The sequence below is a fragment of the Scatophagus argus genome, chromosome 13 (genome assembly GCF_020382885.2).
Source record: "Scatophagus argus isolate fScaArg1 chromosome 13, fScaArg1.pri, whole genome shotgun sequence".
Taxonomy (NCBI): Eukaryota; Metazoa; Chordata; class Actinopteri; family Scatophagidae; genus Scatophagus; species Scatophagus argus.
In genome coordinates this window covers 22153008-22296089 of record NC_058505.1, presented here as the reverse complement: position 1 = coordinate 22296089, position 143082 = coordinate 22153008, and the positions used below count along the sequence as shown (strand labels likewise).

The following is a 143082-nucleotide window of genomic DNA, read 5'->3' as shown; positions in this document are numbered from 1 at the left end:
AAAGAGCAGACAAGAGAAGACAAAGAACAGAGGGGAGGAGGATAAAAATACAGCAGCATGGAAATAACAGTATTTCTAAGCAGCAGCTGGCGAGGAAGCAGCACCAACTGACATTTTGAGGCTGAAGTATTTCCCCCTGTGCATGTCTCTCCACCTAGAAGAACAAATGCTTGTGAGGGTGTGAAATATGAATCACAAAGCATGTGGGTGGCCAGGAAGCGACGGTTATTAATTTAAACAGGTTAATTCCCTTCTGGTGGGATTTACAGGACATGCTACACTAAGCTCCATCACTAACTGATGAGAGCAGAGACATGATAAGATGGTTTCACTCTAATTTGATATACTTCATCCAGTTTATATAACATCAATGCATCATTCTGTCAAAGTGTAAAGAGGCTTTTCTGTGTGGTGCTCCAGATTGTGCAGGCTTTCACCTGCCTTTGCCCTTGAGCAATATAGTCCTCAGAACTTTTCTTGGTCCCTAGATGTTGTCCTGTGGCTGCACATTGATCCTTAATAGTGGCTCAAATGTATATGTGTATATCAAATGTATAAATATATATATATGTATATGTTTATATATGGGCGGCACAGTGGTGCAGTGGTTAGCTCTGTCGCCTCATAGCAAGAGGGTTCCAGGTTCGAATCCCGGACTGGGCCCTTCTATGTGGAGTTTGCATGTTCTCCCTGTGCCTGCGTGGGTTTTCTCCAGGTACTCCGGCTTCCTCCCACAATACCAAAAACATGCACATTAGGTTAATTGGCTACTCTAAATTGCCCCTAGGTGTGAGTGTGAGAGTGTGTGGTTGTTTGTCTTTGTGTGTTGGCCCTGCGATTGACTGGCGACCAGTCCAGGGTGAACCCCGCCTCTCGCCCGTAGTCAGCTGGGATAGGCTCCAGCTCCCCCGCGACCCTGATGGATAAGCGGTATAGAAAATGGATGGAGGTTTATATATTATTATATATACAGGAATGTAGACTACATGCAAAAAGAGATGGGTGTAGTGGAGTGTCTAGCTTTTTATGCATTAAATTAACATCAGATTACATACACCAGTTGTATTATTGAACTCTGTTGTGCAGTGGTACTCAAGAAACCTTACTGAAATATTTAGTTTGTTTTTGCAGTAGTAATATTTATAGTTTGTCTATATTGTCCTGTTGTTCAGAATATTTTATTTTAGGTTGTTTTTCTTACAGAAGAAGGGGTGTTGTTGTCAGGCTTATATGTCTCATAATACTCTTTGAACCTTTTTTTTTATTTTTGCCCCCTTATTCAGATGTATAGCTTGTATCTAGAAGCAAAGAAATGAGGCACATGAAATAAGTGTCAGTGGTGAAGTATATTTCAGTGATCCCGGGTCTGATGAAACCTGGTAGTGTCATGGTTAAGGTTAGTTTCCTGTTTTATTTTGTAGTTTTTCTGCCCTTGTGTCTGTTTTAGCTTTTTATTTCTTGTCTTTGTCTGTTTTTCCCTCCATTTTTGATCGCTTGCCCCACCCAGATTGCATTCACCTATCCAGCCTTCTCTGGTCTATAAATGAACATACTCTTCTTTTGTGTCTTGTCAGTTCATCTGTGTTCCCTGTGTTCAATATCCTGTGCTCTGTGTTCCCTGTCGTTGCATGTTTGGATCTTTTTCTTTGTTTTGAACTATTTCTACCTGGACTCCCAGTTGCCTAGTTGCCATTTTGGGATAATTTTTCTTTTCCTTGATAATCATTACCTAGATTGCCTTCTGATTAACCTTTTCATTAAAGTTTTTTGTTCACCTTATCCTTGTGTCTGTCTGCGCTTTGGGGCCTCCTTTTGCCACATCAAAACACACCCATCCATGTATAGATACCTGCAAAATGTACATTCATGATGTCACTTATAATAACTATAACATTAAGATACAGTTATGTAAGAGATATTGAGTAAACATCACCTTAAAAACTCTTAATCGTGGACATGAATTGATGTCAGAGTGACATTGAAAACAAGTTGAAAAGCAGATGAGTTCAGACGAGTTGACCTTTCATTTAAATACCAGCCTGACCCACTTCAGCCTCAGTCTGGCCCGTCAGTCTGGCCAGTGTGCTGCCTCCACTGTTTGGATTGTTGGTTTAAACCGTGAACTCTGAGTTGATTTAACCTGAGATGGAAAACTCTGAGTCTCCAGTTACAGAACAGCTGAGCAGAGGTAGTTCAATCAACTCTGAGTAGGTTGATGCTGAGTTAAGCGCTTGCATCACAACTATAAAAAGTCATCATCAGTCGAGCCCCGATACTGTGATTCACCATGGCAACGGACTGTGTGAAAAAGGGGGCCTCCTATTTTTCATCCGTGGAACTCAAAGTGGTCATGCAGTGACATGCAGAAAAATCAACACAACGGCAGCAGTGACGGACAGCAGTACGTTTAGTATTTAATCACTCTTGAAATATCACAGGGGAAAACTTGTGAAATATTACTGAATTAATTTTCACATAGGTGCAATCCCGAGGGGGGGGGGGGGGGGGGGGGGGGGGAGAATGTGAAAGCTAAAAGTGAAATATAAATACATAATTCAATCATGTAAGGCTTAAGCATAACTGGCTTATTGTTGTGCCTTACTGTAATGACATCTGACTTGTTAAACAAAGTACATGACATTCAGTAGTGATTTTAATGTGCATCATCTTTATAATAATATAATGTAGTTCACACACATAAATGTCCTCATCCATCATATTTCATTAACCCTATAACGCCAAACGTATCATATTTGATACATGAGTTTTCCAGCCCTCCACATGAGTAGTGTAATACTTTTTACCCTGAAAAACCTGATGTATACAATCAGATACATGTAGTGCAATGAAAAGTTTTTTGTTTGTTTGTTCAGAGGGACCAACAAAGGCTCCAGGTTCAAAGAATTGGAATAATTCTGTCAATTATTTAATGGTTTGGCCTTTAATTGCGGCTTGGGAAAGTAACATTTGACAGCCGACAGAAAAAGGGCGGAGGACCGGCACCACCACCTCTGACACACACAGGAAACGGCCCTGAGCCAAGACAAAGAAGTAAAACGTTACCGCTCAGCTAAGAAGACATTGGGACGAGACAAACAATCAGTTGGTCCCAAAATCCTGTCTTGACGTAAAAACTAAAGCAGCCTCCTCATCTTTAGGATCCTCAATAAAGGGACGTGATTTTAATAGCATAGCAATAGCATTACTCAGTTGGTCTCCGCTAAAATGTACATGACTGAACGAATGAATGAGGATATGAAGCAGCAGCTCGACTCTGTAAAGGGGAGGAGACAGACAGAAACTCAGGGTTTACTGAAGAAAACCTGCACCCGACCAGGTAAGTTACCATGGTAACTTAATCCAAGTATAAGTTACCTCTCTTTCTGAAATGAGCAACATCCCAAATACTATCAGAAGCTCACTGCTGAGGTATTACTGAGAGAGAGAGGCATCCCAGATGTGAATATGTAGTCGAGTATGAAGAGCTGAATGAATGAATACATCAAACAGATATCAGCCTTCAGCAGCTTGCTCTGACAAGCTGCTGAAGGCTGACAGCATCAGACTGACAGTGTCATGCTTGGCTACGGCCCTGTGCACACCGAGAAACCTAAATACACACAAAATCACGCCTGACAACACACAGAGCATGTACACACAAGCGCACACACACTTTGGCAAGACATCAGGCACACACAACAAACAGACAGGCACACAAACACGCTAACTGCAGCTCTCCTTAATTCTTGGCAGCAAGTGTATTCCCTAAACAGGGTGCGATTAGCTAACCGATCTCTCCAACACACACACACACACACACACACACACAAGCCTCACACACATATGCAGAGTACATAGACAGGGTGCAGGATGCTGTTTCGAAGAGAGTATACTTCATGTTTGCTGCAGCTCTTATTTTGATCATTTGAATGACGCTCAGTCTCAAACAGAGAATGATGGTTTTAATCCAGTGCTGCATTAACAATACACATGTCAGGGTTGTCCTCCTGCCACTGTGGCTGGTGGAATTCAAAGTCCACCTGGCACTCGTTTGTTTTACCAGCCAGTTTTTTGACCAGCAGAATATAAAAGAAGTGGAGAAAATAAAAAAATCTACAATATCCAAGCAATGGGCTGTTTTATTTCAAGAGATAAGAGAAAAAAAGTCTTTCAAGTGAGGAAAAATACCAACATTCTCTCACTCTCTCTCACGTATTCATTCAATTACTCACTCACGCACACACACAAACGCACTCATCGCTTTTCTTTTTCTCCTTTGCATGTAATTAAATCCATTTGCCTGTGCTATAAAATGATTTCTAACATAGTATTTTGGTCAACGTAACTAGATGATAACCAATGTTTGTGGTGGTTTGTTTGTGGTAAAGTTTTTGTTTTCTCTTTTCCTTTTTAATTTGGAATCTGAATCTCCACAGTATATAATCTGCAGGTTTCTTTGTCCATCTATAAGAAGCCTTGATCTTACATCTAAACCCCCCTGACTGAAGCACCACATCAGCTGCATGTTCATGCTGTTATCTTCATGTTAAGTGTTTGACAGATTGGACAGCTCAAAATACAAATACGCACATTAACACGAAAAAAACAAGACTGAGATCTACAGCCTAGCATGGTAACACCCTCATACTGACAATAGCAACATGCTGTAATTCAGCAGATACTGTTTACCACTGTCACCTGAAGCGCTTAGTTTACCATGACAGCATGCTAACCTATCTACGCAAGCACACAAGTGTAAATGCTGTGCAGAATGTAAGAAACAACTGTTACGACTGTATTTTGTCATAAGGCAATTTCTTGGACTAATTTAGGTTTTGACACGATAATTGAAAGTCAGGAGGTTATCCTGTGGTAAATCTGAATGTTGTGAACCTATTTTCACGTAAATTGCTGCATATTATACCTGTACAAGAGACAACAACAACTTCAGGCATCATGGTGTTATTAATGCATTAGTTAGATAAGCTGTTGGAGATAATTGTTTGTTTGTTTGTTTGTACTTCACTGACTTAGATGACATTAGTTGAGCAATTTTACCAGCAATAACCAACACCCAGCCACTGACTCTGTGTGAAATTCCTTACCAACATATACACTAAAACATTATGGGATGTCTCAAGATAAGATATGAAACCAATAGTATGTGAACTGCATGCTATTCAAGGGGAAATCTTACAGCATGTACATACTGTGACAGTAACAACAATAAGACAGACAATGTCAGGTTAGAAACTGCACTGGCATATTGTTGCCCTCCGCTGTTTGTGGTTAATTTCCTTTTGACAGTTATTTTAATTCAATTCAATGCAATTTATTTATTTATGTAGCACCTTATACAATCAAAATTGTCTCTAGATGCTTTACAGAGACCCAGAGCCTGAACCCCCGAGCAAGCAGACAGTGGCAAGGAAAAACTCCCTTTTAACAGGAAGAAACCTTGAGCAGGACCCGACTCACAAGGGAGAACCATCCTGCTGATAGTCGGCTGGGTGAAGGAGGAGAAGAAGAGGTAGACAGGACAGAGAGGATGAAAGAGAGAGAGAGAGAAACATACATGCAGTAAACATCATAAGTTACAAAGGACAAACATGACAGGTTGTTATGTTATTGTTATTTATATATTGTGTTGATATTTCATCAGTGGACTTTATTTTTGTCCAGTTATTCAGAATAAAAATGATTCCTCCAGTTACTCCAAGGTCTTTGAACAGCTATGGACTGTCAGTATTTTCCGTTTCCTCTCTCCTAATGTTTTGGCTTGTTCTCTTCGATGTCCTGTCTATGTTGTGCTTGTCTGGAGCTGAGCGTGGTGACCTAATTACCTTCCTGTTTTCCTACCTGCCCACCTGTAACTCATCAGTCTCATTAGCTCCACTTCAGCTCTGCTGTATAAAAAGTTGGCTCATTCTTTTCTATCTCTGTTACACTGTTTGGTCATGTTTGTGGTACGAATACATCAGGCACCAGTTTAATCATTGTGATTATTCCTTGATCTTGATCTTTTTTGTAACTCTCTTAACTTTCTTATCTCAGGTCCACTCTCTGCTCCTTCTCCGTTTCACCACACCCAGCTCTTCTGATGTAGGTCTCCAGGATTCAAGTACTGCTGCCTGGATTTCCTTTGGTCATTTGCCTCCACCATCTTCTCTCTGGATTCACCTTGCTTCTCTGACCACATGACCTCATCCATTTCTACAACACTTCTGACACTACTGATAAATCTCAGATTTTGTCTGAACTGAGAACCTTGAATTTCCCTCGCGGTCAATAAAGTATCTATCTATCTATCTATCTGATATTTTTTGACTATTGTCTTTGTAAAGTTAAATTAGTTTCCTTATTAAATTCTTCAACTTTATTCCTTGCATCTGAGTGTGTATGTTCTGCATTGTGGGTCTTATTTTCTGCCTGAATTGTAACAATAGCTTCCTCCTTTGAAGCAATGCCGATATTACAAAATATTTGCAGAGTTATTTTTCACACCCGAAATTAAATTTTTGTAAAGAGAGTAATATACCAACAAGTATCAGGTACTGGTATGGGTATTGGTTCAAAAGTGAATGGGACCCAATTAAACATGGTCAATACTATCGGAAATTATCATTTTTATTCCCTCATTCAGCTCTTTGTGTCTTTTAATGTCATATCCTATGTTCTTATAAGGTGAAGGTATTCATTTCAAATATCTTGGGAATTGGGGATTTCTATTTTTTTCTATGTCAGCCAGGAGTGCTCCGGAGGATAACTGGTTAGGATGCCTTAGAATAGTAATTACAAATCATAAAGACTTGTATAGAAATAATGAGCACTGATTTGGATGCCTTGTACATCATCCTTAGTTCTTATCCCACATATCAAAGCACCAACAGCACAACACAAACTTTAGAGGACAAAGTGGGCACCACTTTTAAAGCTAGAAAGGTTTTAATCCAGTTGGTTCAGACCAAGGTGGCTTTTTTTAAATGACAAATTGCTTTTCATAATTACAGGGAAGAAACCATTTTTAGATAAAACACAAAACATACAGTATGGCCAACAACATTTGCTGGGTGCTGCACACATGAGCAGCTCAGGGCATATATTTGGTAAGAGGTAAATCTTCCCAAGGTAAATCCTACCTAGTCTAATCCAAAGGAGTAGAATAGAATAGAATAGAATAGAATAGAATCAACTTTTATTGACAGTATATATATTTTTACATACACACACTGAATTCGTCTTCTGCATTTGTTTTTGTGTTCTTAGTTGAACACACACGTTACATTACATGCAGTGAAACACACACAGGAGCAGTGGGCAGCATCAAGCGCCCGGGGAGCATATTGGGGGTTAAGTGCCTTGCTCAAGAGCCAACAACAGCCAGCTAATGGAGGGGGGGGGTGCAATTTTTTCACATTAATCACTCCACCACACCCAAATTTTTCCTGCCCGTCCGGTGGGGGAATCGAACCAGTGACCCTCCGATCACGCTTCTCCGCTTCTCCAACCTCTAAGCCACGGCTTCCCCCAGAGATAAAGCACATTGCATTGTACATTGTACATTTTCTGGTTTTGATATAATAGATACAGTACAGTATAAGGTCTCAACTGTTTGGCATGCATGGTTTGTTATTATTATATTATTGTTTATGCACTTTCCAAAAATCACCAATTTTGATGAAAAGGTGTAATGTCCTGTTTCTTTAGATAAATTACTGAAAAAAACATTGAATTATCTGAGAAATAAACCTTGACAAAGATGAAAATTGACACTTTTTCTCATGAAAGTTGACATTTGGGTGTCATATGACTTAATAATTCTCTGCCATATCCATCATCAACTACCATTTGACAGTTTGCAAAAACTGAATTTATTTTTCCTCATTGAACTTTTTCTAAAGCTAATTTTTTAGGTCGAGACATTCCGCTTTCACGCATGCATGTTAATGTTGCGCTTTTTTTGTCCAATCAAGAGATGTAGTTCATTTTTGGTTCTGGTTCGGTTTAGCCATTTATGAAGCACTTCCTTTTGGTTTTAACACCTAAACCGTATAAGCTGTGAGCTATATTCTTTGGTCCAACACAAATCTATTAACATTGCCACACTATTTTTTTTTTTAACTTCTTCCTAAGGACTGAGTGCAGAACCATAACCTATGATACATAAATGAGTGGACTATATCTTTACTGCACAACATTATTAAAAAGGGCAAGCAATAGTAAGGGAATCATGAAGTCATGAGGGAGCTCTTAGTAGCTATGCAGTATGATGTACCATTTCACTTCAGGGTGTACCTAAAATATAACCAATGAAGAAGTAATTAATAATGAATGATGGCTGATTTACAGATAATCAGCCGTGGCCTAGAGGTTGGAGAAGCGGCTTGTGATCGGAAGGTTGCTGGTTCGATTCCCCCACCGGACGGACAGGAAAAATTTGAGTGTAGTGGAGTGATAATGTCCCCACCCCCCATTAGCTGGCTGATGTGCCCTTGAGCAAGGCACTTAATCCCCAATATGCTCCCTGGGCTTTTGATGCAACCCACTGCTCCTGTGTGTTTCACTGCATGTTGCATGTGTGTGTGTTTCAATCAGTGATGGGTTAAATGCAGAGAAGTAATTTCCCAGCTTGGGATTAATAAAGTAATTAAATTCAAATTAATAAAGAAGGTACTTGTCATTGTGATTCACAGATGCTTCTAAACTGGTTTATAATGATGAGAAACAAAAGACCAGACTGTGAGATATGATGTTAATGAATCATGAGGTAATTAATTAATCACCCCAGTGCTCGCAGGTATTTTCCAAATACAATACATTCTCTGTCTCTGTGGATGATTTCCAAGATGGACATCAAAAATATATATGTTTTGTTTAGTAACAGCAGTGACAGTTTTCTATATGTGGAGGCTATGAATCATGCTTTTTTAAAACATCACCAAGACATTACTCGCAGTCAAAACATATTCTAAAATGTCACTCAGCTACGAAATCAAATGTAAGCATCGACAGCAAAATAAGTGCACACAAAAAACAATAACTTACACTCAGAAAACACAAACAGACACAAAAAACTCCAAGAGACTCCTAGAAAAACACAAACAGAGAGACGCATAAATGGGTGGCATCACAAATCCGTGCTGACACTCATAAAGTGAGTCAGAGTACTGCAGAGAAAGGAAGTGAGAGAGAGATGTGATGCATTCAGAGCTGGATGTAGGTCCTTTGATTCTTTGACAGCCTAATGGCCAAGGATAGCTCCTGACTGATGTTTGCCACAGGGCAACACACACACACACACACACACACACACACACACTCACATGCACACAAACATTATTAAACCAATGGAAAGTAGAGCACTGAAGCAAGAAAAAGACTGATGTGTTTGTCTGACGTGAAAACTGAGCTATGCAAATAAAGAAAGTAATAAATCATTAAAATGGATGGATGGAGGGATGTACAGATAAAAGGAAGTTAACACAAGATAGGCGTATAAAAAAAAAAAACTATTGTGGGTTTATCAATAGATGTAGTCAATAATTACTGAGTCAAACTGACTGAAGCCAGGATCTTTTTCCTTTTCTGTTTCTACAGAGACTGAGAAATCCATATGCTGCAGAGAAATACAAGCAAATGTGTCGGAGATGTCACATGAAATCTGCCATGTGATTGCATCTGAAATGTGGAAAAACCAACATAAAAAATAAAAAATGTTTCCAAAAAAATCACATGTGCGCACAGTTCACATGTACATCAAGCACATGCGGACATTTAGTTTGTCACGCGTGAATATCACAAGTGTTTGCTGTTCGCGTGTGGAAAAAGCAACATGAGAAATGTGTGTTCAGCTCACACACATATATGTATACTCTTGACATGTTGGCCATTCACGTGTAGTTTTCGCATAATGTTTTTCATAAGAGAAAAAAAAAATATTATTTTCATTTGATAACACTGTAGTTAGAGATGATGCCTGACGTGAGACCTGAAAGTGCTGCTGATTTTGGCCTTTTCTTCAATACAGTGAGAAATCTGGTGACAACTGTCTGTATATCCATGCTCACACTGCAAACAGGAGTTGCTAATATTTATTTTATAATGTTTCTTTTGATGCTAGTTTGGTTTCCCATTCCCCAAATAGCTCCCTCTCCATAACTCTACAAGAGCGTTACTCCAGGTGAAGTCATAGTTTTGAGGGCACTGAGTATTAAGGCAGAGGGTATAAATAAACATTAAACTGCAACATACACTTCACAATGACAATTTGCTTGCCCTCCAAATATGTCTTTGGTCACTAGACCCATTGAAGCATTTCCTTAAATGACAAACAGCAACATCCTTTTGCTGTTGACCTCCTTCCTGTCCAGACACACTACTTCCTACTCCTTCACTAGAGGGCTTTGTCATTTTAGTGTAAAAGATGTTATTTTGGGAGCATTTGGTAAAATGAATGGTGCTGGCATTTTTCTTGGGAGGACGGTCTTTAGATTAAAATGTAGATTGTAGAGTCTGTATCTTTGAAGATCACAATAAGTTCATAGGTCAAGATACTGATGAGAAACAAAACCTTCTGCTTCTTTGGCTGTACTAAGCCCAAATTACAGCACATGGCTTGATGGAAAGGTCAATTCTGCAGCAGTGCTGCAGCCATCTGACAACACTGCTCTCAGTTAGGCAGGGAGAGGATGGATTAGAGAGGGGGATGTGTGTGTGTGTGTGTTTGTAGTTATTAATGTAGAGCATGATTGGATTGGCTGCCGTAGTTCCCTAAATGGACTAAGCCTGACTGTTGTCTGTTGTACATATACTTCCAGTATTTCTCAAATGAATGGGTCTACATGAACTATTGAAATGTAATTGACTCTTTGTGTTATCATGAATAAACCATTTAACAGAACATTCTTTCCTCTTGACCGAGCAGTTACAGCTGGAACCTAGTTGTGAGCTGAGTTGTGACACCACAAAATCAAAGCAGGAATACATTTTCATACCAGTGTAGCATGTTTAATATTGGACAGATCTTTTCCTTTTCTCAGTTTTGATGTTTAGGCGTGTTGACCCCAAATCCAAATTACCAACTAACCATGTCAGGAGGGGAGGACCTTGTGCGGTAGCACATGGGCGTGCAGTGTTGACTGGGAGCTGTCATGATGCATGATAAATGAAGGCCAGCAAGAAGGCCAGTGTGAGGACAATTACATCCACTGCAAAGCCAAGCAGAGGAGGGAGGCCCTCTCGGTTTATTTGCTTCACCACTAATTATGGAAATGGTACAAGATGCTGTTTTCGTTGGGGTGATGGGATGACACCCTGAGGCAAAGTCAAAGGTATACACATTTATAACTGACAAATTCACTTAAAAACATCCAGCCTGTTTTTATAGAGAATTCAGTTGAATACATTTAGAGCCTAGCATTTTATCTGTCACATATTCACACTAATGTGAGACCACATTAGTTATTTCCTCTGGATGGGGGAGCTTTTTAAAAAGGCTTTGTTGTAAGGCTATCTTAGGCAGTGTTGAGGCCAACCTTAGTACTACCTAAAAATGCAGTACTATTACTTGAATGAGTACACTGCACTAAATAGTAGGGGTGCTAACAGACAGGACCTTTTTGTAGAAAATCTACAAGAAATCCAAGAATCTCACTAAACTTTGACCTGAGTGTGATGCATTGTCACAACACTGGGTTGGCCACATTATCACACATTCCTGGCAGATTATCTTATAATGTAAATGATGTAATTTTACCTCTCAGTTCTTGTAAAGGAGTAAAATCAGAAATTGTGAAGAGAGAAGAAGCAAGGACAAGGACAGGAGGGGAGCTGAGCAGATGATGAGAAGTCAGGTGAGAAAGCAGGAGGGATGAAAGCAGCAGAGGAAAAATGAAAGGCAAAGAGGAGTATGAAGGTGAAGTGAGGAAAAGAGAGGAGAGGGGAGAAGTGATGATGAAAGGAGAGGGATGGAGACGAAGTGAGGCAATTGGTGGAGGGAGATCAGTAAAAGTAGAGATGAAAATGAAAAAAAAAAAGACTTGCAGGAAAGTTGTGTGTGAAGATTCCTTTAGGGCAGTAAATGTAAGACAGTTTTCCTCTGAATACTGACAGGCTGCACTGTGCTTCACACCTCTCTGATGTACAGCCTCATCATGCTTTCACATCCTATCCAGTGGTCTTCCTGGCTCTTTCAGCTGTCTCACCCTCTCCCTCCACACTCAGGAGTGTCAGCATATCAGTAGCCGAGCAACGAAGCAAAACATATAAAGAGAAATTTGACCAGGTAGCTGTGAACCTATCTCATCTTGTTATTCCCTTTATATCCTCCATGTTCTGTCAATCAAATTTCACGCTTATCTTTATGCATGATTGAGCCTGGCTGCAACCCGAAGTGATTTATTGGAAAAGTCTTCAGAGAGACATAAGTTACTTGGATTTTTTTTGGCAACCAGGTAGCCCAGGCAATGAGCAATAGCACCTTGACATCCATGATTTTTTGAGTTGCCCTGATTCATTGCATTATTGCCCCTGAAGTGCCTGAGGTAAGGCTGCTGCTTTTTAAGTCTTTGCAGGGCAATAAGAGGCAATAAGACAGGAAGTATAGTTTCTGTGTGACTGTCTTACTAAAATCTCTCCCACAGACAGAGGATGCCAAAGGCAGGCAGCCACAGCAGCAGATTTAAAAAGGCTGATAAATGCTGACCTTTAGATTGAAATGCCCTAGGATGTTAGCTGTATTCATGCATAATAATACCAGGTCCTTTCTATCTCACTTGGATATAAAATTGTCCAAAAAGAGGCCTTGGTTTTGAGTGATATTACAATACAAACTTAGCTGTAAATCAACAGCATTAAGGTAAGTAACAAAACTAACACAAAGGTAGCCACAGGTCAGTGGGAGTGTTAGTCTTATCCTATTTAAACATGCCTTAAAATACATATTATATTGTATTAACAGTGAATGAAAGGACTACATGCAAGCTCACTATACTGCTCACATGGCATATTTTCTCTTTGGTTCAACCTCATCACTCTCATCAACCTTTTCTCACTTCCATCTGGTCAAACACAGGACTTTGGTCAGTGGCCATAAGCTTCTCTTCATATCCCTCAAGCTTCACTTTTTCAAGTGCAGGGCTCTACCGTCAAATTAAAAATAAATATAATACATCCCGTTAGACTTTCAAAATAAAGCTTGCTGACAAGCATTGCACATATTAAGACAAATTATGACTTTTGGACTATTATTCATATTGTCTAGCGATCACAGATTGTTTAGGTTTCCACATCAAAAACTACTTGGTTAGGTTCAGCAAAAGAATATCATGCCCTTGGATAAAATAAGGAATTTAACTTACATAAACAAAAGTACACAAGTGTCACGTATGCGCCTATGTAACTTACACAACTTAAAATAATGAAGTAAGATCTTGCTGAATCCAGAACTCAAACCCTGGTCTCCATGGGAAAGTCCTGTATCTGACCCATTCATTCACCCCACCAACAACCTTGACTTGGATTTTTCTCACTACTCAATGGCATTTCATAGCCATGTCACTGATAAAATCTTTGAGCCCGCTGTTAAGACTCCTGTTCTTATCACAGGCATCTACTATTGTGGGGCACACACTATCAAATCCAAACCAGTTTGGTTAAGGTTAGGGAAAGACTGTGATTTGGGTTAAATATTAGTAAAGTTTTAAGGCTTTTCTGCATAAAAATAATTTTCTTTACATGAACTTAACCAAGCCAAACAAAATACAGTGCTATGTCAGTAATTAAACTTCTTCGTCCAGCGTCAACATTTATGTGACTTACCACATATGTAAATTAACATTAACATAGAATACATAAAACGCAATTCAGTCAGAGTTATGTTTCTTTCAGAACATGTTTGCTGTTGCAAAGTTGTTGCGTTTAAATATAATTTCTATGAGACAGGACTGTAATAACAAGCAGTGTGTGTGTCCAAAGCCTGATGAATCTGTATTCATTTGTGCCTCTCAGCTCCATTGTTGTCAGAATTAGAATTACCACCTTGTGGTTGCATACCTCTGTCGACCAGTCAGGTTTCAGTTTACACTCATGTTTGTGCAGACTGCAAAGCCATGTGATGTGTCATGTGTGTCATGTGATGAAGCACTGATAAAGTGCTTCATCACATGACACAACAACAATCATTGGATGCTCCATAACCAATGACTGACCCAGTTACTTAACATAATCCACAGACAGTTTCACATTTCAAGTGGCTCATGCTCATGACAGAGTGGGGTGTAGACATTAATGCCGTCCTCCTCGGCTTGTCTGTGGGGCATCCGTAACCAGGTCATCATATCTCGAAAGAGAGACTGCTGTTTACTTTTTCAAATGTTATTGTTAATGGCTCTATCCCGCAGTGCACAAATGTCTTATGTAATAAGTTTATTTGAGGGCTATTTTATGCTTGTTCACTGGTCTGAAAACAGAAATGAAAAAATAGATAGATGACGACAACTAATTAGTTAGTCCAGCTTTATTAAAATCCAGGCTAGTAACCAGGCTGCTACAGCTTAGGTGTTTGCCAATCAAAAGAGCGTCTTTATGAAAACAATCTGAACATGCTTGCATGGCCACTCCTTGTGTTCATGCATTTTCATATCAAGCAGGCTTATTGTGGATGCATTGTGGATGTTCATCCGTTTCCCTTCCCCTGTCTCCCCATTCTTTTCCCTAACCTCATTTTACTTCCTGTTCTTGCCTCAGCTCTCTGCTCCTCACTCCCCTTCCCTATTCTTTACTCACTTCCCTACCTCACCTTTGCTTTCCTACCTCCCTCCTCTGAGCAGAATAGCCCTCTCCATCAGTCAACGTCGACGCAGGCTATATGAGTTTCTGTGCAGCTCTCTGTTGTGTGCGCATGTGTTTTCAAAGTGGGTGACAGGCCTGCACTTCAACCTCCTTGTTGTTAGGCTCAGAGCAATCAATAGAAAGTGAGGCTTCATCTGGGTGAGAAAAATCATAGCTCAGCTGTCACAGCACCCAACAAAACAATGAGTCAGTGTGCCTCAGGGACCTCTCTGTGCATGTGTGCACACCATGCTTTGTCTTCATGTGCACTTTTTTGCACCTTAAGCACATCTGGTTCCACCTCCATTAAGCCAGCCACATAACAACCCTCATGCACTCACAGACACATGCAAAGGCATGCAGTGAAAACCCTCAGGGTCTTAGTCCCAGCTCAAGTCCTCACCTTCATAAAGAGCGCAGTGTCAATGTCACGCAATGTCACTGTCAGACGAGATTAGCTCAGCTTCATTGCACTCATGCATCCCAGCTGGCCACTGAACAGGTCTACCATGGGCCACTCCCCATGTCACCATATATGCACACACCAACACACACAGAGTTAAGGGCATTAGCAGAAGCACAACGATAATATTCCTGCTCCTGACCTGATCGTCTGTCCAGACACAGTCTAAATGTAACTTCCTGTGAGGACTGTATCATTTTCTGCCTACCTCAATGTTCAGCACCTACATGCCCTCATGTCTGTAAAAGCCCCTGTTGAACTGCCATGTCCAGCACGCCCGTGGTAGTAACCTTTATAGGAGAGCCAATGGAGCATTAGTCACCTTTTCTACTCATAGTATCCACTGTGGTTGCAGTGCAATTTTCATAATCAGTCATTTTTAAAGCAAAACTTAAACTTAAACATTCCCCAGATACAAAGTGCCACCCGTATAATCATACAACTAAGACACCATTTATTATGACTGCACATGCCACATGAACATAATTGATAGATGATAATCACAGGATGCCTATGCCTTGTGAGTTATTGAAAAATATCAAGAAAAGTCTAAGAATATCCAAATAATTTGTGTTTAAGTATTGAAATGCCAAGTGAGCCAGTTATTTCAGTTAATGTCCATGCTCTCAGTGAGTGATGCAAGCACATCTGCATTGAGTTAAAAAAAAAAAAAATCACACCTCTGAATGCTAATGTTAGATTTAAACAGTCATTTGATGTTCGTCATGTGTATTTTGACCACGGGGAGACTGTTGGTAGGGAGAAAACCTGAATGATTCAGTGCATCACCGCATATAATTTCTGTAATACCACATGTGATACCAAGGTGTGAACAATACACAGAGGTGAAAATGCTTTTCACAAAATGATGAAGTGTCTTAGCTAGCAGGAGAAGTGCCTTCAAGAGTGAAACACAAAGTGCAGCTTATCCGTGGAGATTCTCAGTCATCCAGGTCATAGTCACTCAAAGAGGTAAAGCAAGGCGTCTGGACTTGTGAAGATTTGACTTGTTTTTTCAGATCTTCATCAGTTCTGAAAAAACTGCCTGGTGGGGAACAAATACATACATCAGTGGGTGTGACTAAGTGAAACTAACTAAAACAAGGGATCTGATAGTCCTGCAAATTTGTCTGTGTAGTTTGACTGCCAGTGATGGCCCTCTGTGTCTTGTCTTGTTCCCCACCAGACAGTTTTTTTCAGAACTGATGAAGATGCTTGGATGTGCAGTGAAACATCTTCAAGTCAAATCTTCACAAGTCCAGACGCCTTGCTTTAACTCTTTGAGTGACTAAGTGCAGCTGATTTCAGCCTCTAATAACACATGAAACACCTAAGTTATTCCAAAAGGCAGATTGAATAAACTTTGAACTTTGATAACTTTGAACCTTTGACTTCAAACTAACCATGAGATGGAAAATTATGACTTAGTCTCCAGAACAGCTGACCAGAGGGCCGACTATCAGCAGGATGGTTCTCCCTTGCGAGCCGGGTCCTGTTCAAGGTTTCTTCCTGTTAAAAGGGAGTTTTTCCTTGCCACTGTCTGCTTGCTCGGGGGTTCAGGCTCTGGGTCTCTGTAAAGCATCTAGAGACAATTTTGATTGTATAAGGTGCTATATAAATAAATTGAAATTGACATTGAATGTTTACCAAAGCCGTTGTCTATAAACTGAATGATCATTTCACTGCCATAACTACCATATCCTCTCTTTCCCAGATACTATGATACGCTGATATCGCTGATGAAGCTACAGATGTAAAAACATTCTACCTTAAAGTTGACAGACTCTTAATACATGTTGGTGCAAACAACACTCCAAACAGTCTGAACTGTTAAAATGAGCCTTCACTCAACCCTGTAACATTTCCATAGCTGAGTTTTCATCTCCAGCCAAACAACCACTCTTGTGCACAGAATGGAGCATTTCAGTACATCTGCATAGCACACAAGCATGCACTTTTTCAAACATTTGAATGCCTTTTGTGGCACTTTCTCCCAATCAAGCACATCTACCATTCCCATTCTCGCATGTGTCCATCAGAACATGCTCATCTGTTTATCAAGTGTTGATAGGCCGATCAGAGATCAATGTTCTCCTGCTCCAAGCCCCACCCACAATAGAAACCAAAACAGCAGTACATTTTCTCTTGGAATTAGACTATCTATTGACATTTTCAACATTGCTGTAAAGATTAGAAACAGGCACTCACAAGAATATATGGTTCAGAACACTCTTAATATTAAGTGAATGCTTACATCGATCTGTATCGTGCCCTTTTTCAAAATTTTAAGCTTAAATGTCTCTTTTTTATTGTAAGAACAAATTACAACAAATTGCTAAACACAATACACTTTTTTTTATTATTATTTTGAGCTGGTTGTTCCCTCCTAACTCAATTCTCTTCTTTTTTTTTCAAAATGACATAGTTATAAACAAGTATATTTCATGAGTTTGGTATTGATTTTCATACTAGTGATCATAATGATTGTACAGTTAACAAAAATGCATTAAAAATTTAAAGACTTCTTTAAAGGATTCTTTTCTGACCATTCAATTCAACTTGATGTAAATGTAAAGGTTTTTGTTGAAATGTTTTCATACTCCTGGGAAGAATATTGAAACAAAATGATTTTTATCATTTTCATCTGAATTCTCAAATTCTTTCTCATCAAGAAAATGAAAAGTGTAAGAAACAATGTTAAAAGAGATATTTGTTTAATATCCCATTATTTCTAATATTTCCAGAAACTCTGAACAACTTTCACTGTAAAATCAGTTGTTTTTTGTTACAAACAAAAACATATAATTTCCCAAACTGTTTAAGAATTTTGCTTACATTTGAAACCATATAATCCTTAAAGCATTTAAATAGAAATGCAGTGTGTGTAAATGCATTGCACGAAAACCACATGCACTGACAATCACCTTTCAATGCAATGTGAAAGTATTCATTTTCAGTGTACAGAAAGGTATCCATATTATAGTCAATCCCAGCTACTGAACAGCTGTGAATGGACAGTAAGAAAGCGACTTCAGATTGTTTGTACATCCTTAAAACTGAAATCCAAGATGAGCTGACACAATATTATCAAAAAGTGTTTGAATTAAAAGAAAGATGTACTATCTATCTGTGTTGAAGTTTGTGTTGTGAAGTTATCCCGCTGCAGAATATTCCTCTGAGTAAAAAGTTCTTTTTGAGTTTGAAAATGTAAGTGTACAGTATGAAGACAAATGTCATTGCTGAAAAGTGCTTAGTTCTATCATCAGAGATGGGTTTTACATTGTGTTTTCAAACTAACTGGATTACCAGCCCTTTTAAAGCCTTCTGCTACTCAAGACCACATAACAATAATATAACTGAACATAGAAACTGTGGGCAATCTAAAAGCCAGCATGTTGGCAGCTTCATGTGTACTTTTGTGTCTTGTTAAGGTACGCAATGGATGTGAAAAGAGTGACATTTGCAAGAATGAGCCATTCTATCTGAGCACCAAACCTGCTTTATATTTGTTCCATTCATATTCAAAGTACTCTGTGGAAAGCAGTACTGAATCCCTTCCTCAGATTCACATAGAAAGAGACTTCCTCAGGTTGGTTGGACTGAACAATAGGCTTAGGCATATTTTCTTGATTGTTCCTCTGAGATTGCTCTCTGTTTTCCTCCTAAAAGAAAAATTCTGCATTTTCCACCTAAACCTGCAGCTCTGCAGTTCCTTGAATTCTTAAAGGAAAAGCGTCTTTGGCCTTTATCAAGAACAGGCAGACATAAAAACATTTATACTGCTGAAGGTTAGAAGTTAGAACTTTGGTTAGAACTGTTTGGCACTTTGTCTTAGGACTACAGCTATATATAATAAATAATACATGTAGGATACACAGGCCTTATTACCAAACTGATAACAAAAACCCTTATTGTATAACCCTTATTTTTGCTGGTTAGAAAGTTAACTAAAACAAATGTATAAGCCTGATATTTTTTATAAGAAAACCAACAGAAGCAACCACATTCTTGCACAGAGATCCTGCCTCCTTGAAGAATAGAATATCAAATGACAATGTGAAAACAACGTGACAATGTGACATGTGAGTGAAGTCACTTGCAGTGATGCGCCAACAGAAATGGACTGAAATTTAACTGTAAGTTCACACTCACTGCCACATCAGCCATCGGCCAGAGCAGAGTGTGCTGCTGTTTGTCATCCCGCAGACTCTCCCTTCACTGTCACCCAGAAGCTGAGACATGAAAAATTCTGGAATATTGAGGAGCTTTGAGGAGTTTCTTCATTGACAATGATAGCACATTTGCTGCCACTAGACAGTTTCACTGCTATCTTTTCCCTCAGCTCCAGTCATCAACACTGTCTGCTGTTAGCGCAAACATTGGCACTCTCTCTCTACCAGTCTTGTAAATGCAATCATAATAAGCATCACTTTACTGTGCTATATCTACTTAAAGATGATGTATGAAATGTGTTCCATTGCAAGTTAAAAGAATATTCTTCTTCATCAGCCAGTTTAGCAGAACACATCACGTTTGCACCTCGAGTACATCTTATCTACAGCTAGTTGATGTACAGACACAGACAGAAAATTACAAGTCAACATGTTCTTTTGTTTTTGTAGAGCAAACAAAACCTGAGGGTAACCTAATTTTAGATAAAAGATAGACCTTTATTAGTCTCACAGTTGGGAAATTCTCTGTATATTATATACATGTTATATAACATTCTTGCTTCTAAAAGGAATTTTAAAAAGTACATCTATATATCTATATCGGGGGCAGCCGTGGCCTAGAGGTTGGAGAAGCGGCTTGTGATCGGAGGGTCACTGGTTCGATTCCCCCACCGGGCAGGAAAAATTTGGGTGTGGTGGAGTGATTAATGTGAAAAATGCACCCCCTCCATTCGCTGGCTGATGTGCCCTTGAGCAAGGCACTTAACCCCCCAATATGCTCCCCGGGCGCTTGATGCTGCCCACTGCTCCTGTGTGTGTTTCACTGCATGTAATTTGCCGGGTGTTGCATGTGTGTGTTCAACTAAGGATGGGTCAAATGCAGAAGACGAATTCAGTGTGTGTATGTAAAAATATATATACTGTCAATAAAGCTGATTCTAAGTCTAATCTTTAATGCTGCTGTGCATGATTTGTTTGTGTGCTGCTTGCATGACTATATGTGTTGAAATTGTGTTTGGTATTTTACTGATGTTCTTGTTTCTTGTTGATTTGCCTAGCTTATGCATGTTAATTAATGTGTGTTGTTCTCAGACTAACCTATGTATAGAATGAAAGGAGATTCTAAAGTTGGATTTGAGTCAACTTATCTTCAAGCCACCATACTTCATTGTGCTGTCCATGTGGAATGTATGGGATTAAGTGTCTTAACCAAGGCCACATGCAGACAGGAGGAGCTTTTGATGTAAAACATTTTGAAATGCTTTGCAGCAGTTGTTCCAGTTCTTCTAACCATTCCTTATTCATCTGACCAAGACCTGCCTGCACACCTGCCTCTATTTACCAAGCTTTACTCGTTTTCCTTTTGTTTTTTGTTTACCTGTGTGCTCCTTTTTTGCATTTTCTTGCCTCCTCGTCTGTATAGAGGTCAAATAAACTGCCTTTTTACCTTACCAATTCTGTCTCTGCCTTTTGTGTCTTCAACACAATTACCAGTTGTAATACATTCGTACAGCATCAGTGGCTAAAGAAAATATAGCAGCAACTTCACAGTGTGCAGATAATACTATATTTTGCCTACAAACCTGCAACTGTATTATGAATACGGCATAAAGCACATTGCAGCGACTTCAGCACACACTGGTGTAAAACACAGGCACAAGAAACAGAAGAGTCCACATTTTGTTCTCAAGTTAGTTATTACAATATACAGACAAAAGTATTGGGACACCTGACATTTTAAATACATAGACATTGATATGATGCCCCTCCCCTCTTTTGCAACTATAAGCTTCCAGTCTTCAGGAGTGCTTTCTGTGGGAATTTTTGTCCATGCAGTAGAGCAATAGTGAGGTCAGACGCTGATGTTGCAGGGAAAGGCCTGGGGGAAAGGTGTTTGATGAAGCTAAGATCAGGGCTGTATGTGGGCCAGTCAAGTTCTTGCACACCAAACTCATCCAACTTTATGCTTATGGACCTTGCTTTGTGTACTGTGGCTTGATAATGCTGGAATAGAAAAGGGCCTTCCCCAAACTGTTGCCACAAAGTTGGAAGCATATTATTGTCCAAAATGTCTTGGTAGGCTGAAGCATTAAGATTTCCCTTCACTGGAAGAAAAGGGCTTAGTCCAACTCCTGAAAAACAGCCTCATACCATACCCGAATTGAATAATAAATAGGTATGTCCTAATACTTTTGCCTGTACAGTGTATTTTAAAACTACTTGAAGGAGAAAGGTAAGAAAATAATTAATCAAATAATTACTTGAAAAAAAAGGCATTACACAAACACCAACATCTGCATATTTTCTGCTTAACACAGGTTCAGAAAAGAGAAGAAATGGGTAACATAAAACCAAGTGGATTTACAGTATGAACTCCACTGGAAGATAAACAGCCTTACCTTTCCAACATACTGAGGTTCAGGTCCGATGTGTTCCTCCAGAACAAAGAACTGGTTCCAGATCCAGCCTCTCTTGGGCCGATGGTGGGAATCCTTGTCTGTTTCAAGAAACTTGGTTTGGTTCCTTTGTGCTCTGATGGATGCTCTGAAGTCTGGGCTAGAGATGATGGAGTGGGATTTGGCATTTGTTTGTGAAGAAGATCTGAGCTTGGAGAAGGGTTTAGAATTTGACAGTGAAATCAGGGTGGCATTGTGGTAAGTGTTGGGATTCAGTGTACCAGATGAGTTAGACCTTTGATTAGGACTGGATACTGATGATAATTTGGTATTGGGGACAAACTTAGAATTGATCTTAGACTTGGTCACTGCCATAGAGTTGGGAAATATTTTAGGCCTTGGTTGTGACAGTGATCCAGCTCTTGGTTTTAGATTGGTTTTGTGGATGATCTTGGGGGAAAGGTTTAAATTGTTTGAGGTATTTCTTGCAACCTGATTAGAATTTGATTTGTATGCCAACCCTTGCCTGGAATTAAAATGCTGTTTGGGCATATGCTGTAGCTTGAGTCCAGTGTTTGAGCTTGATGTGGCAAAGGTTGATGGAAAGTTTGTGTTTGACCTATAGTTGTCTGTCATGCTGTCATGCTCAGGCTTTAACTGAGACTTGCTCCAGAGATTCTGGCTGGAGCTTGAGTGCTGGCTGGGCTTCACTGGTGACATGTGTTTTTCAGGACTGGAGCTTGGGAGTGGGGTTGGTTCAGGCAGTGACTTGAGCCAGGGATTAGGGTAAAGGCCAGGGTTGGGGTTAGAGTGAGGGCTCAGATCGACCCAGGTCCCATAACAACTCTGGCAGAAAACACATAGGAGGACCACCAGAGGACAAACACAGGAAACTGCAGCCACGCCGGCTCGTAATCTCATTGTAAAGAAGGAATGGTCCGTAAATGCCTTCTCTCACTTCCACTGTGTCATACCACTGTGGGCATACACTACCAAGAATACTCTCAAACTGTAGTGTTTACAGTGCTTTTCACAGTGCAGGATAGTCCAAAGCATTCACATGGTGCAGCGCAAGGAATGATTTCATATTGTTCCCTCAGAAAAAAATTTAAAAAATCCTCCATGATCTGGTTGACTATGTTTAATCTTGCATGAACATAAAATGTTTCTTAACATGTGGCAGTTTTCTTCCTTTCATCATTGTTCCCACAGGTGAGGACCATTTGGATTAGTTTGAGAAATTCAAAGCAGACATGTCAGCTTGTCTAAACTTAACATGCCAATGGGTACGGCCAGTACAGTTACTTGTAGTAAAGTTCATTGTAAACTTGTGCACCGTATATTATGTCAGCTGTGGCCAGAAGTCCTTTTTCTTCATCAAGAGCTAAATGTTAGGTCATCAATGCACTGTTCCATTGTTCCTGAAACAGAGAAGATGAAATCCATGATCAAAGGCTTATTTTGTCTTTTTATGAAACTTGTAAAGGTACCAACAAACTGATAACAACACATAACAACATAGCCACAAAACAAAATCACTGACTCTGTCTGCACACATTAATTTACAGTGACACAGTCTAATTTCAAGAAAACTCTACTCTCAATAAACAACCGCTTAAAAAAGTATTTCATAGCGAAGAACTGTTTTCTCAAAGTAGTCCAAGTGTTGACGCCAAGCTCAGAGCTCAGATTAAAGACAAATTTGTCAATTCATCTTAAGCCCATTAGTTTTTAGCTCATTGCTAATTGCCAGTTTGCACAGGATGAGAGGTCTCTGTAATCACTTTACAAAATCACACAAATGTGAGTGTGTTCTCCATGTATGTGATCTTTCTACAAAGTGCTTTTATTTGTCAAAACTCACATGTGCACAGACAATAGAAAGAACATGAGGGAGACACTGTAATTTCCACTTTAGTTTTAACAGATGGTCTAGCAGGCTTGGGTAACTTTTTTTTTCCAGAGGGCCATACTGACTAAAGTAAGCCAAGGGCCACAAATTGGACCATTTTTTTATAGCAAACTGGGATGTTTTCATACTGACTTTTGTGTGGTCACAGTATGCTAGCCTCTTCTACCACACAGTCTTTCAAAAATTCGCAATTTGCGAAGGGCTTGCTCTGTTTCACAAGCTTAGTTGCAGTATGTTGAGCCCGTTCAGCCACCGCGATATGCTTTCTCCTGAGAATTTTCCCACTGCTGGACTAAAAAGAGCCTATTTTTATCTTCAAACCTGGGAAGTTTATTGAAAAGAACCTATGCATTGCACAATCTCTCACATTTTCTCTGTCAACTAATATGATTTCTCACTAAAGAACCACAACAGGCTAAAAAGCAGAGATGAGTGGTAATATTCTGCTTCATATCGATATTCAACTTGTTTATGATTTAATTAATTTAGGTAAAAAAATTTCAAGTATCATGATATGCTGCTGGCTGGAGCCATACGAATCAACTGTATTTTATAGGAGTTTCCTATCCCATCCTAATCCTGACAACTCATTTTATTCATCCTACGACCCATTTACCAGCTGCTTAAGGTAGTCTAGAACATTGCCAGTTTTCAGTGCAAATTAACAGTATACTATTGGTATATACAATATACAGTGTACTACAAGTATACTAGTGGGCAGATTGCAGTGGGCAGAAATGTGTGGAGTCATTATAAATTTAGTTTGAACAACACTTGGAGTCTAAAGTCATTCCAGTATGCATGTGAGACTGTGCTTTCATTACAGTCAGGGGACAACCAAAGTTTTACAACTCATTATGAATGTGAAAGCCAAATTGATCCATTGAGTTGAGAAACTTTTATCTGAGCCAAAAAATGTCAACCTCATCGAGGCAGTGAAAGAAAAGTCAGGAATTATCCAAATCATTAGGATTGATTCTCTGAATACCTAGTATATCAGTACCAGATTTCAAGGAATTGCATACAACACCGATATATTTTGTAAAAAAAACACTCAAAACACTCTTGGCACTCAAGAAAAAATCATTATCAATACTTCATGTTGGAACCATAAATGTCCATACATAATTTTATGGCAATCTATACAATACTGTCTGAAGAGGTAGATTGACACAGTGATCATTCCTATTCCCACCCTTCAATAGGCCTGCAAGTTAATGTATTCAGTATTTAGTATTTAATATAGAGCCTTCGTCACCTTTTAAATTGTTGTGACCTAGTTTATTGATGGCTGTTAGATAGATAGATAGATAGATAGATAGATAGATAGATAGATAGATAGATAGATAGATAGATAGATAGATAGATGGCTTTATTCATCCATGAGGTGAAATTAGGTTGTCATAGCAGTCCGGTATATTTGAATACAATAAAACACACTATGACACGAAATACTGAGTATAAAAATAGAATAGAGAAAAAGAATAAAATACACCGTAAGGACACTTGTGTGAAAATAAATAATAGTAAAACAGTATCAGTATATAAAATTTTGTGCTAAAGGTGACAGGTATGTGTAATCGTGGCTCTGACAGAGGTAGATGAGTTGTAAAGTCTGATGGCAGTAGGTAGGAACGATTTCCTGTATCGTTCCCTAGAGCAGCAGGGTTGAATGAGTCTGTTGCTGAAGCTGCTCTTTAGCTTGTCCAGTGTTTTGAGGAGGGGCTGAGAGGGATTGTTCATGATTGCCAGCAGTTTAGCCAGCATCCTCTCCTCTACCACCTCCTCCAGGGTGACAAGTTTACAGATAACCTGCCCGCACCCCAGGACACCGCAGCAAAGAAGATGGTGCTCGCCACAACAGACTGATAGAACATCTGCAGCATCTTGTTGCAGACATGAAAGGTCTTGAGCTTCCTCAGGAAGTAAAGCCGGCTCAGGCCTTTCTTGTAGATGTTCAAGGGGTCTCAGAATTTTCGTGGTTTTAGTATTAACAATGTATGTTATGTCATGTATCATTGTATTATTTAATGAAAATATTAGCAAATTTCCTGAATGCTAAATTTGGCTTTCATATGCACAGCACAGCATTTGAAAGTGTAAAGTGCAGTTTGTTTGTTTTTTATATTGTTAGAATAAAAAAAATGCATACTTTAAGCAGAAAAGGCAACTTGAGCACAACAGCAACCAGCAACAGTTTCAAACTCTTCTGTCAAAACTGTGCTTCTCTGACAACTCAAGCCAGCAAGCGTGTTGTTTGGCTTGTATTGTATTTCCTGTTCTTATCGACTGGATGAACTATACAACAAGCTTGCAAGATTTCTTGCATTACTTTCAATCTAAATCACTCCATCTGCCAGCTGTACCAGCATCATCTGCAAGCCAGCAAAGCATAAACAATATGCAAGTGATAAATGTTTCATCAGTGATGGGGCCTGGCGGAGGAAGCCTCTGCTAAAATGATTCTCCTTTACTGCCTCCTCTCTCTCTGTTTTGTGAAAGCATATTGATCAATATAGAATTAAATAATTATAACAGTGTGATTACATCATTTATAACTTAAAAAGATATTTTGGATTTTTTGAAGTAGGGCTGTATGAACAACTTATCCATCTGTCTGCTCTTCAAATGCAGCAAATATTTTTGTCAAAAACAGCAATTTAACTCACAGAACACAAGAGTTGCCGGTTTACCAGTATCTCAGTCAATTTCTTTGTTTGTGTTAGTGTGTGACTTCTGTAATTTAAAGGAATAGTCCAGGTTCAGCAAACTATGAAACTATGAATTGGTAGCTGAGTAACCCCACTCAATAAAATCCAAACTATCTCTTGATAGTGCTGGAAGCAGCATGCCCTAATCATTAATAGTTGATCTGCCATACGCAGTCTTGATGATTATGATGATGATATGACCTCAAATTACTGTGGACATATATATAGGAAAGGAAAGGAAAGGAAAGGAAAGTGACATATCTTGTCATTGGAGGGAACTCACTCCAACGAAATTTGTTCTCTGCATTTAACCCACCCAAGTGACGTGCACACACACACAGCAAACCCGGGGCAGTGGGCGACCGCGTGCAGCGCCCGGGGAGCAGTGGGGGTTAGGTACCTTGCTCAAGGGTACCTCAGCCATGGACACCGGTACGGGGAATCGAACCAGTGATCCACCGGTTACGGGTCCGACACCCTAACCGCTGATCCACGACTGAGATTAAGAAATAATCCTTGACATTGTTACATTAACGTTGTTTAATTGTTCCTCTTCATGTTAATGCACAGAATTAGATTTGGAGTTTCATATTCAAATTAATGTTAGTTTGAGATTCTTGTGACTAATGCTGAACATTCCATTAATGATAACTCAGAGTCTTGGTAGAAATTACACATCCCCTTCAATTAAAATCCTGGAATCTCTTTTTTAACGATACCCAAACAGGTATTATACCACATAGGCTAAATGTGTTCATCCAGCAGTTTAAATCTAAACATATAAATAATTTAGAACTCCATCAAATGTTAAAACATGCTTTCTTATCTGTCTGGGTGAACACATCTCTAAAAGATAATATGATTTTCAAAGTATTATGCTGTTTTCACTTTGATGAATGCCATTCTGTCTGAGCTTATTATACACATTCACATTATGAATGCACAGAACTGCTGAATTAAATCAATTACATAAATGAATTTGACAGTTCAGGGGCCAAACTGCCTTATCTGTACAAGAAGTTCAATTTGAAGCTTCAAGGATATAATGGGCTCTTATAAGAGAATAAGCCATGAGTACTAAGCATGCATGGTTGATTAATTTAAGAGGAGAAAGGACAATGTGAAAATGTGTAAGATTAAAGGACAGTACAGGGAGAACCCACTTGGTATACTTTGTGGGATTTCAGTGTAGAAACAGGTTTAAGCAGCAGTGCTGGAAGCAGCATGCCCTAATCATTAATAGTTGATCTGCCATACACAGTCTTTCCTTAAGGTTCCTTGTAGAGTTTTCCTGTAAACTACCAAACACAAGTGATGAATGCATTTCCTTTACAAATATTATTTTTTAAATGATTTTTACATTTCAGTTATTTACATCCACATATACCTGCAAGCAGTTGATTTCATTGCTGCATTACTTTGCAGATTACTGTCAACCCCTGGACCAGTGTGAAACCACTGGCAGAAACCTTTATCACAGCAACTGTGTATGTGTGCATAAGAACAAAACAAAAAAACATTGCTCTAAAATGGCACTCATAGACAAAAAGTCATTTATGAATGTATGTACACATACAGCTACCTGTCTGTCTATCAGGCTATGTTAGACAGATACACAGATAGGTAGGTAGGTAGCTGTATATTTGTTTATATGCTGTATAAATTTCAGAAACCATGCACACTTTTAACAAATCCTGGTTTTCTTAAATGTGTAGCTGAAAATGATTTCAAATTAATTAACCCTTGTATTATGTTACGGGTCAATTTGACCCATTTCAGTTTTCATGTTGACCAAAGTACTGGTTATCCTTTCTTTTTCTTCCTGCAATTTTGTGACTTTTCCTCATCTTGGGTCATGAACTGGTGTGTAAAATCTGGACTCTTTGATGTGTAGTAAAATGTCTGTGCAGAGTTTGTATACGAAGATGATGTTGCGGGTCATTTTGACCCGGACACTTTAATGTGGGTAAATAGCTGTTTAGATCCAAATTAAACACTTTCATCTCTTTGATATACTTTGTTTAGATTGCCAAATTATTTGTATTTTGAAACAGAGGCCCAGGTGTGAATGGAGGAGGAACTTTCTCACCCTTGTGCTTGTCACTGTTCTCATGTCATCTCTTTGACAAACACACCAAAATGAGCTCCAGAAGTTTTACAGTTGAAGAAACTGTGGCACTGATGTTGAACTGGGATAGTGATGCAGAGGAAGAGATTTCAGAGACAGAGGATCTTTCAGAGACTGAGGACAATGTTATTGATGATCCAGATTGTCAATTTTCTTCCGATGAGGATTCAGAGGACGAGTCTGCCGTTGGATCTCCATCAGCTGAAAACCAAGGAATGCAGCAATCATCATCCACAGAGGGGACATGGACATCAAAAGATGGTAATATAAAATGGTCAACATCACCACACCAAAGCCGAGGTAGACTGTCATCTTCCAATGTCATCAAAATGACTCCCGGTCCTACACGATTTGCTGTCACAGGAGTTGATGATATTCAATCAGCATTTCAGCTCTTCATATCGCCAATAGAGAAGATTATACTGGACATGACCAATTTGGAGGGGAGGCGTGTATTTCAAGAGAAATGGAAGCCACTGGATCAGACTGACTTGCATGCTTACATCGGAATTCTGGTATTAGCTGGAGTGTACAGGTCAAGGGGAGAAGCAACTGCAAGTTTGTGGAACGAAGAGAATGGAAGGCCAATCTTTCGAGCAACAATGTCTCTGGAGACATTTCACATGATATCTCGTGTGATCCGATTTGACAACCGCGACACAAGAGCTGGTCGACGTGAAAGAGACAAGTTAGCTGCGATCAGAGATGTATGGGATAAATGGGTTGAAATTCTGCCTTTGTTGTACAATCCTGGTCCCCATGTTACTGTTGTTCCATTCAGGGGGCGCTGTCCTTTCCGACAGTACATGCCCAACAAGCCCGCCAAGTATGGCATCAAAATATGGGTAGCTTGTGATGCAAAACACAGCAACATACAGCTGCCAGCGCAAGACTGCCCGTTGGCCCTTGGTGATTTTCTATAACATTGTGGATGTGTCTGCTTACAATGACTATGTCCTGTGGACTGAAATCAACCAACAATGGAATGCCGGAAAATTGTTCCGACGTCGGCTTTTCCTGGAACACCTCGGCAAAGCACTTGTTACTCCTAATATGCAGAGTCGAGCCAGGCCACCTAAAACCCCAGCAGCTGCGGCTGTCATTGAAAAGGTCAAGCTCACGTCACCCAACCAATCTGTAATGGATCCATTAGATACAGGTGTGAAGAAACGGAAGAGATGCCAGGTCTGTCCCCCCCGAGATGACAGTAAAACAAGTACCTGTTGTGTGAAATGCAAGAATTACATCTGCAGAAAGCACACAATTACATTCTGTCCATCGTGTGGAGAACAATGAAAATGTTGAACATTGAAAATGGGGAAAGTCAAATGACAAACAAAAGTGTTCGTGAAGAGAGGAAAATTAAAATAAAGATGTTATTGGTTTTAAAATTAAATAGTTCTTAAATATAGTGTTGGGATTAAAAATATATTGTATGTCTCTTTTCTATATGTTCCTATAATCTAAAATAAAGATGTTATTGGTTTAACCTGTTTTTGTTTTACTGTTAGTTGATTTACACAGTACGGGTCAAAATGACCCGCAACATAATCAACGTCATTTTTTTTCAACATAATACAAGGGTTAAATCAAATAAAACTGTTTAATCACTGGTGACGTTTTAAAAACTTTATTTGGAGTTATGTGTTCCATTGATCAAACGGCTATATAGAAAACGGTATAAGGGACTGCCCTTCTGCTGTAATCCAAGGGCAGAGGTTGCACTACAGTATCTTTTAGATTCTAGACATCTATCAAAACCAATTAGCCATGGATTAGCATTCAGTGTTGCTAATTATGATGATAATTGAAGGGGAATACACAGCGGACCTCTGAAGAAAGGCTGAGGGTGTGACTTGAATGCTGACAAGGTTTCCATTTCTAATATTCTCTTTGTATGAGATGGTGCATCTATCTATCTATCTATGTTTGACTCATTAAAGAGTCCGTCATGGGAGGGATGGTGCAAATAGGTGTTAAACCATCTGAGGAGGGATCTCGAGGCTGCACTATAGGTCACTCACTTCACTTTAATGCATATACCATGTTGTTTGGTTTGCCTGTAGGTGTTTTGCCTTTAGGGTGGACCTCGTCTAAGGGTATTGCTGGGTTCGAAGTGTGTCGAGATGTTGTGCTGGAGATGTTGGAGTTTCTCAGACAACCTCGCCACATACAGAATAACAACATTTTTTTCATATATTCTGTTCATCACTGGATGCAATTTAAGGAAGCAGCACATAGACTGGCAGACATAAATATGATTGCCATGCAAAGCTTTGCCATGAGCAAAGATGAAATTGTAATTCTCAAAATGGAAATGTGTAAATTAATTAAATGAAATAAATTATGCAGTGAAGGTGTGGGGATATATAGCCACTTAAATAGGTCTAATATGTCAGTCACTACTTATTCCCAAACAAAAAAATGGCTGACATGTACACACTGTTAGACTGAATAGTGACCAAACCAAAAGGAATTTCTGTTTAATTATCAGGCTAGAAAACCAGTATCCTTGTGGTGAATTCCCTCTGAATTTTTGGAGCTGAAATCTCCTAATACAGTGATTGTTTCTCTACCACTACTGCTACGTCCTCAGCCATTGATTCCTGTTATTATTTAAGGACCTCTCATCTTTTAACAAATCCTGTTTTCTTGGGGGAGAGGGGGGCAGAACAGATTGCACTATGCACTGTTGTGCTGGTGGTCCAAGTGCTTGTCCTTGACATCAAAATTGCAGCATATTTCTGAATTGCAGATGTCATTACTACTCTCCAGGGTCAACAAGTCAAGAAATACATATTATTGCCTGTGGGAAAAGAAAACACTTTTATAGCTAATGGTAGCTTATCAGAGCTGACACATGAAAAGTCTTATAAATAGCTTTAAGTGCCACTTCTCAACAGTAAAATTGTCACTCTAGCTTGGTTATTAATCTAGGTCTGATCCAACAGTAAAACTTACAGTAATAAGCAGCCTTTGTCTCCACTTAATATGACACTTAGCCATTTCCTTAAGTTACAGTGTAGAGTTTGCTTCTTGGTTTTTTTTTGTGATTAAAAAAAAAATCACACACAACATGCTTAAAATTGCTGGAAAAGAGCTTGAGGACAGCAGTACCACTTCTTGCTACACTGAATTTATCAGGGGGCGCTTTATAGATTATGAATTCAACTTAAAATTTGGAAAAATACATGTATACATTTCTTCCTTTAAAATGAACATAGTCTTGCTTTAAATGTGAATATGTGGCACACTTCTGGCATGTGCACTTTGTTTCTTCTTCTGCCTTTGGATACATTTGACCACAGAGACAACCATCCAAAATGTGTTAACAATAGAGTGCTATTCTATACTGATGGAGAAATGCATGACTAGAATGGTGGATGGATGAACAATAAATAAAAACAATAAATACGGCAGCCTTTGCAGAGCTCCTTTGCTTTAAAGTATGACATTGTTGTTATCCCTTTGTTGTTACTTACTGGTACAAAATGAAGTCAGGAGGTAGCTGAGTGGGTCAAACACAGAGTTCAAGTTCTGTGACATGTAGGTACATTATTTAAATTAACTTCATTATTTTAACCAAAAGCATGATATTTCCTGAATTTGAACAAGTAGTTTTTGTGTGTAAACCTGAGCAAACAACAACATTTCACAACATTAATAATGGTCCAAAAGTCAGAATAGTCAGAATATGCCTCAGACCACTGGCCAAACTGCTGTATTTGACCGGTTGGGAGTGGGAGCATGCTGGGATGAATACTAAGATGGTACAGACCCTAACCACATTTCAGTAGTACTGTCTTTAAATGTAAATGTATATTGCCTGATTTTGTTTTAGTACATTGTGCATCCAGTTGCCAATAATTTCCCCCAGTCATTATTAATTAAGACTTCTTCTATATCAGTTTCACTTTCTTGATAGTTTGCAGTGAAAAAATAACTGTTGGGTTTGACAGAACATATAAGTCATGAGTCAGAATAAAAATTTTGAGGCTGTCTGCTGCAGCAAAGCAACCACTGGAATGCTGTAAACACCAAGTAGCATTAATTTATTCTATAAGATCAAATGTAGTTGGTTCCAAATATGTATATGAGAGAATTCATTACAGCAAAGGCACATAGTGAGCCTTAGCAAGACAGAGGCTTACACATGCTCAGAGTTAAATGCCTTGCTCAGGGGCACATCACCACAAGTTAATGAAGTTGCTTTCAAGGCAACAAGCTGCAGCAGTCAACACTTCAGAGACTGAAACCTACAGGGGCCACTAATGCACTACCTCTGCCGTTAAAAGAAGCATGCACTTCCACAGCAAGTGAACAATTTCATCCTCTCTGTTGACTGTTAAAACGATGCTGTGCATGAATTTGAGTATAAGTCATATGTAAACAATTCAACAAACAACCCCTACACGGAGCAGTGATGCACACACAGTCTGCACCAACATGAAATGTATGAGGCTGTACAACCAGCACTGCTCCTGGCTCCCACCTATGTGCCACCAAATGCAATAACATCCCCCCACCCTCCCCCCAACTAGGTGCTACAGTAATAACTTCTTACTGCTAATAATGTAAATAATTGTGCAGTACTGTAAATATCATGTGTGTTGTTGCATAGTCTATTTAAAAATGTGCATGAATATCCTCGCGTGTCTATCGTTGTGTGTCAGTGAGAATTCTCCCCACTGTGGGACTAATACAGGTTTTTTATCTTATCTTTATAAATAAACTACAGTAATCATGTGCTTCATCATGTGGTAAAAACAATCAGGAACAATCAGAACTGTGGATTCCCTCCCACAGTCCTGTAAATTTGACTATATTTTACCTGGCAAATGCTGGAGAATGGCTTCAGCTCTGTATCCTATTTATAAATGTCAGGGCTGTGGCCATGCTCAAATATAATTACCGCATGTCTCATGTCATCCATAATTATTCCCCTTTCAACAGCTTTCACATTCATGTCATCCAAGTTTGGTACCATACACTTAAAAAAGTTAAAAATAGCAGCCAGGGCCTTTATTTACTTCAAAAGCAGAGATAACCAGGCCCAACCCATTGACATCCCAGATATTGCTACTTTGTCCCATGTCCCTTGCATATGATCCAGTGGCACAAGATACGTTCTTAACAAGTCTCAAAGCCTTTTCTTTAGCGTCCGTATGTGTAGTGCAAAGTCTTTCTGACACGAAGCCTCTAACATGAAATGTCACTTTGTTTAAGTGCAGGCACATAAACTAAAAGATTGCTGACATTTGGTTTCACATGAGGCATTAACATTGGTCTCCTGGGTATCCACTGGTGTCCCCCGACTGCAGACCATGCTGTCAAATCACTGTCTGATGTGGCTTCAAGGTTAAAAACATCTTGAGGTGTTTTTTTGTTTGTTTTTTTTTAATCAGGACTTTATGGATGTGGCCACGCAAAACAACAAAAACTTGAATATTTACAAAAAGAAGCTCTGAAAAAAACCCCCAAAAACCTGGGTATAGAATCTGTATGTGGTTCTAACATCTTTCAAGCTGTTCTAATGACAAGTGTTATGTTTGTAGTAAAAGTGAGACAATGCTGATGAATTAGTACAGTCTATGGGTGTTTTCATTACGATAACTTATTCTGAACTGGAAATCATTCCCCTTCACCATCATGGAGAATCTTCCAGTCCTTTAAATTCAGTCCTGGAAATCATGGAGACATGGAGCAAGGAGAAAGGAGGCTTCTGGAGGAGCTTAAGGAAGCACAGTTGTATCCTCCACAGAAGTTTTGTAATGGAGCAACGCCAACACCCCTTTTGATCGCATGTTTGTATTGATTAGTCAGCTGATCGAACAGAAGAGTAAACTGTTAAGCCGTTGATGTATTACAGCAGATCAGGAAAACTTCCTGTGTATAAATGTTGGCACCAGCAGCAGCTGTTGATATTTATACATAAAATAAAAATCCCAATGATGAAAAAATATACTCTATACTTTTATACTTCTATTCTTCATAGGCCAAAAAACTGCAAGACAATATGAGATAAAATATAATCTGCCACCACCTTGTGTGTGATACACTATATAGACAAATATATTGGGACACACCTCTGTATTATTGAATAAATGTGTGGTATGGGGCTGTTTCTCAGGAGTTGGGCTCGGCCTCTTACTTCCAGTGAAGGGAAACCATAACGCTTCAGCACACCAAGACATGTTGGACAATGCTGTGCTTCCTACTTTGTGGCAACAGTTTGTTGAAGGTCCTTTTCTATTCCAGCATGACTGCAGTGCACAAAGCAAAGTCCATAAAGACATGGTTGGATGAGTTTGGTGTGGAAGAACTTGACTGGCCTTCACAGAGTCCTGACCTCAACCCCATCAAACACCTTTCGGATGAACTGAAATGGAGACTGAGAGCAAGGCCTTTCCCTCCAACATCAGCACCTGACCTCACTATTGCTCTACAGCCGAAAAAAAAATTCTCTAAGATACACCCCCAGATATTGTGGAAAGTCTTTCCAGAAATACATTACATTTACTGGCAACTGACTGCAGCCTTGCTACATTCAACTCAGGAGCTTTAATCGGTCTGGTTTATTGTTGCTTTAGTAATCAGTAAACAGATGCTCTGACAGTGCAGTCATTTCTCTAACTTTACAGCTCTTCTCTTGTGTTATTCTCCATTTTAGCATTTACTCTTACTGTATCTGTACTTGGGTGGCTGTTGGTTCTCAAAAGGTAAAACACTTCACCATTTGTCTAAATGCAAGTCCTTGCTGTTCATGATTAATTAATAAAACCCACCTTCATGTTTTAGGCCACTGACTCATGAGTCAAAATCATTTGATAATGATCATAATTAAGGAAGCAATATCAAGAGAAGTAGGGTAAACCGTTGGCTTTCACAATAAGTCTTTTAATTTGATTAAAAACAGAACGTTGTGTTGTCAGTCTGAATGTAATTTCCCCCCAGTTTGCTTCACTCGTTCACTAATCAGATGTCATGTTGCTGTCAAACCGCACTGCTCTCTAACGGCTTTTCATTTGAATAAAAACGCCATACGACTGATGAATTGCATGATGTGATCTTAATGCTGTGATCCCATCAAGCAGGATGGAAGATAGTGATGGCAAAAAAAAATCCCATGTTTTTGTCTTGTGAATTTTCACATTTTTGATCAAGTTAAGATAATTACATGATTGAAGGGTTGGTGTGAAGTTTAAGATGAAGAAATCCTTATGTGCACATGTGTCGTTACAGAGCCTATCAGCTGTGACTTAATGTGTCAGAGCTGACATATTCATTCAGTGCTGCTATGTCCACCGGGGATAGACTCTGAGCCGAATGGGAGGCAGATGACACTTTTTGTCATTGCACTCTTTCTACATTTGTAAGTCAGCTGATGTAAACAGACGTGCCCGCCTGCTACTTCTGCTCTTAGAAATTTTTAGTATCAACGTTCATGCCTTCTTACTGAAAATAGCAGCAGTGGTTTACTTCTCTTCTTTACACCTTCAGGGAATCTGAGCACAGAGAGCTATCAGTCATAATCTCATTTACAAGCTGGACATCTGTTTAAATATATAGTAAGTTTATATAAATAGAAATGAAAGAAGGAGTTTCTGATGAATAGATATAGTTTAATTTGAATTTAAATGATTTTAAATGAAGGTAGTCAAGTCTTGGTTTCATGGAAAATATTCTGAAAACTTGGAAGTGAAAGTATTTATATCTTGTCAGTGCAACTCAAAAGGTTTAAGGCAATTGACATCATCAAAACCATCATCAGTAGCATCAACAAGGTTTTATGCTGTCTCCATTAGCATAGCCTAATTAGCATACTAAAGGCACCTAAGAATTTACAAAGTGAGACAATAAAACTTAAACGGATAGCAAAAATACAACATATGAGTATAAAATAAGAATTTTAACTTTAACACAATGAATATGCTTTTTAGCATTTAATTACTATACTTGTAGGAGTTGTACTCAAAGACATTCTCATGCTTTATTTGAGATTCATTTTGGAGAAATATGTAAATTGTGGAGACTCAACAATAAACATTCTTCTCCCAACTCTCCCACCTTTAAGGCAATTAATTTCCTCAGACATTTTAAGTGGCATTAAATCATCAGTTTTTACACTGTACTTTCACTCCTTTCTACATAAAGGGCCTACCTTCCATGGGACATGTGCCACCTACATACACACACATACACTATATAGACAAAAGTATTGGGGCACCTGACCATTAAACCAACAGGGACTTTAATGACACTGCATTCTAAATACATAGACAGCTTTGTAGTTAAAACAACCTTCGCTCTTCTCAGAGAGCTTTTAAAGGAATTTTGTACTGTTTCTGTGGGAATTTTTGCCCAATCATGCAGTAGAGCAATAGTGAGGTCAGGCACTGATGTTGGAGGGAAAGGCCTGGCTCGCAATCTCCTCTCCAGTTCATCCCAAAAGGGTTTGATGGGTTGAAGTCAGGGCTCTAGTGAGCTCAGGGGTCAAATTCTTCCATAACAAACTCATCCAACCATGTCTTTATGGACTTTGCTTTGTGCACTGGGGCACAGTCATGCTGGAATAGAAAAGGTCCTTCACCAAACTGTTGCCACAAAGTAGGAAGCATAGCATTGTCCAAAATGTCTTGGTGTGCTGAAGCATTAAGATTTCCCTTCACTGGAAGTAAGAGGCCGAGCCCAACTCCTGAAAAACAGCCCCATAGAGAGGTGTGGCTGGATACGTTGGCCTATATAATGTATAACTTAAAAATGTAGGATGAAAAAGGCATGCACAGATCAGGTGGGCATCAGTACTACAGCTTAAAGAAGTGTTGATGATTTCATTGGTCAAACATCAGTGCTTCTTTCAAACATGTAAAATTTAAATGCACACAGTTGTACACACTGTATTGCTTTTGAGCAATATAGGCATGGTTTGCATTGTAAGATACACTATATAGAAGAATGGAAACTGTTAGAGCTGAAAAGCTTCCTTTGTATTCGCCCTGAATAAAGTGAGAGATTTTCTGATTTATTAAAATTGGTTTAGTGAAGTTTTATGGTAATCCCCCAAAAGTCTTTGAATATATAGTATATGTCAAATTGCAGAACACTGCGTCGTGAGTAGCCAATGACTTATTCTTCATATTTGGGGAAACTGTTCCTGCAATTCATTACAATTCATCCCGAGGGCTACATGAGGGCAATTCCAATTCATCACCTCAGGACTAAAGTCTGGATTAAATTTTATGCAAATATATTTACTAGACATTCCACTGGATAACTGAAAACTTTGACCTGCTCCTGGTGCTAAAAGGAAAACCAGGGAATCATAAGTCAGAGCATCATGAAGATTAATTAATGTGAAAGCACATTTCACAGCCATCCATCCATTGTCAGCATATTACAAGCCTCATAGACACTTTTTGCATTGAAAAACATCAACAATTAAGGTAAAATTTGTCAACTTTATGAAGTAAAAATTCAGCAGAAATTCTATTCATCTATCACTTTAGAAGAGTCTGTCACAGGGCACCCAAAGGAAACAGGCTGACCGATCACATGCAAACTCCACAAAGAGAGGTCCTCATTTGAGTCTGAACTTAGAACCATGATGCCCCTTCAGTAAGAAGTACTGACTTTAATTGTGAATTAACACTGATTGAATAACTAGAATTAATTGTTGAACTAAAGTGTTACAAAGTGACAGCAGAGAGGTAACTATAACAAGACTGTGCTTTTGCTTTAAAGGAATTAGTGCTGTGGAAACAAATGATACTGATTCCACCAAGACCACTGTTAAACATGCACAAGGGTTTAAACAATAACTGGGGACGCTGGTGAATTAAAAATAAAGTTTTTCACATAGATCTGTCCAAATGAAGGGTTGCTCTTATCAGTAAATACAGGTCATGGCCGGAAGTAAAATTGTGGTGTGCTGAAAGTGTGGGAAGAAATTGGATATGTAGTTACCATAAATAACAACATTGCTTAACAAACAGTAAGAACAGCGCCACCCAAACAGAATCCCCAACTTCCCCAACTGTTATATAATAAATCATAGAAAAAAAGCCCTAAGTACAGAAAGATCAGTGGTCTCTGGCAAAAGGACAAAAACACCACAGATATGAGCAAAAGATGGAGGCAAAATAACACAGCGAAGATGATGACATTAACCAGAGCATTCCTCCTCAGCTCTGCTAAACTTTACACTTGGGTTAACTTGGCTGCATTTACACATAAAAGGCCAAATCCTGATTTGCCAAGGGATTTGGACATTTTACTCCTTTGTGTCACTGAAAAAAGTCCCATCTCTGTCTGAAAAGCTTAAAATGATCACACTTCTATGGTGTTATAAAAAAAGTCCAAGGATAAAGGTGGATGTTTTTAAAAATCTGCTTTCATCCAGGTGCCTGGTCCACTTGTAAGACTGCAGAGAATTGATCACAGTCCACTGTGTAAATGATTTCCTTTAAGATCTGCTCTGCCTGGAGTCAAACACTACCAGTACACTGATTGATATGGCTATTGAAATGTGTGTGTGTGTGTGTGTGTGTGTGTGTGTGTTAATGGTGAGCAGGAACATAAACAATACTCTCTTTGTCCAAAACCATCATCTTAAATATGGAAGGTTAAGCTTTTGACTGACTTGTTTACCTACACACATACACATGCACACAAAATGGATATAGTACCTCTCTCACACACAAGTTGACAGCATATTACACCATCTGTAGACACTTTTTCTATCGCGCACACACACACACACAACAGATACAGCTGCAGTAGCCAAATTGCATCTTCTCAAAAGGAGAAAAAAAGAAAATGAGAGGAAAGCAAAAAGAGAAGAAGGGATGAACGGAGTGCTGGTCCTTACCTCATGCAGAAAGATGTGTTTGGACTGTCCTTTCTCACACTGCGCTGCTCCTCATCTGTCTGTTTCCTTCTCTTGATCCTGCTCGCTCACTCTGCATCTGCCTGCCACTGTGGACGACCAAATGTATCTCTCTCTCTCTCTCTCTCTCTCTCTCTCTCTCTCTCTCACATTCTCTGTGGCTGTAGCACTAAGGAGAATAAAAGACCGCCTCTGTTCAGTCTGTCACCACCTCTCTCTCTCTCTTTTCCCTTTCTCCCCTCCTCTTCTCTTCTGTTTCTTAATCTATCTCCCTTCCTCTCTCTCTCTCTTTCACCTCCATTTAGCTCTCTGGTTTAATCTCCTCTTTTGCTATCTTTCTCGTGTGTATGTATGAAAATATATATTGTGTCTTTTCTCACTCTGTCAGCTTGCAGCCTCTGGGTCTGCAAAGGGAGACCACGATTGGCTGCTGCATACACACACACACACACACACACACACTAAAATTGTAGACCAGTGGCTACACACACAAAAACACATAAGGTAAAATTATGACACTACACACACTTATTTTTGCTCACTCACCTCTCAACTCTCTCTCTTTGTCAGTGTGAGGCAGGATGGCTAAAGGATAGTCCTGTTTTAATACAATATGGATTTCATTTCTTCCTTCTATTAGGCATCTGAAAAGTGTATTCACCAAATCCATCCATCCATCCATTTTCTATACCGCTTATCCGTCAGGGTCGCGGGGGGGCTGGAGCCTATCCCAGCTGACTACGGGCGAGAGGCGGGGTACACCCTGGACTGGTCACCAGTCAATCACAGGGCCAACACACAAAGACAAACAACCACACACTCTCACACTCACACCTAGGGACGATGTAGAGCAGCCAATTAACCTAATGTGCATGTTTTTGGGATTGTGGGAGGAAAACCCATGCAGGCACAGGGAGAACCTGGAACCCTCTTGCTATGAGGCGACAGTGCTAACCACTGCACCACCGTGCCGCCCAGTGTATTCACCAATTATCTAAGCAATTGCTGAGATCTTGGAACACGCTGACAAGGAGCCAGGGACATCTCCTTGGCAATGTCAGATTGTTCTGGGGCTTCCCTGGACTCTCTCTCTCTCGCTTTCTCATTTCAACTCTCCACTGTCTATAATAAAGGCATAAAAATACTTAATAAAAAGGGCAGTCAGACTATCAGTCAGCAGTGTAGCCAAAACAGTAGCAAGCAAGAGAGTAAAGGAGAGAGTTTACTTGTGGTCAAGTGAGAAGAAAAGAAATAGTCATGTGTAAATCTGTGCTCTTGGTTTACAGATCTGTGCACACATATTTGTAGACCCATGATTTCCTAACCCATTACCACAGATTTGCAGTGGCCAAGGCCCAGTACCCAGGCTGTTTTTCCTTTTCCTGTCTCACTGATTTGATGAAGTCACTGACTTCTGCCCATGTTTCTACATTAATTAATACAGCGACCTAATTTTAATGAAGACCTATTTATGTTGCCCATGATAATCCATCCATCCATCCATTTTCTATACCGCTTATCCGTCAGGGTCGCGGGGGAACTGGAGCCTATCCCAGCTGACTACGGGCGAGAGGCGGGGTTCACCCTGGACTGGTCGCCAGTCAATCGCAGGGCCAACACACAAAGACAGACAACCACACACTCTCACACTCACACCTAGGGGCAATTTAGAGTAGCCAATTAACCTAATGTGCATGTTTTTGGTATTGTGGGAGGAAGCCGGAGAACCCGGAGAAAACCCACGCAGGCACAGGGAGAACCTGGAACCCTCTTGCTATGAGGCGACAGTGCTAACCACTGCACCACCGTGCCGCCCCCATGATAATCCATGTTATTATAACATTCATGTTGAGTGGTGCAGTGGTTAGCACTACGTTTCAAGTAGTTTGAACAACTTCATACCTTGTTTCTATTAAAATGATATACATGGATGGATATGCATATGTTAGCACAACAAAAACACAAATTCACATATAAAACAGATACAGTATGTAATAGAGAAGAGCAAACACATCATTGTGGATTTTCTATATTATTGCTAGGATAATTTGTATTATTATGGGTAAAATAAATAGCCTTTCATGGAAATTATGTCGAGCGGCACGGTGGTGCAGTGGTTAGCACTGTCGCCTCATAGCAAGAGGGTTCCAGGTTCTCCCTGTGCCTGCGTGGGTTTTCTCCGGGTTCTCCGGCTTCCTCCCACAATACCAAAAACATGCACATTAGGTTAATTGGCTACTCTAAATTGCCCCTAGGTGTGAGTGTGAGAGTGTGTGGTTGTCTGTCTTTGTGTGTTGGTCCTGTCACCAGCATCATCACTAAACGACTACAGACCCATAGCACTCACTCCCATCATGATGAAGTGCTTTGAAAGACTAGTAAAGGCCCACATTACATCCACCCTCCCCACTACTCTGGACCCATATCAATTTGCATACCGCCCCAAGCGCTCCACTGATGACGCCATAGCAACAGCACTCCACCTCTGCATGGCTCACCTGGAGAACAAAAACAGTCACGCACGGATGCTGTTCATCGACTTCAGCTCCGCGTTCAACACTGTCATCCCCCAACATCTGGTGAACAAGCTGAGTGCAATAGGCATCAACACTCCACTGTGCAACTGGCTGCTGGACTTCCTCACAAACAGACCGCAGACAGTCAGAGTCGGAAACAACTCCTCAGCGACCACCATCATAAACACCGGGGTGCCACAAGGATGTGTGCTTTCTCCTCTGCTGTTCACACTGATGACCCATGATTGCTGTGCCAGATCTGCAACAAATCATATCATCAAATTTGCTGACGACACAACAGTGGTGGGCCTCATCAGTGACGACGACGACTCAGCATACAGGGAGGAGGTACACCGACTCATCAGCTGGTGTGAGAGGAATAACCTGTCACTCAACGTCAACAAAACAAAGGAAATAACTGTGGACTTCAGGAAAAAACAACCACCACACATCCCACTCTTCATCAATGGCAGTGCTGTGGAGTCGGTGAAAAGCACAAAGTTCCTTGGAGTGCACATCACAGAAGACCTCACATGGACCACAAACACCACCTCCCTGGTCAAAAAAGCACAGGCACGACTCCATTTCCTGCGGGGGATGAGAAGAGCTGACCTCCCCACATCTGCACTCACCATCTTCTACAGGGGTGCCATCGAGAGCATCCTGACCAGCAGCCTCTCTGTCTGGCACGGCAGCTGTCTAGCTGCAGACAAGAAGGCACTACAGAGGGTGGTGAGGACTGCAGAAAAGATCATCAGATCACCCCTACCAGCCATTCAGGACCTCTACACCTCACACTGTTCCAGAAGAGCAATAACCATCATCAAAGACCCCACTCACCCAGCACATAAACTGTTCTCCCTACTACCATCAGGGAGGCGCTACTGCAACATGCGGTGCCGCACAAGCAGACTGAGAAACAGCTTCTTTCCACAAGCCATCAGACTCATCAACACACTGATGAACACTCCATGACATGTCACTCGCACTTTACTCTTTGCACCTTACATACTGCATCCTACTGCACATACATGTATGTCCATTGACTGTACTTCTGCTGCTATGACTGTGTGTGTGTGTGTATTTTTATTGTACATAGTTGTATCAGGATGTTGTCCTTACTGCACACTGTGTGTGCCTGTTTTGGATGTATGGGTATGGGTGTGTGTGCGTGTGTGTGTGTAATTATTGTCACTGTCTTACCTACATGTTTAGTTTTAGTTTTTAGTTTTTACTGCACATTGGAGACTGGTCAAACGAAATTCCAATTTTCTGTGCTAACCCCTGTTACATAGATCTTTGACAATAAAGTACACTTTGACTTTGACTTTGACTTTGAATTGACTGGTGACCAGTCCATGGTGTACCCCGCCTCTCGCCCGTAGTCAGCTGGGATAGGCTGGGATAGGCTCCTGCGACCCTGATGGATAAGCGGTAAAATGGATGGATGGAAATTAGGTCATTGTGTTGAAAATGCATACATCTTACAGCAGTTAGAGAGTAGGAGGGACAGCAGAGGAGAGAGATTACCGAGCTATGGACACGAATTTGTAAATCAAGCACAGTAAGTAGTTACGTGAAATGCATTACATTTTGAAAGTAACTTAACCAACAATGTGTGAATCTGTACTCACACACTTACTTTCATTGGGAAGTGATAAATTACTTTACTATATAACTATCTGTGCACAGCAATGTGTTACTGAGTACTCTACTCTATATGTTACTTTATATACAGTAAGTCTGACTATACATTACAAATGGAAAAGGGTAATGTTACATAGCAAGTACTCAAAGTACAGATTCTCAAGTTTATTGCAGTTCATAGCAGTAGGAAACATAGCATAAATCCATACATGATGGGACTGCCAGTGGGGAGCTCAGTTTTAACTCACATAAATGGATATATATAATCAGCCCCCTCCATTCTCATCATCTTCCATCTCTTTGTAACCATCCAAACACACTTCTCTAGTCTAAATGACATTCCGATGTCTTTGCTGTAGGCCCTGGTGGAGGTGGATCAGCAAGTCAAAGTCTTGCTTGCTCTTGGCGTTCCGATTGATGTCATCCATGTAGAGGAGGTGGCCGATGGCTCCATCACTTCGGAACTGGCATCTATAAACACTCTTTGTGATGATCTGGCTTAGGTTGTTCAGGCCTATGCAGAAGAGCAACGAGGATAGCGCATCACCTGGGTATATGCTGCACTTTATGGCAACTTGTGCAATTGGCTTTGAGTTGACCTCTAGAGTTGTCTTCCACAGTCCCATTGAGTTCTTTATGAAGACTCTTAGTGTCCTGTTGATGTTGTACATTTCCAGGCATTCCAGTATCCACGTATGTCGCACTGAGTCATAGGCTTTCTTGTAGTGAATCCAGGTGGTCCACAGATTGGTCTGCCTGGTCTTGCAGTCCTGAGTGATGCCTTTGTCAGGATATTGGCTGATAGTTGGATGGGATTGTACCCTTCTGAGGTTCCTTCATGATGAGGACTGAGACTGCTACACCCTCAGTGTAGGAAGGAGGAATTTCCCCACTGTGGGATCAATAAAGTTCATCGTATCTTATCTTATCTTATCTTATCTTATCTTAAGAAGCAGGTTTGATAAGGATTTGTGAACAAGAAGTGTGCAGAATATTTCTATAAATTTTCTCAGTTGAGAAATTGATGTGCAGATTGGCTAATGTGGCAACAAAAAAAACCTCATGTCAAAAGACCTTTCCATTGTGTTGCTCACAGTGGAACTGTGCTCTGTATTGTTTGTTAATAGTGACAGCTACTCATTATTAAATCAAACATTCAATTGTCAGGGCAAATGCATCTTTTTGTAATAAAAATCAACAATTTTGAAGAACCAACCTCACAAAATTACATTTTACTGCAGATATTTTGCAGTCACTTAAGTTTGATAGATCACAGAAATTTGCTTGCTCCTTCCTACTTTAACATTATAGCACTTTTCCTTTGTTTGAGGTAATATTCCCTGCATGAACTGTTTTCTTGGTCCTGTCGCGCCTTCTTTTCTGCTCTTTTTTTTTTTTTATCTAAAGCTTTTCTCGGTCCCTGTCATCCCTCTCTTTGCTTTAATGTGTGCACATGTCAGTTGCATTACAAATTGAGAGCTGGCTTCTTACACAACTTGACGTCCCTTATCCACATTTCAGGTTCATTCCGTTTTTTGTGTTACTTGAATTTTATGTTGGCATCAAGATTTTACTAAAACTCTAAAATGATTCAGACACCACTCCAAAAAATTATTTTATCAGAAAAGCTACTTATTAACCATGACAATGACTGCAAACGTAGGAGAGAGCAAGTAAGTATAAAAATAAGTATAAAGGAAGGGATGAATGAAGCACTGCATTTTTAGCAAATTATGTAACGTTTCAGACTGCATGCATAATTTACTGTAAGAATAAACATAAGTGGGTATGTTTAGAAGGAGAAGGCCCCAGGTGGACAGATTTGAAATAAATGCTTTCCACAAAGAATGTGACAATTCTTCTTTTGGGTGGCAAGAAATATGACAGCCTTTGCTCTGGTTTTACTTTCATCTCAATATTGTGGTGTCAGGCACATAAATGAATGGGTAGAATCTTCCACAGATCTGATAATGGCCCATTTCTCTTCTCTTCTTCTGTCCTCACATCTCTGCCATTCTCGCATTGTTGTAGTTGTTTAGTTGCTGACTAACAACAGCAGTAATGCAATACCATACTACTGTATATACTGACATTTTATTATGGGGTATGTGTGTGTAAAGTGGCAAATGTGTTGGTTTAAACTCACATTTAAAGAAACAGGTTCCATTAATTCAAAGGTTCTTCATTACTGAATCAATTTATATTGAGCACTGTTACTAATTAAGACATAAAACATCTTTAACACTCCACAAAATTACATCGTCCTATAAGATTTTATTTCCTCATATATAAATTTCCTAATATAAATAGTTGTACTTAGGTTTAGAGAGAGATCATGGCACCCGATTCGTTGCCCAGACCCAACCTAACTATGAGCATTTCACAGAAAACCTTCCTGACAGTAGTCTCATACAGACTACATCTTGTGCGTCTGTATGAGATGCTAAGGGTCAAGACAAAACATCATCAGTATTTGATGACCAAGAATGAGAATAGGTTGTAAAACAATAAAGCTGGTTTATTCTGTGTTTGTCATTATCAAACAATACTGTGTTCTGTAATCTGTTTCCTGGTACTTGTCTGACCCAAAGTAATCCCAAAAACAAGCATGCTGAGCAGTTCTTATGTCTGACTGCATAGATCGACATCTGGGTCAACATGTCAACATGAGAAATTGACACTGTTTCACAAACATGACCACTGAAAAAAAAAAATATAACAATTAATATTAACAATTCAAAAGAATCTATGTATTTATTGATGCATAGCATTTGTCACTCACAGGAAATGTAATGTTTCAAAATCAGATTTTCTGTTTTAGTATTCAAGCTTCATTTTCTGTACAAAACCTCACTGACTTTTAGAATAGCAATTCAGCCCAACTGTAGCGTAGCATCTGTTGTTGATATGTTTCATCTGACTGCTGTTGACAGCCATTGACCAGATATTTATAAAGTGGTGGAAAGAAACGCTAACTGTCAGCACACATCAACATCTGTCCTCCATGTTGTTCTTGACTGGGCTTGCATGGGACAAGCGCACCTGTGTATTTGCAAGTATATATATATCTATATACATAGATATATATATACATACACACACAAGATGTCAACAAACACGCTACAGAGTACAGGAATATCTGAAGAAAAGATGAATTGAGTAGTGAGTAACTGAATACGTAAAAGAATAAATATAGGGACGCACTACTTTTTCCAGCAGGTTCCAACCAACTCTTGTAACTGGAAGCTCCATAGTCAGAAATGTGAAGTTACCAACACCAGCAGCCACAGTCAAATGCATTCCTGGGGCCAGAGCAGGCAACACTGAATCATATCTAAAACTGCTGGCTAAAGATAAGCATAAATACAGTAAAAGCAGTAATGACACCCGACTGCGACAGTTGGAGGTGATTAAAATTAATGTTGAATCAGTGTGTAAATTTGGAAAGACAATGTCGGACTCCGTAGTTTTCTCTGGACCCCTACCCAATCTGACCAGTGATGACATGTTTAGCCACATGCCATCATTCAATCGCTGGCTGTCGAGGTGGTGTACAGCAAACAATGTAGGCTTTGTAGATAATTGGCAGACATTTTGGGGAAGACCTGCTCTCATTAGGAGAGACGGCATTCATCCCACTTTGGATGGAGCAGCTCACATATCTCTCATAGAAATCTGACAGAGTTTCTTATTAAACCAAAACCCTGACAACCCAGAGTTGAGACCAGGAGGCAGAGTTGCAGTCCTACACGCCTCTCTGCGCTTCCATTAGAACAGTTTCCCACCCAATATCCCATAGAGACTGTGTCTGTCCCCCGACCACTTAAATTAATTAAATCAGATACAAAAGAGAAGTTACACGTACAAATCTAATAAAAATTAACACCAACACCTCCACAGCTACAGCAAATAGTAACACTTTCCAATTAGAGCAGGTCTAGACCAAACTCTTTAATACAGAGAACCCAACATTCCCCCTTGAGCAAGCACTTGGCAACAGTGGCGAGGAAAAACTATCTTTTAAAAGGCAGAAACCTTGGAGCAGACCCCGGCTCAAGATGGGCGGCCATCTGCCTTGACCGGTTGGGTTGAGAAAGAGAGAGAGAGAGAGAGAGAGAGAGAGAGACAAAGAGAGCGAGGGAGAGGGGGGTGGCGCGTGAAGGAAGGAGCACACAAGCAGAGATTCATAGCAACAGCAATAATACAGAAATATTGGAACTGTAGATAAGGATAATGAAGTATACAGGGGGTACTATGGTGATTATGATAGCAATATTAGTAACAGTAATAATGGTAGTAGCTGTACAGAGTAGGAACAGAATTAAAATAGATTATGACTAGACAGAAGTAATCGCAGTAAGTTTCGAGCAGGACCGCAGCAGGAGGTCCAAGGGAACCTGCGGGACGAGAAAGCACAAGGACTCCAGGGAAGAAGTTGGGTTAGTGATGTGCATTAATGTGACATAAACATGTGCAGAACGAGAGGAAGAAAGAGCTCAGTGCGTCATGGGAGGACCCCCGGCAGTCTAAGCCCATAGCAGCATAACTGGGACCGACCTAGGTCAGCCCTAATTATAAGCTTTATTGAACAGGAAAGTTTTTAGTCTACTCTTAAATATAGAGGGTGGACCGAAACCGGAAAATGGTTCCATAGGGTGACAAAGTAGCAAACAGCATGGCAACAGCCAATGCCACATTGTCCAGATCCTGCAACACCTTGATGCCTCCAGGACAATTCCAATGTCCTCTGCCTTGGCACTTGGCACTACACCCTGGACTGGTCACCAGTCAATCGCAGGGCCAACACACAAAGACAGACAACCACACACTCTCACACTCACACCTAGGGGCAATTTAGAGTAGCCAATTAACCTTATGTGCATGTTTTTGGTGTTGTGGGAGGAAGTTGGAGTACCCGGAGAAAACCCACGCAGGCACAGGGAGAACATGCAAACGCCACATAGAAGGGCCCAGACCGGGATTCGAACCTGGAACCCTCTTGCTATGAGGCGACAGTGCTAACCATGCACCACCGTGCCTCCCATAAATCAATGAAAAACTCACAAATTCAAGGCTCAAATTAGCAGAACAAGACTGCTTACTTGTCACAAATTTCATACCAATAAGTTATTCTTAAACTAAAACATTTTTCACTTTGACCTGACCAAAAGTCAAAATAGCATTATCAAAATTAGTGAGCAGCACAAACATGTACCACTTACCTCAGCCACTTTTACAATTACTGCTTTGAGCCTTTGTCCTAGTTGACCTCCGCCTTTTTTAAACAGCTTTGAAAGGGTACATGTCCGGTCCATAAGCTAGTGGGACAGTGGTGATTCTTTTGATTTCAGCATTTATCTGTGAAAATATACACAAAGAAATTAGGTTAAACTGGTCAGGAAGAAAGCCACCATCAGAATCAGAATCAGACAAACTTTTATTGCCAGGTAGGTTCCACCTATGAGGAATATTTTTTGGCATCTGGTGCAGCAGACATACACAAGAAAAGAGAATAAAAACGATAAATAGTTTTTATGCCATAATAGGCATAAAAAACATTAGACAGAAACCTGACTTAAGTCTTACCTCAATGACATCAAACAGTGCAGGCCACCTTGCCATAAAATCTTCCACCATTGGTGCATCACGGACAACTTCATGTCTTCGGTGGGCAAAAGTCTTTTCCATCTTGAGTTTCTCTATCTCTAGGTTGTTCACTGTTAGAGTAGATACGGCTGAAACCTCAAGGTCAGGCTTACTCTGCATTGTCTGCATTGTCCATTGCCCAACAACTGGACCAAACAGCCTGATCATCTGGGGGTAGTGCTCCAAATAATGGTGTTTTGGTAGTAACTTCAAGTCACGGAAAAGTTCTTTAAGCCTCTGCCTGTGCTCAATGATTTTGCCAGTGAGTCATCACTGTGAACGGGTGCAACAACAAGCTTTGTGATGTCTCTGAGGTCCATAAGAACAGGCCACGCAGACTCGTGTTCAGGTACACGTGACCCAACCAAAAAGGGCAAGAAGCGGGGCAAGCTCCAATTTTCGTGCGCATTCCCTCCCACTGTATTTGTGCTGGAGAAGCTTTGTCACACAACATGAGCTTTGTTTGTCCTGTCAGTCCATTTGTCGGGAAACGTCAGAATAGCATTGTTCAGGACATTAATGTGAAAAACCTCTTGGAAATAAGCCCTCTAAAACATCATGGGCAAGATCAGGAGGATATCCAAAAATGACATGAAAGTGAGACAGTTTTTTGTGAAGACACATTTGTTTTTCACTCCATGACAACTTGTCCTTGTATCTTGCGCTTGTTTGACATGGGTCTGATGAAGTTCCTTGCTTCTAAGATTGAAAGCACCAGATGCAACAGAATGTACTTGAATATCACTGCTCTCCTCTTCCCTGTGCAAAATCTGCAGTAGTATTCCACTGAAAAGCTCTGCATAAATCCTGCACCACTGCACTCCCAGGTCATCAGCCGCTACACTGAATACTTTGCCTTTAACTGACTCACCTAAGAAGGGTACATAAACACCAAGCTCCTCCAGCGTTTTCAAATCTTGTAGAAGAGGTTCAAAAATTTTGTCATAACCACAGGTTTTAATATTATCAGTTTTGCACAAAACTGACAAATATATAGATGATATAGAAGAATGAGACCCTGGAGGCAAGTTAGCCAATATCCAATAAACAGCACAAAGCTTGTGTTTCTTTCGCGAGGTGCCTAGTGGGTTACAGATCTCAAATCATCCACATATAATTAATTAAAGAGTTTGGTCTAGACCTGCTCAAAAGTGTCATGAGATAACTTTTGTTGTGAATTGGCGCTATATAAATAAACTGAATTGAATTGAAATATAAATTTAGAACGATCCTTGGCTTTTTTCCAGCAAGGAAACTGTTTGCCTTAAATAGGGAACCATCTTTTGCGGACACTGCACTGATATGACACTCCAGTATATGTGCAATCCTGAGTTTGATGGCCTTCAACAACTTTATCAATGATTTCTTCTCTACTTAATAGCTGCTGTAATGATTTGAGTATTGGGACATACTGGACACTGCGTTTGTTTTTAGCATCAAGAATGTATTCAAGTGGATCAACAACTCTGAAGTTCTGCTAGTAGCACTGCTTCCACATAGGCAATGCTTAGAGGACCACCTTTTTGTATGGATCTTTGCACTGGATTGCTAGAGTAAATTGCATTAACAGTTTCTCTAATTATATTGTCATCTACAGGAAGGTTTCTCTGATGAAAGAGGTCACTTAGCACATCACAACATAATGGAACAGCTGCAGAATCAATCAAACTGTGGAGTTCACCTAGAAACTCATCAACAGCTTGGCACATGGACCAAATGTTCCAACTTAAGCAAAGCAGCAGCAAATCTATGCTCTAAATCCTCAGTATGAGGACTCGATGAACTAGTTGAAGGAATGCAATCATCCGATTGCTCCAGCAATTCCTGACATTCTGTCTCCAACTCATTCACAGAGGATATCCTACTTGAAACTACACCTGGTTTAAAATCAACCAATGTATGATGGCTGTGTTTACAGTTCTTGTGCGACTTAAAAGTACAGTAAATGTTTGTTTTAAAGTCACAGCCCCAAAACATACAAACTACAGTCTCATTTCTTTTGAGATAAGCATTTACATGAACAAAATAATCTCTTTCTGATACTAAATTACTACAAGCACAATGCTGGCAACTAAATATTGCTTCCTTTTGAGAGGCCCTTGTGTAGTGGATTTTACTTTGGTGAACCATAAGGGCATTCCATGTCTTAAATGTGCACGGACATTGTTGGTATGTGCATAGAAAGCGACAACTACATCCAAAATGTGGATGTTTTAACTTACAGTGCTGTAAAAGCTACGACCTACGTACAGTTTCTATGCACCCGTTACAACTCCACATGAATGCCGCCACCTAAACCTGTAACACACATTAAGATGACAATTAACTACATTTGCAGCCCTTAACATGAGATAGCATTAAAAACATCTGTAACTCAAACATAAAAGTCCCAATAATACACAATTAGGAATGTTGATTGCAACTCCTGAAGCAATAAAAGAAGGCACTTACCATTACAGGTCTCTGTGAAAAAGTACATAGCATGAGGGACCTATAGAAGAAAACATAAAAACCTCATTGATCTTAACATGGATGCCCTTAATTGAAACACATCAAAATAAACAGACAGACATAATGCATCCTGTTTAGCATAGTCTATGGATGTAAATCTACTGAATATAGTAACTCAGAAGCCGCTTCACAGCTTAAATTGCCAACTTATTTTTCCATACAAATACCATACCCATTGTTTAACCTCGTGCAAATCTCTGAGTAAACTTCACATAATAAAGATGCATTGTAAGTAGTATATTTCGGCACCGTTATCAGCGAAAGCGTCGTGTGTTGTGACAAAACCCATCACATATTCACTGTGGTTGAATCTAGACAAGCTAGCAACCGGTTTTGTTGCTGTTAACAAGCAAATTAGCAAACTAAAATGTCTGGATTCTATATCGACAGGAGCGCGTCGACAGGCTGTTGCATTACACGCCGGTCAAACCATTGCAGTGCAGAAGAAATGTCACATATTTCATTGTCAACATGAATAAACTTATCTTTTCTCTAATGAGGTCTTGGGATAGAGCCACCGGAGACCACTGAATGTTCCCGCTCAACAGGCACAACTTCTTCAACTGTTGCTGACGCAACCATGCTGGGACACAACCATGCTGGGACTTACTTCAGGAGGAGATGAGTCTGTCCACAGACACGAGGTCCTGAGGGTGCTCAGGAACACACTTAGACAGGAAGCAGCTGGTGACCTTCTACAGATCTTCTGTTGAGAAGATCTGCTGACATGCTGCATCACAGTGTAGTACACCAGTTGCACTCAAGCAGCCAGAAAGAGGATCCAGAAGGTCATCAACACTGCACAGCAGAAGATCTGAGGCTGCTCTCTCCCCTCCCCGAAGTACATCTATACCTCCCGCTGCCTCAGCAGAGCAAAGAACATTGTGAGGGACAGCTCTCACCTTGGATTCCACCTGTTTGACCCCCTGGAAGGCATTACTGGTGCATGAGAACAAGGACAAACAGGCTCAGGAACAGTTTTCTTCCAGAGAGTGATAACCACACTGAACTCCAACATGCACTGACAGCTCCTCCCCCCTTACATAACTGACTAGGATATATATATCCATTCTGACAGTGGAATATTTATTACTATTTAATTTATTGATGCTATGTTTTGTTTAATGATACATTTTTATTTACATTGGAATATATCTTACAGGTGCCTTCTTTATATACCACATACCTGCATACAGTTTTCTTTTACGAGTGTGAATGTTATGAAAAAGGATGCCTGTGTAATTGCAATCAAATCTTGTTATACTGTGAGTATAATGAAAATAAAAGTTTCTATAAAATAATAAAACAACATTAAATCACAAAACAGATCAACAAATCACAAAACACAACAGAAAAACAAAACAACAAACACCAAATTAAATTAACAAAAGAGAAAAAAGGAGTCATAATAGAAAAAAAAAAACAGAAATAACAACAAATTAGAAAACACAATTGCATCAACTTCCACAAGAAAAAGAAGGTAACTGCTGACTGGAAAAATAAAGTGTCCTATATTTTGAGTGGCAATTGTTTTATATGTTTCGTGAGTAAAATATGTATTCATATGCAAGTAAACACACAGACACACAAGCACACAGTCCACCTCAGCTCTGTGTAAGTGCTACAAATATCATCAAATGGATCTTTTCTAATCACAGAGGAGTGCTCATCACCATTTTACATCCAATCATGCCAAACACCATTTCTCTTGATGTTGCTGATGCAGCGAAACATTGTCTGCATATGATTCTGTCTGTGGAGGCACTGCTCTGTAGATTCAGATTTTATGCTGAGAGCAGTGTCACAGTAATTGGTCAACAGACTCCTGAGGCAGAAAAAGGACTTATAAATAAATAAATAAACAAACCGATAAATAAATAAATGCCAACCGCAGTGCTCAAACATGCTCAGAAGGCAGCGAGAACAGAAGCAGCTCTGTGTATAGAATTTCAAACAAGTACACTCCATGGCACAGGCTACATTTGTTCAATGTATATACAGTGCAGTTACACTGTAAGGGAGAATGGGGTAACATGAGCCACTTGTAACATTTATTTTGCAGTAAAATCATTTAAAGTGTATTTAGTTCATCCAACCATCCATCCATTTTCTTCCGCTATATCCGGGACCAGATCGCGGGGTCAGCAGTTTGAGCAGGGATCACCAGACTTCCCTCCCCCTGGACACTTCCTCCAGCTCTTCCAGGTGGACCCCAAGGTGTTCCCAGGCCAGCCGAGTGACATAGTCCCTCCAACCCTCCAATATAACTATCCATCTATATATATATATATACTGTATATGTTCCCTCTGGTGGGAACAATTTGCTCAGTCCAGTTTTCAGGAAGACAAAATGCCATTCTTTCTTGTTAACTCAAATGCAAGTTATCTTACCTGTCCACTCAAATGATGCAAGTTCTGGGCATTTCATTCAATAGGTGAACAGCTAATCACAAAACAGTTCTGATGAAGAAGTTCATAAAACAGATATTCTTTGTTAGCACAAAATACTACCTGTTACCAGTGTCAATACAAAAAAATCCCATTTGCATAGGCATCAGACTTTAAAAGGTGCCTGCTTCACTGATCTTGGTACTGCTGATGGCTGCTGTATGTTATCAACAGGAGTGGGTCCGAGCTCTAAAGTCTGATCTTAATTCAGATATGTTTCAACAATGAAAGGTCTCCAGTTTCACCTTTAAATCCTTTACACCTGAGTACTGCAGGTCGGAATAACCCAGACAGAGGATCAAATCTAAGGCAAGGCTTAAACAGAGACAGCTTCCCAAAGAATATGTATGTATAAATAATCTATTAACCTCAGCTGCAGAAGCTAGGAGACCTTAATTTGAAGCAGGCTTGTATTAGGGGTAGGCCAATATGTCTAATTACCTCTGTTTGATAAGTACTGTATGATAGGTCATATTTTTGTTCAAAACCTCGTTCTGATGTATGATTAATTGTATCTAACTGCCCTTTAAAAACACCCACATTAAGCTGTAAATACAAACCCAATATTGCCTGTACTCATTTTAAATTTAAAAATCTCTCTAATTTATATGCTTGATAAAGGAATGTGTTATGGAAAATTTTTTGACTTCCATGGTTCCCATATGGCACTTGAAATGTTTATCATATTGTGATGTTTGTACATAACTTTCAAATACAGTTTGACTGAGACATTAGTACAGAAATGAATAATCCAGGAGAAGGAGTTGAAAACAGAATGATCAAATTGAAGCAATATACATTATACTTTTAATTGTCACCTTAATGTAGAGAATTCAGTCCTCAGCCATCTCTGGTGTTCATGCACTCGGCACACAGAGTAATGCAAATTTGATGGATCTGTCAGTGAGCCAAATGGTAATGACTTCCACACAGTCAGGAAAGTATCCACCCACAGGGTAAAAATGTCAAAAATTCATAATGGCAGGCAGAATTGTCATCACCTTATGTAATTTGTTTACTTTGAGATGAATGCAGTACTTTTGTGAAAGGTGGATTGTTATGGATAGGAGGTTTTCTTAATGTAATTTCATGTTATCATGTTGGCACAGCAACAGGTTCTTAACGTTTTTTGAATGAGAGTTGGAAGAAATCTATTCCTGGATATTCTGTGATTTTCAGTGGTTCTGCTGTGACCAAAGATAACCAATCACAAAGTCAAACACACCAAGCTAAGTCACACACACAGCAAGCACCGCAGAGGGCCACAGAGGGAGGGAAAAACTGCCTTCAAGCAGGCAGAAACCTTGGAGCGGAACCTGGCTCTAGGTCAATTAAGACAAGCAAGGAAACAAAAAGCCAATGCCAAATCCACTAACCCTACCAACGCTAACCTAAATTAATCATATCTGTACAGTGCAATGTTTCACAGGGAAGCCTTGGATTGTGGCAGTCGTGGCTGTTTTGACACACACCACCTTAATCAAATCAAGTGTGCCATTCATGACAAAACCAAATCAGTGGCCTAATATACTGTTATTATTTTGTATGTCAGGTGGCTGTCCTCCTTCTAAAAAGAAGAAAAATACAATACAATGTATGAAGTAAGAACATCGACAAAAAGCTCCATGGAGAAGACCAGCAAGGAAATCCTGAGATACAGAGAGCGAAACCTTCGTCCACTGAATGGCAATCCACTGGAGTGGTGGAGAGGACAGGTGGACTTACCATTGCTGTGAGAAATTGCTAAAAGTTACCTCTGCATACCAGCCACAAGTGTAGCAGCAGAACCAGTTTTCAGTACTGCAGGAGATACTGTTTCCTTGCAAAGCAGTGTACTTCGACGTGAACATGCAGATCTCACTGTCACACTTCATCCCTTCTTTCCCCCTTCCAGATGACACCCTTAGTACCTTCCTACCTGTCTCCCTGATCACTTTCACTGTAGTTATCCAGTCATCTTTAAGCACCTCCTGACCACCCAGAGCCTGTCTCAACTCCCTGAAAACCGCACAGCACTCTTCCTTTCTCAACTTCCACCACTTTGTCCTCTGCTCTGTCCATGCTCTCTTCATCTACCTCACCACCAGAGTCATCATACACACCACCATCCTATGCGGTCCAGCTACCCTCTCTCCTACGACTACTTTGCAACCGTTAATCTTCTTCAGATGACACCTTCCATGCAACATATAGTCCACCTGTGTGCTCCTGCCTCCGTTACCCTATGTTCCAGCCTCTTCTGGAAGAAAATGTTCGCTACAGTCATCTCCATACTTTTCACAAAGTCTACCACCCTCTGTCCTTCTGAGTTCCTCACCTGAACACCAAACTAGTCGCTCACTTCCTCATCACCACTGTTCCCTTCACCAACATGTCCACTGAAATCACCAATCACCACTCTCCCACCTCTGACAAAACTCTGCAATGAATCCTCTAACTCAGTTCAGTACTTTCTCTCTCTCTTTCTCTTCCTCACCTACTTTAAAGCATAACCACACACAACGTTCAACATCACACCTTCAGTTTCCAGCTTCAGACTCATCACCCTATCTGACCTCTACTCAACTCCTCTTCCTATCCACACCATGGTAAAACACCTGGTCTCCTGGACACATAGACTATCAATTCCTCCTCTGCATCATATCTGCCATCTCTCTGCCTTTACCTGTCATCGTACCAACATTCAAACTCCCTACTTTCAGTCCTAAACTCTTGCCTTTCCTCTTCTCCCTCTGCCTATGGGCACGCCTTCCTCCTCTCCTGCTTCAACCAACAATAGCCCAATTTCAGCCAGTACCTTGTAAGTCAACAGCACCGACAGCATCTTGTGCCAGACTTGGAACCCCACTCTCCTTGGCTGAGCTGCCATATTGAACCCGGTGAGACTTGCCCCTCATGTGACCTCATCTTTGCTCTACATATGCGCACGTGCACACACACACACACAAACACACACACACCATGTGCATGCTTTTGCTTGCTCTGTAATATGGTTGCTTGTGTTTGTTGTTTGGTTGTAGTCCATAACAGATATTTATTGATTGAAAGTGGTGTTGTAAAATAATATTTCTTTTATTAATAAATTCTCTTACAGCTTAACTGGTCGTGGTTTGTGATTATTTGCATAAAGGTGTGACAGCTGCTGGATTCTGACAGCTAGATATTGACACTTCTCAGTGAACACCAGATTGAGACTGCGTTTCCGGTTTGGTTATTAGTCCCTTGTAACAGGTTGGTGCCCCGTAATTGATATTGACAGTAATTTTATCACTATTAAAAGTGGTGTGGCGCAGTGATTAGCACTGTTGTCTCACAGCAAGAGGTTACCAGGTTTGAATCCTGGTCTGGGCCCTTCTGCATGGAGTTTGCATGTTGCATGTTTTTCTCTGCATGGGTTTTCTCCGGGTACTCCGTCTTCCTCCCACAATCCCCACAGTGTGTGCGATTGTCTGTCTTTGTCTGTGAGCCCTGCGATTGACTGGCAACCAGGGTGTACCCCGCCTCTTGTCCGTAGTCAGTAGGGATAGCCTCCAGCCCTCTTATGTCCAAACTGGTCAAAATCTGCCGTCTTACCATGAGGGATGGATACCGAAACTTGATATCAAATGTGCCCCTGGGCTAAATCTTTAAAGACCAGAGTATTCATAAGCTCCAGTGTAAGCGGTTTTGGTTTCAATTTTTGAGAAAATAAACGTTTTATTTATTATTGCTACAATAAAGATATCTTGAACGTTACACCTCATCAACTGTGTTTCTGATTAAGACGTTTGTCTATGAAGAATTTGTGCTATTTCCAGCTAAGAATCTCTCTTGTGTGAGAGGAACAGAGGGGGAGGGGAAAAGCCTGGTGACAACTGAGTGCCTGTCTCTGATGTAGGTTGAGATCCTGCAACATCACAACATTTCTTTTCCTTCTCATGTTCTCTTTCTCTTTACTCTACTTTTTTTTATATTATAGAGAAGGCAGTTCCCATTTCCTTGCAACTCACACCATAACAATCTAGATCAATAAGGAAAACTACAGGTAAGAGGAAATATATTCATTTTTCATTTTCATGTGAACTGTCACTTTAAGCTTAGCTCAAGCTTGCTAAAACTATATAAGCATATTATAATTTTATCACATTCTGAAATAACAGCAAGTGAAAAAGGGGAAAATACATTTGTCCTTCTGTTTGCCTCCTCCTTCATAGCTCCCTTCTTTTCTCCCTCAGGCACCATCATCTTTGTGTTTGTGTCCTACATTTTTCATTCATCCATTGTTCACTGGCCCAAATTCTGTCATAGCCTACCTCTTCCACTCTTAAGCTCTCCTGTTCCTTTCTGTGAGATAATACTCCCCTCACTCACACTGAAATATTTCTTAACCTCACTTATCCCTTGTTTCTTCTCCAGCTGCAAATTCAATTTTTTTAAATCTTACCTTAAGATGTTAACTCCAGGAGTTCAAAATTAAACCACATACAAACAAACTGATAAAGACAGAAGGACAAGAAGAAAGAGAAGTTTAAAGCAGAGAGAATGAACGGAGATGCAATCTGGGAGCGACTGGATATGCAGTCCATTCAGGCCTCTCCAGTGAGGAGTGTATATCCAGAAACAGCAGCAGTGCTAGCTATGGCCTTCAGTCATTCAGCAGACTTGGGGAAGTGCGATGTCCTTATTTGAATAGACATTAACTGCTGCAAGGAAACAATGTCCAACTCAAAAAACCGGACAGGACCCAGGAGACCAGTGTTACTAAAGTAAAGGCTGTGCCATTCTAACTTACATTTGTAAAGCAAACCAAGCCTGCTGGCATTCACCTGAGTCTTTTTACTTTCTTTGGTTTGCTGCACCAGCCAACACTGGTTTACATCATATTTCCATGTCCCCACGCATATCTAGCATGACCCTATCAGCACCCTGACTCCCCTCTTATCCCCCACTGCTAAGGAGAAGTTGAATATGCAAACCCAGTGTCATACTTAGTCTCCTAAGGGTTAACCCCCTTCCTTCCCTTACCTTCACCTTCTGTTGTTAATTGTATCTTGTCTGGTCACTGTCTGCAATGTCCTCACCCTGTGATCACAATTGTATTGACATATGGTTTGGTCACTGTCCCCTCCAGCCTTCCATTCCTTTCCTGCCATTCCTGCTTTCATACCGTTTCCAGTGCTGCTCCCTTTGATCACTGTCATACCACAACTTCCTTTTCCTTTTCCTGATACACATTTACATACTGTATAATCACAACTGACTGTAACTGTATAAAAGCTGCTTCCTCCAGTGACCCAAGAATCCAAATTCACTAAAGAGGTAAGAGATCCTTTTGAAAACCCAAATTTTCATTGCTGTGTGTTGTATTGGAGATCTGAGACTGGAGTCCCAAAAAAATACCAAAAAAACCCCCCAAAAATAAACACCATCCTCAAGTTTATGTAAGTTGCTGTGTGGTTGTGAATGGAGGATTACTGTAACAGTTACTCTGTCTCTGTGTATGTCCAGAATTGTTCCTAGCCATTTGGATTATGTTAGGTTGTGTGTTTCTAGCCTTAGAATCTGACCTACTCTTCTAAAGGTTTAACATTTTAGGTAACAGAGGTGAAAAGAGACACCAGTGTGTAGAAATGCATATATGAATCCTGTGGTTCTAATTTGGGGAGTGAGGTGTGGGATGATTTACTTACAATATACTTAATTACACTAAATACCTTGGAATATATACTGTCAATAAAGCTGATTCTTCTCTTCTTCTTAATTATTTTGTCTTGTTCAATTTGAATCTGAAATATTTTATTTTTAAGTCATTTCAGTTTTGCCGTTTTTGTTATGGAGCTTAGTGAAAGTTAAGTCAGGAAGACTACTGCTTTCATGCATGCCTTCTATTTTCCCATGATCCTTAATCTCCCCTATCTTACTTTCTGCATCTTCCAATCACATTCTGTCACGTTACTCCGCCAATCATTTTCTAGATGTCAAATTCAAAAGTGTTCTCTGTCTCTGCTATCATTCAGCTGTTATTTCAGCTTCCCTGCTGGCTAATTCCTGCCCACCTAGCTTGCCTGCATCAGACCAGCTGGCATGATTCAAAATCCATTTCATTCTTCCCTTCCATCCTTCACCCAGACTCTGTATTTACTCTGTATTTTCCCATCTGCTTTCTGGTCTCTCTCAGGGTTTCCAGGTAGTGGCTGTTTTGTTCCTGGACTCCACATATGTAGCTAAAAATCACTAGTCCACCATTAATGAACCTCTATTATTTAAGTGATTTCAAAATCAAAATCAAAACTTCTGTACAGTCAAGTGTTCTTCAAGGTGAATTCATCTAGGTGAGGGGTGCCCAAACTACGGCCCGCGGGCCAACTGCGACCCGCGGTCCATTTTTAATTGGCCCGCAAGAATTCTTTTAAATAGAATAGAATATGGCCCACACTTCAACCTTTGCCTGAGTGTATTGCACTTCTCCGTTTTAACACTAGGGGGAGCTACTGTTGATCAAGGGCCTTCAAGGCAGTTGCTCCAGCAAAAAGGACAATAATCAAAGAAGAAATTTACCACAAATTACTCAACATGGCAGAACGAAAGAAGCGAAAGGTAGAGAGTGAGTGCAGAAAATTTCAGAAACGGTGGGAGTATTTCTGAGTATTTCTTCAAAGAATTTGATTCTCTGAAGAATCGACATCAGCAGCTTTCCCTCCCAGAGTTCTACCGGAGCTTGGAAAAGGAAAAGTTTCCTCTGATGAGACGCCACGCGAAAGGAATGATCAGTCTGTTTGGCTCAACATACATATGTGAGCAAACATTTTCGCTGTCATCACTGAACAAAAGCAGAATGAGAACAAAAGTGACCGACAGCCATGTCCATGATGTCCTTCGCATCTCAACCACTAAGTTTACTCCAGACCTGCCAGCCATCCTTCGATCCAAAGCGCAGCATCACTGCTCCCACTGAGTGCAATGCCGTTCCCAACAAATATGTGCAACAAATATCAATAATGCGCATCAATTCTGTCGCTACCCTGCTTTTGCGCACCACTTTATTATATGTGTTTTTCTTAACACACACACCGCTGCGCACACACTGCACACGCAAAGTCAGCTGATCTCATCATGATGAAGATTTGCTCCTTGATCAAGTGAATTTGCCCGGATTTTTGGGACGAGTGGCGTCGGATCAGCACCGCAGCTGGATGGCCCGATTTACATACCCAGCGCAGCTGATACTCACCAGAATAATTTACCAAAATTATATACACTCCTGTTATTAAACCCAGTTCAGTCTGTTAATGTTGTTTCTGTTTCAGACGAACGTTAATAGGTGTGTTGCTAACCCTAATAACTTAAATAACAAGCTTGAAATTTAGCCGTTCCATTTTCCACTTTATTGTTTTTTCTCTGTACTGTAAATCTTCTGTCTAAATCTGAGGCTGCTGTTCTGAGAATGAGCTACCAAAGCTTTTTCTGAATAAATCAGTTAAGATCCATGTATGGAAAGCTGTGATGAAGGCAGTTTTGTTTTTAATTATATTCAACAATATAACATATTTGTCCACTTTTAATTGTTTTTTCAAACTTTAATACACTAAAGTTAAGGCTATATACCTAATTTCTAGTACATGGCCCAGCCCCTTCTATATTTTTATGCATGTGGCCCTCAGTGAAAAAAGTTTGGACACCCCTGACCTAGGTGAATCTCTTCAGCTTCTCTCCAGCAGCTGGGTCACTGGTCTTCCTCTGCCTACTCCTCCTACACTAGAACGGACTCCGCCTCTGTTCTGGCTTCTCAAAGATCCCTTAAACCTTAATAATCCCGCAAGCAATTTTAAAATCATACATATAGCTTGATCAGATAGTTTTTTTTTAATAATAGTTTTTAATAATAATGGCTATTCCCCTGCACTCTTTCAGCCATTATCCCTGTGTCATATATTACTCCTGCATCATTTGGCTATTTTCCCTTGCATCACTAGTTAGAATTTCACCCCATATCAGCATTTTTATTTCTATGTTTTATGTTGGCAAATTTAAATTCCAAAGACAAGACATGACAAGCAGGAAGTGATAGCTAGCTATGTGATACCTAGGTTCAATCAAGGACAAGGTCTGAACATCACATATCTTCCTTGAGTATCAGGGAGCTCTGTCCATATCTGTAGCACCACACAGCAGGCAGGACCACTTGGATTCTCCGGGTCCAGAAAGCCACAACACAGTTTAGCAATCTTTCTGATAATAAAAGTTTGTATGAATTGTTGTATGTGCTTTCAGTGTTTGATATAATATTAGAGAGTGATTTATTTTATTTTCTTCCTCATTCATATTTGTATTATAATAATAGCTGACAATGTTAAGCATAAAAACCAAATTAGTGCTCTATTCCTCTTAGACATAAAGGCCTAAACCCCCTCTGTAGATGCATTCTGTAGTGATAGCACATTCAAACACTCAAGGCCAAGAAGATCAAGCATGCATGCTGGTTGTGTCTGAAGCTTGTAAACTTCCTGTAGAAAAATTACTTAAAAAAAATTACTTGCATGGGTGCTGGAGCCTATCCCAGCTGACAGCGGGTGACAGGTTGGTTACTCTGGACTGGTTGCAAGTCAATAAGGCTGACACACAAAAACAGACAATCACACACATTCACATCTCAGGAACAATGTAGAGTAGCCAATTAACCTACTGTGCATGTTTTTGGGATTGTGGGGGAAGCCGGAGTAGCTGGAGAAAAACCACATGGGCTTGGGGAGAACATGCAAACTCCACATAGAAGGGCCCAGACCTGGACTCAAACCCAGAAACCTCCTGCTGTGAGGCTACAGTGCCAATCATTGCACCACTGTGCCACCCCTGATGAAATCAATGAAACAAAATATAATTTGGAGATATTTTTATTAATCATTGTGAATTAAAATACATGTAAACATATAGTACCTCAGGCACTTTGAGGAGCTACCAAGTTTACCTCTTCACGCAACAGTAGCTAGATTTTCTGCTCTCTTGCTAAGCAGTCCAAAACTCCACTTCTCATGGACAGCTTTCTAAAAAGTCTTCATCATTCTAGCCAGTGCCTAGCACAGTAAAACAGATGGTAATAACAACAATAATAATAATGATAATAATAATTTCTAGAAAAAAAATTCCCACATGGCCATCCAAAGTCCAACTTCCTCTCAGCTCTCCTCAATCAAAGTAGGAGGCTGCCTGTCCAGGATACTAGCCAGTGTTTTAAATGGCTGTCCCCAGTCACCAAGGGAGCTGAAATCCCCTGAATCATCAATCACCCATGACTCCTCTATGGAGCTGAGTGAGCCGGCCACCGAACCATCACCCTCATAGGCGTAGGTTGCCAGTGAATCATAGGGTGGGGCGGCGTAACCCTGCTGACTCTCCTCCAGCCGCAGTTCAATGAACTCCCTGATCATTTCAGTGTCACCCTCAGTCACTTTGCCATGTGAAGAGAGTGGAGCTTTATTGCTCATAGCAGTAATAATGCTGGCAGTTTGACAGTGGATGTCAGGTGACCTGATGTCATCAGAGCGACTGTTGAGATGCAGCAGAACCCCGTCTCCATATCCGTTTTTCTCCTTCTTGGAGGTGCTGCTGCGAGAGCTGGTGCGCTGCGAGTGTGTGTTGCGTAGAGTGCCCATGTCAAAGGCATGAGTGTCTGCCTCACCGCCACCCTCATCGTCATAGTGAATGACGTTATCACGGATGTCCTCTTTTGATGTCATGAGAGTCTCTTTCTCTTTGCTGCGCCTCTGGCTCATGTATAATGCTGCCATAACTGCAAGACAAAAAAAGGAATAAAGTAATGGGTTAGTTGAGAAATATTTATACATACATGATAAATTTCTTTCTCTTCGTTTTCTCTCTGGGTCTGGCTTCTCATTGAGTCAGGTCCAACTGAAAGTTTATTAAGACCTGCATGTCTTCATTTTTTGTGATTCTTTCAAATTATTATTATTGACTGGATAATTTTCTTTCAGTCAATCAAAATACATAGTCAGCTTTTTTTAGTGCCCCTAAAATACTCCCTGCCTGTGCAAACATTTATCTCAAACTTGTCCTCCTATTTTGAATTTAACCACATTCTACAACACATTAGTCAGTCTGTCTTAAGAGAAAACTCCGAAAGAGTTGATCACTGTAATTATTGTTCCTGTCTATTTTGGCAGTGAAGTTCCTATCAAACATGCTCTTTTAGAGATAAGGGATCAAATCCACAACAAAAAAGGTAAAAGATGTAAAAGTAAGATGTAAACAATGACTGGAAGTGAGAAAATAGTGTTGCACGCTTTATCCCACAATGCAGGTAACAAATACAGGAAACCTTCAGCTTGTTTCAAACTGTGGTCAGTCCCACAATTATCGTGTAGTCAAGCTATTCAAAAATCTGTCAAGGAACTTTAAAGGAAACTTTTGAAATATTGTAAAAATGTTTATTCATTTTGGAATGAATAAACTATGCTAGCCAAAGTGTGCTTTCATCACATGATGAATCTAACCCAACTCCATGTCTCCCAACTTAGCTCCTCAAGGACATCTTTCCCTTGATTGGCGTTTCCTTTTTAGATCAGATCAACTTGTCTTTAACAACAGGTTATGTACCACATGTGTTTAAAACTGCTGTTATCAGACCTTTGTTTAAAAAACCTTCACTTGACCCAGACATCTTAGCAAACTATAGGCTGATATCCAACCTCCCGTTTTTATCTAAAATACTTGAAAGAGTGGTTGCAAATCAGTTAATTGATCACCTACACAGGAACAGTCTCTTTGAAATGTTTCAGTCTGGTTTCAGAGCCCATCACAGCACTGAAACAGCACTAGTTAAAGTCACAAATGACCTCCTAATGGCATCGGACCGCAGGCTTGTCTCCATACTTGTTTTACTGGATCTCAGTGCTGCTTTTGACACTGTAGATCACAGTATTACACAGATTAGAACATGAGACTAGGATCACAGGGACAGCACTAGGCTGGTTTAAATCATATTTGACAGATAGATTTCACTTTGTTCACGTTAATGATGTTACCTCTTCATATATAAGGGTTAACCTCGGTGTTCCACAGGGTTCAGTGCTTGGGCCGATCCTGTTCACCTTATACATGCTCACTCTAGGAAATATTATTCAGAAACATGGCATAAACTTTCATTGTTATGCTGATGACACTCAGCTGTACTTATCCTTAAAGCCTGAAGAAACAGAGCCGTTAGCCAGACTCCAGGCATGTCTTAAGGACATAAAGGACTGGATGACCTCCAATTTTTTATTATTAAACTCAGACAAAACTGAGATCATTGTTCTTGGCCCCAGACATCTTAGAACTAGAATAGCTGATAATATTCTCTCTCTGGACAGCATTACTTTGGCCCCCAGTGCGACTGCGAGGAACCTCGGCGTTATCTTCGATCAGGACGTGTCATTTATCCATCACATTAAACAGACCTCTAAGACCGCCTTCTTTCACCTCCGTAATATTGCTAAGATTAGGAGTGTCCTCTCTCAGAGTGATGCTGAAAAACTTGTCCATGCTTTTGTTACTTCTGGGCTGGACTACTGCAACTCACTATTGTCAGGATGTCCAAATTACTCTATTAATAGCCTGCAGCTGATCCAGAATGCAGCAGCTAGAGTTTTAACAGGAATCAGTAAAAGGGATCATATCTCCCCCATCTTAGCTTCTCTTCACTGGCTTCTGGTAAAATTCAGAATAGACTTTAAAATTCTCCTACTTACATATAAGGCCCTAAATGGACTAGCCCCATCATACCTGCAGGATCTAATAGTCCCATATATTCCCAATAGAACACTCAGATCACAGAGCGCAGGTTTACTTGCAGTTCCCAGAATTCATAAAAGTAGAATGGGAGGACGAGCCTTCAGCTATCAGGCACCCCTGCTGTGGAACCAGTTGCCAATCTGGGTTTAACAGGCAGACACCACCTCCACTTTTAAGACTAAACTTATAGTTAGAGTCAAACAAAGTGTGTAGGACTGGTAGGCATAGTTAGTCACTTCTTGATATATAGCCACCGGTAGAATAGGTCTGACTAACTGTACACTGCTATAGGCCTATGCTGCAGGGGGACACAAACATGATCCACCGAGCAGTTCCCCCACCTCCCCAATACCACCACCATCTCTACTCCCCCACCTCCTCTCCTCTTCTTCCTCTCCTCTCATCAGATCAACATATAATTCATTATTTTATATCACTAACTGTGTGTCCAGTTCTCCTCATAGTTTTGTGTCTCTCCCTCCCTTTCTCTCTCTCTCTCTTCTGCAGGTCTCTCTCCATCCAGATCTACATGTTGAACTGCATCAGGCCCTCTGTCAAACCCAGTGTCTACTGTCAACATCTGCCCATGACCTTCTTCTATGTAGTGCTATTACAACTAACAAAAACAAACATGTCAACTAAACAACATATCAGCTAAAAAACAAATACATACAGTATGTAGTCTTCAGAATTCCAGTTATAACAACCTGTCATGTTTGTCCTTTGTAATTTATGATGTTTATTGCAAGTATGTTTCTCTCTCTCTCTCTTTCATCCTCTCTGTCCTGTCTACCTCTTCTCCCCCCTTTTACCCAGCCGACTATCAGCAGGATGGTTCTCCCTTGCAAGCTGGGTCCTGCTCAAGGTTTCTTCCTGTTAAAAGGGAGTTTTTCCTTGCCACTGTCTGCTTGCTCGGGGGTTCAGGCTCTGTGTCTCTGTAAAGCATCTAGAGACGATTTTGATTGTAAAAGGTGCTATATAAATAAAATGAATTGAATTGGGGTGGCACGGTGGTGCAGTGGTTAGCACTGTTGCCTCATAGCAAGAGGGTCGAATCCCGGTCTGGGCCCTTCTATGTGGAGTTTGCATGTTCTCCCTGTGCCTGTGTGGGTTTTCTCCGGGTACTCCGGCTTCCTCCCACAATACCAAAAACATGCACATTAGGTTAATTGGCTACTCTACATTGCCCCTAGGTGTGAATGTGAGAGTGTGTGGTTGTCTGTCTTTGTGTGTTGGCCCTGCGATTGACTGGCGACCAGTCTTTAACTATTTCAGGCCTGACACTGACAAAGCAGTGAAGTATCAATCCATGCTGTCTCCCAAGAGATAACTTCTCCACCCAAACTCCTAAGCAGAGGCCATTCTGATTTTTGTTCTAGTATTTATGTCCAAATAAGACAATCAAATGTAGAGTACATACAAGATTTTTTTCTTTTTTTTTAACTCAAAGTCTACTTTCAAACACAACTCATTGTCTTCCTCAGCGGATGTCATGGAGATAGTTCAGTGACAAACTGAGACAATGATAACTAAACCAACGTTGCAAAACATGGCTGACACTGACAACAAGTGCTTGAGATGAAATTATTACAATTTAGACTCAAACCAAAGTTCCAACATCCCCAGATCAAAGTAATGAAGTGGTGATAATTATATTAAGATATCCACTGGCAATGCTGGCAGAATATGCAAACAATAAGACCCTTGCTGTAAATAAATAAATATAAAGAGAGCTGACTTTCACTCCCATACACAACTGAAGCATTAGAGCATTAGAGCCTTAAGTTTTGCCTTATGTGAGATCACACCCAGAACAGGGACACTGAAAAAGGTTGATTAAACTGATCCATTGACCTCAGAAAAACAGACATCAGACCATATGCCACAAGTTGAACTGTGTCCTGAATTGTAGGGTAAATTTGGTAGTATCCATAAGCTTCTCTGCATTGACTTCTTTTATCAGTGAACCAGACAGATCTACTTTTCTTCTTCTGTTATAAACAAACCTCAGTTTGCATTGTTTTTCATTTGGAAAGATGTCCTGTTCTTCACTAACTTTCATGAATCTCACTTCATTTGCTTTGGTGTCAGACTTGGCGCTGACTCTTAACCCTCCTCAAATGTGATTTTAAATGAAACTCAAGCAGACACAGAAAATTAGCATTCATCTGGAGTGTTTTTTCTGGTCACCTTATGAATTGAAGTCCAGTATTCACTTTCTTATTCATTTTCAGCGGCTGAATGCTCCACTCTGACCACTTGCTAAATTTCTGTTTCAGCTATTTGATGCTGGGCACAGTGTACGCGAGTTTATCACAGCTTTTTCATAGAAAAATGGCGTGAGAAAGTTGATATTCTTAACTTTCAGTTACATCTTGTTGGTGATAACTGTTGAAAAAATTTTTCCTGGCAGATTTTTTGACAGGTCATATGCACTGTGTGCCATATGAAGTTAAAGACAAATTAGTTAAAAGGCAATTTCACTCAATTCATTTTCTTGACCATATTACCAGTCACATTGTGTAACTGTTTCATTAAAAAGAAAGCAGTCTGACAGCATATTTAGCTAACACTGGTAGCATGCTAGCTATGTAACCTATAAAGTGTACGCATCTTTAACAAAATATTTCTTGTCATGCAATGCTGGTCTTGTTTTTGTCTTGATAATGCTCTATGTGTGTGTGTTCCATAAATATGGAGAGCACAAAAATAGACAAATGTTGCCTCTCTCACATGTTTGTGGCGAAGTTTTTATGATCTATGAAAAAATGCATTTCCTCATGTTGAACACTAGGGTGGACACTTAGACATAATAATGGACAAAAAAACCAAAACTTTGTGGCAACAAGGTGTGAGAGTGAAGCCAAACAGTGCACAGTTGTTCAAATTCTTTGTGGCTTCATGACTGTCCGTGACCCCTTTCACATTACACATCGACATTCAATTGATCCATTTCTTCTGTAAAAATAAATCATTACTTCAGCCTTAAATGGTTAAAGTTGCGTTTCATCACATGTGAAAAGAAAATCAATAGTGATCACAGTGAGGTCTACATCAAGTGAAGGACACATGGGAGGTACAAGGGTGAGCTTGAAGATCTGCGGTTTAATTTCCAATAGGAGCTCAATTGTGTGTTCAAACGATGATTTGTCGCATTTGTTAGTGAGGTTAGTGCTTCTTGATGATTGCCAATTGTGACTCCTGCTGAATGGAAAGGCCTGTACAGTAGGGATTGAATTGTATAATGTGAACATTTGTGCTTTGCTTTGCACAGCTTTCTGTTTCCCCTCACAGGACCACACAAAATCTTGGGCTGATTTTTGTTGCAGCCACCAAAGAAAAGTCGCAGAAATGGATTACTGAAAGCAGACGGCTGCTTTAGAAACCGCTTTCTTTGTCAGATGCTGATCCCAGAGCAACACGCCGTGCTGTGGATTGGTTTCAAAAACTCATTCAGCATCAGCCTTGTACATAAAACCTGTGCTGCATGAATTCACGTTATATAGAAAGGTGCTTCTGAACATCTGAAACAACATCTTTCTAAAATAATCTCAACAAAAACAATAACCTTTATAAATTAAGTGATTATTGCAAAACATTTAGAAAGAATTAGTTTCTAGTATGATTCTGGTATGTATTACATATTGTAGTCTATTTGTACCTCTAATGACCTGAAGTCTTTGAAATGACCAAAGCATCAACACTTACACAATCTACCCAAACAGGTATCTGCATGTAAAAGCAAAATCTATATGCAAGTCAAAATTTTGCTGTTGGAAGCATACAGGTTTCCATTTGTAGTCTGAGTGGCATTGACCATAAGCATGAGCATGGAGGTATTCAGTCTGCGTGGAGAGCAAAAGAGGTGGTAACACAAAGGCTGAAATGTAACCTCAGAACCCAGCTATTGTCAACCCAAGACTTGACTTTGAAAATATATACATTTTTCAGAAGAAAAGATCTCAACAAAGATCTCTGCAGATCCCTCACATCCTGGTCATAAACTGTTTAAACTCCTTCCCTCTGGTAGGCGATACAGGTCACTGTCTGCCAAAACCAGCCAGCACAAACACAGCTTCTTTCCCCAAGCAGTCACTCTGTTGAGCACTTGAAATAGCCCCTCATCCTTACACTGGACTATAACATACACAAATGTCATGCTCATCTACCTCATTTACTTAACAAAACAGTATCATTATTATCCGTCTATTGCACAGCATTTCCTTGCACTGTATTTATTTATTTAAATCTTAGTCTACCTACACTGTCATTGCACTACTCTACAGATTCACTGCTATTGTACTGTATACAGTATTTTTTGTATTTTTCTATTTTTCATCCTTATCTTATTGTATATAGTACCTTCTGTGTTCTTACTGCTAGGTGTCTGTTTTGTACCTGAGAGCAAAGTCTAACCGGAGTCAAATTCCTTGTTTGCACACACAAATGTGGCCAATAAAGCTGATTCTGATTCTTTTTCTGTTCTTTTTGCAGAGCCTGTGTGTGGCAGGGGGTGTGGCTCCGTTTGGCAGCAGAGGCACACCTGAGTTCTATCAGCCTATTCCCTCCACTTTATAAGCCCGGCATGCACTCCTGCTTGCTGCCAGATTATTCTACGCTCTACCTCTGCATGCTGTTCACCTGTACTACCTGAATAGAGATTCTCCTGTGTTTTGCTGCTGAAGATTTCTTCCTGCCAGCCAGCTCCCTGCTTCCTCAGCCTACTTTTGTTCTGGATTTTGTTTGTAGAGTGATTGAAAGAAACTTTTGTTCCCACTCACCAGTGTGCACGTCTCTGCTTTGGGGTCCTAGTCTTAAAAGAACTTAACAGTAAAACTTCTATAGCTTGAAATGGCAGCTCTCCTGGTTAAGTCAACACTACACAAATGAACGACGGCATTAGAAAATAACAGCATGTGAAAGCTGAAAATGATAGCAGTCAGTGCACTGAAAAATATCTGAATTTGAGATTCTTGATTTGATTTAAATTGTATTTATCAAAGTTATGCTTTGTGGTTACACAAATAATAAAAAACCAAATACTTAGAGAGAGATATACATTATCATCATGTGTTTATATACAGCAATGTAGGTATCACGAAAAGAAAGATTTGAACTTGGAATATAAAATGGGGCTCGCAGCTCGACTCTTTCATAGCAAGCATAAGGCTAAAAGCAACACCCTGACTGGACAATTTATTTACCAGATTTTTTCTTATTTCTCTAGTGCGCATGCGTCAACATGTATGCAGCCTGTTACAGACACTCCCGACTTTCTTTACAGTTTTCTATTGTTTTTATTATTTTACGCTACTTTATTTGCTCTATTACTTTTGGACAACACTTTTTTGTTGTCATGGTGACTGATTATGCCCCCTACACCCTGCAAACCCCAGCACAGCACATGACACTATTCACTCTGCAATAGCCTAGATGCAGACTCGGCACCCAAGTGCATTCATTGCTATCTCAGGTGACTTCGGATCCAACCACTTCAGGATCCCCTTCAGTTTGCCTATCGACCCCGCCTCAGAGTGGAAGACGCCATTATCTACCTGCTCAACAAAGTCTACACCCACTTGGATAAGCCAGCAAGCACTGTGAGAGTCATGTTCTTTGACTTTTCAAGTACATGTGACACCATCAGGCCGGCTCTGTGGGCTGAGAAGCTGACAGCGATGCAGGTGGATGCCCCACTGGTGTCCTGGATTGCAGACTGTCTGACTGGCAGACCACAGCATGTATAGCTTAAGTGCTGCATGTCAGACGAAGTTATTAACAACACTGGGGCTCCACAGGGGACTGTCCTCTCTCCCTTCCTCTTCACTATCTACACCACAGACTTCATGAACTGCAGAGACCTGCCATCTTCAGAAATTTCTTGATGGCTCCACAGTGGTTGGGTGTATTACTGGAGGTGATGAGAGTGAGTACAGGATTGTAGTGGACAACTTTGTCACTTGGAGCGAGAGACACCACCTGCAGCTCAATGTGACAAAGACTAAGGAACTGGTGGTGGACCTGAGGAGGACCAAGGCTTAGGTGACTGCTATCAACATCAAAGGGGCCACTGTGGAGGTGGTGGAGGAGTCCAAGTACTTAAGGGTGTACTTGGATCATAAACTGGACTGGTGCAAGAATGTGGACACTGCTGGATATTATGGACAGTGCCAGCCACCGCCAGCACACCGTGCTGCATGTTCAGTGAAAGACTGTGGACCAAGTGTGGGATTAACAGACTTAAGAACTCCTTCGTCCCTTATGTATGCAGTAGAGGAGCTGTTCAAGATAATCTTATTAAAATTAGCCGCTCTGCTATTATTGTACCGGATAGGAGAATTAAATGTGGATTGTTGAATATCCGGTTCCTGTCCTTGAAAAGCTGTACTTATTAATGAGCTCATATCAGATAAAAATATTGATTTGTTTTGTCTAACTGAAACTTGGCTGTCTGAGAATGATAATGGCTCCTTGAATGAGGCTACTCCACCTAGCCATATTAACGCTAATGCCCCTCGATGTTCTGGTCAAGGAGGTGGGGTTGCAGCGATCTTTGACTCTTATTTATCCATCTTTACTAGACCAAACACAGGCTATAACTCATTTGAAAGCCTTGTTCTTAGTCAGTCTTATCCCTCCTGGAGGACTGGTCAGCTGGTCTTATTTGCTGTATTGGACCTCCAGGCCCATACTGTGAAATCTTATCTGAACTTCCGAAGTTCTTGTCAAGCCTGGTCCTTAAATCAGATATAGTTATAATTATTGGTGACTTTAACATCCACGTAGATGTGGTTAATGATAGCTTGGCTACTGCATTCAGCATTGCAGGCTCATTGCACAGCACGCTTAACCTCTATCGAAAAAGAATATAACTAGAAGAAGCTCCACTCCATGGTACACCCAGGAAAAATGCGTGTTAAAGCAAAGATCAAGCCACAGAGAAGAAATGTTGTTCAACAAAAAAAGGATGAATTCTATCAGGCCTGGCAAGATAATCTACACAAAAAAAACACACAGGGCAAGGGTAACACTCCATACAGCCAAAGCCAGTTTTTACTCATCACTCACAGAAGATAATAAGAACAACCCCAGGTTTTTATTCTGCAGTGAGGCCAGGGTGACCTAGAGTCATAACTCTATTGAGTGATCCATTCCTCCATATCTCAGTAGCAGTGATTTCATGACCATTAGAGATAACATTTAAGACCTCCTAGCATAACACAAATGTTTCCCTCAATGCAGCCACATTAGAGATAACCACTAAGTCAGATACGTACCTGGACTCCATCCATCCATTCATTTTCTATACCGCTTATCCGTCAGGGTCGCGGGGGAGCTGGAGCCTATCCCAGCTGACTACGGGCGAGAGGCGGGGTACACCCTGGACTGGTCGCCAGTCAATCGCAGGGCCACACACAAAGACAGACAACCACACACTCCCACACTCACACCTAGGGGCAATTTAGAGTAGCGTATCTGGATGCATTTCTTCCTTCCTACCATCAATAATTTGCTTCTATCATTTCCTCCTCTAAATCCACAACCTGTCTCTTAGATCCTATTCCTACTGGGTTACTTAAGGAAGTGGTCCCTTTATTTGGCACCTCCTTACTAGACATTATTAATTTGTCCCTGACATCAGGCTATGTCCCACAAAGTTGCTGTAATCAAACCCCTGCTATAAAAGCCCACTCTTGATCCAGGGGTTTTGGCAAACTAAAGGCCTGTCTCTAACTTGGTCTTCACTTCAAAAAGTCGTCGCCAGTCAGCTGTGCAGGTATCTCTATAATAACAATCTATTTGAAGTCTTTCAGTCAGGTTTTAGGGAACATCACAGCACAGAGACCGCACTGGTCACCAACGACCTGTTAATGGCCTCTGTCCTTCTGGTCAATAAAGATCTCCCCAGAATAGCCGATATAGTGCCATCTCTAGAAACCTCTTGTAATCCTACTCCATCTCTGAACAGCTTCCTGCTCATAGACCTCCCCGAGCTGACCTCCAGCATTAACAAATCTAACCCAACTACATGTCTGTTAAACCCCATTCCAACTAAGCTCCTCAAGGACATCTTTCCCTTGATTGGCGTTTCCTTCTTGGATCAGATCAACTTACCTTTAACAACAGGTTATGTACCACAGGCGTTTAAAGCCGCTGTTATTAGACCTTTGCTTGAAAAACCTTCACTTGACCCAGACATCTTAGCAGCCTCCCATTTTTATCTAAAATACTTGAAAGAGTGGTTGCAAATCAGTTAATTGATCACCTTCACAGGAACAGTCTCTTTGAAATGTTTCAGTCTGGTTTCAGAGCCCATCACAGCACAGAAACAGCACTGGTTAAAGTTACAAATGACCTCCTCATGGCATCAGACTGTGGGCTTGTCTCCATACTTGTTTTGCTAGATCTCAGTGCTGCTTTCGACACAGTAGATCACAACATTTTATTACACAGATTAGAACATGAGACTAGGATCACAGGGACTGTGCTACGCTGGTTCAAATCATATTTAACAGATAGATTTCACTTTGTTCATGTTACTGATGTTTCCTCTTCATATATAAGGGTTATCCTCGGTGTTCCACAAGGTTCAGTGATTGGGCCGATCCTGTTCACCTTATACATGCTCCCTCTAGGAAATATTATTCAGAAACATGGCATAAACTTTCATTGTTATGCTGATGACACTCAGCTGTACTTATCCTTAAAGCCTGAAGAAACAGAGCTGTTAGCCAGACTCCAGGCATGTCTTAAAGACATAAAGGACTGGATGACCTCCAATTTTTTATGGTTAGTGCGCATGCGTCGATACGTGTGCAGCCTGTTACAGACGCTCCCGATCTTTTTCACTGTTTTCTACTGTTTTTATTATATTTTCGCGACTCTTTTTACTTTCTTTTACTCTGGTAAATTTTCAATTTTCAATTCAGCGTACCCTGAGATTAAAGATCAGGGAGGCAAATGAGAGGTACCGGAGGAAGCTGGAGTGGAAACTCCAGCAGAACAACACGAGAGAGGCGTGGAGTGGCATGAGGACCATCACAGGTTACGGGCCAAACAGCGGAGGAGTTGATGGTGGTGTGGAACGGGCGAATGAGCTGAATCAGTTCTTCAACAGATTCGACACAGGGACCCCAATTCACGCTTCAAACGACTCCTCAGCAGTACGGTTGCAGCAACCTGCCACTCCAGCCTCTCTCCCTCCCCCCACATTCCAACTGGATGGCCTCGCTCACACCTCATCCCCAGAAGCCTGGGTGGACCACTCTCACTTGGGTACCACAAGCACTCCTCCCCCACCCATCACCCCAACGATGACCTTCACAGCTGACCAGGTGAGAAGACAGCTGCAGAGACTCCGTGCAGGCAAAGCTGCAGGCCCAGATGGTGTGAGCCCCAGGGTCCTGAAAGCCTGTGCCCCCCAGCTAAGCGGAGTACTCCATCATGTCTTCAACCTGAGTCTGAGTCTTCAGAGGGTCCCCGTGGTGTGGAAGACGTCATGCCTCATTCCTGTCCTGAAGACGCCGCGTCCCAGCGACCCCAAGGACTACAGGCCTGTGGCCCTGACGTCACACATCATGAAGACCCTGGAAAGACTCGTCCTGGAACAGCTCCGGCCCATGGTCCAACCACTTCAGGATCCCCTTCAGTTCGCCTACCAGCCCCGCCTTGGAGTGGACGATGCCATCATCTACCTGCTAAACAGTCACTCACCTGGACAAGCCGGCAAGCACTGTGAGAATCACGTTCTTTGATTTCTCGAGTGCGTTTGACACCATCAGGCCTGCTCTGCTGGCGGAGAAGCTGACAGCGATGCAGGTGGATGCCCCACTGGTGTCCTGGATCACAGACTATCTGACGGGCTGACCGCAGTATGTACGTCTGAAATGCTGCCTGTCAGATGAAGTGATCAGCAACACCGGGGCTCCACAGGGGACTGTCCTCTCTCCCTTCCTCTTCACTATTTACACCACAGACTTTACGCACTGCACAGAGTCCTGCCATCTTCAGAAATTTTCTGATGACTCTGCAGTGGTTGGGTGTATTACTGGGGGGGATGAGAGAGAGTACAGGACGGTAGTGGACAACTTTGTCACATGGAGCGGGAAAAACCACCTACAGCTCAATGTGACAAAGACCAAGGAACTGGTGGTGGACCTGAGGAGGACTAAGGCTCCAGTGACCCTTATCAACATCAAAGGGGCCACTGTGGAGGTGGTGGAGGAGTACAAATACCTGGGGGTGTACTTAGACCACAAACTGGACTGGTGCAAGAACGTGGACATGGTCTACAGAAAGGGCCAGAGCCGCCTCTACTTTCTGAGGCGGCTGAGGTCCTTCAACATCTGCAGGACGATGCTGAGGATGTTCTACGAGTCGGTGGTGTCCAGTGCCATCACATATGCTGTTGCCTGCTGGGGCAGCTGCCTGAGGGTGAGGGACACTAACAGCCAGCCATGGCCAGCCATGTTGTGGGAGAGGAACTGGACTCTCTGACAGTGGTGTCTGAGAGGAGGATGTTGTCCAAAATAAGAACTATACTGGACTTTCCCTCTCACCCTCTCCACGTTGTGCTGATCGACTGATCGGCTACAGGAGCTCGTTCAGCAAAAGACTCCTACTACATCTATGCTTGACCCTGAGGTTTCTTCCATTTTTTTCTGTTAAAGGTTTTTCTGGGAGTTTGTCCTTAGTCGATGTGAGGGTCGAAGGGCAGAGGATGTTGCTGATGTTATGTTGAGCCCTTTGAGACAAACTGCTTGTAAAAATTGGCTATGCAAATAAAGCTGTCTTGTCTTGTCTTGGATGTCAGTGCAGCATTTGATACTGTTGACCACCAGATTCTTTTACAGAGATTAGAAAATCAAATTGGTATAAATGGAACTGCTTTAAGCTGGTTCAAGTCCTATCTATCAGACAGACATCACTTTGTACATGTAAATCACAACTCGTCCATGCACACTAAGGTTAGCCATGGTGTTCCTCAAGGTTCTGTGCTTGGTCCAATCCTATTCACAATCTATATGCTCCCACTAGGCAATGTGATCAGAAAGCACTCTATAAATTTTCATTGTTATGCTGACAACACCCAACTGTATTTATCAATGAAGCCAGATGAAAGCAATCAGCTAACACAACTGCAATCCTGTGTTGCAGCAGAAGTCTTGAATGACCAACAACTTTCTTCTGTTGAACTCAGACAAAACTGAGGTTCTAGTTGGTCCAAAACACCTTTGACAATCTTTAGCTAATGATACAGCCTTTCATAATGGACTAGCTCCTGCCTCTAGCACCATTGTAAAGAACCTGGGTGCTGGCTTTGATCAGGACTTGTCTTTCAATACACACCTAAAACAAATCTTGAGGACTGCATACTTCCACCTTCGTAACATTGCAAAAATCAGGCTGCTGAGAAGCATCCATGCTTTTGTTACCTCCAGGCTGGATTACAGTAACTCTCTTTTGTCAGGATGCCCTAAAAGGTTCCTCAGAACTCTGCAGCTCGTGTTCTGACTAAGACTAAGAGGCGTGACCACATTTCTCCTGTGTTGGCCTCTCTACATTGGCTTCCAGTAAAATTTAGAGTAGAATTTAAGATCTTCCTCCTAACCTACAAAGCTGTATATGGTCTGGCACCATCATATATCACTGATCTCACTGAACCATATCAGCCCTCTAGGGTGCTGCGTTCCTTAGATTCAGACTTACTGGTAATACCACAAATCTCCAAATGTAGATATGGAACCAGGACCTTGAGTTATCAAGCTTCTTTGTCATGGAACCAATTACCAGCCTCAGTTCGGGCAGCAGACACCCTCTCTATGTTTGCATTGACCAACCCCTACTTATGCTGCTATAGGTTTAGATTGCTGGGAGAGATCCTTAGACACCGAGCTTTAAGAGCAGGGGGACTCATCGTGTCCCATCACCGGTACAGTACACTAACTTGCCCTCTCCCCCGGAGCTCTTGTGCTCCATCTTTCCTGAGCACTTCCGGAGCATGTTGATGGATCCAGAATCTCCTACCCCGCCCTCCTGAGGCCTGGTACCGCTGTTGGATCCTGAGCCCTCTATGGCCCTAACTACTGCACTAATAGTACTGCTGGATCCAGAACCCTCTCCATGGCCCTGCCTGGATCCTGCTGCTCCTGCTCTGCACTGTTCTCTCTATCCTCCCTGTCTGTCCTCTCCCTCTCCTTTTTCTCTCTATCTCCCCCTCTCCTTTCTCTCTCCATCTCCTTGTCTCTCTTCCCCCCCCTCTCCCTCCCAGCCGGTCTCAGCAGAAGGCCATCTACTACATTGAGTCTGGTTCTGGCTCTGGCTCTCTATATTTATTTTATTTTATTTTTTATTTTATTCTTATCCCTGTTTTCTATATTTGGCTAGGAGTTTATCTTATTATTATACCTGTTTGCAAATAGTTGTTTGTTGCTGTTTGCAAACTGCCCTGTGTGCTGATTCTTTACTTTATAAGCTGCTGGAAATTCAATTTCCCTGAAGGAGTCATCCCAAAGGGATCAATAAAGATAAATCTAAATCTAAGTCTTTACAGAAAGGGCCAGAGTCGCCAGAGGCGACTGAGGTCGCTGAGGATGTTTTATGAGTCAGTGGTGTCCAGTCCCATCACGTATGCTGTTGCCTGCTGGACAGCTGCCTGAGGGTGAGGGACACTAACAGACTCAATAGAATCATTAAGAAGGCCAGCCATGTTGTGGGAGAGGAACTGGACTCTCTGACAGTGGTGTCTGAGAGGAGGATGTTGTCCAAAATAAGGACTATACTGGACTTTCCCTCTCACCCTCTCCACAATGTGCTGATCAGCTACAGGAGCTCATTCAGCAACAGACTCATACTGCCACGATGAACCACAGAGCGACACAGGAAATCGTTTCTGCCTGTCGCCATCAAACTACTGAACTCTGTACATACATTTATACATTGTATACATTGGAAATGTATAAATGTATAGATGTATGTATGTATGTATGTATGTAAATATCAGATATTTTATTTTATATTTTACCTTATTTTAAATTTTTTCTATTTTGTTACTACCTTTTATTTTCATTTTCTTGGTTGGGAAAATTGCAAATGGCAATGTCTGTTAGTAAAAAGAATTTCCCCTTGGGGATAAATAAAGGAATTCTGATGCTGATTCTGAAGTGAAAACTTTTGTTCTCAGAATAGTTTTAAAGATGAAATGATCTTATAATAATCCCACACACATGGGCTTTAAATATGTCCATACTAGAATTTAAACTAGAAAAAAAATTATACTGGAAAAATTATACTCTCTGTTCTTCCCTCTGCTCTGTTTTATTTCTCTACCTTTGATTTGCTCGCTCACTCATCCTCTCTTCCACATCTTATAACAGGCTTTACTTTATGTGTGTATCCTCTCCACTGCTATATAATCAATAGGAGCAGAAAACAGACTGCTGCTTAAACCAGACAATCAATGAATTTAAACTGCTCCGTGAGGCCTCATCTATGGGATTAATGCCGACAGTGAGACACAGCAGCCCTTGATGGTTGAACACACAGACACTGGTAGCCTTTTAAAAGCTACTCATACATGACTGTGTTTGAAATGTTTGCTTTGTTATGAAAGGATGTTGCAATTGTGAAACATCTGTAAGACAAGAGCAAAACTTCCTAATTGAAACACCAAAATTTGTTTATAATCATCTGAAATCTAATCAGAAATAGGGAGATATAGTGAGCAATAATCAATAAGAATCAATAACTTAAAAATGATTGATTAATATTTGAAATGAATAAATTAATGAGTTTTTAGTTTTTTATTTTTCCTCATATAGAGTTAAACAGTCTGAAATTATAGTCTGAAATTAACAGTATGTATTATTACTACTACTACTAATAATAATAATATTTTGTATCCTTTTACTACTAAGAGGCACCTGGAATTAAGTTAAGTACAACACCATCAAGGATAGGACGGCTTACAGTTTGACTTGTTACAGCAGGAAACACAGGTCCATCGCAGGTGGATTTAATAACAGCTCAGTTCCATTGAGTTTCCCAACAACAGTGATAGTGAATCAGTATGGACAATTGCAGGACCTTCTCTAACTGGCTACTTAATATTTCCATTGCTGTAATTTTCACAGAAGCTGTAGGCCTTTGACAGCACAAAAGCAGAAAATTAGGTCAATACAATATATAATTATGTTTATGAAAAATGGGAATTAAAGTACATTCCACATCTTCATTTAGATGTGAATAAACTTTTTTTTTAAGTAAAAGGTTTGTTTTGTTTTCAAGAGAGTCTTTCTGCAAGGTGAGAAAAGAGACACCTGGCTTACTTTTCAGTGTCAGCTGCTGAGTAAATATAATGTAGTCTTGTAGTCTTTTATAGTTGGAGTCAAAGCTTAGTGCATCAAGTTGGACAATAACATTGTTAATGTGTTAGCGGAAGCCCTCAGTGCCTGTATTCCCACTCAGGTAAATAATCACCAGCTGCAATGGCTTTATCCAATCTAAATCACACAACAAATAAAGCTCTATCTCTTCAGGGAGACCACTAAAGCTGTCTGTTTCAAGAGCCTATGCTAATGCATTGTTCCTGAATGTAATAATACAGATCTTTGGCTTTTTATTAAAATCTGCCTCACAAGTATTTTAACTGTAGTGGTTTTTTAACAAACACAAACAGACTATCTGACCTAATACATCAGGAACAATTTGCACTGAGTGACATGAATGATAATTACGCTTAGACCTGTTTTGAAAAATAAAAACAACATAAATAGATGATGCAACTTTTATATTTCACTTCACTAATCCAGTGATATCTACTCAAAAAGTCCCAGCTAGATCCTTCCAGTGAGTTGATGTTCAGGCATATTCACAAGTCTATTCCCAAGTCATGTCATCTCATTTATGTCTGAAGTTTGGAGGTTCCTATCATGAATCACTGATGACCAAAACTGGTAAAAACTTCCACAAACAATCTAACTGCTCTGTAATGGAACGTTTTTGAGCATTCTAGAGCCCAGTTGTAATGGGAAAAAAATAAACTTCAAATAGACTACCTGCATTTTCCTTTATATCCAGCTTCCTATGTACAATTTTCCTCATGTCAATTTCATCTCATTTCATTTGAGAAGGAAAGAAAGAATTTGGTGTCTAAAGAGAAGAATAACATCACATTCCTTAATACTATAAGAACCGTTTGTTTTAATTTGTTTAATTGGTGTTTGACTGTTGGGTTTCTTCTTCTTATTATTATTATTATTATTATTAGTAGCAGCAGCAGTTGTAGCAGTAGTGGTAGTAGTAGTATTATCCATCCATCCATTTTCTATGCCCCTTTATCTGTCAGGGTAGCTGGGGAGCTGGAGCCTATTCAAGCTCACTATGGGCTAGAAGTGGAGTACATTCTGGTCTGGTCCAGAATCTAGCCAGTGATTTTGGGATTGTCGGAGGAAGCCGGAGTACCATAAGAAAACTGATGCAGGCACAGGGAGAACTCTGCACAGAAGGGCCCAGACCAGGATTCAAACCTGGAATCCTCTTGCTGTGAGATGACAGTGACACAGAATTCATTTCTTTATTTCAGTACTGTGTACTGAACTGAAGTCAGAAGACTGATAATCGAAAATTATATAATGAATACATGATCTTTTACCCCCTCCATCTGCTGCTCAAAGACCTCAGCCTTTAAGTGCAGATGTTGTGTTATGTCATCCTTATGAGGTCCCCCCTCACTTCCCTCCATCAGGAAACCAATCATCTCATCTGGGAAGCAGGGCAGTACAAAGAAAAGGAAACACATTATCCCCTTTGGGTATGTGCTATAGAAAGTAAACAAGGTCACAGTATAGACTAGGCAGGAGCTGCTGCTATGTAATGGTGTATATTGATGTTTCAGCATGTTCAGTTCTTTGGGAGACTTAATAGAAAAGCGTCTTGTGTCAGCATCAGGGCTTATTTTGTGAAATGCTCGCTGTTGAGGAGGGAGGAACAACTTGCAGTATGGTACAACTGAGGATCGTGAAAAGAAACAAACACCACTGCAGAAGAAATAACAGCAGGATTATTGTAGGTCAGATGGGAATTCAAATGAGAGGAAAGTCTGCAATCTGTCTGTGAAAAGTCCTTCCACTAGAAGCTGTATTTTTTTAGCTTCTGTTGTGAAGCAGTTTGAACTCCATATTCTTTTTGTTGGAGATAAGTGGAAGAAATTAACAGGGAAGGGATGACAGAGAAATGCATAATCAAGGTACAATAAAAAGGGGCAAAGTAATGTAAAATCATGCATTAGTTTCTCATTCAGTAGAATCAGCAGCAGTCCTATCCTGGTGCAGGTGGCAGAATAACTCTGTGTTGCCATTAGAGAAGGATTTTTTTCGTCTTATTATTCACCCAGCCGACTATCAGCAGGATGGTTCTCCCTTGCAAGCTGGGTCCTGCTCAAGGTTTCTTCCTGTTAAAAGGGAGTTTTTCCTTGCCACTGTCTGCTTGCTCGGGGGTTCAGGCTCTGGGTCTCTGTAAAGCATCTAGAGACAATTTTGACTGTATAAAGTGCTATATAAATAAATAAAATAAATAAATTATGAAACCAGAGGTGGGGAGTCAGTGATGTGAATCATGCTCCTGCCATTGTTGTAATTTGGTCAAATTATCCTTAAATCCATTTGGACCTAGTCTGACTGCCCTGGGGTCTCTCTTGGATTGTTTCTTTTATTAAAACTAAAGAATGCACATAATTTTCAGGTAGGTTTTCCACTGATAAAAAAATCTACCTGAATTGATTGATTATTGTGCAAACTACTTATTGCAACATCCGCCACAGGCTACAGACCAGCTTGATTCACCTTTTACTGTTCTATATATGGTAGCTTGTGTGCTCAGTCTGTGTGATCACCATAGAACAGCTTAATGAATAATAAATAGTTAACTGTGACACTGTGACATCATCTCTTATTTTGTGAACTACCATTTTGAGAAGTGTTGAGTTTGGCATCATGACTGACATCATCTTGGTTTTTTTCAGAGCCGTAAGTGTTAATATTTAGATAAGCGTGGACTTGTCTAGAACTGTGGACCTGGGAGGATGCATATAGCTGCTTGTCAATCACAAGGTAGGCACCTTTATAAAGCATATCCTACATTATTGTATATTTTCAATGATTATATAATGTGAATAAACCGTTGCTTTGATGTGTTCTTGTGTCTCTTGCCTCTTTGTTCTATGTTTTAGTAATGTCACCACATCCACAGATGACAGAAATTTCTTTGGCAGGTACAATAGTATGATCGCTGTTAGAAATAATTCAACATACAGCAGAATAGGTGACAGAAATACAGAGTACAGTGACCTTCTGCTCAGTAAGCTTTGGTCCCTACCTTCTAGGACCATTTGAGTCTCTATAACTCTGAATTAGAGAATACCTAAAAATAGTGACAGAAAACAAAGGAATTGGTTCCGGTTTTAACATTGTTCCTCAGGAGTTTATAAAACGTTTTTTTCCGTCAACTGTATATCTACTGGAATCGGGAGAAACCTGAAAAGACTGTTCTTCTGTTCTTCTTCTGTACCAGTCCCGGTACCTGCACCACACAATACAGAGCAATAATAAACTTAAGTAACTAAGTAAAAAAAAGAAAATGTTCTCTATATTTTCTCCAAATAAGCAACCAGACCGTGAGTATAGAGTCTACATGAATGGTCATGTAATATGTGTTGGTGTGGACAGAAATTAGGTCTGAAACAGTGTTAAAACACTTGCCTGGATGGAGATTGTTTTCAGTTTAAAACCTCATTAAAAATCTTTGTGTAATGTGGACTGGGGCTTAGAATGTGTCCATGCAATGGAGTTGCATTCTTTTGGTATGTTTGTGATGAGTTGGCTGATAAATAGACTTCATGTATCAAGCCTCAGATGACTGTACAGGTGCACCTTAAGTAGAGTAGTAGAGTACCCCATATGTAAGATGACTGGCCATCTGATCATGCATGTCTCATTTTGCACGAAGAAAGTCCAAGATGTGGACTGAAATGTTTGCACTTTTGAGAAAGAAAGAAGACGCCACAAAGCCCTCAGAAAGCTGTGATTCTTCTCTGACATGCTATCAGAGCATGCACAGAGAAAGAGGTCATGATTGGGATGGATCACTTGTGAGGGCAGGATAAACAACTGCTTTCACACTGCTTTCATTCCATTTGTGTGTGTGTGTATACACAATGAGAGATGAGAGTTGTGTACATGTCAGGTGGTAACGTAACAGAATCAGAAAGGAAAGGAGAGAGTGAAAAAGAAGTAACCGTCAGGGTGTTTCAGCATGTGAATTAGGCTTGTCATGGGTTGTTGGTGCCCTCTAGTGGTAACACCAACTGCAGAATGAACCTACATTTTATCAAGCCATTCTCTTGCTTTAGCTAAAGCTGAAGGCCTAAGAGCAGTATATGCTGTTGTGTTAATGTGAATAAGACTCTCTCTCTCTCTCTCTCTCTCTCTCTCTCTCTCTCTCTCTCTCTCTCTCTCTCTCTCTCTCTGTGCTGTCACAACTCAAATATTCAAGTTGGTGTGTGAGCAGTGCGCATTTAACTAGTCATGCTGACTGGTGTAGCCTGAAAAGACACAGAGAGACCAAATTATGCGCAATATTTTTATTTTATGGGGACATGGCTGACGTAATGGTCTTCTTCAGGTCAAAGTGAGGAAGTGAACTGAATTTAAGTGAACTGCATTTATTAGACGATGATGAAATGTCACACTGTTATCTCCTAATTATTCTGATGAGACTGACATTGTGATTCTGGTGTGTGTGTGTGTTACCATTTGTAACATGAATATGTCTGAATTAATTCTAATAATATCCATATAAAGTAAAAGTTACAGGTAAAAAAACAGTAGTATGTCTGTTTTTTTTATTTTCAATAAATAAATTTGTATTTTAGTTCAGGTTCTTATTTTTACCTCTACTTGAGTGCATGTTTTTGCAAAGTAACTGTACCTTTCCTTAAGTACAGTTTTTGCCCATCCCTTGTGCAGTTAGTCCAATCCAAATTGTGCTCATAAAAATTCTTAAACACGTTTTTAGATTGCATTGTTTGAAGAGCTGAGAGCACTGCATGGTAAAGTGACAAAACACAGTCAGCACTCAGCACACAATAATTATGTTGTGCTTAAAGTGATGATTGGCAGCTATAATTACATTAAGTAAGCAGTGTGGGAAAGTCTCAAATTTTAAGTCTGCTATACTTGCCTTTGACATTGTCTTGCATGGTTTAAATAAAAAAGATTCATCTATTAATAAATTATAATTACAAAACTTGAATCTTTATCTACAGTCTTTACTAATGTGAATTTAGCTCTTGTACATATGAAGCATATAGGAAACTTTTAGGTGCATGGCAATCAACGATCAAAAACAAAAGATTTGCCATGCAACACAAGCCTAAAAAAGTGCTAATACAACTTAACACACTATAAGAAGCTTTATGAGACTGTGACAAAATAAAGTTGTAGTTATAGAAGAAAGAAGGTGATAGAAGAATAGCTTACCAGTCAGCAGAGCTACACATAGCAGAATAGCCATCAGAGCTCCAGTGCTGAGGCCCACAGGCAGGAAGATAGCCTCAGCAGAACAAGTAAGCAGCGAGCCTCCCACCTCACAGGAACACACTCGGATGGTGAGGGTGGCTGTGCTGCTCTGGGCAGGGTAGCCACTGTCCTCAACCACAACAGGAAGAACATAGACATCCTGCAGCCGCTGTTGAAAGCCCGAGCGACGAGTCACAATGCCAGCTGTGTTGTCTGAAAACCAACAGAAATGATGACGGTGTTACGGCACTTGCAATGTGGCAGACAGTAATTATTCACTGGAAAATCAAATGTCAAGACCAGTGGAAAATCACGTCATGATCAAAACTACCAATGCTGCACCATCTGCCCTCTGCCGGTCTACCCTGTCTGTGGCTGAGGCCCAGAGGAATAGGGATTTGTTGACAAGAACAAAAATATGAAATATCTGGAGATTTACTGTTTAAAACAGATGCTACAGTAACACAGATTCAAATTAAATTGGGCGTTAGACAGATGTGGAATAAGAGGTAAGCACTGAAGAAATTTAGAACCATTCCCTGGTTAAAGGGATTACCACCAATTAATCAGAGAGGTCTTTATAAAATTTGTTCCAATCCTTATGGTGTGTTCCCCCAGAAGACATGCATGTGTTGCAAGGCTTTGCAGAGTGATTGTACAGATTATAGCCACTTTAATATACTTTGCTAATAAAATAAATAAGCCATAATACAATAAAACTATTTGCAGCCTTCTTCTTTTCCCTTTTAAAAACCCTCCTCATACTTCCAAAGTCTCGAACAGTGAAGTTTCTGTTGCGAAGCTCCTTTGGGGACTTGAAGAAGAACCTCTGGCCAACTGGAGGAAGGTCCTTGTCAACAGCACTGACTGTCTGGATTACCTGGTCAGTGAGCAAATGCAGAGACAATCTGCTTAGTGCGCTGAATCAAAGAAAGGTTGTTGTTTTGTGAATTAAAGATCTCTCTGGGGAAAATGTCAAGAAGGAAAATGAATTTGTAACAGTTGCATTACGCAGCATGCAGTTCAGTTTACCTGTCCGACTCCGGAATTTTCACAGACAAACGTATCGGAAGGAATCGCCAGCTCTGGATGGAACTCGTTCACATCAAGGACGTTGACTGTCACAGAGACTTTGGCAGACAGCAGAGGGTTGTCTGCAAGGGTTAACACGAAGTCAGATGACTATACACTCAGTGACACAGCCTAAAGTCTACAGTCTCCCGCAAATTTTAGCAGAATGAATATACTCTATAACATGTTGCATGAAAGGGTGGCACCTTGGTGCAGTGGTTAGCACTGTTGACTCACAGCCAGAGGGTTCCAGCTTCCTCCCACAGTCCCAAAAACATGCACATTAGGGTAACTGGCTACTTTACATTGCCCATGCACATAGATGTGAATGTGGGTGATTGTCTGTCTTTGTGTGTAACAGTGCATGGATAAAGAACAGAACATGGATGGATTAAATGGATGGAAGTTGCATTAAAGCGCCTGGGAACTAAATTTAATAGTATAATCAATTAACTAATTATAAAATAATTGATAATATTTCTCTGGTCAAGCTGGTCTGGAAGAAAATGTCCTATAAATTTAAGAGTTTATTAACAGAGATAATCTGCTTCCTCCTGAGTCTGTGTGTGTGTAACCCAGGTGTGCCAATGGAGTGTGTGTGTGAGAGAGAGAGAGGGAAAGAAAGAGAGCTGACACATAACTGATTCATTTCAGTCTAAATCATAAGATTAAAGCTAAATCAACCAATCTATTTAGGAAATACAAAATAATATTTTTTTTCATTATTGTTTAAGAACTTGTAGACCCACCTGAGCTAAATTCAATAAATAGCACATCATCTTAAACAACATGAGAATTTCTTCACTGCAGGACTAATAAAGGCCTATCTTATTATACAACCAAACCCAAAATGCCATGTTAATGCAACCTGAAACACCTATTTTGACCACTAGATGGAGGCAGATAGTCACCAAGTGTTAATATGATCCCCAGCTGTTTGTATATTTTAAACCTAAATCCTACCATTTAACGTACAAAATCTTGTGTTTCACTCTGGAATTGACTGTGACAGAGTCAAAGGATTTGTACTGTTACTTAAGGCTTGCCAGATTTGTGACTCGGCAGCCCTTTGCCTCCTCAAGGAGCTTACAGGAGGATATCATACGGTGCATTCAAAGTCTGGATGAGTTAAGCTGTTTGCTTAAATTTACTAAATTTAGTTTCCACTAGAGTCACTACAGCTGCTTCTGATGCATATCAACCAAACTTGCAAAGGACTGGCATAGAGAGGGGCACAGAAAGATGCAACTGAGGCGTACCTTAGGAATGAAGACTCACAATGATTTGTTGTTATTAATAACAGTTTATGTGTTTGTTTGTTTGTTTCTTTAAAAGTTGTCGAGTGCACAGACTGATATGTATGACTATTCACCTCTGTCAAGTAGCCTGAAGTAAGTACACAGCTATGTATTAAGATTGTTGTTGCTGTTTCGAATGAAACAGAAAAAACCTCCTGAAAGTGCTCAGAAGAAAATAGAAATTTGAACATCCATATTTACATCTTACACTGCAAATTTAGTAGGAGGTGCTGCCACAAAGGTGACAAATTTTGTCATCTTTCTATCTAAAGATGTACGTGCATAATCCGACATCTGCAGGACATCTGCATACTGTAATACCAGCACATTCTCATTCCAGCTTGTTACATACCAACACTTTAACATACTATTTGGCATCTTGTCCAGAGATGTAAGGTACCTTAGGTGTATGTGGCCAGAGAGCAAAATCTTAACATTTGCTGAAAATGAAAAGCCACTTTGGTCAAGTTTAGGCACAAAAACTATGTGGTTGGGGCTAGGCGTGCCTCATCCCGAATGAGATACTCAGGGACATTTTTAAAAAATGGTATCTGAGGCCCTGGGAATGAGACCAGGCTTGTGATATCATGTGGACAACTGTCACTTTGCTTTCATCCAGTAGCATCCTTATGAAACCTCATCCACATAGCACTTAAGAAAAACAAAGCACACTTCATCTTCATCAAAAAAAAAAAAAATCTTTCAGGAGTGTGCTAATTGATTGTCACACAAAGTGAACATGTATGGTAACCTGGAGAAAAACTGAAACTTTCTTCTATTTACAGTAAAGTACAGTCACCTTGTACTTGTACTTGTGCTTTTATCCAAATCTGCAGGTCTCTCTCAATCCAGATCTACATGTTGAACTGCATCCAGCCCTCTGACAAACCCAGTGTCTACTATCAACATCTGCTCATGTCGTTCTTCTATGCAGTGTTATTATAACTAACTTAAACAACATATCAGCTAAAAAACAAATACATACAATACATTGTTTTCAGTATTCCAATTATAACAACCTGTCATGTTTGTCTTTGTAATTTATGATGTTTATTGCATGTATGTTTCTCTCTCTCTCTCTTTCATCCTCTCTGTCCTGTCTACCTCTTCTCCCCCCCTTCACCCAGCCAACTATCAGCAGGATGGTTCTCCCTTGCAAGCCGGACATCATCAGATGCACTGTTTTAAGCTCTTCGCTGTGTTTTCTGCGTATCAGATGGGGGATGTTTGTGGTTTGGAATACTTACTGACTTTGGTTGCCACCACAGTGATATTGTGCTGAACATCTGTCTCTCGATCCAGGTATTCATTAGTGGAAATTGTTCCTTCAACTGTGTCAATATCAAAACAGCTGTCTGACTCTATGTGCCATTCCAACGAATACCTGCAGAGATAAGAGTAGTTCACATGAGTCCAGCTCAGAGAAAATAAGTTACAGGCTACTCTGTCATCAAAGGAGCCAGATTTGAAAAAATGCTTTCACTCCAGCAGTGGGACACAGTAAGGAAAACTTATGGGAGAACCCATTAAAAACAGCAAAGTGCTGGTTTTGCAGTTTTGCAAATCAGTGTTTTGAGGTCTGGGACTCCAATAACAATGATTCATTCAAATGAACACAAGTAAAAAAAAAAAATAAATAAAAAATATATATATATATATATATATATATATATATATATATATATATATATATATATATATATATATATAAAACACCATTAAAGTTCCATTGTGTAATGACCCCCATCAAGTTATAAAAAAAATATATAAAAAACAGGTCTTCTCTTAGTGCCATTTTTAAACTCATACAGAAGTGCTCTATGTTTAAGGTCTGGATAAATTTAGACATCTAAAATTACATTTTGTAATTTGAAGTGAGTTATAACAACTGACTCCTCCTTGAACCGCCACCTTATTGTGGTGGAGGGGTTTGAGCACCTGAATGATCCTAGGGGCTATGTTGTTGGGGGCTTAATGTCCCCGGTAGGGTCTCCCAAGGCAAACAAGTTCTAGGTGACAGGTCAGACCAAGACCGGTTCAGAAGCTTCTAATGAAAGATAAAACAACAAGGACGTGTACGTCGCCCGGATTGGCGTTACCGGGGCCTCACGTTGGAGCCAGGCCTAGGGTTGGGGCTCTGGTGGCCGGGTCTCCACCCGGCCGGGTACGGCCCAAACAAGCGACCTCTTGACTCTCTTCTACTCTGGAGTCGCCCATGGTGTGAGGCGGTGAGCTGGTGTAGGCTTGCTTATAGCCCCCTAGCTCAGCCGCCATGTGTTGGAGTTCTCCCCGGTGAATGGGAGAGTCATTTCATTGCGCCTTCGGGTTGGGGCTAGACCTCTCACTGTTGTCTCGGCCTATGGACCGAACAGCAGTGCAGAGCAGCCGGCTTTCTTGGAGGATCTGGGAAGGGTACTGGAATGTGCTCCAACTGGGGACTCCATAATTCTACTGGGGGACTTCAATGCCCATGTGGGCAATGACAGTGACACCTGGAGGGGTGTGACTGGGAGGAACTGCCTCTTCAATCTGAAACCGAGTGATGTTTTCTTGTTGGACTTCTATGCTACCCACAGTTTGTCCATAACAAACACCATGTTCATGCATAAGGGTGTCTATCAGTGCACATGGCACCAGGACACCCTGGGCCAGAGTTCAATGATTGACTTTGTGGTTGTGTCATCTGGCCTTCGGCCATATGTTTTGAACGCTCGGGTGAAGAGAGGGGCTGAGCTGTCCACCAATCACCACCTGGTGGTGAGTTGGATCCGCTGGAGAAGGAGGAAGCCGGACAGACTTAGCAGATCCAAACGCATTGTGAGGGTCTGCTGGGAACTTCTGGTGGAACCCTCTGTCAGACGAGATTTCAACTCACACCTCCGGGAGAACTTTGACCAGATCCCAAGGGAGGCTGGGGACATTGAGTCCTCCTGCTCAGAGCTGTGGTAGTAAGGTCTCTGGTGACTGTCGTGGTGGCAATCCCTGAAGCCAGTGGTAGACACCTGAAGTAAGGGATGCCGGCAAGCTGAAGAAGGAATCATGTCAAGTCTGGTTGGCTTATAGGACCCCTGAGGCAGCTGACAGGTATTGGAGAGCCAAGGGTGCTGCAGCCCGAGAGGTTGTGGAAGCAAAAACTCAGGTCTGGGAGGAGTTTGGGGAGGCCATGGAGGAGGACTATTGGTCGGCCTCGAGGAAATTCTGGCAAACCATCTGGTCCCTCTGCTAATACAGTCTACAGTGAAAATAAGGAGCTGCTGACTTCGACTGGGGATATTGTTGAAAGGTGGAAGAAATACTTCGAGGATCTCCTCAATCCTGATGACACGTCTTCCATCATGGAAGCAGAGACTGGGGACCCTGAGGCGGATCCACTCATTACCCAAGCCAAAGTCACTGAGGTAGTTGGGAAGCTCCTCAGTGCCAGAGCACCGGGAGTGGATGAAATTTGGCCTGGGTACCTTAAGGCTCTGGATGTTGTTAGGCTGTCTTGGTTTACACAACTCTGCAGCATCGTGTAGCAGTCGGAGACGGTGCCCCCGGACTGGAAGACCAGTGTGGTGGTCCCTCTTTTTAAGAAGGGGGACCGGAGGGTGTGCTCCAACTACAGAGGGATCACACTCCTCAGCCTCCCCGGGAAAGTCTATGCCAGGGTACTGGAGAGGAGAATCCGGCCGATAGTCGAACCTCGGATCCAAGAGGAACAATGCGGTTTTCGTCCTGGTTGTGGAACACTGGACCAGCTCTATACCCTCCACAGGGGTACTTGAGGGTTTGGATATTTCTCGTTAAGGATTACCTGATTTTTCAGTAATTTTGCTGTCTTTTTAAAGGGTCCCCCATGGTACCCTTTTTTTTATTTCATATGATATTGTATATTGGGAAATTAAAGAAGAGTACTACAATTTGGCATACAGTGTTGTACTTTTACCTAAATTGATGAAAACTGTATTTTATCCAGGATATCACATCAGGTAAAATACACCCAACGTTAGTGGTGGTGTTACTAATTTTAACGTTAGTGTTCTAGGGTTAATATAATGATGCTTAAATCTCTACTTATTAAACACGTTAATACTACGCTGACTCTGACTTTACAAAGCGCTGTTGGAAATGGATCCAGGACAGGAAATTCAGTGGTGTTATATGGTAATACTAAATCTAAATCCTAAATCTTGCTAAAACAATGTTAAAATGTTCTTGTGTACTTTGACAGTGGCTACATGCAGTATAGGACACAATTAATATTATTACTACTGACTAATGAACTACCTGACAGCGCTGCTGCTGGCATCCAGGTCGTGAGCTGTCACCGAGGCAATGATGGTTCCTGGAGGAGTGTCCTCATAGACATCCACAGCGTAGGAAGGTTTGGTAAAGACAGGAGGCTCATCCACATCCATGACATTCACCCTGACAGTTGCTGAGTCCTTGAAGGGTCCAAGGTGAAGGAAACGGGGGTCCAGCTGTGAATTGGATGCCTCGACTTTGAAGGTGTATGACTTTTTGGTTTCATAGTCTAGAGTCTGCAGACACCCAGGAATAAAGGAACAGAGACACATGAAGAGTTGAGATCATTAGAGAGGAGAATGACAGAAGAAGTATATCTCAAATACTTATTGGACAAAGAGGACAGAGGAAAAACATGCAAACTCCGCACAGAAGGACCCAGACGTGGGCTCGAACCTGGAACCCTATTGTTGTGGGCTGATAGTGCTAACCACTGCATCAAGAAAAAAATTTAGCTTATTTTAATAAGAATATTTAAAAAGAAATTTGCTGTAAAACTGTAAAAATATTCTATCTTATACTTAGGAGACTCAATTTCAAAATTACGACAAAACACTAAGTTATAAGAGTTGAGTAATTATAAGAGAGCATATATGATATTATTTACCACTTGAGAATACAGAGCAATAATGACACTGCCTGATTTAATTTGCTTTTGTTTAAGACCCATGTCAGTGGTTCATACAGTGCTAGGTGGCACAGTGACACAGTCTGAGTAACAATATGGCTAAGGCCCCATCTTTAACCTGATCAAGGAACTATTACAACCCAAACTATAATACAAATACAATATAAGGATCTTGTAATCATATGTTCTTTCAAGAAACTTTCTTATAATTCTCAGATGTGGATCTCATTATAATGATGAAAAGATCTTTGAAGTCCTAATCACGAGGGAAGCTCTCCTTTGACTTTGGGTGATCGTAATGTACTTCTATACTATATGCAAAGCATAAGTAAAAAGTAATTAAACTTTATTATTTCAAATAAACTACAAACAATGCTAACCACAAAACAGTAGGCATCTGGACAACATAAATTCCTGACTTAAAATGACAGTTCATCCGAAAATCAAAAATACATTTTTTTTTGTAGTTTCACCTGACAGAAGTCTGTCCTTTCTTGAATATAATGGAACTAGATGGCACTTAAATTGTGGTGCTCAAAGTGCCAGTAAATAAATAAATAATTAAATAAACATTTTTAAAATTAAACAGCAACATCTCTTTCCATAGACCTTGTGAGCAGTTTCACGAGGGAGCTATTCTTTTTTCTATATCACTGCACAGAGTTGATCTAGAGTTGATCTAGTCATGAAGGAGACTAAGCTAACTAAGCTGTCTAAGTTAAACCTCTGCCAAGGAAGACACCATTAATGTTTACAGTCCACCCTCACGAGAAAGAGTCTTAGAAAAGTCTTAGACAAAGTGGTTATAGAAGAGTGTAGTAGCTTTAGAAAAGCCCAATGAAAACAAAAGCCAAAGTCTGATTATGTAATGAAGTAGTGTGAGATTGTGGGAGTTCCTTTCTTCTTTGAAACAACTACATGAAAATCTTTCTGATACTCTTTACCTGGACGAGGTAAAGCTTTAAAGTTTTAATCACATTACATTTAGTCATGTTTCCTTGGCTTTATTCCTTACTCTGTCTCTTACCTAGAAATTAAAGCAACAGGCGACCAAATGAAGCACACCATTACCTTGATTAAAATGACAGATTTCTCTGTGTTTAAGCATTACTGGAAATATTTGGGAGAATTTGAGTACAGGACTCAGCAAAGTATTTAAGAAAAGTCTTGCTTAGAACAGTTTAATTTAGAAATGTTCCATACATTTTAACCATAATGGTGGAGGAAGACAGAAATGAAAGTGAAAAGATACCTCACTCAAATAAAGTTTCTGTCAGTCTGACTAACCAGACTTTGTCTGGTGTAGACCTGTGACAGGATTATAAAAGGGGAAAGTTAAAATCTGTCTTGGATCAATAAACTTCACTCTGTGTTTCACTTGGTTGACACCTAGACCTGTAGGGTAAAGTGAGGCAAAGGAAAGAGAGCAGACTGGCTGCAATAGAGCCAAGGAGGACTTAACTGATTGGCATCTTGCCACATGGGGGAGAGGAACATGAAAGTGGAGAAGGAAGGGATGGAAAGACAGAATGTGTGATTAAACTGCATTACTAAACAAAAACGGAATATTATATACAAGTATTTGTCAGCAACCTTTGTTTTTCCCCCTTGCCTGAAACTGCCCTTTCAGTGATAATGGCAATGTGTCTTATTAACTGTCATATAGACATGTGATCGCTTAGTTGCAAGCAGCCACAGAACCTATTAACAACGAGGACAGTGAAGTTAAGACAGAAAAGTAAGAAAAGAAAAAAGAAAAGCAAAGACATTTAAATAAAACTTACAAACACAGCAAAACTATAAATAAAAGAAATGTTTTATTTATAGTTTTGCTGTGTTTGTTGGCTGCCTCTTAACACTTTTGGTAGCTTCATGGATGCTGGCAACTGTACCTCAGCTCTTGACTGGATGCTAGAACATCTCTGTTCTTAAAGTCACTTAGTCAATGCTCAAACACCAAGCCTCACTCTCAGGTAATAGTGCATCACACCTGCATTAAGTTAGTCTGTTTGGCCTCTTGGGCAGCACAATAAACACTAAGCACTTTAGTAAAGTTGATATATATTGGCAAACATATTAACATTCATTTTTTGAGTTCTGTTTATGTCCATCTGAAGTTCTGTCATACATATCATACTGGGAGTCATTGGCTAAGAACCTCCAGGTCACCTGTAACTTGGGAAAAAAACGCTGGAGACCCAGCTGCTAAGGGAGGCCATGGGGGACAGGAATAATCATGGTTATGCTAATATAAACAATTTTAAACTGAAACACTGACCAAATACTCTTCACTACAACAAGGATAAACATTCTATTTATGGTTGCTTTGAATGAAGCCTGTTTATAATGAAAACCACTCTCATGAATTTGTTCACTCATTCATTAATTCATTTGTTTATTTTTGTACTTCAAAATATCAGAAGTGCACTGCGGGCAATCAACCATATGAGCTGAGAAACGTATTGATCTACATAACTACTAGCGAAGTATTCAGATTCTTACTTAAGTAAAAATAATGCTACACAGGGTTATAAGTTCATTTAAGAAGTAAGATAATTTTCTCTAAGGACAGAGGAACACTTCATCCTTCAGTTAGAAAAATTTACAATAAAAATATGAAAAATTGTAATTAGCAATATGTACTGAAGTAAAAAGTACTATATTAAGTTCAAACTGGGAATAGTGGATTAAAGTTTATGTGTACCTCAATGTTTTTGAGTAAATGTACTTGAATGTGAATGTAAATGTACTGAATCGTGACATCAGAAAGGAAAGGAAAAGAAATTAAATCAATTTCAGTTAGATCTACTACTGCTCTAAATGGACAAACATATGACTAAAGGTCTGAAAATGATTTCCTCCCATAGCCTAGCAATCTGCTCTGTGCTTCTTCATGCCTTAATAATTTATAAGGAAAGTTAAATGAGGGGCAGTTATAATTAAAACTGCCTCACAAAGCAAAGTTTTCATGTGAATCAAACTTTTAGCCTATGAATCATAAATCGTGTGTCGCCACTCACTGAATCTTTTTCATTAGTGACTCAAGTTTTCCTTTTTGAACAATGAATCAACTTGGAAATGACAAATTCTGGGAGTTCAGTGCACATGAAAAAGCTTCATGGCCTCATTCTGTAACCACGTTGAGTAGTAATTTTCCGTCTCTGGAGGTAAATTCAGGTTCGTCCTCAGGTCTGTGTCTACCTGTATGCTATACATACAGGTAGACAGACTTTTACCATTCAAACCTTCTAACCTTTTAGGCTACACTTCTCAGTCAGTTGCTTTTGATTCAAATACTGAGATCACAAATATAACAGCAACAGGACAGAACAGTAAGAACACAGTTGCTGTCTGTTGTATGCAATGTACATGAAATACTGTAATGCATATATGTATAGTATAACCTCAAATGTGCCTTTTTAAAAGAATTCTTAGCTTTAAATTGCACTTCCACTAAATATTATAAATGATCACATCAGAAATATATGAACACACTTCTTTCTGTTGTCACTGTAGTAATGCATGTTTGTATGTCCTAGTCTCTATAGGTTCTGGGTGTGTCTGTCTATATTTTAAAATAAATTGGTAATACTATCTATGAAGACCACGTCTATAATGACTTGGGGCATTCATAATATATTATAATGGTTTCATAATGCTTTGTTACTATATTATACACATATACATGATGCTTTCTGATGCACTATATCAATAGTCATACAACATTATAGATGTGACCACCAACAATGAAATGTTATGATGAAGCATGCATTATGGTAGATGTATGTGCTTTACCTTACTTAATACATACAATGATAAGTTATGATACTACATGAGCTATTATAATCAGTCCTTACTGCAGTTGATTAGTGCAGTGTATATAAGTGGTCGGCAGCATCAAGACACTTCAAGACACTTAAAAATCATTCATTATTCATTGTAAGTCACACCTATAATGTTTTACGACTATTGATATAGTGCATCAGATCAGAGTAGTCATAAAGCATAATGCATATACACTCATAAGACAGGACAAGACAGGACAACTTTATTTGTATAGCCCATTTTTACAAGCAGTTTCAAAGGGCTTTACATGATGTCATAGCAACATCCTCTGCCCTTAGACCCCATAAACACTCATGTGCCTTTGTATGACTGTATACACTATGAATGCCCCCATAATGCACTACAGATGTGATCTTTATAGATTGTATTTGTGAGAATGTAATTTTATTAGTAATATGCTTAAAGTATGCATTTATTGAGAGATTTATAGATTTTTCCCACTTTTTCTATCTTCCAGACTGACTGACTTCATGCATTTCTATTCAGTATGCACATAAATGGACAAAGTGATAGATAGCGTAGAGGAGGTACAGTGTATATGTAGTCGCTAACTCAGATAGCTGGTTTGGATGAGTGTTTGTGTTTTTTACTGACTCTTTGTGGGTTGGTCTGTTTATTGTATATGTAAAATATGTCATTTATATGAAAACCCGTGCAGGCACACAGAGAACATGCAAACTCTGCACAGAAGGACCCAGACCCGCATATGAACCTTCTTTGCTGTGAGGCGTCAGTGCTAACCACCGTGCTGCCTTTGAAGAGCATTTTAGTCGAATGATTCATAATGGTGAGTCCACTTCTTTTTAATTCCTGCCTTTTTGTTTTAAAACAACGAGCGAGGACAGAATGTCAGAGCTGTGGATTTATGCCTTATCTCATTTCTAAAATAAGAGGCGTAGCTGGCAAAGTTTCGTGCTCAGAAAGTAACTGTCGTGTCTGTTCTGATTTAGAGGACAGTCTGAAATAAAACCCTCTGCAGTCCTCTGATGTGAAACGGCTTGATGTGATGTGACATGTGCGCTTTGTGTTGCAGTGTGTGTTTCTCGTGAGTGTGTATATGAGTGTGATATGAGGTGTTATCCCTCTAGATGCAGCATTTAGCAGAGTTTAAGTTCCTGAAGTCCTCAAATGACTTTGAGGACTTCAACTCTTCCAATAGAAGATCTCTTTTTGGAAGAGCTTCACTCTGAGATCTGCACCATTGTTCTGTGTGAAGCATAAAAACTCAGAACGGTGAAATGCAGTTCAGCCAAGTAACAGAGCTAAATTGCTGTCTGGGTTAGACGGATGAGAGGGCAGCATGAGATACATTCGGTTACATGGTCTGTTGTGTTACACATGACACCTGTTTCCCACCATTCTATCTTATATCCCACACTGGGGCAGAATTATGCTAGTGTTGTTTATTTCAGTGTAAATAAAAAGCAATGCTGGTGCAATGACGGGTCTTCTTTACAGCAATATTGTGGGATCTCTTTTTAAAAAGTCCTGGTAAAAGTAGGGGTGTGATATCAAAAAGTTGTACAGGCTCGAAGAATTGAATGCATGGACTTCAGTTTTCCATTGGAGCAGAACGGTTATCTTACCTGAGTCAAACCAAAAATTGAATGTTCAAACAACCTCAGCCTTTACGATCACATCAAATCCCACATTAATCTTCTTTTCCCCTGTCTTCCCTATGCCTCTCTTGTGTTCCTTTTACTTCCCTCTGCACCTTGCTTGCGTTCTGTAATATCTCTTTCCCATTCTTTCAATAGTAACCCCAGATCTTAAATTATCAGTGAAATCTAATGGCTGACACTGCATCTTGTGCGCAAGACTAATCTAGTCTAATAGCTTGGTACAGTGGAAGGTTAAGAGGCAGAATGACTGGGATCAGAGCCAGATCAGCACATTCCTCCCACTCTCAGATCACTGACAGCACAACACCAAAGAAATGTTGTTGTTTTTTTTGAGTTACAGGCAAGAGACAAGATTCAAAGTCAAAAACACTGTATAACAAATAGTAAATCTAATTCCACTGTATGTTCACCAACCAGAATACCTTGCTTTCATTGTCATTATCATTATCTACAGTTCCAATACTTCTGGTATTATTACTGCTGCTATGCATCTCTGCTTGTGTGCTCCTTCTCTCACACCCCACCCCCTCTGCCTCTCTCCTTTGTTCTCTCTCTCTCTCTGTCTCTCTCTCTCCCCCTCTTCCTCTCTCTTCCGCCCATCTTGAGCCGGGGTCTGCTCCAAGGTTTCTGCCTTCTAAAAGGCAGTTTTTCCTCACCGCTGTCCCTAAGTGCTTGGGGAATGTTGGGTTCTCTGTATTACAATTTAATTGAAGAGTTTGGTCTAGACCTGCTCTAATTGGAAAGTGTCATGAGATAACTTTTGTTGTGAATTGGTGCTATATAAATAAACTGAATTGAATTGAATTGCTATCCAGTGTTAACAAGATTTTCACCAACAAATGAGAGTCAATGTGTACTCTCAGCTGCAGCCTGAAGTGAGGAGTCCAACAGGATCTGAGATGATGTTTATATAATAACATACAAAGTAAGTCCAGTGAAGCAGTGTAGGCTGCTTGTAGCTTGTGTGTGCTGCACTCATTGCAGATTTGTTTTTTCATGTCATTCATTTCTAATGTTGAAGTGTCTACAGCAAGTGCATTAATTTTTCAGTGTTGAACAGACAGTTTCACTGGAACTATTTGGTAGGTGTACATTAGCAGGAACTTACACCCTGCAGCCAAACAAAACTGAGTATTCATCCAAACCATGGTATAAATTCCTTTATTTACCCTGTCCTCACAATTGAATTTGGTGTGGATGTCATTTGCTTTAAATGCTAACTCAGCACCCCATATTAATAAATGATAAATTTAGTATACATTTCCAAAACATTATTACACAACATCAGTCATGTCTTTATTTTTTTTTAACTGTTCTCACCCTCTAAGTCAATTCTACTATTCTACTTTACTGACTGCTGTAAAACCACTGTGAGCATACTAGTGTGTTACAAGTGTTAAAATGATAAACACAGGTGGTGGCTTTTATTATGAAAAACAGTCATAGGAAATACAATGTATATAAAGATGGATGGCCTAAGCATCTTGATTACCCCCTGGTGGCAGGCTGCAGTACAAGTCATATAGTGCTCCCCCTCCAGCAGATGGGAAATGGACCATCCTAAAAACTTACAGTAAATGTCAAATTATTTTTTTTAAAAAAGAAGGTTTCTGTCATTTTAAGTAGTTCTTATCACTCTGAATGTTCAAGCGTTGGTTTTTCTGGTATGTTTGGTTTTAAGAAGTTATTTAACAAAAAGATGTGAAATGTCATTAATGACAACTAATCGCTGTTACGGGTGTATGGGCGGGAACTCAATCCTGCAGCTCCACTGCCAGATCACTACTGTGCAGACGCTGGCTCCAAATGATATCACCAGAACAAGACGGCAGCACTCATATCTGGAATACTTTGGCTTTATTTTTTGTGAATCGGTGTCTGTATCAGTGGGGCGTAAGTGCTGCAACAGTGAGCTGTTCGATAAGGAGCTACAGGTGACAGGCTCAGCAGCTTCTTATGTTGCATTTCTGACAGAGTGTTGCTGCCTCCAAAACTCTGGGACTTAATATTTAAAAACTTAAATACCTGCTATTAGCACCAGCAACATAGTGTCACCAGATCAATCAGGACTGAAATCTTAAGGATTATAACTTAAAAGAGCTCATGTGTAGGACTGAAAAAAGATCAAAAATGGGAAGGGATTTGAATTGAATAGGGAATAAGCACGCTGTTACTGTTGTTCATAAAAATTGTGATAAAAATTTGTCAAAAACCTTTATTTTGTGAATGTTTCTTGAACTGACAGCAAAAGTTGAAGTATAGGTGCTATTTTTAAGGCTCATTAGAATGCAAGCTGTTATCCTGTGGTTGGTTACACTCACTGTGTTGAAAGACATGCCAAAAAACCTGCTGTTAACAATTTACATACCTCCAGGTTCCTCCATAAATTTGACTCACTGAGTTGCTTTCTGTTATCTCAACAGAGTTTGACTGTCTTGTCTGAACTTATGATTTTCACATTTACATTGTTAATCCCAAACACAAAACTTTTCAGGTTTATATGAAACTTCAGTTGCAACATGTGAAGTGACCCACATACAATCACGGTCACACACTGGATTTGGTTAATAGTAAAGTGTTTATATGAGCGTTGATGTCAGGGATGTAGGCCTTTCTGACCATTTCTGTAATTTCTTTCATGTGTCAGTTTATCTTTATACCCACACCTGTGGAAAAAAAAAAAAAAAGGTATATAAATGAACATACCAGTGGAACCTATGTTCACAACAATAAGCTTCAGTGCTGTCACAAGTTCACACTTTCAACAGACAGATTATCAATAAAGAATTCATGATAACAGTATTATTGCTAATCAGAAAACAAATCTTTAATGTTGTTTATTGTGTGTTTAGTTCTTTTTCAGCAAATGAATTACCCTCAAAATACATGTGTAGGGAGGTGAGAGAGTCTGTGACTCTAACTGTGCAAAAGTGCACCAAAGTAACAATTACCCCTAATGAATAGTGAAAAGGCAACCAAATCAACTGATAAACTAAAAACAAATCCTAATGTCTGCACTGGATTATTAACATGTTATATTATGTGTATTATACAGATGATATCAATATCACTTTTTTAAATATTAATTTTCTCATTGATGCCGTCATGACATCATGACATGAACTGAACTGAAAAAGTGTAGAAGTTACTGACATCATTGCACATCTCTGGCAAGCTGTCAGTTTGTGACCAATTTTAAACATCACTTCTTTTAGACTAAAATCATTTAGATAAAATCTGAAGTTTGATTAAAACGCTCTTTCTTGGTCTCGACTACAACTAGAGTACGCTGTTCTCAACATTTTTGTCAGTTAATCTTTTGTTGACTAAAATGTCAAGTGTGTTAGTCAACCGAAACTACACTACAGGAGGGAGGCGGACACCCTCTCTATATTTAAGAGTAGACTAAAAACTTTCCTCTTTGATAAAGCTTATAGTTAGGGCTGGCCTAGGCAGGCCCCTGGTTATGATGCTATAGGCTTAGACTACCGGGGGCCCTCCCTGTCATGCCTGGTGTTTTTTGGTTATGCTTTGTCTTTTGATTTCAGTCCATGTGCCATGTTCCATGTTTGTCTTGTGCTTCCATGTATTATGTTCAAGGTTTTTGTCATGTCCTGTTTTATTTTGAAAGCGTCACTTCCCCTGTGTGCCCTGTTTTCATGTAGCTTTGCTTTTGGTTTTCCTGATTGCTTTCTCCCTCCTGATGTGTGTCACCTGTGTCTCGTTGTCATGTCTATTTAGTCCTTGTCTTCCCAGTCACCATTGTCAGTGCGTCTGCTTCTTGCTCTCCTGCTCGCTCGCGCTCGCGCTCTCTCTCTCTCTCTCTCTCTCACTCTCTCTCTCTCTCTCTCTCTCTCTCACACTCTCTCTCTCTCTCTCTCTCTCTCTCTCTCTCTCTCTCTCTCTCTCAACCCAACCGGTCAAGGCAGATGGCCGCCCATCTTGAGCCGGGGTCTGCTCCGAGGTTTCTGCCTTCTAAAAGGCAGTCGCCACTGTCGCCAAGTGCTTGCTCAAGGGGGAATGTTGGGCTCTCTCAATTTACAATTTAATTAAAGAGTTTGGTCTAGACCTGCTCTAATTGGAAAGTGTCATGAGATAACTTTTGTTGTGAATTGGCGCTATATAAATAAACTGAATTGAATTGAAAATACAGTATTCATGGTTTTAGGTAAGATTAAAATGTTCACTGTTAGACACAACTAAAAATGTACTAAAAGTAAAAAAAGGATGACATTGATTTAATGTGACTAAAACTACTACTGTACTTGTATTTGATGTCACAACAACAACTAAAAAAGAATGAATCTTGAAATAACTGACAGAATTAACACTAACATGATTCTGTTGCTCTGCTAATGGAATTAGTGTTGAAAGGTATGTTATGCTGAATTTACACATTATGGTACAGGTAATCCCAGACCCTTGTGTTGGCTGACACGAACCATAACTGACTCATGGCCCTGCTCCCAGCTATCACATGAGGCCTGACTGTTTTTTACATGTAACATAATCCACTGGATGATAATGCATGTCAAGCTGGTGCAGTACAGTCTACAGTCTGTACATGTCAAAAACAGCTTTGAAAATTAGTGAATGTACCTTTTTCAAGACTATAACTCCCTCTTGACTTTGGCCATTAGAGATGATGTCAAACATGTTGCCCTCGTCTCCTGGAACAATAGCGTACTCCACCTCTGCATTGCTGCCAGCATCCAGATCGTGGGCCCGAATTTGACCCACTGCTGAGCCAACCGACGCCGACTCTGGCACCCTCAGATGGAAAATACCTGACAGAATGACAGAGGAAAGGGAAAGGGAGTAAAAAGTATTGATGTACAAGAAAGAACATGTGGACTGTTGTTATTCGCTCTAACTGATAAATAAATCCACAACTCATTCATCCATCCAAGCAATCAACCTTTCAGACATTGCTTTTGAGACTTTCTCACTCTTAGCAAAGCGAGGCGGGTTGTCGTTGACGTCACTGAGGGTGATGTTGATGGTGGCGGTGGAGGCCAGCCCCCCCAGCTGACCTCCCATGTCCTTGGCCTGGAGAAGAACCTGGTACTCTCCTTTTACCTCACGGTCCATGTTGGGTAGAGCTGTTCTGACCACTCCTGAGGGAACAGAGGTTGATAGTTAGCCTTCCATATAGAGAAACACAGACAGATGTAATAAATTCTAATTTAACCTTCATTTCATTCCTCAAATGACTAATTACACCCCAGTCTCTCTCTCTTAGCAGCATTCGATCAGGTCTAAACCAGCATGGAGCACTAAATTTCTGGCAACTACAGTTAAAGATAAAGCACACCAGGGAAGAAGACTAAAAGGTGTTCTACAGAATCCTAAGACTAAGACTTAAGTTAATTAAGTCATTATCAATTAGAGCAAGGGTTTTATGGTTTAATGAAGTAGTTTGAGTGGTGCACAGAGGTGATCTGATCAACCAATCGGACAATAAATAACCCAGTTTCTACAGTAATGTACATTGAGGTTCTACAGGAAGATGCTACCTGATTCAGTGCTGTCTGATTTGTTTTTCATATGCGTAATTGTACAACAACAGTGAAATGAGGTTACGACAACACCAACAACGGTGGTGTCCTTAAACCACCTTTGTTTCGTGCCTTAGTCTTTGATGCAGTCTGTACTTCTAAAGAGGCCGGATGGTGAGGCATGTTGGTGCTCAGTGTGAAAATTAAACACGATACTCCATGTTCAGAGTATTTATGGGTAGGGTGAGATGTCTGTTAAAGGACTGAAAATCTTTACATCCCTTTCAGGCCACGTTTTAGCATTCAGGTGCACTACTGAGAAGAAACTCACTGTCAGAACCACTTGCTGTATCACTACCAGTTGAATTTTATATTTTCTAGGAGGGAGTGGAGACAGCTTGGAGCATGAGCTGTGGTCAGATTCATTGAACAATTATATGAATAACTCACTAACTAATATGGAAGTTGCAATGTAAAAAAATGTTAAAGTAACATGAGTGCTGTTTGCCCTCTCACCCGTCTTGGGATCGACAGAAAAATATGGTTGGCCATGAAGGATGCTGTAGACAATACGTGCACTGTTGCCATAAGTGGGGTCATCTGCATCTGTGGCAGTCACCTGTGTCACATAGGTTCCTGAACAAACACACACATACATGCAAGTTATGTAATCACATGTTTATATTCAAAACAAAAGAGTACATCTTTGTTAAAGTGTCATGTGTGTACTGAAAATTGAGATCGCAAATTTAATTAACTTGTTCATTTAAAGGAACAGTTGAACCAAGAGATAACAAGATACATATCTAAATATCATATATTCTTCTATTCAAAGTGATGGTTAGTGACTGTTAAATGCTTTGGGGACCCATGAAACTTTGGGGACCCACATGACACATCATTAAAGAAAAAGTAGTCAAAGCCTGAGTAGCAGGGGCTGATGTACCATTACTCTCAAAAATGGGTCCTCCTATTATGTAACAGTAACTGTTGAACAGGTTGAACTCCACATGACAAAACTATATTCGATGTATAAAATTGGTGGAGTGACCATTTAAGAAACTGAGCTGTACGGCTATCATTTCATTGCATCTGTTTAAAAAAACAGAAGAAGTATCAGCCCTCAAACAAAAAGACACAAACAAAAGAAGTAAACCTGTTCAGTATGAGGCTCACATTCAAAGCATCTGAAAAACTATACAGAACTTAGTGCAATCTGGACCTTTAAAAACAGAACACATCTATTCATAGTAGTCCCCTCAAAGTCATAGATGGGATTATGTTTTCATCATATGGATGCTTGTGCTGTTTGCTTCCATAGCTAATCCGCTATACAGTTTGTTGCTGTGTTTCACTAAAGGAGACACACTGGGGTCATGCATGTGTTCTCTCAGAGCACTTTGGGCCTCATCCACGGCATTAACAGCTTACGGCCTAAAGACCTTGACTGTTAAATTACCTTTCAGTAATGGTATTTAGCAGACTCCCCACTAAGTCTGGCTTAGTGTACCTTGTCTCTGTGTTGCAGCAGCTTCTGCTTAATATGTCATTTAATCATCTCTTCTTTCCACCAGTCAAACTGAAATCAGCTGTTTCTTTGTTTGTTTTTTGTTTTTGTTTGCTTATTTATCTTAATAAGATCATTTAATTTGTAACTGAGATTTCATTATTGGTTCTGTGTAATGTCTTCCTATGCAGAAGCTAAAAGTACATATATCACAGCTTATGTAGCTGTGATACAGCTTAGTGACAGCTCTCATCTTCTTGTCTCAACGTCTTCCAGTCCTACCTGTTGGAGACATCTCAGGGACACTGGCACTGTAGGGGCCATCAGGAAATCGTGGCTCATTGTCATTAATGTCCTGCACCTTGATGATGAACTCAGACTCTGGTTCCAGAGGGACACCGGTGTGTATGTCAACAGCTTGGGCCTTCAGTGTGTAGAAGGATTTTTCCTCCCTGTAAAACATGAAAAAAAAAATTAAAAGAGGCAGCCGTGGCCTAGAGGTTGGAGAAGCGGCTTGTGATCGGAAGGTCTCTGGTTCGATTCCCCCACTGGACGGGCAGGAAAAATTTGAGTGTGTGGTGGAGTGATAATGTCCCCACCCCCCATTAGCTGGCTGATGTACCCTTGAGCAAGGCACTTAACCCCCAATATGCTCCCTGGGTGCTTGATGCAGCCCACTGCTCCTGTGTGTTTCACTGCATGTTGCATGTGTGTGTGTTTCAATCAGTGATGGGTTAAATGCAGAGAAGTAATTTCCCGGTTTGGGATTAATAAAGTAACTTAATTTAAAAAATCTTTAAAAAAAAAATTAATAAATTCACAGAATGAATGAGCAAAAAATGCCAATGAACAAAAAAGTACGAGAGGCAACTCTTCAGTGTAGCACACAGCACGTTCTTCCAACATTGGCACAGGTGGCACTAACTTGAGGCAACTTGAGGGCAGTCACTATAAGCAGAAATATTCACAGTGACCTACATAATGCTATTGCTAGTAACCGCTTCCAGCACTAAGACCATTGTGTGCCCTTGTGCATATATTCTTCCAATTTCTTTAACAGTAGCTTCATTGAACTTCAAGAATATGCAATTAGTTACATCTCTGTAAAGGAGATCGACATTAGAAGCTCCATTCCACTTTGGTATTACTTTATTGTTGTAATCACTGCTGAGTACTGACCTGTCGAGCCCCACCAGTGCATGTATATCACCAGTAATTTGATCAATGGTGAAGATGGACCCGGCTCCTTCTCCTGACAGAGTGTATTTGACGGCATTGTCTCCATGGTCCATATCTGTGTGGAGCTGCAGGAGGAAGAAGATACACACCAATAAGTACAGAACATTAAATCATGAGACTCTTTCATCACTTAGAAAAGGTTCAGTATGCCCATACAAAGTATTTGCGTGTTGTTTACAAGCTGTATATTGCACTACCATTAAAATGGAGTACTTGCAACACACATGTTGTAAAAAGAATAGTCTAAATTGAAACAATGGCTGCTAAGATAGCCAAAATATCATGCCTTCTAGCCTTTACAATGGGTCTACACTTCAGTCCAGGTTCCCCAACACCATACCACCACCAATGAGGTCTGGACCTTGGTACATTTTTACAAGGTGTATCATTAACGCATGAAATGGTTACCTAAAAATACCTTTAATTTGGTTCACTGAAGATGCTGTACAAAGCTAAGATCATCAACTTGATCATCTAATCACAGTCATTGCTTGTGTCTGAGTGGGTGGTGAAGTTGATCATCTTGCCATGCAGTGAAGTTCAGTTTTGTATCACAGCCCAGTCTCAGCCAAGTCCACAGATTCAGCCAAAACATATAATATAATATTGGAACACTTTCTAAGCATTTTTTTATAGAACAGGTCTCAGTCAGGCTTGCACATCTGGACACTACAATTTTCCTCCCTTTTTCTTTGCAAAACTGCTCATGTTCTGTGAGGTTCAGGCATAAACCGCCGTTTTCAAGTCCAGCCACATATTCTCTATTGGATTGAGGTTTAGGCTTTGAGTCCACCACTCAGAAACATTCGTTTTGTTGTTGCTTTAAACCATTTCTGTGTAACTTTCGCTGTATGCTTCAGGTCTTTGTCTTTCTGGAAAATAAATCCTGTCCCAAGTTGCAGTTCTCTTACAGAGTAAATCAGATTGTCCTCCAGGATTTCCCTATATTTTGTTGCATCCATTTTACCTTCTACCTTTACAAGCCTTCCAGGGCCTGCTGCTGAGAAGCATCCCCTCAGTAAGATGATATTACTATCATGCTTCACGGTCAGATGGTGTGTTTGTGGTGATTTGCAGTGTTTGGTGTCCCCCAATCAGAGTAGATGATATGTCTACTCTTGCTTGTGCAAAATCCTACTTGTGAGTGATATTAGTCTAATAGCATAATTTGTAATAATATAACTATCATACTTACTATACTTACTTTTACTGAGGGAGCATTTTCATTGCAGGGCTTTGATTCATAACAGAGTATTTTTTTATTGTGGTATTAGTACTTTTATTTAAGTAAAGCATCTGAATGCTGCAGACACACACACTAACTTTAAACCTTTCTCGGTAGAGCAGAACTAATTCCTAATCTTGTCACCAACAATGACTTGACAAGGACTTGAATCTACACACAGGCAGGAGTTTTACACGCACATACGCACCTGTTCCTAAAGAGGTGTTTATGCAGTGGAAGAACAGCTTTGTGAGTTTTTACATTTTATTCTGAAGAGCCTTTTGAGTCCTTCAACACTCTCTCTTCCTTTGCGCCTTTCGCCCTGCTAGATTTCACCTGCCTGCCTTCAAAACTGGTTTAAAAAATAAATAAATTCCTGATTATTTTAGTACTGTACTAATGAGATTAAGGTTAGTAATAGATCATGGTCAGGATTTAGAAAACAACTCCACTGTCTATAGGAAAATGGAAACATTCTGATGTTTTATCATTCCTTTAGTCCATCCAGACTTCCTTCCTCCATGGACTTGTTGCTCTACAGCTAAAACTACTGCCTCTTTTCGTCCCAACCCGTTGTCACTGGAATGTAAACATATGATGCTTTGGGGTATTTGCTGAAACAGCTCATGCTCTCATACCTTTGCTTTTGCTTCCTCACTTTTTGATGATACAACATTAAAACCAGTAACAGGTGAAGTGAATAAGTGAATAACATTAATCATCTGTTTACAATGCAATGTTCTGCGGGGAGACCTTGGGTTGTGGCCATCATGTGGATGTTCACTGTCATACCACCCACCTAAACATTGCAGATCAAATACAGACCCCCCCCCACCCTCACACCCCACCTGTGACATTGACCCCAACTTAATGTAGAAAGTGAGGAACACAAATAATTTCTTAATAAATGGTGTAATATTTACTGATAATGGCTGAAGGCTTGATATTGTAGGAAATGCCACCTTCAGGTGTTGAATGAAAATTCTCCTGCCACACATACACACTATAGATTTGGTCTTCTTAGTAAGTGTTATCGGAATTAGCACTTTTGAAACACTCTGGATTCTTTTAAATGTATGAAAAGTGTAATATGAAATGCATTACACGTTACTTAAGACTAACACTGATGAAACCTGCATTATTATAGATGCATCACTATGTACTACACTTAACTTAATACAGTGATAACTTATATCAGATTGACCTGTAGCATAATATGAGTACTTACAGTTGGTTGCTGTATTGATGTATGGGTGATTATAAGTAGTCATAATGCATTAGAGGTCCCATCAGTATTACAAATGCATTCTGAATGCATTATGGTACACTATGAATGCCCCCATACAGTACAGATTTTCAAGCACTTGTTCTGTGGGAATGAATTGATGGAGGCACAAATATAACTCCATTCATGTTCAGTTGGGGTGTTTTTTTTTCTAATACATACATTTTTAGTAGATGTGAGATTAGATATTTAGCTATATGCAAGTCTCGAATACAGTTCACTGTGAAGGGGAACTACACTGCAGTGCAGCAGAAAAGTCTTTATACATGTGGTTTGTTCAAGGTAGTTAGCAAGACATCCATGTGTTTAGTTGTAACTTGTTAAGTCCAAGCAGGACTCCAGCTCTGTCATAATCTTTTAACCTGCCTCCAACAGATCCTGACCCAAAGCTCTGACTCAAACTCCAAATGGCACGAGGTCATCTGATCCGCCCCCCTCCCTTTCATGCAGCCCTGCCTCCTCCGGTGATAATCAAGCTGTCTGCTATTAGCACCAACAGCAGATTAATCAGGAGCCCTTGGGCACAAGTCTTCTCTGGCTGGGCACTCAGCCTGACTACAAGGGCACGTGTTCTCCTCCCTGTCTACGGTGGCACAGAACTGAACTTTAGAGCTTAGAGAAGTTTGCTAGCTAAAGTAGTCTCTCCATCCCCAACCACCACAAATGTATCTTTGAGCACAATAGTCAGCTGTGTAAAAATCATGCATGCTAAATAGTTCTTTAATCTTTGTGATCAAAAACATTCTGAAGCTGTTAATATGCTATATAGACAAAAGTATTGGGGTATTTGACCATTACACAGGGACTTTAATGACATTGCACTGTAAATACATAGACATTAATATGGAGTTGGTCCCCCTTTTGCAGCTACAACAGCTTCCACTATTCTGGGAAGGCTTTCCACAAGATTTTGAAGTGTTTCTGTGTGAATTTTTAACCATTTATGCAGTAGTACTGCAGTAAAACAGTAGTGGAGTCAGGTCCATACTAAACCCATTCCAGACATGTCTTTATGGACTTTGGTTTGTGCACTGGGACACAGTCATGCTGGAACAGACAAGGGCCTTCCCTAAGTTGAGAGCTTAGCATTGTCCAAAATGTCTTTGTGAAGCATTAAGATTTCTCTTCACTGGTAGTTAGGAGCCTTGCCTTGCCTTACCCCTGAAAAACATCTCTATGCCACACCTGAATTCAATAATAATGAAAAGGTTAGCATTTGTCCCAATACCTTTGCCTATATTCTGTAGTTTTCTAATAATTAACCTCTGACCAACTCATCAGTTGTGGGCCTAAATTAACATCTTTCAGTTAGTCCTGCCCAATTCAATTTTACATACCACCCACTTCTGGTTTGAGCCATGCCCATTCTTGGCTGAGCAGGTACAGATAATCCCAAAGATCCTTTTTTATGTGTTATATCAAGGGTAGTGATCCAAACTGACGGAGATGGAAGTTGGGGTTAAACCATGTAAAGTGTGGCTTAAAAGACATGTCTGTTTAATGTGTAAGGAACATCAAATGAAATTATGCTATCAAATTGCATTATGGGAAGTGTAGAATCCTGCATTTACACAGCTTGACCCCTCCTTGCAAAGTCAGGATATCGCAGTCGCTGGTGCTTTTTGACCATTTTCCCAGATTTATGAACTGTTTTTTGTGGCTGTTTTATTGCACAGTTAAATAATGCTAACATTCCCTCAAAGTTTATCTTCAGTTTGTCAAGAAAATGAGAATTAATGACATAGCAGCACTGTATAATGTGATCTCAGTAGGAACATAAAGTAGATCTGTGCTTCCCAGATGAGATACAGCAGCAGTTACTCACAGCTAACAAGGCAGTTCATTCACACCTCACTATGAATTCAACTTCTGTGCTCCCTCACTTGAAATAGTACAACCTTTATTAAAAGCCACATAATGAAAGAGCAAAGCAGAGTTACACTTGTGAAGAGAATTACTATCACCATTCATAATGATGATATAACTGTAAACCATCCACATGATGAGCCATGACACAGAAGCTGCTAGAGGTAAACATTACTAAGTCACACATTTATGAGGAATTAATCAGAAATGACACAGTAAAAAAAACATGTCCTAATGTTCCAAAGCAGCTGCATTATATCATGATTTAAGACTGTGAGGTCAGAGTGGAACAGACTTCATCCGCAATCCATGGGGTGCAGCAAGAGTTCAAGTCACCTCAGCCGTCATATCATGCTCTGGTTCTTTGATAAAAGGGCTGTACATTGACTAAAGGACAGAACATCCCAAAATTAAAGAAATACCTACAACTGAGTTGGAAGTAATGACACTTTCAGCACGTTAAAGGTTAAACTGTCACTATGTTTACATAAAAGCTGAATTATAATCTGCTATATATGTTTGTGTTCACTGTTTCATCACTAAATTCGCTTCTGTGGATTTCTGAGGTGAGAAATCAGCTGTGTAGAGTTCCAGTGTTGGCTGTTTTTACAGAAATTGATGGTTTTCAGTCAGTCAGAAAATTTGTTCCGTTTTGAGAGCTTCTGAAAAGCTCCACAAGTGGAGACCCAAATGCACAAGCACCTGCAGGTGTGGCAACACACTCGAACAGACCAAGAGACCACAGCCAACACAGCCAACACAGCAGCAACAAAGCCAGGCTTGTGATATTTTCATACTGCTGTTTGTCTGTTACTACATTACATGTTTGACAAATTTTATTGACCCTATGCCGCTATTGTCAAGGGGCAAATGTTCAGATTATGACCAGGTCAGCATTAACGCAAACAAAAATACCATCAGTGAAGTTTTATGTCAAGATACCCAGATTTATTTGAGGCCAGACAGGACAGATATTTTGATTGCTTGTTATGTCTAATTATTCCTTGTTTGGAAAGAATTTAAGTCTGCTTGTGTACATAAATAGTCAAAATCGTGATAAATGTGCACATCATTAAAAACAAATAATGTAAAATACAGACTGAAAGAACTGTCACAAATGAATTGCCTTTGTTATCTGTTATTTATCCACAGTTATTTAACTCCTTCATTTGTAAATGAATAATCTTGAAACTTTTATCATTTATAATTTACCACACTTGGAGGATATTTCCCATTAATTAACAGCAAAATAAATGACTTGAAACAATGTTTTTTTGGGGGGGCACAGTACTGAAGAACAGCAGTACTTTCCGTCCTATTTCTGCACATTCAATTTCAATACAGTTGAATTATTTAAGGTGTTTGTTGCAGAAAATATTCTACTTGGGAATTAGGTTGTTTTTATGTGAGGATCATATATCTAAAGGACTGAAAAGAGCTGAAAGCAATGGTACTTCTGTGTTGATATACTGATCTGTAGTGAGAGCTGGTGTACTTTTATTTGTATTTATTGCATGCCTTTTTATCTTAAGTCTGTGGAGTTTGGTCTAGACCTGCTCTAATTGGAAAGTGTCATGAGATAACGTTTGTGAATTGGTGCTATATAAATACACTGAATTGAACTGAATTAATTGAATTGAATTGAATTGAATTGGATACTGCTGGAATTTTGTGAATTTTTCTTGGAGATGAATAAAGTATCTATCTACCTATCTATCAGTGTAGACAGACAGCACTGATTTTAAAGTGTCGATTGCTGATTGCGGACTGGATCGTTATGCTAGGCTTGACCTGATAGACTGTTGTAGACTGTGAGAGCACAGAAGCTGACCTGGTCACCTTGGAACACAGACAGATATGGATTTGTCAACCAAGCATTTTTTTTTTCTTATTACTCTCAAGCCCTTCTCTGTTGAACTTAAACCTAAAAAAGACCTCTTGCCCTGATACTTTCCTTTCTTCCACTTCCACTTCCTATAGACTTTCTCTGCCACCTGAATCAGACCACCATTTTCTCATCAACAATCATGGCAAGGAAAGCAGGCTGATTAAGTTCATGAAATGATCAGAAAGCATTTCATGGTAAATAATCTCTCCGAACTAAAAAGACCTGATCCCAACAAGAGAACAAGAAAAGATCCTCCTTAAGAAGAATGTCACTGGCCTTAACAACACACAGCACCAACACAGCAAAACAAAGGTTCTGAGTAAACCAAATAATAATTACGACAACCAAACAAAATTCAGGGATTTAACCAATAGCATGCTGATCACAGTAATGGAGGATGCAATGGTGAACATGATAAAAACATTATACACATCGTAAGGATACTGACAGGTTCACAGTTCACCTTGTGAACTTTTAAACCAGATTTGTTAAAGGTTTGCATTAAAGCATCAGCAATCAATTTGATTTACCAACAGAAATTCTCTGGTTTCTCTTTGCCTCTGACCCTCTCTTTACCTCTCTCTCTCTCACACACAAACACATACACTGTCTCTGCCTGCCAGCTGGACGTCTCAGGCCTCCTGCAGAGGAAAAAGCTGCTGCCTTTCCACTGTGGCAGGCAAGCTGGTGGAGAACTGCTGGCAACTTAATCTGCCAAACTGATCACATCAACAGCAGCATCCTGAGCTCCTCCTAATACTCTCAAGAATGCCATTTGGAGTTTGTGTTGGAAAGTGCTTCTCACTTGTTTGTGGTTAGACGATTAGAAAATTCTTGGCTGGGAATTATTAAGGATCCCACCAAGATACCTGTACTGTTCATATCAGTATGTGTATTTAGAAGTGGGTCACTGCCAAAAGCCAGAAGAGGCAATAAACATGAAGAATAAACATTAGCTATACCCAAACTTGTTGCTAAGTAATTGTTTAGTCTATAAAATGTCAATAATTGTGAAAAAAAATCCCATCACATGTGTCCATCATTTTCTGTGACTTTCACACCCACTTGTGATTGGCCAAGGTGAAATACTAAGCAGGGTTTCAAGTTCTCTCTGTAACCCTCTTTATTTCATCCTTCATACCACTGTAAATGTCTGAACATATACAATGTTCTGCCCATATTTAAATGATTATCATATCTCATTCCTCTCTGTGACGGCTGGCTTTTAACCTTGTGCTCCCATGGGGCTGTACAGTACAGCTATTATTATTACATTATTATTACATAAAGTTTTTATTTAACATTTACAACATATTTATAGGTGACAATAATTGTGTGTTTTCTGCTATAAAAAGATACTGGCACTTAACACTAATCAAAGCTAAAGCAAATATTGGTGTTCCAGGCACAAAAATCAATTTTAGATGACAGAAAAAAATTTTAGTAGAACAGACTTTGTTCTGTTTATTTTGTATATTTTGATTTGTCATTGCGGCACGTTAGTACTGTTGCCTCATAGCAAGAGGGTTCCAGGTTCGAATCCCTGATAAGCGGTATAGAAAATGGATGGATGATTTGTCATTTGCTTAATGTTATAGAAATAAATGCAGTCTTGTCTCGAAAAGAGAAATTTTCATCTTTAATTCTCTTGTTAGACTTTGAGGCCGTACTCTCAGGGTAATGAGTGATGTGTGTCATTATGTACCTGGTGGTTTTACACATATTATTGAAAAGCCTGACAGCCAACACCCTTTTTAACTAAGAGTTGTAGTCATACTATGTTGTTTAGTGTTGACGCTGAGTGAATCCCTCTTGGCTGTTATTCTATCTCATAGACTGCCTTACTTCCTCCCCTTGGATGCTGTCTTCAATTACTGAGCAGTGCAGCCATCGATCCCGGCACAGTCTTCAGAGATTCAGACAACAAAAACAATTGAAAGGCTTCAGAACCCCCCCACCCCCTCAGCTTGACCCTCACCTCTTCAACACTGTCAAAGATAAAAAGAGATTTAAAGGATTTAAAAAGGACACATCTTCAATACGAATGTGCAGCCACCATATCACATATCACATACTTAGAATGCTTATCAATAGTTATGGATTACAAAAACTGTCAAGGCATTCTAACATGGCCTGTAAATGTAGTAAAATGCAGCAAATTAGATTGAACCATATTCATTCTATCTTAAACAGAACTATTTTTACATCTTGTATAATATAATCAAACAGGAACCAACAAGAATGACAGAGGTGTAATTTCCTTTAATTGTTCCATCTGGAACTGTGGCACACGGCACTGCCGGACTTACTGCTTAATCATTCCTCCTTCTCCTTTCTGAAAAAAGAATTTAATAGTCACATTTCATGGGCTGGATAACATCATTTCATTTTGTTTTCTTTATTATACAGGTGTCAATTGTTGAATGTGTTCAAAAAAGCTTTCATGGTTTGTTATGTTCAGTATCTCTTTCCTCCCTATTGGTCTTTGAAATCTGCCATTCACTCGAAAAGTTGTACTGCAACTGAAGCTTCAGAACTTAACGTGAACAGTATTTACTTACCTTTCCAACATACTGTGGATCAGATCCCATGTACTCCTCCAGAACAAAGAACTGGTTCCAGACCCATCCTCTTTTAATACGCTGGATTCTTGACCTCCCATGTCTCCTTAGTGTTGTCTTGCCCTCTAATGACATCACTTCCATCAAAGGTTCCCCGACAGTTGTACCTCCAGTCCCACCCCTGGATGACATCACTCCAGCTTTAGTTCTGCTCTGAAGCTGAGCCTGCAGGGGGACTTGGGAGGTGTAGTCCAACAGGAAACAGGAGGCCACCAGAAACAGAGTGACATATTCCCTTGTGTTCATCAGGGAATAGCTGTTTAAAAAAAAAAGCTTGTGAAAAGTTCAGAAAGCTGACTATTTCCAGGTTGGAAATGGGCTTGCATCCAAAGCTTACAGGTAAGCATTGGACAGAGTGTTTAAATTCCAGCAAGATCCAAGATGAAGAGGAAAATCTGTTAATGCAGCATTGTTGCTGAGGTGAGAGAGTTAGTGAAGATCATTATGTTTGATAAAGGAGCCACTGGTCGATGTGGTTTAATGTCCACTGTCTCAGGGTTTGTATTTAGAGTAAAAAGTCTTTGGTGTGGTTTTGTGATATCCACTGCGAAGGAGAAAAGATGTCCACTTTGTCGTCTTTTCAGTTCATCCCTGCCAGTTCTCAGCTTACACACCTGGAGGTAAAGATGAAGACACAGTTGAGCATCAAAGTTTATTCTTGACTTTGGGAACAACTGTTTGAAAAAAGGGCTCATCTCAGGAGATTGTTTAGTTGCCATTTACTGGTACACTATACATATGTTAAACTGCACTTTAAACATGAGAGAAAAGAAACGTGAGAAATTTTACACTTCTCTTTTAAATCACATTGATTTTGTAAATTTTAATCTGACAACAGTGCAGAGCTTTGCTTGCTTTTTAAATTGGGAGTGTCATGGTTTACAGTGTCTGTTTAGATAGTTTTCTGTTTTAATTTGTAGTTTGTTTCTCTCCTTGCGTTCTGTTTAGCCTTCCTGTCTTTGTCTAGATTCCCTCCTTTTTTGATTGCTTGCCCCGCCCCGATTGTTTTCACCTTTATCTTGTCTCTGTTTGGTCTTAATATACCTGTGCTCTCCTTGTGTGTGTTAGTCAGTTTGTCTGCATTGTCTGTGGTCCCTGTGTTCCTATATTCTGGGTTGTTCTTTGTTGCTGTGTTCCCTTTGTTTGCTATGTTTCTCTGTGTTCCCTGTGTTTTATTTGCTACCTTCCTTGTGTTTCCTGCATTCTGTCTTTAGCGTTCCCTGTGTTCTGTGTGTCTCTGTTTCCCTGTGTTTCTGAGCTTGCTTTATTCCCTGTGTTATTTAGATTATTTTTTGTTTGGACCACATTTTGTTTTCTGTCCCTCTCTGAAGTAAGTTTGTTTATTGAAGTTTCTTCTGTGTGCTGTTTCCTTTGTGTCTGTGTCCGCACTGTGGGCAGAGTGCAGAATTATGGGGACACTATTTTTATTGTCGACATTGATTCATGCGGCCAGACATCCACATGACAACCTTTCAGATATGAGAAAGATAGATATGACATTATTATTAGATTCATGATCTGATATGGAACATGAGTACTTGGTCAGGTTTTTGCTTAATCAAATTACAAAATAAATCAAATAAATTCTACATCAAACTATCTAGATAAGTACTTGTCCTTTGGTGTTGAAAATCACTTTTTTCATGCTTTGCATTCATTCCTGAATGCAGTCATTCATGTATGCAGTAAACACTGGCCAGTTGCAAGAGTGAAATGGTGGCATTGTACATCTTTACAAACCATGGATTTGTTAAGTATGTACATTTCAGTATCATATTAACATTGCTACAATATGTAAAATGTTTTGTTAAGATTACATGTATACGAACTGACTTCCTCATCAAGAGATGAGCACAGTGGTGGCATGACATCTAGGTAAGAAGGCTGCATTTTGCAGCTGTTTTGGTGCCAAAAATCAGGAAATATTTAGGTATTTTGAGCCAAAACATGATAATTTCGATAATTATTGTGCCTAGATCTAACCAGAAATGTAAAAAAAGTGTAAAAAAAAAAATATGCAAAAAAAAAGTTCAAACATGTCATATATAATATTCCAATATATCTGTAGTTTGTAGCAACACCCTGTGCCAACATTTATTCATAGTTCAGAACTTTGGCCTCATAACAGTTATGAGAAGGAAACATGCAAGTGTTTCATAAAAAAAAAAAAAAAACTTGACAACTTCATAAAAAAAACTTGAAGTGAAAAAGTGACACCTACTCTTTCACATTATTGTAATTTATACAAGACATCTGAGAGGTGATTTGAAGTGTTTACCCAGAGTGAATGACTCCTTTCATCACTGCATTCATTGTGAGCAGCACATCAGGCCAAGGACCATGGTTCAAATCAGATCAGGTGGCTCTAATTAGAAAAGGGCTTCAGCATGCAAGGTTGGCAACCTTGCCGGATTAGTCTGATAGCTGATGCAGGCACTTGCACATGCAGAAGTTGAAGGGGATATTTGCTGAAGTAGAGAACTTTTGAAAGCTTATGTGTAATTTTTCTGTCAGTGTTCCAGAAATATAAGAACCATTGTGATTACAGTCACTTACTTACTATCAAGAAATAAATAAATAGAAGTTCACATAATAAAGTTGACATTTGGACAACTCCGGTTATTTATTCATCGTCTTCATCACGCTCTAAATAATGCTCAAGGTATTGTTATACCCTGTATTTGTTGACAAGGCAATCACTCACACATTAAAATACACTTTAAAAAGAAATGTTTATAAATTCAACAAAAAAAATCTCCCAAGAAGACTTATATAAGATCCAAAGTGAGAAAATAAAATATATATATATATATATATACACACACACACTACTGGTCAAAAGTTTAAGAACACCCCAATTTTTCCAGGTTTTCATTGAAATTCAAGCAGTTCAATTCCAATGAAAAGCTTGAAATGGTAAGTTGTTAACTGCCAAAGGTAACCCAAAACTAAAATATTATGTACATTTCAAAATTATACAAAAAGGCCTATTTCAGCCAACAAAAATTGGATAACAACTTAAAGTTGTTCTGCAGCAAAGGAGATTCAAGCCTTGAAAGTTGGTGCTACCAATTCCTAGGTGTCCCAACTTTTCTTGATTACTTACACCCCCCTCTGCATAAAAGCAGTGTTGGAACACACTGTGGTACCATACCCTCATGCGCATCATTTGATACGCAGTATTTTACTGCAGAAAGTAGTGTTGCTATCGAAATGGTGCGAAAAAGGCAATTAACAATGGAAGAGAGACAGACCTACAGAGAAATTGCAAAGAAAGTCAAGTTGTCAATGATTACAGTTTCCTTCACCATCAAAAGGCACTCAGAAGCTGGAAGAAACTCTGACAGGAGAAGGTCTAGCACACTCAAAGCTGCAACAGAATCAGAAGACAATTTTTGAGAGTCAACAACTTGTGTGATAGGCGATTCACAGGACAACAGCTTCAAGCTTAGCTTAATAATGGTCATAGTAAGTATCAATTTCAACTGTGAGGAGAAGACTTCAAGTTGCAAAGCCATTGCTAAGATGTCAGAATAAGAAAAAAGGTTTCCCTGGGCCATGAAACACAGCCAATGGACTACTAAAGACTGGAAGAAGAGTGTTATGGACTGATGAATCAAAATCTGAAATCTCCAGTTCATCACGCATGATTTTTGTATGCCATCGAGTAGGCGAAAGGATGGTTCCTCAGTGTGTGACATCAACTGTCAAACATGGAGGAAGAAGCGTGATGGTCTGGGGCCGTTTTGCTGGATTTGCAGGGTTGGTGACTTGTACAGAGTGAGAGGCACCCTGAACCAAAACAGCTGCCACACCATTCTGTAGTGCCATGCAGTACCCTCTGGTACTAGTTGGTCAGGGGTTCATCCTACAACAAGATAATAACATTGTGTGGGGCCATCCACAGACTGTGTTAAATCAAAAGATGTCAAAATTCTCTTAAAATCTGTGGCCAGATGATAAGAAGGGCAGCAGTCAGGAATGTTAAAGTCCCTACAAATCAATAGTTGGTCATATTTTGGAACAACATCAGTCAAAAACTCCTGAACAAAAATCTTGCTGTATTTAGGGGGACGATAGACTACAGCACACAGAATAGGACATGCAAGCTCAATAGTAAATAACTGTCCTTCCAAGCAAGAATATTTATTTACTTGTAGAGGCTTGCATTTAAAATTTCTTTGAAGACTGCAGCTGGAGAAAGAGCATTGAGGAGGGAGGAGTTCTGTAAACACCTCATTACCACGTTTCAGTCAACAGAAGGAAATCCAGGAAGTGTGTTGAAAGGTACTCATTTAGATTGAATGCTTTATTTGTAAGAGACCTGGCATTGATGTGGGGAGCCACAGACAACTGGACGAAGGTTTTTACCCACAGAGCCCCGTTTGCAGACACTCAAACGCCGCAAACACGGGGGCAAGTAGCTGGTAGCACATAGCTGCTGTACTCCCGTTGAAGCCCCACCAGGTATCGATAGTCACTCGCTGTGGACCGCATCAGGTAGGCCCTTAGTCTGACAAGTACCCCACTTCTTTTTCTACCAGACAGACACCAGAGATGGTGGGGTATAGACACCTGGAAAGGCGGCAGCGTCCTTGATTGTTTACTCGAGCCATGGATTGCAGGGTTTACCATGAAATCAAGAAAATATTCAACATATATAATATAGGGTGAATCACCTATTACCACAGCTTGGTTTGTATTGTCGGCAGAAAGTCAAACTCATTCCCAGTCAGAGCTGGACTGACCTTTGCCACCATTTCTGTTTATGATCTTTATGGACAGAGTTTATAGGTGCAGCCAAGAGGCAAAGGATGTCAGGTTAGGTGGCCTTAGGATTCAGTCTCTGCTATTCGTGGATGGTTTAGTCTTTTAGTAGACTATTGGCGTCATCAAACAGGGACCTCCAACTTGCACTGGGGAGGTTTGCAGAAAGGATGAAGATCAGCACCTGTGAGGCCATGGTTCTCAGCCAGAAAACAGTAGATTTCCCACTGTGGGTTGGAGGGGAGTTACTGCCTCAAGTGGAGGAGTTCAAGTGCCTTGGGGTCTTGTTCATGAGTGAGGGAGTAGGAGATTGACAGGTGGATTGGGGCAGCATCTGCTGTGATGCAGGTGCTGTACCGGTCTACTGTGGTGAAGAGAGATTCTCTCGATTCTACCAGTTAATCTACATCCCAGCTCTCACCTGTGGTCATGAGATTGCGAATACAAGCAAATGAAATGAGTTTCCTCCACACGGTGGCTGGGTTCGGCCTTAGAGATAGGGTGAGAAGCTCAGACATCCATGAGGGGCTCAGACTAGAGCCACTGCTCCTCCACAACAAGAGGAGTCAGTTGAGGTGGTTTGGGCATCTGGTTATGATGCTGCCCAGGCGTGTCCCTGGGGACATGTTTCCGGCATGTCCATCCGGAAGGAGACCCTGGGGCAGACTCAAGACACGATGTCTACATCTCTTGTCTGACCTGGGAATGTCTTGGATGAGCTGGTGGAAGTGGCCAAGGACAGAACCATCTGAGCTTCCCTGCTAAGACTACTGACCTGACAATCTGGACCCAGATAAGCAAAAGAAAACAAAGATGAAGAAAAAGAGACAATTTCACAAAACCCCAGATTATGTTATTTGTTTGGAATACTTCTATAAAATCAGCTCATGATAGCTAAGTCAGAGTGATAAAAATGTGAAAATAAACTCCCCACTACCACCTTAACCACTGTACTCTTCTGCTGCCTCTCTACGTAAAGTAAACATGTACTGCAGGGAAGTAAGTTTACTATGTTGTTCAAAGGCAAATAAAATACAAACTGCTGACTATAAAAGTACATCTAACTTAACAGTTTACACATTATGGCTTTGAATCATTAACCAACTCTGACCATTCAGGACAACACTGCTTCTGTTTAGCATGGACTAACTGCTAATGCAGGATGTAGTTGTGCTTGATTCCATTCGTAACTTTAGTCAGAAGATTTACATGTTTCCGGTGCTTTGGAATCATGTGAATCTCCTCTCAACTGTTGCAGAAATGCTACAAATGAAGCAAATAAGGATGAGGGTGTTGTGGAAAAGGACCTCTTCTGCTCAGCTGTCCTAAACCACCATTAATGTTGCGTTTATATTGCAGATTGTCTGGTGATGCATAAGTAATATGAACTTGAATCTAATTCACAAATACTGGAAACCTGTTTCATCATCAGTGCTGCCATGAAGGATAATATGTTTTTAAAAAATCAGCATACTTCTTTAAGTCATAGGGGATATTTCTGTGCTCTGCTGCCCCTTACACCATTACATGACCAGGCTGTCATGGATCAGTGCTCCTTGAAACAAGAGATGTTAAAAATGCCTCTTGGGAGATGCTTCTGTGTGTGTGTGTGTGTGTGTGTGTGTGTGTGTGTGTGTGATGGTGAATGTGTTCTCCAGAGAGCCTTTATCTCAGGCATATAATCTCAGTGGAGTGGTACTTCAGAGTGGATAACCTGCTTGCAGATCTCAATGACCTGGAACTTTTGGGCATGTTATACTTTTAGGTACACCACAAGTGATAAGCTTTAGAAAATATTTTATACCAGGGCGATATTTTGAAAATATCTAGTTTCTTGTGAGTTCTTTTGTCTTTGTACAGTAAGTTGTAGCATTGCAGAAAGATGCTGCAAGTCACCTATAATGCAGGAATGTTCTAACTGTTCCCAGCACACAACTAAAGATTAAAGGGGACCAAAAGTTCTGTGGCTCTTTGGCTGTAGAATGAATCATTATTGTCATAATTATTATTGTCTAATTTTACTATGTTAGTAGGTCCATCTGTCCATTCATTTTCTATACCACTTATCTGTTAGGGTAAGAGCCTATCCCAGCTGACTACGGGCGAGAGGCGGGGTTCACCCTGGACTGGTCGCCAGTCAACTGCAAGGCTGACACACAAAGACAGACAACCACTCACTCTCACACTCACACCTAGGGGCAATTTAGAGTAGCCAGTTAACCTAATGCACATGTTTTTGGGATTGTGGGCAGAAGCCAGAATAGCCAAAGAAAACCCATCCAGGCACAGGGAGAACATGCAAACAGAGGATGCACAGAAGGACCCTGGAACCCTCTTGCTGTGAGGCAACAGTGCTAAAAATATATAAGATAAATAGTTAAACTAAGGCAAAATGTTGTCACTTATCTTGTCTGTTTTAGTTCGTTTCATTCATGCACAGACATGAATGGAAAAAGGCGACAGACTAAAAAGGAACAGTTTGTGGTGCCTTGTGTTTTACTGTTACCGTCAGAAAAAGCACTGCACCCAGCACGGGACGATAGCTCCAAGCGCTTCCAGTTGAAATTATCTGATTTCTCATTTCTGTAATATTATACTCCATGGCGAAGTTTGGGACGACAACAGCCAGCCCACACACAGAGACACATGAGAAAATTCCACCAATACCAAAAAAAGAAAAGTCTTTTCACTACTACTAGGGGCATTCGATATCTATAATATAGGCAGTAAATTTTGATTTAACTCGGAAAACAGTAAGTTTTCATTCATGTGTCCAGTATGTGCAACAGTTACAAAATCCTTTGGTTGTAGTGAACATAAATGTGCAGTTCATGCTAACCATAACCCTGCTATTTTTTTAAGATCAATGCAGCTTCCTAAACATAGGTGAACTTTATTCAGTATTGTGCTAAAACTTATTCTATTTTACAATGACAATTACTGCTGCTTTGCTAACATGATACTGGAATACAATCATAAGTTAGCAAACGAGGTAGATAAGCTAGTTTGTTGGTAAAGCAGATCACACAAGAGAACAAGAGGGAAACTGAACAAGTGAAATAATAGTTTTTGCCCAGAGGTGGGTTAACCAGATGGTAGAACTGAATATATACATATATATATATATATATATATATATATATATATATATCTATACACATATATATATACATATATGTATGTATACATACATATATATATATATATATATATATATATATATATATATATATATATATATATATACATATATATATGACCCATAAAAACATGTGCTAATCAACCACCCAAACCAGACCCACAAACTAGAGGACTAAAACAGGACCCCTTCAAGGTGCTGATCCTGCTGGTGGGAGCACTGGAACGCTTCTTTTTCCTGCACTCAGAACAATGCTTTCTCACTTACTGACCTGCCTACTCGAACACACAATATTTTCCTGTAACATTAGTGAGAACGGTTAGGGAGAACCAGTTCAATTTTTTTTTTCTAAATGTGAATAAAAAAACATTTTGTACATCCAATTTATATTAACTGTCATCATAGTTTAGGCTAGCTTATCTGACTAAATTCCTAATTTTAGGTTGATAGATGTGTTTCTGATATGTACAAACATAAGATATGAAATTAGAAAAGAGCGCATAAATATTGCAAATGACCTGAATAAATCACACAAACATGAACCACCTAACAGTCTGGGCAGAATGATGTGGATATTGTCAGAGAAGCCTGATAGAATAGTTTGTGTACATGATGTACGTGAGAATTGTCATGTGGAATAAGCTGCTTGGACTTTTTACTGTGAAAACTCTCGGCCAAATGGACGGGTGTCCCATGTAATATTCCATGCACCAGTTAACACTCACTAACTAATTAATGACTCTGTCAATCACACATGAAAGCCAGCACCTCCAAAGACTAAAGCTGTATTTCATATTTGGAAACTTTCACTTCTACTGTGTGTTGGATTATGTTGTTTTATTATAAAGTATATGTTATATATTACCATAAGGTTGTAAGCCTGTGAGTGATGAATGAATATGAGCTGAAGCTTATTCGACGACTGAGCTCTCCTATCACTCATTCTTCATTCTCATGTTTCAGTACACTTAACACCAAAAAAGTAATCTCAGGAGTGACTGTTGATTTTAGATCATTAATTGTGTACCAAAAGTGTCAATTTAAGCTCATACACTATCCTAGCTATCTTGTTGCAGTCATTTTACATTTGTCACTGTGAGAGTCCCTATAAGCTCTTAACTTACAGTATTTCACAGTGATCAAAGAAATATGTTAATTTCTAAGTTTTTTTTTTTCCGTAATTATGTTTGAATAACCTTTACTGCTTGTGTCAGTGTAACTGATGATATTTCTGGCTCTGCCATATAAAGATCAACACTCTGATTGGTTGTTTACTTTTCCCGCCAGAAAAGTAAAGAATTCCAGACTACTATATTCAAGCCCCAAGGAAGAATACAAGGCCGATTTTACATTGTTGCCAAACTGTTTACTTATGTCATGTGATGCACACAATTTGAAAAAGATGCCATGAAAGAAGTAGCTGTTAAACAGATATGTTTGATTTTCACAAGCCCTGCAAAATTATTAATTATTTCACCATTAATATTTATATCTATGAAAAGTATGGAAGAGAAAAGCCCTATGATTAAATTATTTATTCCCATGTAAGTTAATGGAGGGCTGAACTGAGAGTTAGCAACTCTAACTGTGACACTTGGAGCAAAGAGAATTTATAATCTCTTTGGACAAAACCGAAAGTGAATCTAAAGTGTTCCTTCTGTTAAGACACTCACAGATAACATACCAATCAGGAGTTCTTCATCATGATTGACTCACTGGAAGCAGATTGTTATGATAAGCCACCCACTGGCAGACTGTGGTATTTCATCTCAATCCATTCTAATTTCTGCCCTCCCTGTTTTGTTTTGTTTTTTCACATTTCTTTTGTTTCATGGACAATAGCTACCAAGGCTCAAACAGGAAAACACTGAAGGTCTGGAATTTGTATTACACCAAACACTAGAACTGAATCGCTCTTTTAGATTTTTGATACCACTGAGTATCAGTGTCAAGAGTTAAATTACCCATGGTCAAAGGGGTCTATAAAAATAACTAAAATAACTATATAACTAAAGAGTTGGATGGAGGGAACATCATACTGAAAATTGAGTTGCTCAAAGGGCCTTACCAGTAATTGAGTTAATAAAGCAAAACCTGTCCTGAGGGTGACATTGAAAGAAAGCTTATGGGGCAATTAGTCTGTTGACAGCATGGAACTGTCCTTTAGATTATGAGGGCTGACACTTTGGCCTGTGGTTGACACTATACAATAAATTTCCTGGGGTTTTAAAAATTGCGTCAGAACTCCTATGGGGAACATGAATATGTTCCATTAGTTTTAAGATAATCTGGCAGTTAGATATTGACATATATGGTTTCCATATAGAAACCTGAATGTCAGAGGTCATCAAGCACATATAGAACTTTGCGTAATGGCTCAAGTATCAATTTGATACCAGTGCGTTGAGAAATGGACTTATGATTATGATTATTATTATTATTAATGGCTATATACTACTAACCTTACGCTGATAATAGCCATAACATTATAACAACCTGCTTAATTTTGAGTAAGCCCTTCTTTTGCCGCCAAATAGTCCTGACCAGTCGAGCACTCCACTAGACCACTGAAGCTATGCTGTGGTGTGCTGTGTGGCACCAAGACACAGTAGCAGATCCTTTAAGTCCTGTAAGTTGCAAAGTAAGGCCTCCATGGACTCGTTTTTCCATCACATCTCACAGATGTTCCATTGGATTGAGATCTAGAGAATCGGGAGGCCAAGTCAACACCTCAAACTTGTTATTTTCAAACCATTCTTGAACAATTTTTGCAGAGTAGCAGGGTGCATTATCCTGCTGAAAAAGTTCACTGTCATCATGGAATACCGTTGCCATGAAGGGGTGTCAAATTTGACGCTTGTTAAAATAGCTAAAATCCTCATGGTTGCCCATTTTCTCTGCTTCCAATACATCAACCATCAACTTGCTGCCTAAAATATCCCAGAGATAATCAATGTTATTCACTTCACCTGTGAGTTTTCATAAAGTCATGGCTGATCAGTGTATATTGATGTTAAGTTATGGTTGGACCAGAAGTTTGAAATCCCCACATTTGACACAAATTAAAACGTATTAAAGCGTCTTGCAGCTACATCCTGTTATTGCGAAATGCGATAAAGACTCGTAATAAAATATGACTTTATATAAATTTAAACAGCATAATGTGAGTATATCCGCATAAGTATATTGCTTGTTATTACCACCTGTTATGTTCTTCATTGTTATTGTTACTACAACCAATGTTGTCATCACTGTTATTGCTAATACTTTTTTTAAAATATATTTCCAGCACTCACATTATCGCTGTTGCTGCACATCTCTATCTGTTTGCCCAACCTCTCTCTCTCTCTCTCTCTCTCTCTCTCACACACACCTCAACCGGTCAAGGCAGATGGCCGCCCACATTGACCCGGAGTCTGAGCCGAGGTTTCAACCTTATAAAAGGTTTTTCATCGCCCCTGTCTCACCAAGTCCTTGCTCATGGGGTTTTGTTGAGCCTCTCCAAAAATTAAATTAAAGAGTTGGGTCTAGACCTGTTCTAATTAGAAAGTGTCATGAAACAACTTCTGTTGTGATTTGGCGCTATATAAATACATTGAATTGAATATATTTAATCATGCATACATAGTACATTTTATTTACCACTTCCCAAGAGATCATAATACATGAGAAAAATACCTGTAGGACCAGGGGACATCTGTGCGTTTATATGTGTGTGGGTGTTTATATATATGTGTGTGTGTGTGTGTGTGTGTGTGAGAATATTGTCGCAGCGGGGGTATCCAGGCCCAGTTCCACTGCAGTGATCTTTAAAGAGCCAGACAGCGTCATAGCGATTCAGGCTCAGCAACCGCATACCAGCAGCAATTTATAACTTTTGATTTAAGACACAGGACAGAGGATAGTACAATGTGTGTGTATGTATACGGTATGAATGTGTGTGTAAGTGAAAAGACATACTGTATGTATACGGTATGAATGTGTGTGTAAGTGAAAAGACATACTGTATGTATACGGTATGAATGTGTGTGTAAGTGAAAAGACATACTGTATGTATACGGTATGAATGTGTGTGTAAGTGAAAAGACATACTGTAGAGTCTCCATGGAATTTCCAGATGCACTCTGATTTTTGTTGCATTTTTTATTCCATTCTATATTTAAGTTTAGGTTATATAGGTTTTTTTCAGTAAATGCTATAGCACTCAGACAGCATACATCCCTAAACCAACATGTAAAAAACGTAACAAATTGTCTAATTTACAGTAAAAACAGATTCCCACACATGGATTAGCAACTGCTGTTACTGGGACATGTCATACAAATGGCAATAATGGACACAATACAATATAAAGAAGAAACATTTGGTCACATTTCTTCATTATTGAATTCAGGTGTGGTATGGGGCTGTTTTTCAGGGGTTGGGCTAGACCCCTTACTTTCAGTGAAGGGAACTCTTAATGCTTCATTTTTGACAGTGTTATGCCTCCAACCCTGCAGCAACAGCCTGGGGAAGGCCCTCTCCACCCCAGCACGACTGTACCCCAGCACACAAAGCAAGGTCCACAAAGACATGGCTGGATGAATCCTGTGTGGAAGAACCCAACCGGCCCTCACAGAGCCCAGACCTCAACCCCATCGAACAGCCCCAGGACCAACACCAGTGCCCGAGCCCACAAAATGCTCCACTGCATGCATGGTCAAAATTCCCCACAGAAGCACTCCAAAATCCCATGTAAAGCCTTCCCAGGCCCAAGTTTACAAAGTCATCCACTCATCTATCAACACCTACTCCTACCTTCATGGCTTCACTAAATCGATTTTGGTTAATTATCTATTAGACTATATCTTGGACAACAAATGTTTTAATATTTTTGGTATTTATGTTATTGTTATAATTAATATTTTTGTTGTTTCATTAAAAAAAACTCTACTTCTTTGTGCTCAGAGATGATGTCACATACATCGATCATATAACCTTGAATGCTGATCCAAATGATTTTATTACTGAGACAGATACAGTGTATTTAATTTATGTCTGAAAGACATTTCTTTTATTTCATACTCAGTTATTTTGGGTCTTCATCAGAACCATTGCTTTAAGCCTGTTTTGCATTTGCTGACCCATGGAGGTAAAGTTTGTTGCAGTCATTCACAGATAACATGAAGCAAGAGATTCTTCAGTCTCATCAGCCTTTTATAGGTCAGTGTTTTTTAATGAGATTTCTCTGCCAACAATCACACATGGTCCAATTCAAATATTCACTGAGAAAATACTACCCGAAACACATCAAGTTCTAGGACATTTACATCTGCTGACTATGAACTCATTGCAGTAAAGCTTGGTGGCTATGGCCTTTTGACTGGAGGATTGTTGGAGGTGCTTGCTGGAGCCAAATTAATTAAATCATGAAACCTGTACACCAAAAAATCCAAGACAGTGTACTTCTTGTGTTGGTCCCAAGCCCAGATAAATGAAGAGGGTTTTTGTCAGGGAGGGCATCCGGCATAAAACCTTTGCCAAATTAAACATGTGAATCACAAACATGACTTCCAAACTGGATCAGTCGGCGCTCGACAACTACCATTGGTGCTGTTGATTTACAGGGTACTGGTGGAAATTGGGCTGCTGTTGGTTGAAGAAGGAGAGGCTCGTAGGCAAAGAGAGAAGAGGAAAGGCAAGAGTTTAGGACTGAAAGTAGGGTCTTTGAATTTGGTACAATGACAGGTAAAGGCAGAGAGATGGCAGATATGATGCAGAGAAGGAAAGACGATATTCTGTGTGTCCAGGAGACCAGGTGGAAAGGTAGCAGAGCTAGAAGGATTGGAGCAGGGTTTAAACTGTGTCACCATTGTGTGGATAGGAAGAGGAATGGAGTAGGGGTGATCCTGAAGGAGGAGTTTGTGAAGAATGTTCTCAAGGTGAAGATGACTGTGATGAGTCTGAGGCTGGAAATTGAAGGTGTGATGCTGATGCGATTCGATGCAGAGATGAGAGAGTGGTAATCGGTGCAGACTTCAGTGGACATGTTGGTGAAGGGAACAGTGGTGATGAGGAAGTAATGGGCAGGTCTGCTGTTCAGGTGAGGAACTCAGAAGGACAGAGGGTGGTAGACTTTGCGAAATGTATGGAGGTGGCTGTAGTGAACACTTTAGAACTAGAGAAAGCATATAAGGGTGCCAAGAGAGGAGCTGTGGTATTGTGTGAGGAAGTCTGGAGTGGCGGAGAAGTATGTTAGAGTGGTGCAGGATATGTATGAAAGTACTAAGACAGTGGTGAGGAGTGTTGTAGATATGACAGAGGAGTTCACATTGAACGTGGGACTGCATCAAGGATCGGCTCTGAGCCCCTTCTTGTTTGCTGTGGTGATGGACAGGTTGACAGATGAGGTCAGGCAGGAATTTCCATGGATTATGATGTTTGCTGACTACACTGTGATCTGTAGTGAGAGCAGGGAGCAGGTAGAGAAAAATTTAGAGAGGTAGCGGTTTGCTCTGGAAAGAAGAGTTATGAAGGTTCGCCGAAGCAAGACTGAATACATGTGCATGAATGAGAGGGACCTCAATAGTATGGTAAGGTTACAAGGAGCAGAGGTACAGAAGGTGCAGGACTTTAAGTACTTCGGGTCAACAGGCCAGAGCAACGGGGACTGTGGAAAACAGGTGAAGAGGTGTGTGCAAGCAGGATGGAATGCGTGGAGAAAGGTGTCAGGTGTGTTGCAAGAATGAAAGGAAAGGTTTAAAGGACATTGGTGAGACCAGCAATGTTGTATGGTTTAGGGACAGTGGTTTTAAGGAAAAAACATGAGGAAGAGCTGGAGGTAGCAGAGCTGAAGATGTTGAGGTTTTCTTTGGGTAGGACCAGGATGGATAGGATCAGGATTGAGTACATTAGAGGGACAGCTCATGTGAGATGTTTCAGAGATAGTTAGAGAGGCCAGTTCGAGATGGTTTGGACATCAAAGGAGGGATAGTGAATATATTGGTTGATGGATGCTGATGTTAGAGCTGCCAGACAGGAGGTCTAGAGGAAGACCAAATATGAGGTTGTGAGGGAAGAGGATACAGAGGATCGGATGAGATGGAAGAAGATAATTTGCTGTGGCAACCCCTGAAAGGAACAGCCAAAAGGAAAAGAAGAAGAAGAAATTTGAGAAACTGTACACTAAAAGCCATCATCACAAAATCAAAAAAAGGGTGGGGGCAGTAGAAGTACACTTAAATCTGATAGTAGTTGACAGTGCATGTGATCAAGGACATGTTAGTCATGGCCATAAAGCCCAGTGTGACCCAGAACAGCCTTCAGTTAGACATTTCTGTTGGACATTACAGAAACTCTCAACTATGTGTGTGCATTTATGTAGGTGTATGACTGGGGACAGCTGTCCAATAGATTGCCAAGACCCATTGGGTGTCCACTGACAGTGCATTTGAAATGACTACCCCTGTCCTCATTGACATTAGGAATCAAGTTCACTACTCTCTATGAAAAACTTTGTTGTATGAGTAGGCCAGACATGCTGGTCTCTGCTTATGCAAGCACAAACACACAGTATGTGTTGGTTTAACTCCACAGATAGGGGATGGTGTACAACATAAGAACAAAGAAAAAAGAGAGCATGGGAGAAAGTAATTTAAGAGAAGTGAAAAATAAAAGAAAGAATAACTACTGACAACTATGATTATGTACCAGTTATTGCAACATGTTCTCATCCCAGCTTGTCACATACTGATACTTTGTCCCTTGTGTGTTTCATACAGTGAGGTACTTTTTGACATCTGTGCCACAATATCTTCACAGAAAAACTACTTGATTAGGTTTATTGAAGAAACGGTAACATGTTTCAATTCACATGAGACACAAACTCTGTGGAGGTGTGATGGTGTGTGTGACCTACCACCCAAGCCCAAGCTTTACCCATCTTGGGCCTTTCTTACTTTGTAAACTACATCACATTGTGCAGTTGCCCTGATTGTCTCATACTGATGCACAAGGGTACATTCTGCAACTGAAGGAGTTTCTTTCTATTACGCTGTGATGCATTGTAGTGTTTCCCTGAAAAATTTCAAATAAAATCTGATATTCCAGTAGGGGCCAACATGAAAAAGTAACAGCGGCTCCTAATCATAGCCAAATTAAAAAAAAAAAAAACACACTTGGAATTTTGCTTTAGGAAGGATGCACTTCAAACGGACATTTTCTCGAATCAGTCTTAGAACAATTGTTAGGTGCCCCTGTGAACAATGAAACATGGTTTGCTTGCTATTCATACCGGACATCAGTAAGTTACCTCCCTAAAGCACTTTCAATGTAAGTGATGAGTCCACACTCTGCAGTTCTTGTTCTGTATAAAATATATTCCAAAATTCATTTGAATCTAATGTGAGGCTTCGGACATCAAAGTTAGTCAAATCAAGTGTTTGCTTCTCTTTCCTGAGGAGATTAGAGCAGAAAAAACAGTAACACTTTATTTGATTATCTCACATCTCTGAAGCCTCATAATAGATTCAACTAAAGGTTGTAATGTTCTTGTGCACAGAGCAAAGATTCTGATTTTTGTTCCTGATTATTTATATTGTGAATCAAGAAGGAATATTGTAATGTGCAGTGAGAACAGTAGGACTGATTACAGTGAGCAAGATCTTTTTCTCTTGCTCTTATGAGCACCTGACCTGTTTTAAGATGAAAATGAACCTGTTCTTTAACATAGCAAGACATGTCTTAACCCTTCCAGTCCACTTTCAGTCCATGTGCCGTAGGCCTGCCGATGCAACTAAAGACGCTTGTACAGCTCAGAAATGTGAAAATTAAATTTTGATACATTACACTAACATAATTTCTCATTAATATTTAAGAATAGCAAAAAGCAAGCAAACAGAAGAAGAGAGAGAAGAGAACATGGAGAGGGATAGACAGGAGGGAAGAGAGAGAGAGACAACAGGAAAGACAGAGGCATGGAAACAGGTGCAAATCCCAGAACCCAGAAGTCATCAATCTTCCACTGAGGTGGAACAACACGAGCTGCTCCAGCTGGAACCACACAGAAGCTGTCCACGTTGCATATGTATTACTCTCATTCCTTTCCATTTATCACTAGCACTTCCTTCATCATGGAAAGAGCAATTTGACAAGAAATACAGACAGATTTTTTTTTAAATGTATTTTCCTCTTCATGGTCTGCTTTTTTTAGACTTGTGGTGTTGCAGCTACATATAGAATGCATTTATACCCTCAGTTTTGATTCCATGCATCCTGCTGTTTTCCTAAATATAAAATCTTTAAATCTTGTGTTTTTTGTTTTTTTTATTAGAAGTTATGTCAGTCCTCATTCTCTAAGGAATAAGACTCCCTTACCGCAGACCTGGTTGCAACTTAATCAGATTGTGTTTTTGAACTTTGAGAGAGCTTGTAACCCGGCAACTTGTTGTTTGTGTAGCAATGTCACTTCTGCACAATTTGCATGAACAACAATTTGATTGACAACACTTGTTTGTGTTTTGCTGCATTTTTAAGGGCTACTGTTACAAGCTCTTGTTTACATGGATAACATTTCTTGCAAGTTTTTAAAAATGGTGGTTCACAGTGCCGCATTGACTTGTCATTCAACGAGTGACTCGTCACTCGAACTAATAAACGTACCTCTGGACCAATCACTTTAAACTTTCCTTTGTGCTCTTTTTAGCTCCTATTCTGAAGTAGGAGCTTAAAGAAGTCCCTCAAAATGATGCTCCAAGAACTATTATCATTCAAAGTTCTTGCAGTGCAGATAAAAAAGGGGGATCTGAGCTGTGAAAAGTTTCTCTGGTCTGAAAACACCAGTCTGAGAAGGCTTTTCCTTTACCTGATTCACCACTGGGTTTCTTTTGGGTTAAGTGCCTATTTCTTCCTAGTTTTTTTTGCACATTTCACAGTATGAATAGTTATTGGATGGGTTAGAAGTTTTGAGATGTGGTGAGGACATTGTCATGTAAAATGGATCTCCGAAGTGTGCTGAATTAAGAAAGTCAAAAGTATGTGCATGAGTAGTAATTATGCAGAAGTCTGGAGTCTGACAGAAAAAAACAAAAATCAAAAAATATGATTTCTCAGACAATACTCATTGCTTAGCTATATATCAAAAAACAGGTAATACTAACCAACCCAACATCTACACTAACAGTGATGAGCCATCACCTTTCACTGCACCGACTCAAGACATTTCAAATGACATTCAAATGAAAAGTATTTCATTTTGATTTCACAGTATGAAAGAAGAATCAATGGCATAGAGGTCAGACCACCTGGGAAACCACTTTATTATTTTATTAGAGATCAGTCTCGCAAACAATAAGTGACACCCAGGCTGCATTTTACCTGTTTATGCTTAAACAAAATAGAAGAATTTGATGGCTGCTGTTGTATGATTAAGCTATTTCCAAATTAATGTGCACCTTGGTGGTCTTTCTGCAGTGTATAAATCCAGTAAAGAAGCAATGAAATAAACAACAGAAAAATTCCAAATCCATACATCACATCAGTATCATTCAGTCAAAAGAGCAGAAGCTAAAAAGGGCTGTTGGTGTAAGCTAAAACTAGAAAAATAGGGTGCTCAAGCCTATTAAAGCATATGTTTTGGTTATTATTTATTAATTATTTACATGGATCAGTTAAACCTTTGGTTAAATAAAAATGCAAATATATCGATTTATGCCTAGGTATACAAGCTTTACTGGTTTAGTGCATGTTGTGATTGTAAACATTTGTACATGAGGTGAAAACCGCACAGTGAAATATTTTAATGATTATACTGTTACTATATGTGCAACATAAGTTATTTAGTGCTTTAGTTTAGAATGCTGAAAACCCAAACTTCCCAGAAGAAAGGGGGACTTTTTGCAACCTATCAACAGAATAAAAAAAAGAAGCTATTGTCAAAGGCATTGTAACAAAAACACTGTTTATTTCAGTGGAGTGCAGTTTATTTAAGTCAAAACTAGAATTGCTTTCTTGCTTTTGAATGCCTCTGTCCACAAGTCAAGCTGCAGTTTAAATTCATGTCTGTCCAAATTCATATAACATCCGCAGTGACTGATGGAGAGCTTCATCACATGAAAAGAAGCTTAGTCCCATTAAACCAATGAAATTGTGGTGACAATTTGTCCTTCTGTTTCTGAGTCATGGTGTTGAGTAATGGACAGAAAACATTACGATGTTATTGTAAAATTGACTTTCAACCTTTTATATATAAAATGTCACTTCATCATTTTATCCTGTTAGACATTTTGTCATAAGCTATTATCATTACTGCATGGATTTTTGAGTTATGACAAAAAATGTGCTTTGTGAGGTCAATGCGATCTTTGACCACCGAAACCTCTTCAGTTGATCCTCGAGTCCAAGCAGACATTTTACGCCAGATTTGAACTCAATTCAAACTCGAACTGAATTCAAACCACATTCACGAGATGGACGGATGGACGTTAGTGTTACGTTTCTGTCCAGGTTATTATTAATAATGCTGAACTGCCTTCGCTTAACAAAATTAATTCCATCATGAATAAACACCTCTGTGTTGTCCTGTTACCGGGGCAAACACTGCTGAATTAGCTACAACGTTACTACTGTTCGTATCTGACTGGTCCACTTGGGCATGAAGTCAGAATCTTCACTTAAAAATGTTTAGATACTATATCAAAAATAGTGTATTTTTTTCCAAATATTTCTCATAGTTTATGTATGTGTTGATGAACTTCACAAGGGCAGTTTTGCAGCTTGCATCAAAACTTTGTGTTTGGATATCTGCTAGTGCAACTTTGATCCAAACAAACAGATCAGATTTTCTGGTCATTGCACCATGACCTTCTCACCAGGATCCTCCAACTCTGTAGTAGCAGTAGCAGCAATATTATAGCCCAGGCTGAAACCAGGGCTTCTCTCTTTTCTTCTTCATATCCATTGAAGGCTTTGAAATATGCCTCAGAAAGCAATAACTTGGATTATTATTTCTGCCTGCTGAACATCCTTTGCAGATGGTGATGCGGTGAAGTGATGTGTGTGGCTTGTATGGGCTGCAGTCCTTGTTGGATTATATGGTTGTTTACGGGGATATTACATGAGACACCATCACTGTCACACCAATATCATTGGTAAAGCTCACTCTCAAGTGTAATATTGCGACAATACAATAATTCAGTATATAATTAAGATGTAATTATGCTGCAAGACAATTCACTCTCAAAAATATATAAATAAATAAATAATTGCTTGTGTTATATCCATTTCACTAAATACAAGTTGTATTACCAATAACCAGAAAACAATCAGTGACTTCAGCAGGCTAAAAAGTAATGAAACCATCGTGTACTACACCAGAAAAAAAGCCCACCCGTAGTAACCAAGAAGCAACAGAAAAAAATTCTTGACCCTGTTGAGTTAGCCAGCTTGAGCTAATGTTAATGCTTTGTAGAGACCCTGGGATTTCCTATACAGAATAAATACCACACATATGAACACAAAATTGGGTGGCACGATGGTGCAGTGGTTAGCACTGTTGCCTCATAGCAAGAGGGTTCCAGGTTCGAATCCCGGTCTGGGCCCTTCTATGTGGAGTTTGCATGTTCTCCCTGTGCCTGCGTGGGTTTTCTCTGGGTACTCCGGCTTCCTCCCACAATACCAATACCATTAGGTTAATTGGCTAATCTAAATTGCCCCTAGGTGTGAGTGTGAGAGTGTGTGGTTGTCTGTCTTTGTGTGTTGGCCCTGCGATTGACTGGCGACCAGTCTAGGGTGAACCCCGCCTCTCGCCCGTAGTCAGCTGGGATAGGCTCCAGCTCCCCCACGACCCTGACGGATAAGCGGTATAGAAAATGGATGGATGGATGAACACAAATTGCCTTGCAAACTCAATCTTGTGAAAACGATATTGGCTGAAATACAATACTTTCTACATCAACAGATTTTGCTAATATGTCCATCAACTACACATATATTCTTTTAAGTTGGTAGTTCTGGTACCAGCGCGGCTGGTGCAGGAGTGAATGGTCATTATTTGTCTTAATCCTCAGTCCTGACAATGGAGATAATGCAACACGTAAAGTTAGTGGTTTGTCAGTCAGGTTTGGATGGTCTAACAGGTCAGGTGGGTATTAACAAACCCTGACCTGTGCACCACTCACTACTCCAGAATGTTTTTCAGTCCAAATTTCAAAATTAATTGAAAAAAAGTAAGACGTGACCATTTCCAAAATGCATGTTTTTATCTAGTGAAAAATGCTTCTTAAGCTTCAAAAGTGCTCTCTGGTTTGCAGCACATAACATGCACCTGTATTTATGGGGCAGTGTGCCAGCAAGCTAACTGCAGTATAAATTATATTTGTTAAAAAAAAAGTGGGTTTCAGAAAATATAATATTAGGAAATTTAATCTGATGAATTATCTCATTATTTAAATAAGCTGGAGGACTTCTGGAAAGTTAGGTTCAAGTTCCAAAATGGGTTTATTAAAGTTCATATTTATTCTATAAATTAAATGTTACTTTAACAGCTTCAAGAAAAAAAGCATAACAAGAAGTCATAGGCTGTACAGGCCTACTGTGGTTTATGATTTATTTTCATTAATAAAAACATTTCAATAATACAAAGATCCTCCTTTATAAATATATTAAAACATATAGTTCACTATATTATCTGCTCGATGGCAATATCCTGTAAGCTCATGCTGCCACCACCCATTCCAAGCTACTGGACTTCAAATTGTGAGTATCTGCTGACTTAAAGTTCTATCAAAGTTCATTTGTGACCTTCCAAACAGTTTGACAAATCCCAACTCAAGATTCATTTCTTAGATTTTTGGTAGCTTTCAATCATTTTATAAGACAACTCAAACAAGCAGTCTCCATGACAACAGACTCCATTTTCTGATGACTCTGTGACATGGTGAGAAGAGCTTGAGTTGTAGTTGTTTTGTGCTAGAATGGATGAGTTGAGGTGATGTTACAGCACTGGGTTAAATAATGCATGCGGTTTTGTAATTACATGTTTAACAATCAATCACGCACATACCGCATAGGTACAAAAATACATTTGGTATTCACATAGTATGTTTTAGAACAATATACTATAATATTTGGAAAGTTGGGAAGGGACAAAGTACACAAACAATTAACCATTTGTTACAACTGCGACGTTTTTCCAATTATCTCAGGTGCAATCAAACAAATTACACTCCCAGTTTTAATTTTTGTGACATCAGTTTGTGCTGCAGATTTCTTTTCCCCTGATCCAAACATAAGCTCCCATCTTTGGATAATAAAAGCAGCTTCTCTCTTCCTGTTTCTCATCACTGACTAACATTAAATACAGTTAAACTGAGGGGAAAAGTATTTTAAATTAAGTGAGTTGGTTAATTTAGCAAATCAGACAAAATTAAGGAGTTTTTGATTTGTGGACACTTCCTATAAGGGGGGGGGGGAATTAACCAGCGTCATATGCAGTATTTTTTCTTATTCAAAGACAGAAGCTGGTGTTAAAATAAATAAATTAACAGTAGGAATGTTAAGAATAAATTTCTTTTCTTTTGTTTACACAATAAACTGATTTGATTTTCACTTGAAATGTCAGAGAGAGAGAGAAAGAGAGCAGGCTTGGACTTTTCCTTATTTCTGTGTGACTTTTAAGGATTTGAGGAAGATTTAGCCTAATACAAGCAAAGTCAGGCATGCTTAAATGTACACATTTTATGTACGCAACTTACAGCTGCACGTAAAAGTATTTCTCATACTGAAAAAAAAAAATAGTTACATATAATTTGAAAGTGCTCATTCATAATGATAAACCCAGAAAATAATTAACAGACTGCAGTGCCGTCCAGAGATACAGAACATTTCAGCATCTTTCAGCTTATTGTTTCCATTTTACAGCCCATAACGTTACTGTTTTGGTTCACCCTCACAGATCTCAGATCTCATCAGCTTCACATACAGCAGCAGCAGACAAGCCCCACCTACAGTACTTTGAACACTTTCAGCTGTAGACCCAACCCAGCCTCCAACTCATTCATTCTGTCCTTGACCTATGTACACTTCTCACCATCCTCATTAAAGACAAACACAACATCACGTTCAAAACAGAGCACTGGGATATTATTCTCTCCCCAGAGGCAATGTGAATGTTACAATGACTTTTAATAATTTAAGGTGTCTTTGGAGAGAAAAATATTTTGCATTCATTAAAAAAGTGTGATGCAACAATCGGTTTCCTATAATGTACAAAAACAACTCACTGTATCAATGTGATGATGATTCTAATGCAAACGGCACTGGGTTGGTTGTAGTAGGATGACTACACTGATAATAAATAAGTATGAAAATAAAAAGAAAATGGCAATGAATTTGTATTATATTGCAAGAAAAGGATCGCTATTATGTTAATGAACTTCTGTATAAGCTTTTAAATGATGTAAATGCCACATTTCCTCACAGCTAAACTCAGATCATGATGGAGTTGAGACCAACAGTCATTTACTACTTGTTAATGTTTCTTTAAAGGAATGCTGTGCCATGAACAGGTGCAACATTTCATTTCATTTTGAACTGGCAGAGCTTCACCTTGACATGCTCACCAACCAATCTGCTACACTAAATCCTTACTTCCCCCATCCACTGACCATATTAACAGATCCTGCAGCCAGCTACATGAATGCTGATCTTCCTGATAAAAAAAAAAAAATGCAAACAAGCTTCACATCATATGATCGTAAACTGATCAAAGGACTTAAATCACAGGCATGTTCTTCTGCAAAAAGTCAACAGGCTTTCCTGTTTAAGAATGCACAACATGTCCTGATTGCAGCTCCTCTACTGTAGCTGTCACTCCTTTAATTGATTTAAGAGAGCCTAGAAGCTCCCCAACCCCCCTTCGACTTAATGTCCCACCGCTCATGTTAAATACTTCAGGAATAGCCTTGACACTTGGAAACACATGAAATAAAGCATCATGAGAAAACTGGCAAGCTGGCACAGAGATTTCATTTGGCAATTCATGTGTAAAGTCAGTGCCCTGTTGTTCGTTTTCCCATCAACAAGCATGGTTAAGAGTGAAAAGCAGAGCAGTTACCTCACACAAGCCTCTCAGTGTCCCTCCGAACTGCAGCTGAGTAGACTCGAAATATTTCCCATTACTCCATGGCTATTTCTCTCTTTCTGTATTAGTTCACCCCGCTGAACTAAAAGCACGCTATATCTGCCCTTCTCCTTCTCCTCCCTTCTCTTCTCTGATTATCCTCTCAGTTCTCTTTCTCTCTTTCCCTCTAAGTCCCTCCCTCCCTCCCTCTCATACATCTCTTGACCCCCTCCCTGCCTCCCTTCCTCCCTCCTCTCTCTCTCTCGCTGTCCCCCCACCTCTCTCTCCCCTCCTTCTCTCCCTCACTGTACTTTCATCCAATCCTCTCCCAATTTATCTCCCTGTCATTTGCTGTCTAAAATGCAAATTTTGTTTTACTGACAAGACCTTGCCAAAGTGGGCTGCTCAATATTTAAAATGTAAAGTAATTTGTATTTTTTTCAAAAGAAATTCTGTAAAATACTCATGTTTGCTTTCATTTTAAGAGTGAGATGAAGAGCTCAATCTCATGTCTGCAAGCCGCTAGCCCTTTAGGACATCATTTATAGAATGCAAAACTGTAAAAGTAATCATATCTTGTAGCAATTTGTCAGTGAAATAGAAATACAAGTTACAAGTAAAAGTATTACCAAAATATACTTAGAGCAAGTAAAAGTACTTGAACGACACATAATGACACAGAAAATGTATGTATAGAATGAATGTAATCTATATTATGTTATTGTATTGTATTACTGATGCATTAATGTATTCATCACTTTAATGTTGAAGCTGGTAAAGGTTTCACTACTTCCTGCAATTTGTCTTCCAGGACAACTTGTGAATTTTCTCCACTGGGATCAAAGTTTATCAGCAAGGAAGCCCAGACTGTCCTCTCCCCAGCCACTTCCACCAGCTCGTCCGATGGCATACCAAGGCATTCCCTGGCCAGATGAGAGATATGATCAGTCCATCATGTCGTGGGTCTGCCCCGGGGTCTCCTCCCAAATGGACATACCCGAAACAACTCCCCAGGGAAATGTCCAGAAGGCATCCTAGCCACGTGCCCGGACGATATCTGAGTGCCTCACCCTGTCTCTAAGGCTGAGCCAGCCACCCTGTGGAGGAGACTCACAGTAAATCGAGAGCTTCACTTTTCAGCTCAGATCTCTCTTCACCACGACAGACTGGTGCAGCTCTGATCTGCCTGTCAATCTCCCACTCCATTTTACTCTTGCTCGTGAACAAGTGATACTGAATCTCCTCCACTTGGTGCAGCAACTCTCCTCCGACCTGGGGTGGGAAATCCACCCTTTTCTGGCTGAGAACCATGGCCTTGGATTTAAAGGTCACGATCTTCATCCCAGCCGCTTCACATTCGACTGACACCAATAGGACTACGTCATCCGCAAAAAGCAGAGATGGAATCCTATGACCCACCGAACTTGACACCATCCTCCACTTGGCTGCAGCTAGAAATTGTCCATAAAGACTATGACCAGAACCAATGACAAAGGGCAACCCTAACTTGAAAAGAGTTTGACGTGTTGCCCACAATGCAAATCAAGCTCTCACTCCAGCAATACAAAGAATTTACGTCCCGTAACAACAGACCATTCACACCATATTCCTGGAGAACTCCTTGATAGGATACCCCAAGGGACTGGGTCATAAGCTTTTTCCAAGTCCACAAAACACATGTAGACTGGTTGCCCAACTCTCATGACCCCTCCAGCACCCTTGTGAGGCTGTAGAGCTTGTGCAGTGTTCAACGACTGGGACATATGGAGTCTCCTTTCCAGGTGAAGACTTTCCCAGGGAGACTGAGGAGTGTGATTCTATTGTTGGAACACACCCTCTAAGGACACTGTCCCACATGATTCAATTCAATTTTCAATTCAGTTTATTTATATAGCGTCAATTCACAACAGAAGTTATCTCATGACACTTTCCAATTAGAGCAGATCTAGACCAAACTCTTTAATTAAACTGTAATACAGAGAGCCCAACATTCCCCCTTGAGCAAGCACTTGGCAACAATGGCGAGGAAAAACTGCCTTTTAGAAGGCAGAAACCTCGGAGCAGACCCCGGCTCAAGATGGGCGGCCATCTTCCTTGACCGGTTGGGTTGAGAGAGAGAGAGAGAGAGACAGACAAGGAGAGAGAGAGAGAGAGAGGGAGAGGGGGGTGGGGCGTGAGAGAAGGAGCACAAAAGCAGAGATGCATAGCAGTAATGCAGTGATTGTGATAACAGTATTAGTAATAATGGTAGTAGCTGTACAGAGTAGTAATAGAATTAAAATAGATTATGACTAAACAGTAGTAATGGCAGTGAGCTTCGAGCAGGACCGCAACAGGGGGTCCAACCATGATCCATGGGACCCTGCGAGACGAAAAAGCACAAGGACTCCAGGGAAGAAGTTGAGTTAGTGATATGCATTAATGGCACATAAATGTGTGCAGAAGGAGAGCAGTCTAGGTCTATAGCAGCATAACCAGGGGCCAGATATAAGCTTTCATCATATTTTAGTCTACTCTTAAACGTAGAGAGGGTGTCCGCCTCCTGGACTGAAACCAAAAGATGGTTCCATAGTAGAGGAGCTTGATAACTAAAGGCTCTGGTTCCCAATCTGCTTTTGAAGACTCTAGGAACCACAAGTAGTCCTGCATTTTGGGAACGCAAAGCTCTGGTGGGATAAGAGGGAACTATCACCGTGCAGTGTTGCAGAGGCGTGTCAGCCATGCCAGCCCCAAAACATCCAGAGCCTTGAGGTACTCAGAATGGATCTCATCCAACTCCAGGGCACCACCGCTGAGTTGTTTAACTGCCTCAGCAACTTCCGCCCCATTGATGGGAGAGCCTCCCTCTAAGCACCCCAGCTCTGTTACCTCCAAAGAATTAAGGAGAGTATTCTTTCCACTGCCCGACTTTATGTTCAGTCGAGGTCAGCAGCTCTGCCATTTCCCCTTTCTGAATCACTGGACAGTTGGCCAGAGTTTTTTTGAGGCCGACCAAAAGTCTTTCTCCATGGTCTCATCAAACTCCTCCCACCTTTAGTGGTTTTTGTTTCCACTACTGCCCAAGCCGCACATCGTTTGGCAAGCCGGTAGCTGTCAGGAGTCCCACAAGCCAACCGTGCCCTGTAGGACTGCTTCTTCAGCTTGACAGCACCTTTCACCTCCGGCGTCCACTAGCGGGTTCAAGGATTGCCGCAACGATCAGCACCGGAGACCTTCCAACCAAAGTTGCGATCAGCTGTCCCTGCAATGGCAGCTCAGAACATGGCCCATTCTTACCCCATTCCCAGCAAACCCTCACCGTTCATTTAGGTTAGGTTAGGTTAATTAATTGCTATTATTATATCATAAGTTCTCTATTCATTGTATTTTGTATTTTTAAACAATAACAATAAATGTAGTGGTACAGTGTTTCTCTCTGAATTGCAGTGGAGTAGAAGTACAAAGCAGCAGAAAATAGACATACTCAAATAAAGAATAAGTAGATAAAAACTGTATGGAAGTACATTATATAAGTAGATGTACTTATACATAAATGTACATATTTTATACAGGTCATTAACTAGTTACAATAAATAAAAACAGTATCCAAATCATT

General features: G+C 40.1%; 1 protein-coding gene across 1 annotated transcript; it reads right to left on the bottom strand.

The window, feature by feature from the left end:
- Positions 1–63115: 63115 nt before the first annotated feature.
- LOC124070012 (cadherin-12-like) lies at positions 63116–139623 on the bottom strand. The gene is made up of 13 exons (XM_046409596.1): positions 139482–139623; positions 115426–116099; positions 106541–106665; positions 105644–105813; positions 104371–104490; positions 103306–103473; positions 102956–103143; positions 92243–92496; positions 89221–89357; positions 86637–86758; positions 86370–86484; positions 85566–85817; positions 63116–64030 (listed from the first exon to the last, which is right to left on the bottom strand). The coding sequence occupies exons 2-13, from the start codon at positions 115729–115731 to the stop codon at positions 63417–63419; spliced, it is 2571 nt and encodes an 856-aa protein (XP_046265552.1). The 5' UTR covers positions 115732–116099; positions 139482–139623; the 3' UTR covers positions 63116–63416.
- Positions 139624–143082: the final 3459 nt, after the last annotated feature.

Excerpts from the sequence above, each read along its gene's own strand:
- LOC124070012 (XM_046409596.1), bottom strand. The coding sequence starts at position 115,731 with ATGAACACAAGGGAATATGTCACTCTGTTTCTGGTGGCCTCCTGTTTC. Across the intron at positions 106,666-115,425 it reads ATCCACAGTATGTTGGAAAG|CTCCACACAGATATGGACCA; the intron begins GTAAGTAAATAC and ends TTCCTCCTGCAG. Across the intron at positions 89,358-92,242 it reads GCCAGCAGCAGCGCTGTCAG|GTATTCGTTGGAATGGCACA; the intron begins GTAGTTCATTAG and ends TTATCTCTGCAG.